We start from the raw sequence: 105,438 nt of genomic DNA on the forward strand, positions 1-105,438 counted from the left end.
GCTCTGCCCTGCGCCACGCGCGCGCTGGGGCCCACCGCTCCGCTTCAAAGGGCGATGGCAGCCTCCCGCCTTAAACGGCGCGGCGCAGGGGGCCGCGGCGGGGCGGTCTCCGGAAGCCCCTCAGTAGAGCGGGTCTGAGCCCACGACCCTGGGGGCAGGGCTTGCCTCCGTGTGCCTGGGCAGGGAGGACGGCCTCCGTCCACGGAGGGGTAAACCGAGGCCCGGGGGAAGGGCCGCGCTCGGTGACTCAGAGCTCGGGTCCGCATCTGTTAGGTGGCACGCGGCGCCCCCCAGGCCGAGTGCCGCGACCCTGTGGGCCGGGGGTGGTCGCTCAGGACTGATGGGGTTGCGACTCAAGAGGGAAGGTCCCGGGCCAGGGGCCTCGCGGTCGCTAAGGGTGCAACATCAGTCAGCTCGTGACCGCCCCGGACAGACTGACAGACTGCGCTGTGTCCCGGCCGCACGAAGGGCAGGGGTTCAGGGAGGCTCCTGTCGAGGGGCCGTCCGCGGGCAGGATCCGGGGCAGCGAAAGAGCGAGGTGGGAGGGCACGAAAACGCAAGGGGTGGGGGTGGCGCTGGGGGCTGGCAGGGCTCCCCCATGTAACCTGAAAGCAGCGGGCGCCAAGGGAAGGAATGGGCGAGGTTTCTACTGTAGGGGAGCTATCACACCTGCGGAAGAGAACACGCGGGAACCCACCCACCGGGTACTCTGACTGGGCCAAACGGCCCCTCCATTCCCTGAGGCAGCCGCTATCCTGATTTCTGCGTCGAACCTTTGCTTGCTTGTTTGTATCCCAAAACGGTGTGTTGTTTTGCTGTGCTTGTTTTTTGAACATTCTATAAATGGAATTCCACAGGACGCTCTGCCCTGTGTCTGGCTTCTTTCTCCTCACCTGTGAGGGTTCGCCTCCCTTGTTGCTTGTAAGCAGTGTGCCCTTTCTCATTTTATAGTCCGCCCACCCCGCGCTGTGGCACTGCTGTCTGCCAGTCCCTGTCCTGCTGATGGACACAGGATTGCTCCCCACAAGGGACGAGCGTCATAAGGCTGAGATGAAGGTTCTGTGCATGTCTGTTGAGGAGCGCTTACGCCCAGGGGTGAGACTGCAGGCTCAAGGAATAGGTGTATGTTTAGCTTTAGTGGGCGGTACCCAATGTACGCTCCACAGCAGTGTGAGTCCCAGGTGCGCCCATCCTCACAACACTTGGAATAGTCAATCAGTCTTCAGTTTTTGCCAATCTGGTGAATATGAACTGGTTTTTCCTTGTAGTTTTAATTTGCATCTTTTTCATAAGTTCTTTAACAAGGTGGCACAGGACCGGGCAGTTCTTCGTTCCTTTGTGCACAAGGTCTCTGTGAGTCGCGGGACAACTCACCGGGCAGCTAACAACAACAAACGTAGTGCTGACTCTGCACCAGGCTCAGCTACATTTTACAGATGGAGAAACTGAGGCCGGAGAGGGAATGACTTGCCCCAGTACCCCAGCTGGTCGGTGGCAGAGCTGGGATTGCCCTGCTGCTCTGCCCCTCCCTACAAACAAGACCATGGCCTTTCCTTCCTTATGGGCTTCTGACGAGGCTGGTTAATGTGGAACAAGTCTGTCTGCCCCCTGAACCTCCCTTCCCTCCTCTGTAACACGGGCTGCGGTATGGCTACAGTGAGAATGCGCGTGCAAATGCCACCCCCGGCCTCTGAAAACCTTCAACCTGCTCTTCTCTGGGCCATCACTGCTCACTGCTCCCCACTGCCTCCCACCTTTGCCTGCTCCTGCTCCGTCTCCTCGCCACCATGTCCTCCTCATAGCAGCCAAGGGCAGGCACTTCTCAAGGCTACTCGCACTTGAGGAGCAATGCCCAGTGCCTCCAGCCCCGGCCTATCTTCCAAGGTCCGGCCCACATCACGAGTGTCTCCTGGAGAAGTTCAGGAGGAACCCTGGACTCTGAGTGGCCAAAACCACTCTTCCTCTGTGAAGGCACCATGCCCCCTGAGCCCAGCCAGGAACGTCGAGGGCCTCCCTTGCCCTGCACCCCTCCCATCATCCAGTCCTGTCACTTCTTCCACAAAACTTATTCTCGATTTCACACTTCCCTCTGCCTGCCCTCTGGTCCCAGACGCCATATTCTCTCACCTGGACTTCTCTCCTCAGGACTTGCTTCCTCTCTGTGCTCCCTGCAACTCTCCACACAATAGCTGGCAATTCGTTTTCAAAAAGGAAATCTGATTATGAGATTCTCTCACCACACCCCTCCAAGAATCCCTACCTCACATCACTTATACCTATCCACACCAGTGGACTCAAGGCCTACGCGTGAATCAGGAAACCCAGAGACTTTTAGACGGCAGTAGAGCAGGTTACTTTATGACTTTGGGCAAGGTAAGAATTTCTTAAGCAAAATGTTTAAAAAATAAACAAATAAAAGGAAATATTGATAAATTTGACTACATTAAAATTAGAAATTTTATTCATTAAAAGTTATAAAACATGAAGTAAAAAGACAAGCCAGGATCTAGGAAAAAGATACTTACAACACATGTACTTGGCAGAGGAGTTGTATCCAGAATATATAAAGAACTCTAAGGAAGCATGAAGAAAAAGGCCACAATCCAGTAAAAAAGTGGGGAAAGTCCTCAATAGGCCCTTTGTCAGAAAGAAAATGCCAAATAAGTACTGTCATTTGTGAGCTGGTGACCGTGGGCTCATCCTTCATCCCCCAGCCCACCACCAACTTGTTTGAGGTCTGTGCCCCCACATGCTTTCCTGGCCCTCTCACCACCTGCCTGCAAATGGATAGGCACTGGGAGAGGAGCCAGGTTTTGAGCCCAGACTGTGGTCAGGCACTCACCCCACATCACAGGAAGGGAAGTGAGTCAAGGGGGGATGGTTGGCCCTTCCACCTCGGGTGTCCTCTGTGGGTTTTGCTTCTGTGTGCCTTTGCAGTTCAAGAGGTCAGGGCAGTTTCTTGAACAGTTCAGGGCCTTTCCGAGGCACATGGCTTTCTGGGGTGCTTGGGGAGCAGGTCCCTTCAGAGCCTCCAGTCCTCCTGGCTGCAGCAGCTCCAGTCTTTGTGCATGACTGTAACTCAGAGCTTTCTGCAAAATCACACTCGGTGGTACCTCTCCCCTCCTCAGAGCAGGCCCCACCAGCTTAGATGGAGACAGAGGACCAGGGAGGACACAGATGCCCCCTTCCATGGCCCACTGACCCCGCCACCTGGGCTCAAAGCTGGGGCCATCCTGACATCTAACCCTGGCACCCCTACTCCCCAGTATTTCTAATCCATCCATTCCTCACCTCCAGCACTTTTGCCCTGTGGACTTCAGGCCTCTTTTCCATCTCCAGCTTCCACTCTGCCCTTCCTCCACTCCATTCCCCACACCATGATGTCCTCACGCCCCTGCGCAGACCCTCAAGGGGCCCCCTCAGCAGAGGACAACTTTCACATGCTGCACTCTGGCCCTAGATCCCAGGCCGTCTGGGTGTGCATGAACACACACACAAACACATACATGCTCACATGCACACTCACAAACACATGCACTACTCTGGCCTCGGTTCCTTCCTTTCCCGCTCGCTGCCTCCACGCAAGCCTGCCAGCCTCCTGTCCCTCTGGCACACTACGCTCACCCACCCTCCCCTCCAACTTGTAGCACTCTCGCCAACCTCTCTCTCCTGAGAGGCCCAGGTGAGCCCAACCCCTCAGGCCACTCTTTCTTCACTGCTCATAGGGTGAAGGCCTGGGGGTATAGAGAAGGTGCTGCATGGTGCTTCTGAGGAAATCACAACAGCTGAGGCTCAGAGGGGCTCGCTCTGTGTGTCATCTGTCTCATTCTCACAACGCCCTGTGGTAGGTGAAGTCCCTGCAGCCATTGAGAGGTTGGACACAGGTGCAAGATGCAGTCGCTGTCACATTCAAAGAACATTGTAGCCACTGGGTGGAGAGGAGGTTAGGGGGCCAGTGAGGGGATGTGGGGTGACCTGTGTGGGAGCCAGAAACAATGATGACATGGATCGAGGGGTGTTCAGAGACCCCATCCACCAATCTGAGGCTCCAGCATGGTCCTCCCCAAGCAAGAGGAGCAGGGTGCAGCCCAGGTGCAGGCAGCCCAGCGTTCTAGAAAGGAGGCTGTCCTGGACCCAACTCAACTTCTTCCTGGCTCCCCCAGCCACTTGCCTCCCTCCTCTCTGCCCTCACCATGTCACTCAGGGGCTGTTGGTTGCAATGGACAGAAACGCAACTGGGCTTAAGCTCAGAAGGGCATTGGTGGACTCAGTTGAGCAGCAGTTCAGGCAAGGCTGGATCTTGGGATACAAGCATGGCCGTTAGGCCCCGACTCTGTCTCCCTCTGTGGGCTCTGCTGGCCACTGACTTAATTCACGCTCAGGCAGGCCCCTCTGTGTGTGGTGGCTTCCGCAGACTCCAAGCTTTTCTATTCCAATAGTTTCAGGAAAATCCCAGAATGGAGCCTCAGTGAACTGGGCTGGACCATGTAGCCACCTCCACCCAAGCACTGTGGCCAGGGGTGGAAGATGTCGATTGCCTGGCCTTGATCAGTGACCTCTCCAGAGCCAGGGGTTGGAGTTGAGGAAGTGGTTTCCCCAAAGAAAATCAAGGTGCAATTACCAAAACAAGCAGGCCTGGATACAGGGCAGGCCGAGTCCACCAGACACCTCCTCCTCCCCCAACATGATAGCCACCACAGTGTTTTTTTTTTCATAGCACAAAACTTTCCAGATCTAAACCCTTCACCATATCCAGGGTAACAGTCATAACCAACATTGACCAAGTGCTACTTATGTGAAGGCACTATTCTAAGCTCATATCTATATGAACTCCTTGATGAGGGGTACTATTAGTATCTCCAGTTCACAAATGTGGACACAGATGTGCAGAGAGGTGAAGTGACTTGCCTTAGACCCACAGCTGGGCAGCGGCAGAGCACAAATCCTAAAGTGGACAGTTGGCTCCAACCACCATACTCTGCCATGTGGCATAGCTGAACAAGATGGGGAAGCTTGCATTCAAGACCCCTTGCAGACAGCCCTGCCACCTGTCTAATGCTTCACTCCCTGTCTTCATCATCTAGTGCTGCTATAACAGAAATACCACAAGTGGGTGGCTTTAACAAACTGAAATTTGTTTTCTCACAGTTTAGGAGGCTACAAGTCCAAATTCAGTGTGCCAGCTCTAGGAGAAGGCGTTCCCTCTCTGTTGGCTCTGGAGGAAGGTCCTTGTCTCTTCTGAGCTTCTATTCCTGGGTGATCTTCATGTGGCTTGGCATCTCTATTCTTCCTCTCTCCTTCTATGTTGCTTGTTTAATCTCTTTTATATCTCAAAACAGACTGACTCAAGACACACCCTACACTGATCCTATCTCATTAACATAACAAAGACAACCCATTCCCAAATGGGATTATAACCACAGGCATAGAGGTTAGGATTCAGAACACATATTTTGGGAGGACACAATTTAATCCATAACATTCTACCCTTTGGCCCCCCAAAATTCATGTCCTTGCCACATGCAAAACACATTCACCCCGTCACATCATTCTAAGTCTTAAACCAACTCCAAATCCATTTCTTCTTCTGAATCATCTAAATCAAATATGAGTAAGACTTCAGCATATTCCATCCTGCGGCAAATTGTCTCTTCATCTGTGAACCTGTGAACTCTAGACTACAAGTTATCTGTTTCCAAAGTACAATGGTGGAACAGATACAAGGTAGACATTTCCATTACAAATCAGAGAAATTGGAGGGGAAGAAGGGATAACCCGCACCAGGCAAGTCCAAAACCCAGCAGAACAATTTACATTAGCTCCCAAGACTTGAAAATAATTCTTGGTTCTCTGAGACCATCTGGGCAATGGCCCTGCCCTCCAGATTCTGGGTGTTGGCCACGTCCTCTGGATTCTGGGTGGAGGTCTCTCGGCCCTGGGTTTCAGCTTTGCTTTCAGCTGGGATGGCAACTCTGCTCCCTCGGCATTGGGTAGCCCCATTCTCCTAGTCCATCTGAGTGGCAACCCCACCATCTTGGCCCTGGTAGGCCCCATTCTTCTGCCCCTTGGGCATGGCAACCTCACTCCCTCAGCTTTTGGCAGTGGTCCCATCCCCCTAACACTCATGAACAGCAGCCCCACACTCCAGAACCGAGTTAGCGAAGATCTAACTCTTAAATCTAGGAGGCTATGACTTCCACTCTTTCAAATCGACACAGCCCTGCTTCCCATGCTCCTTCCAACGGTTCTGCTGATCTCCGAGCTGCTCCAGGGATGGTCTTTTTCTTTTCTTGGATGACAAAATATGTAGCTCCTTTGGCCTATTTCGTGCCTGTAGAATTCCAATAGGCAGACATTGTTCTTTCCTTTCATTATTTCTCTGTCCCCTTCAGTCTTGCTGATGGCTTTTCTGCTGTGGTAGCTGGTTAGATATATCAGTCACAGGCTTAATCTCTTTAACAGAAGATTACGTAGCCACATCCGTGGTGAAAATTCCTGGACATGTGTCCTTAGTTTGCACAACAGAATTTTCCAAATCTCTAAGTTTTGTTTTCATTTTTAAGTCTATGTCTTTCCTCTTGGATTTTACTATAAGCGGCAAGGAGAAGTCACACAGCCCCTTTAAGATCTTGCTTAGAAATATCCTCAGCCAAATATCCTAGTTCATCACTTACAAGGTCTACTTTTCACCAAACATTTGAATGTGATTTAGACAAGTTCTTTCCCACTGCATAAAAAGCATCACACCTCCTCCATTGTCCAATTACATGTTCATCATTTTCTTTTAAAACCTCTCTAGAAGCATTTAACGTCCACATTTCTAGCAACATTCTGTTGCTGGCACCATATGTGCTCTATAAGATGATAGAGCCTTTCTCTTCAGCTCTCCTCACTTCCTTCTGAGCCCTTACTAGAATTGCAATTGCCTTTGATATCCATAATTATACTAACAGTCTCTTCAAGGCAATCTAGGCTTTTACTATTAGGCACATTAAAACTCTTTGAGCCTCCACCCATTACCCAATTCCAAAACCACTCTTAAATTTTTAGGTATCTGTTACAGCAGCACTCTCCCTTCTCAGTATCAAATTCTGTCTTAGTTATCTATTGCTGCTATAACAGAAATACCACAAATAAGTGGCTTTAACAAACAGAAATTTATTTTCTCACAGTTTAGGAGGCTAGAAGTTCAAATTCAGGGTGCCAGCTGTAGAGGAAAGCTTTCTCTCTGTGTCCGCTCTGGAGGAAGGGCCTTGTCTTTTCTGAGCTTCTGCCCCCAGGCTAACTCATGTGGCTTGGCATCTCTCTTTCCGAGAGTGGTTCTAGTAGTTTTCTGAATAGGTTCCCAAGTCTGGCTACTCTTAAAGGTGCTGATGACTCTGCTTCCATTAGTAAAGAGAGCACTGCTACTCCATGGTGTGAGGTGGCAGTAGAAATACGCAAAATAGCACAATCATTGGATCAAATATTTGTGAGAGACAAGGCTCTGGGTGATCGCGTATTTCATACTTTTCTACAGTTCTGTCAGAATGAGAAGTATAAGAAAGCTAGTTGATTGGTCCTACTTTTGCTTGACCTTTCAAGCTGACTCTAGACCTTTCACCATAAATTGGTGAAAGAAAGGGATGAGCTCAAAGTTTCAGAGTCACAGATCAAGCACCGCATACAAGACCTGAAATTTGCCACTTGTGCCCTGAAAAACAGTCTTAATTCTTGCAGTAATAGACTCGATATTGCCAAAAACCAAACCTAGAATCTTATCATAAGAGTGGCTGAATTGCAAAGCCAATTGCATTCCCAACCTCGAATGGTGTCTAAAGTTAAAGTGGGGCATTGATTGGGAAGAAATGGGATCCTGAAACTTAGGATGGGGACATATGGGCAGATAATCAGGAAGGTGGGGACATTGAGTCCCTAAATTCCATTGAATCACTCCTGCCAACAGAACCAGCCCTCTTACTTCCATCTCAAGAGATTACTTCATTTTTGTCTGCTAAGCCACCTTCCCCAGTAAAACCATTATCCCTTCCACCTCCATCTGATTAGATTAAGCCAGCTGTGTTTGAAGAGTATTTGAGATGTCACCTGGTGCAGTGCCTGGGCATTACCCGAGGCAGATGCCATCCAAGACATTGCTGAATGTCCCCAGGACCCACCCAACCACCCATTTTTGCTTCTAGACCTATGACTAGACTTAAGTCCCAATAAGCCCCAAGAGGTGAAGTACAAAGTGTGACCGGTGAGGATGTACACTACACTTCCGAAGAATTGCTTGATTTTTCTAATATATGCAAACGGAAATATTGGGAATATGTGTGGGAAGAGCTATTAAGGGTGTGGGGTAATGGTACAAGGAACATAAAGTTGGATCAATCTGAGTTTATTGATGTGGGCCTACTAAGCTCAGATTCTTCATTCAATGTTTCAGCTTGAGAGGTTAGAAAAGGATCTAATAGTTTATTTGGTTGGTTGACTGAAGCATGAATTAAGTGGTGGCCTACACTAAATGAAGTTGAAATGCCAGACCTGCCTTGGCATACCATAGAAGAAGGTATCCAAAGGCTTAGGGAGATTGGCATGTTAGAGTGGATTTATCAGGTTGGACCCACAGACCACCCATGGAGTGCCCAGAGGACACACCTTTCACCCTAACGATAAGGAACAAATTTGTGGAGGGAGCCCCAGCATCCTTGAAGACTGCTGTGATTGCTTTTCTATGTAGGTCAGATTTTACAATGGGAACTGCCTTAACTGAATTAAGACACATAACTATAATGGGGCTGATTAGCCCTAGGGCTGGTAGAGGCCAAGTGGTACTCTTTAACTGCCAAAGACAAGGTGCAAGGTGGGTGTGGTTACCATAACAGCAGAGTCAAAGCAGAAATCAGAATAGTTCCACTTGTATGGACTTAAGGCATTGGCTACTTAGTCACGGTGCCCCTAGGAGTGAAATAGATGGGAAATCTACTATTTACTTGATCTGTACAAGTGGAAGACTTCTAGGTCAAGTGAATGGCAGTCTAACTTGAATCACCAAAATAGAGAGTCACGGCCCTTCAGTCAATTCCCAGACTTGAGCCAGTTTACAGATCTACATCCCCTTGAATTAAGGGAGGGTGGGTCCCCTTGAGGAAGGACCCCACTACACTGCCAAAAATTTATACCAGTGATCTTTCTCCCAGCCTTCCCCAAAAAGATCTACAGCCTTTTATGAGAGTGACCGTTCACTGGGGAAAAGGAAATGATCAGCTTTTTTGGGATTAATGGACACTGGCTATGAACTGACACTAATTCCAGGAGACCTAGTGTCACCGTGGCCCACCAGTCAGAGTAGGGGCATATGGAGGCCAGGTCATTAATGGAGTCTTAGCTCAGGTCCATCTCATGGTGGGTCCTGTGGGTCCCTAAACCCATCCTGTAGTGATTTCCCCAGTTCCAGAATGCATAATTGGAATAGACATACTCAGCAACTGGCAGAACTCCCACACTGGATGCCTGACACGTGGAGTAAGGGCTGTTATGGTAGGAAAAGCCAAGTGGAAGCCATTAAAACTGCCCCTATCTAGGAAAATAGGAAACAAAAAGCAATACTGCATTCCTGGAGGGATTTCAGAGATTAGTGCCACCATCAAGAACTTGAAGGATGCAGGGGTGGAGATTCCCACAACATAGCCATTCAACTCAACAATTTGGCCTGTGCAGAAAACAGATGGATCTTGGAGAATGACAGTGGATTATCGTAAACTTATCCAGGTGGTGACTCAAATTGCTGCTGCTATTCCAGATGTGGTTTTGCAAGTTAATACATCTACTGGTAACTAGTATGCAGCTTTTGATCTAGCCAATGGCTTTTTCTTGATTCCAGTTTCTGAGGATCACCAGAAGCAGTTTACCTTCAGCTGACAAGGCCAGCAATACATCTTCACTGTCCTACCTCAGAGGTATATCAACTCTCCAGCCCTATGTCATAATTTAGTACACATGGAAATTGATCATCTTTCCTTTCCACAAGACATCACACTGGTGCATTACATTGATGCCATTATCCTGATTGGACCTAGTAAGGAAGAAGTATCAATGACTCTAGACATATTAGGAAGACATATGAGTGCCAGAGGGTGGGAAATTAATCTGACAAAAATTCAGGCACCTTCCACCTCAGAGAAATTTCTGGGGGTCCAATGGTGTGGGGCATGCAGAAATATTCCTTCTAAAGTGAAGGATAAGCTGTTACATCCAGCCCTCCTACAACTAAAAAGGAAGCACAACACGTGGTGGGCCTCTTTGGATTTTGGAGGAAACATACCCCTTATCTGGGTGTGCTACTCCAGCCTATTTATCAAGTGACTCAAAAAGTTGTTAGTTTTGAGTGGAACCTAGAAAAAGAGAAGGCTCTGCAACAGGTTCAGGCTGCCATTCAAGCTGCTCTGCCGCTTGGGCCACATGATCTGGCTGATCCAGTGGTTCTTGAAGTGTCAGTGGCAGATAGAGATGCTGTTTGCAGTTTTTGGTAGGCCCCTATTGGTGAATAACAGCGCAGACCCTTAGGATTTTGGAGCAAAGCTCTGCCATCCTGTGCAGATAATTACTCTCCTTTCAAGACACAGCATTTGGCCTGTTACTGGGCCTTAATAGAGAACGAACGGTTAACTACGGGCCACCAAGTCACCAGGTGGCCTGGACTGCCCATCATCAAGTGGATGTTGTCTGATCCACAGAGACATAAAGTCAGCCGTGAACAGCAGCACTCCATCATTAAATGGGAGTGGTATATACGAGATCAGGCTTGAGCAGGACCTGAAGGCACAGTTACATGAGGAAATGGCCCAAATGTCCATGAACCCTCTCCTGTCACATTACTTTCCATCTCCCAGTCTGCACCTATGGCCTCATGGGGAATTCCTTGCAATCAGTTGACTGAAGAAGAGAAAATTCAAGTCTGGTTTATAGATCATTTTGCATGATATGCAGGTACCACTTGGACGTGGACAGCAGCAGCACTGTAGCTTCTTTCTAGGACCTCCCTGAAGGACAGTGGTGAAGGGAAATACTCCCAGTGGGCAGAATTTTGAGCAGTGCTCCTGGTTGTTCATCTTGCTTGAAAGGAGAGATGGCCAGATGTGCAATAGTATACTGATGCATGGGCTGTGGCCAATGGTTTGGCTGGATGGCCAGGGACTTGGAAGGAACATGATTGGAAAATTGGTGACAAGGAGGTATGGGGAAGAGGCATGTGGATAGACCTCTTTGAATGGGGCAAAGAAGTGAAGATACTTGTGTTTCATGTGAATACTCACGAAAGGGTGACCTCAGCAGAGGAAGGTTTTAACAATCAATTGGATAGAATGATGCGTTCTGTGGATACCAGTCAGACTCTTTCCCCAGCCACTCCTGTCATGCCCAATGGGCTTATGAACAAAGTGGCCGTGGTGGCAGGGATGGAGGTTATGCAAGGACTTAGCAACACGGACTTCCACTCACCAAGGCTGACTTGGCTACAGTCACTGCTGAGTGCCCATTCTGCCAGCAGCAGAGACCAACACTGTATCCCTGATATGGCACCATTCCTAGGGGTGATCAGCCAGCAACCTTGTGGCAGGTTGATTACATCGGACCACTTCCATCATGGAAAGGGTAGCATTTTGTTCTTACTGGGATGGACACTTACTCTGGATATGGATTTGCCTTCCCTACATGCAATGCTTCTGCAAAAACTACAATGTGCGGACTCACAAATGCCTTGTCCACCATCATGGTATCCCACACAGCATCACTCAAATCAAAGAACTTACTTTAGAGCAAATGAAATACAACAGTGGGTCCATACTCATGGAATTCACTGGTCTTACCATGTTCCCCACCATCCTGAAATGGCTGGCTTGATAGAATGATGCAATGGCCTTCTAAAGACACAATTATAGTGCCAGCTAGGTGGCAATACCTTGCAGGATTGGGGCAATGTTCTCTAGCATCCAGGATACGGTGCCTTTTCTCCCATAGCAGGATTCGTGGGTCCAGGAATCAAGGGGTGGAAATGGGAGTGGCACAACTCATTATTACCCCTAGTGACCGACTCACAAAATTTTCATTTCCTGTCCCATTACCCTATGTTCTGCAGGTTTAGAGGTCATAGTTCCAAAGGGAGGAATGCTTCCACCAGCAGACGCAATACTGATTTCATTGAACTGGAAGTTAAGAATGCCACCCAGCCAGTTTCAGTTCCTCATACCTCTGGGTCAACAGGCAAAGAAAGGAGTTACCATATTGGCTGGTGTGATCGATCCTGATTACCAAGAGGTAATCAGACTGATATTACACAATGGAGGTAAAGAAGAGTATGTCTGGAATACAGGAGATCCCTTAGGGTCTCTTAGTACCACCATGCTCTGTGATTAAAGTCAATGGAAAACTTCAGCAACCCAATTCCGACATGACTACTAATGGCCCAGACCCTTCAGGAATGAAAGTTTGTGTCACCCCACCAGGCAAAGAACCATGACCAGTTCAGGTGCTTGCTGAGGGCAAGGGAATAAGGAATGGGTGGTGGAAGAAGGTAGTTCTAAATACCAGCATGACTACTTGACCAGTTGCAGAAATAAGGACTGTAATTGCTACGAGTATTTCTTCCTTGTTTTGTTATACGTGTATGTGCGCATGTGTGTGTATATATATATATACACATAAATATACACACATACATATATATACACATACACATATATACAGATATATGTACATACATATTTCTCACTTATCGACATGGTTAGGTTCCAAAGACCAGCTTGTTATGCAAAAATCGGTGTTATGCAAAAACGGAGGATTTTTTTTCTGTTTTCAGACCCTCCATTTGTCCAATTTTTTTTTATTTAGAAAATATGATCATAGAAATAATAACAGCTAAGATTGATATGCCCATCAGTGTGACGTGTCCAGTTATGGATCATTCCTCTGCGAAGAAGGTTTAGAGGAGACAAAGCTGGATAAAGCTGGGCTCTGTGACTGGAGGGGCCCATGGCTTAACCACTTCATCTTCCTCCTGTGCTGGGTTAGCTCTTCCTTCGAGGAGTCACCTCCAGGGCTCCACTCCCATACCTGCAAGCCCTGCATTCATGATCCTGGAGCCTGCTCTACCCTCTGGGCCTGGTGAGTCACTGATGCTCATGGCTTCCTAGGCCACTGGGAGCCTGCCTGCGCACTTGGCCCCACTGAGGCGGAGGCTTTAGGCCCAGTTTGACTCATTTTGGGATGTCATTAAACTTACACACATTGCTTCCAAAGACACTCTCTGATGGCTCTTTCTTTCTTCCCTTCCCACCCTGCAGCAATTTTAAGCTGCAGGGCCTCAAGCTACGTAGGAGCTGGGAACCCAGAACAGGTGCCTGCTGGCTTGGTGCTGTCTGCATGTCCACTCAGAGGCCATGCCCATGTGGCAGCTGGATGTGGAGCCCCCATCAGCAGAAAGGAACAGAGGGCTTGGGGAAGCACAGCCCAGCTTACCAGAGGCCACCAGGAGACCCTCCTTGAGAGAGGGGACATTCTGCAGCCCTTGCTGCCATACCCTCCACCTCATTAATGAGCAAAACAGTCCGAAAACAGTCCAATAGTAGATTTTTTTTTTTAGTATTGTTGTAAATGCAAAATGTCAGATAACGAGACAGTCGATAAATGAGATGTGTGTGTGTTTGTATATACACACATATACAGATATATATGTGTGTGTATATATATATATAAAAGTATCTTTGTTTTCACTCCCTTATTCCATTACTTATTATAAAATGTAAGATGTAAACAGGGCTAGTGCATTTTGTGTTTTCAGTTGTATCCATGTTAGTTGTATCATGTTAGGTGCAAGTGTGACTTTATAATTGTCTTTATTTAGAGCTTATGTATGGTTTAAGGAGATGCGCACAGGTGCCAAGTTGACAAGGGGTGGACTGTGAATGGTTAATGTTATGTGTCGACTTGGCTAGGCCATCATTCTAAGTGGTTTGGCAGATATTATGTGAGCAGTCAATCAGTTGAAAGGGAGTTTCCTTGGAGGTGTGGCCTGCATCCACTATATATGGTTGTTCTGGCAAAGCTCACTGTCTCTCGATCTTGCATCCAACTCGTCATCCTCTGACCTCTGGTTCTTGACCTGAGCTAGTGGTTGGCTGCCTGATCTGCAGATTTTGGGATTCGCCAGCTCCTGCAACCACATGAGTCAGGAGAAGCCTCCAACTTGATGCCTGATCCACAGATTTGGGACTTGCCAGCCTCCACAACTGTGTGAACCATTCACTTGAAATAAATCTCTCTCTATATATTCATATATACGTTTCACTGGTTTTTCTCTAGAGAACCCAGCCTAAGATGCTCCCCGTGTACCCAGCATACTTGACAAACTGAGATTCTTGCTCCAAAGATGTCTTCACACCCTTAAGCTTCCCCCGTGCTGTTCCCACTGGCCAAAAGTGTGCCCCCTACCTTCATCTTTCATCTTTCAAGGCTAAATCTCCTACTTCCTTCCTCCAGAAAGCCTCCCTGACTGTCTCTCCCCGATAGTACAATAACTGAAATAAAAACCTTAATGGAGGGCTCCACAGAAGAATGGAAGGGACAGAAGAAAGAATCTGTGAACTTGAGATAGAACAAGAGAAATTACCCAATCTGAACAATAGAGGAAAAAAGACTGAGGGGGAGAAAATGAACTGAGCCTCAGGGACTTGAGGGACTATAACAAAAGAGCTAACATTTGTGACAAAAGAGCTAACATTCATGTCATCAGAATCCCAGAAGTAAAGAAGGAGAGCAGGCTGAAAGTGTAGTAAAAACAAATAATGGCTGAAAACATCCCAAATTTGTCAAAAACACAAACCTACAGATTTAAGAAGAATCTGTATCAAGCCCCAAACATGACAAACCCAAAGAAACCTCCCCAAGACACATCAGAATGAAACTTCTAAAAACTGAAGACAAAGAGAAAAAAAAAAATCTTGAAAGTATTGAGAAACAACACCTTGCCTACGAGAAAAAAGAATTTCGCAATTAATGTCACAAAACAATATATGTATAAATTTTTGTATGAGAAATTAACTTGAGCTATAAACTTTCACCTAAAGTACAATAAAAATAAAATAAAATTAATATGGAAAATGAAAAAAGAAAAAAGAATTTTAATGACAGCTGATTTCTTATCAGAAACCATAGAGACCAGAAGGAAAAAAGAAAAGAAATGTCAACCGTAAATTCTATATCCAGCAAAAAATGTTCTTCAGGTATGATGGGGAAATCAAGACATTCTCAATGAAAGGAAACTAAAAGAATTTGTTGCCAGCAGACCTACCCTAACAGAATGTCTAAAGGAAAATCTCTAAACAAAGGAAATAATAAAATAAAGAATCTTCGAATATTAAGAAGGAAGAAAGAATAACAGAAAGAGTAAAAATATGGGTAAATACAATAGACTTCTCTGCTCAAATTTTCTAAATTATGTTTAACAGTTGAAGGAAAAACTTTAACATCATATGATGTGGTTCTCAATGTATGAGAGGAAATATCCAAGAGAAATATGCTATAAACTGGGGAGGGTAAAGTGACATAAAGGGAGGTTAACACAGTGTCATGGATTGAATTGTGTCCCCCCAAAATATCTGTCAACTTGGCTAGGTCATGATTCCCACTATTGTACGACTGTCTACCATTTTATCATCTGATGTGATTTCCCTATGTGTTGTAGATCCTATCACTATGATATAATAAGATGGATTAGCGGCGGTTATATTGATGAGGTCTACAAGATTAGATAGTGTCTTAAGCCAATCTCTTTTGAGATATAATAGAGAGAAGCAAGCAGAAAGACATGGGAACCTCATACCACCAAGAAAGCAGTGCCACAGCAGAGCACGTCCTTTGGACCTGAGGTTCCTGTGCTGAGACATTCCCAGATCAAGGGAAGACAGATGCATCACAAGGACCTTCCTCTACAGCCAAGAGAGAGAAAAAGCCTTCCCCTGCAGCTGATGCCCTGAATTTGGACTTGTAGCCTACTGGACTATGAGAGAATAAACTTCTCTTCGTTAAAGCCATCCACTTGTGGTATTTCTGTTATAGCAGCACTGGATGACTAAGGCACACAGTAGAAGTTTTCAATACTCACACTGGTAAAATGACCCCAGTAGACTGTGATGTTATGAATATATAATGTAATATCTAGAGCAACCACTAAAAACATAGAAATACACTAAAAAACACTATAGATAAATCAAAATGGAATTCTAAAAGATGTTCAAGTAACCCACAGGAAGGCAGGAAAAAGGAAACAGAAACAAAAAAATAGGGAAAAAGCAGAAAACAAAAAATAAAACGGTAGACTTAAGCCCTAATAAGTCAATAATAATAGGAAATGTAAATAGTATGATTCCATTTATATAACATTCTTGAAGAGACAAAATTATAGAGACGGAGGACTTATTAGTGATTGCCAGGAGTCAGGGATGGTGGCGGGGCTTGACTATAAGGGGGAAGCATGAGGGAGATCTCTGTGGTGATGGAATCATTCTGTATCTTGACTGCATTGGTGGTTTCAGAATCTACATATGTGATAAAATGGCATAGCACTGTACGTACACATTGTACCAATATCAATCTCCTGGTTTTAATCTTGTACTATATTTATCTAAGATGTAACCATTGGGGGAAGCGGGGTAAAGGGTACACCCGTTACCCATTGCTGTTGAGTCGATTCCAACTCATAGCGACCCTGTAGGACAGAGTAGAACTGCCCCATAGAGTTTCCAAGGAGTACCTGGTGGGTTCGAACTGCCGACCTTTCAGTTAGCAGCCATAGCACTTAACCACTACGCCACCAGGGTTTCCAAAGGGTACACAGGACCTCTAAATAATCTATAATTATTTCAAAATAAAAAGGTTTTTAAAATGCCTTGGCTGCTGCTTTTACATTAGGCCCATCTCTGCCGCTGGCATTACCTGTTGGGGCAGGGTTTGCCAGCCCCCTTATGGCCAGGGCAGGTCAGATAAGGCTGGGCTTTCAGGGCTGCCCAGTGGAATGGGTCTGCCTTTGCCTCAGGAAGCTCACAGGCTAACGGGGCACCAGAGGGTATCCTTCAGCACAGGCTACTGTGGGAATTCTGGGAATGCCCTGTCCTCCTGTCCCGACACAATGTCACCTCTTCAGAGAAGCCCGACTCCCTGATGGAAAATGACCCCAGTCATGCTCAGTTGCATCCCCCACTTGACGTTCACCATAGCACTAATCCCCCTGGTATGTTCTCATTCACGTCACTGTTTATTATTCGCTGTCCCCAGGATGGAGCCTCCATGAAGCCAAGGAGGCCTTCTTGTGCTGAGTAAGTACAGTGCCTGGTACAGTGCAGATATTCTGTGAGTGCCCCTGGGATGTGCTCGCTCTCTGTTGCTGCACAAAGCACCCTAAAATTTAATGGCCATTTATGCTCTGTCATAGTTTCTGTGGAGACCTTGCAGAGGGCACAGCAGGGAAGGCTTTTCTTGTCCCCCAATGTCTGACGCCTCAACGGGGAGGCTGTGAGGCTGTGGCTGCAACCATCTGAAGGCTGGATCACCCACGCACCTGGGCACCTGGGGCCTGGGCTGGGCGGACTCATGGGGCAGGGTTCCCTGGGCGTCTTCCTCTCTGCTGCTCTCCACATGGCCTCTCCAGCATGGTGCTTCAGACATGTCAGCTCAGAGCTCCCAGAAGGAGTGTCCTGAGAGAGACACAGAGAAGGGAGAGAAGACTCAATGCCACAGAGCCTCACCTGGGCCCTACACTATTGGTGGGAGCAGTAACGAGACCTGGCCTGTTCCCAGGGAAAGAACACAGACCCCTCTTGGTGAGCGGGTGTATGACATTCTCTCTGGACATCCCCAGAGGCGCCAGGGGGCAGGGTCTATACTGGGAGGAGACCTTGGAAAAACCCGGCCTACCTCATGGCAGCAAGGAAGGATAGACCAGGTGCTTGCGTTGCCCATCTGCTCCCAGATCCACTTGGAAGGGATCTCTCTGAAACCTCTTAACCCCGCCCAGCACCCCCTTCTCCCCCACACCCCATGGCTGCCCATTGCCGGCATTGTTGGCTGGGTCAGGAGCAAGTGTGGCGAATGGAGATGAAACAGGAAGTGGGAATTTCTGGGGAGTCTGTTCAAAGCATGTGTGGCCCCCTCTTGCCTCACCCCTCCCTGCGGCCGGTGTAGAGAGCACAGGCTTGGAGGCAGAAACACTGGGCCCAGTCCCTCCTTGACTCTGCACTGGGAACTTCTCCATTCCTTCTCGATAAGATGGGGAGAAGGCCAGAGAAAGCCTGTGTGTGGAGGGCCTGGTATACGCTAAGTACCGCATACTCAGTACTTGCCGGCCAGCCGTGCAGAGAGCTTTCTCATCCTCACGGGCACCTGGCAGGGTGGGCTACTATGTCCCTTTCCACAGATGAGGAGACTGAGGCACAGAACCATAAAGTGATATACTGGTGAGGCGGCCTCTGGAAAGGGAACATGATGAGCAGGCTGCAGGCCTCTCTGGTAGCTGCCCTGGCCCTGCCAGTCCCTCACCCTCTCCCTCACTGTGTCAGAGGGAATCTTTGCGATATCCCTAATTTACCGTATGCTTTGCACATGATGCTGGTTCCCTCTGTTTTGGAGGCACTTCCTCTCCATGAGGTCACCCTACTCATCTTACCTGGCAGCTGTGGTGCATGTGCCTCCTAGGAAGCCTGCCTGGAAGCATCCTCACCCTGCCTGGTCAGGAGCGGTCCCTGTGCTTGCAGCTGCTGGGCCTCACCATGCCAGGCCACCTTGGTCTCTTTCAGAGCCATCTGTCCCCAGGTCATGAGAGGAAGCATCACGGGGGCAGGGTCCAGTCTGATTCCCCTGTAGGGGCCGAGCTCCCCAGGGAAACGCACCTGTCTCTCGTGGGATACTGTAACCTTGATAGGCAGAGGCACAACTAGCCAGGCACCAGCTCCCAGGCTACCGGCACAGCCCCTGCAGGGCAGGCTGAGGAGCTGGGCAGGGAGTAACTCATGAATTTGAACTTGGCTCCAAGTCCACTCACTGGACCTGCTCCATAGCAGGCAGGCATTTTGTGTTCAAGGGACAAATACCAGGGGTGACACTAGACATAAACCATAGACAGCACGCAGGTGCCTGCTGGCCAAAAACTGGACTTGACAAAACCCAGCTTTGCTTCCTCGAAAGGAACAGCTACTGACGTGCATCTCCAGAAGGTCCAAGGATTCCTGGCTTCAGGTGCAGCTGGATCTGGGCTCCAATAACCTCCTCAGGCATCCATGTCTTGGCTTCACTTCCTGTCTTCTGTCTCAGTGCACTCACCCCATCTGTTGGCCAAGATGGCCATGGTAGCTCACTGGGCCCATTGTAGCCACAAGACTGGCCCATCACTGTGGCCACAGCAAAGCAAACTACAAGATACTTTCCCCCAACATGGGACAAATATAAGAAATGTCCACCTCACCTCCTCCCAGCTGCACCATCCTCTCTACCTCACATTGTAGCCCATGTCATCCATTGACAAGGGGCAGCTTGCTGCTGCTGCCCCTAGGACCCTTTGCCCTACCAGATGTCTGGCTTCCTCTTTTATAACCAGAAAAAACAAATCCACTGCCGTCAAGTTGATTCCGACTCATAACGACAATATAGGGTTTCTAAGGCTATAAATCTCTATGGAACCATTAGGGTGTTGGCAAAGAATATTGACTATACCATGGACTGCCAGAAGAATGAACAAATCTGTCTTGGAAGAAGTACAGCTACAGTGTTCCTTGGAAGCGAGGATGGGAAGACTTCATCTCACATACTTTGGGCATGTTATCAGGAGGGACCAGTCCCTGGAGAAGGATATCATGTTTGGTAAGGTAGAGGGTCAGTGAAAAAGAGGAAGACCTTGACAAGAGGGATTGACACAGTGGCTGCAATAATTGGCTCAAACATAGCAACAATTATGAGGCTGATGCAGGACCAGGCGGTGTTTCATTCTGTTGTACACAGGGTTGCTATGAGTCAGAACCAACTTGATGGCACCTAACAACAACAACAACAACAACAGCGTGGGCCATTTCCTTGAGATAAATCTCTCTACATATATACACACACATGCTTCACTGGTTTTGCTTCTCTAGAGAACACAGCCTAAGATACCATCTTTTTGCTATCGTGAATAGTGCTGCAAAACATAGGCGTGCATATGTCTGTTCATGTCATTCTATTGGATCCCTAGGGCATGTACGTAGAAGTGGAACTGCTGGGTCATATGGCAGTTCTACTTCTAGCTTTTTGAGGAACTACCAGACTGTTTTCCACAATGACTGTACTATTTTGCATTCCCATCAATGACTGAGGGTTCCAATTTCTCCCCATCCCCTCCAACACTTGTAATTTTCCTTTTTTTTTTTTTTAAATCTTGGCCATCCTAGTGGGAATGAAATGGTATCTCATTGTGCTTTTGATTTGCATTTCTCTGATGGCTGATGACACTGAGCATCTTTTCATGTGTCTGTTGACCATTTGAATACCCTCTTTCGTGAAATGTCTGTTCATGTTCTTTGCGCAGTTTTTGATTGGACTGAAATTTTTTTTTTCCTCTTACCAGCAGATTTTGGAGATTATTCCACAGCAGATGTCTTGAGGTCTCTCCCTATCTCTCTTCATCCCATCTCATCTTCTGTTGTCCTTTCTTCCCTTCCTGCCTTTAGTTCTTATTTTATTTGCATTAAGTGCACAAATATTAAACATACAGCTTGGCACACTTTTACGCATGTATATACACATCTAACCACCAAAATAAAAATAGGGTGTTTTTTAACTGTTTCCAGTGTCCCTAAATTTCCCTGGTACCCCCTCCCTGGGGATACTCATCCCTCGCCCCATAACCACGAACCTGACCTGACTTTTACCACACAGATTAGTTTTGCACACAGTGCTGTGGCAGACACACCCCAGGTGGCCCAATGAGCCAGCCCTGGGTCATGCCCTCTCCTTACAAGCAGGTGGAACCGGGGACTGCTTCTCACCAAGGAGATGGGACCACACTTTCAGGACACTGTCCTGGTACAGACTCTGTGAGCCGCCTGGAGTGAGACACTTCCCCCCATGATGGCTTTGAAGAGGCGCTGCCTTTGGGGAGAGGCCTGTGGGGTGGACGTGGGAGGAGCTGAGAGGGCCCCCACCAACAGCCAGCAAGGAAACAGGCTCTCAGCCCTACAACCTCAAGGGAATGAATGTGTCAACAACCACGTGTGCCTGGCAGAGCACCCAGAGCCCCAGAAAGGAGCTCAGCCTGCCGGCATCGTGACTGCAGCCTCAAGAAGGGACCCGGTCAGACCATGCCCACATTCCCCAGCACAGAAACTGTGCAAGCCGCTAATTTGTGGTAACTGGTTTCTATTAGCATAGAGAAACTAATACAAGTGTGTGCTCCTCCGTGTCTGGCTTCTTCCACTCCTTGTCCCATCTGTGAGACCCAGCCAAGTTGTCGCAGGTAGCTGTAGTGTTTTCTCTTTCATTGCTATGTAGTATTTCGTTGTATAAGTAAACCACAGTTACCCATTCTATGCTCCATGGACACATGGGTTGTTTCCAAATTTTAGATTATGAATAAAATTGTATGAACCTTCTTGCACATGCCATTTAGGAGACATACACTTACTCTCTTGGGTATCTACCCAGGATTAAGATTGCTGGAGCATAGTACAGGTATATGTTTACAAGTAACTGCCAAAATATTTTCCAAAATGGTATTCCCAGCAGCAGTGTATGAGAGTTCCAGAGAGTCCTCTTTCTTGCCAACACTTGGTGTTGTCAGTCCTATTAATTCCAGCCATTGGACTGGTATGTGGAGCATTTCTTGTGGTTTTGTTTAGCATTTCCCTGATGAGTCATAAAGATGCGCAGTGTATTTCATATGCTCATTGGTCTCCCCTGAGGGGTTTTCAGTACTACTTTGTTAGCTTCCGGGCAATTTATCTTCTACCCTTAAGCCCTGCAGAATCTGAGTGTTACCGGAACATCAGGGAAAAAGAAATTCTCCTTAAAAGGTGAGAATTGCTGGGGCACCTAGTGGAGTTCAAGAATGAATGCAAGGCAGAGGAAAACAGAGCTAAGAGAGAGGCCAGGTTCCACTAATTTTGTTTAAGCCCCTAGATCCAGCCATGCCCAAAGCTGAACCCTGGACTTTTCAATCACGTGAGCCAAGACAGTCTTTCTGCTGAAGTCACCTTAAGCTCAGATTTTATCACTTACGGCTGATGCATCCTGACACAGGGCCAAAGGCAGGACAGATGCTGAAGGTCTCCAGGAGGTGGGATAGGGTGGAGGGCAGCTCCCTCAAAATCCAAGGTTCGCAGCCATTCCTCCCTGCTGCAGATCTGGCTCCCACTGCACCACTGTGTTTTGAGGTTTAATAACCATGTAATTGGTTCATCCATTCCACAGTCAGACTTCAGCAAGTATGTTTTTCATAATTAGTTGATGTTTATTTAACAGGAATAACTAGCCCATTAAATTTAATGAGGTAGGTTATCAGGTATGGAGTGGTGTGTTTGGTGGATTTGGTAGTTGGTTCTGGGGCCAGGGAATGCAAGGCAGCCTGTGCTGGGTGTGGAAACCCCCAGGGTGCGGGGCAGGGTAGGGTGGCTGCTATCTGGCCCCTTCCCGGTACTCCCGCCCCCTTTCTCTTGTACATAACTTCCTGTATGATTGTTTTTGTATCTTGTTTACTGTATCTCCCAAACTCCTTGAGGGCAACGGAGAGGGCTGCACAGGGGCTGCAAAAAGTAGGCGTACAATGCAAATGATTGTGAAGGAGCTATCCCTGCCTGCTTCCGCCCCCATGCTGGTGTTGGGACTCCTGCCTTACCCTCCTCCACTGCTCCGTTATGGCAGGAGAGCACCCTCACCTCCCCTGCTCAGCATGCTGGGAAAGCACGGCATTCATTCAAGGAGCTCCTAGCTCTGCCAGGGGTTGAACAAGGGCCCGAGGAACACTAGCCCCCTGCCCTGCCATGCTCCCGTAATGCTGGGGAAGGTGACATCCACCATGTATATTCAGGAAGCACCTGGCCTAGAGGCTACTTTTTCAAACACTGTGACATTTGCTTTACGTCAGTTTAGAAGAACAGAAAATACAGACACTTATTTAAAAAGAAAACAAACCACATCCATAATCCTAACCCTCAGAGAAAAGCACTGTTAACATTTTGGTGTGTAACCCGCCTGGCCTTTTTGTGCGTGCAGATATTTCTACACATGCCTAGATCATCTTCTTTCATCCAAAAAATGGGTCCCACAGTACATGCTGCTTATACTCCCAAAGCAGCGTGCAGAGTTCATACTTGTAAGTACATGTCCACATCACCACTCTCCATGGCTGTAGAGCAATCGTGGGGATGGCTCACATCTTACCTAATACATGTCCTGCTACTGGGCATTTTGGTTGTTTCCAGTGTTTTGCCATGACTATAAACAGCACTGTAAACAAAGTAGTCGCTCCACCTGGCCAACCCTGGCTCAACCCTCTGGCCTTGGCAGAACTTCCGCCAAGGAGCCTTCCCTGAGCCTGCATCTCCCCACGCCTCCCTTTGGTGGCATCGTCACCACTGACATCAAATGTCTGTCTGTCCTGCTAGCGTGCAAGCCGCAAGGGAGTGGACCAGGTTCTACCATTGTACTGATATGACTGGACTCTGTGATAGAGATGTGTCTGCAGGTGTTACAGGGTGTGCCCTTGGGGCTAACACTTTAAGTGGCCAGGCAAGGAAGCAGGGGCCAGCAGGGGAAGCTGGGCAGCAAAGTAGTCTCAATGAGGGCCTCAGCCGAGCTCTTAGGTTGAGATGACCCTTCCAAGTTGCTCCAAGTTGAGGCAAGGGAGCCAGGCCTTGGTCCTCCTCACTTGTCAGCCAGCACCTCCTCTCCCCAGATGTGACCTCTGGCAAGGCGGCTCCCTTCAGCCAGGTGGTGTGCACTGCACCCATACCTACCAAGTGCTAAGAGCATAGCAGTTGACGAGGATCTTCTCATCCTGTCTTCAGAGCAACCCACTGAGATGGCTCCTGTGACTGTCCTATTTTACACGCGTGGAGTGCTTCAGTAACTGCTGGAGGTCCTGGTGGAGCTGAGTCAGTGAGCCCCATGCGGCCTGAGCTTGAATGAAAAAGACTGAACAACTGCCAGGATGCACGTCCCAGGACACAGTGGTGGCACAATATCATTTCCTTAGAGCCAATGCTTCCCCCACGCATCTGTCAGTTTGTCATACTGGGCGGGGGGGAGGCTTGTGTGTTGTTATGATGCTGGAATCTATGACACTGGTATTCAAATGCCAGCAGGGTCACCCATGGTGGACAGGTTTCAGCTGAGCTTCCAGCAGACTAGGAAGGACCTGGCAGTCTACTTCTGAAAACAATTAACCAGTGAAAATCTTATGAATAGCAGAGGAACATTATCTGATATAGTGCCAGAAGATGAGCCCCTCAGGTTGGAAGGCACTCAAAATACAACTGGGGAAGAGCTGTCTCCTCAAAGTAGAGTCGACCTTAATGAGGTGGACAGAGTCAAGCTGTCGGGACCTTCATTTGCTGATGTGGCAAGACTCAAAATGAGAAGAAACAGCTGCAAACATCCAATAATATTTGGAACCTGGAATGTATGAAGTATGAATTTAGGAAAATTGGAAATCGTCAAAAATGAAATGGAATGCGTAAAAATCAATATCCTAGGCATCAGTGAGCTGAAATGGACTGGTATTGGTCATTTTGAATCGGACAATCATATGGTCTACTATGCTCGCAATGATAACTTGAAGAGGAATGGCGTTGCATTCATCATTCAAAAGAACATTTCAAGATCTATCCTGAAGTACAACGCTGTCAGTGATAGGATAATATCCATACATCAACAAGGAACCAGTTAATACGACATTATTCAAATTTACACACCAACCACCAAGGCCAAAGATGAAGAAATGGAATATTTTTACCAACTTCTGCGGCCTGAAATTGATCGAACATGGAATCAGGATGTATTGATAATTACTGGTGATTGGAATATGAAAGTTGGAAACGAAGAAGAATCAGCAGTTGGAAAATATGGCATAGGTGACAGAAATGATGCCAGAGATTGTATGATAGAATTTTGCAAGACCAATGACTTCTTCACTGCAAATACCTTTTTCACCAACGTAAATGGCAACTGTACACATGGACCTTGCCAGATGGAATAGACAGGAATCAAATCAACTACGTCTGTGGAAAGCGACAATGGAAAAGCTTAATATCATTGGTCAGTACAAGGCCAGGGGCTGACTGCGGATCAGATCATCAATTACTCATATGCAAGTTCAAGTTGAAACTGAAGAAAATTAGAACAAGTCCACGAGAGCCAAAGTACGACCTTGAGTATATCCCACCTGAATTTAGAGACTCTCTCAAGAATAGATTTGATGCGTTGAACACTAATGACGGAAGACCAGACAAACTGTGGAATGACATCAAGAACATCATACACGAAGAAAGCAAGAGGTCATTAAAAAAACAGGAGAGAAACAAAAGACCTAAATGGATGTCAGAAGAGACTCTGAAACTTGCTCTTGAACATCAAGTAGCTAAAGCAAAAGGAAAAAATGATGAAGTAAAAGAGCTGAACAGAAGACGTCAAAGGGTGGCTCGAGAAGACAAAGTAAAGTATTTTGATGACATATGCAAAGACCTGGAGATAGAAAACCAAAAGGGAAGAACACGCCCAGCATTTCTCAAGCTGAAAGTACTGAAGAAAATTTCAAGCTTCTAGTTGCAACACTGAAGGATTCTACGCAGAAAATTTTAAACGATGCAGGAAGCATCAAAAGAAGATGGAGGGAATGCAAAAGAGTCACTATACCAAAAAGAATGGGTCTACGTTGAACCATTTCAGGAGGTAACATATGATCAGGAACCGATGGTACTGAAGGAAGAAGTCCAAGCTACACTGAAGGCATTGGGGAAAAACAAGGCTCCAAGAATTGACGGAATACCAACTGAGATGTTTCAACAAATGGATGCAGCACTGGAAGTGCTTACTCATCTATGCCAAGAAATTTGGAAGGCAGCTACCTGGCCAGCCGACTGGAAGAGATGCATATTTATGCCAGTTCCCAAGAAAGGTTATCCAACCAAATGTGGAAATTATTGAACAATATCATTAATATCACATGCAAACAAAATTTTGCTGAAGATCTTTCAAAAGTGGCTGCAGCAGTATATGGACAAGGAACTGCCAGAAATTCAAGCTGGATTTAGAAGAGGACATGAAACTAGGGATATCATTGCTGATGTCAGATGGATGCTGGCTAAACGTAGAGAATACCAGATGTTTACCTGCATTTTATTGACTATGCTAAGGCATTCAACTGTGTGGATCATAACAAATTATGGATAACATTGCGGAGAATGGGAATTCCGGAACACTGAATTGTGCTCATGAGGAACCTGAAAATGGATCAAGAGGCAGTCATTCAAACAGAATAAGGGGATACTGCATGGTTTAAAGTCAAGAAAGGTGTGCATCAGGGTTGTATACTTTCACCATACTTATTCAATCTGTATGCTGAGCAAATAATCCAAGAAGCTGGACTATATGAAGAATGGAGCATCAGGATTGGATGAAGACTCATTAACAACCTGTGATATGTAGATGACACAACCTTGCTTGCTGGAAGTGAAGAGGACTTGAAGCACTTACTGATGAAGATCAAAGACCACAGCCTTCAGTATGGATTACACCTCAACATAAAGATAACAAAAGTTCTCACAACTGGGCCAATAAGCAACATGATGATAAATGGAGAAAAGATTGAGGTTGTCAAGGATTTCATTTTACTTGGATCCACAATCAATACCCATGGAAGCAGCGGTCAAGAAATCAAGACACATTGCATTGGGCAAATCTGCTGCAAAAGACCTCTTTAAAGTGTTAAAGATGCCACCTTGAGGACTAAGGTGTGCCTGACCCAAGCCATGGTGTTTTCAAATGCCTCATATGCATTTGAAAGCTGGGCAATGAATAAGGAAGACTGAAGAAGAACTGACACCTTTGAATTGTGGTGTTGATGAAGCATATTGAATATACCATGGACTGCCAAAAGAAGGAACGAATCTGTCTTGGAAGAGGTACAACCAGAATGCTCCTTAGAAGCAAGGATGGCGAGACCACATCTCACATACTTTGGACATGTTATCAGGAGGGATCAGTCCCTAGAGAAGGACATCATGCTTGGTAAAGAAGAGTGTCAGCGAAAAAAAGGAAGACACTCAAAGAGATGGACTGACATAGTGGCTGCAACAATGTGCTCAAGCATACCAACAACTGTAAGGATGGCACAGGACCAGGCAATGTTCTGTTCTGTTGTGCATAGAGTCGCTATGAGTGGGAACTGACTCAACGGCACCTAACAGCAACTAACAGTAGAACCAATGCTTACAACTGGAACTGCTGGACAGAGGGTACTTACACCCTGAATCTCCGTTCTGGTGGGTGTGGACTTATCTACTTCCCCTCTCCAAACTGTCAGTCTTCTCCATGTCTTTCCAAGCTCTTGTGTCGGGTAACGTATGTTTAGGATTGCTATGTCTTCCTGATGAGTTGCCCCTTTATTATTTGAAATGTCCCTCTTTGTTGCTCGCAACACTCCTGTCTTGAAGACTGCTTTTTCGGATATTAATATACCTGCTTCAGCTTTCCTAGCATTTGCAAGGTGTATCTTTATCTTATTTTCAACCAACTCGTGCCCTCATAACTGAAGTGACGTTTCTTGTAAGCTGCACATAACTGGGTTTTGTGGGAGTGAGGGGGCTGTTTGCTTGCTGGTATTTTTCTTTTGTGAATTTGTATGTTTTGCAAGATTTTTGATACATTTCACCACGTGTCCTCCCCGAAGGCCATGAGACTTAGCCCTTCTCCAGCAGTGGGGACAGCAAGGCCCTCTCCACGTCTGCAATCCAATGTGACTTTACTGTCTCTGGTGTGCACCAGCCATCCCTGCCATGCCCGCTCCCACCCTGACTCCCGGCCGCCTGCCCAGCTCTGCAGGGCACAAAGCTTTACACGATATTTTTCATCTGCATCTGGGGAGACAAGGGATGGTGGGTGGTCAGCGGCTGAGGCAGGGCTTTGTCTTCCAGCGTGCGACTATCAGCATCTCCAGAGTTCCTGCTCCAGGAGTCACAGCCACTGTGGGCGAGGATGCCTGACTCTGGTGCGGCCTCTCTGGGCCTCTTCAGGCCAATAATGATGTTGGGATGAATGAACTCCAGCATGTCTCTGGCAGGGCCATGTTGCCCATCTGGGGAGCCAGATATGGGGAAAGTGGCAGGATGGTCCCTTGGCTGGCTCCCGGAGAAGGGCCAAGCAAGACTCTGGAAGTTTCCAAGCCCTGCCCAGCACACAGCCAGAACCCTGCTGCAAGAGTAGGCTCAATGTTGGGACTGAGTGCCAAGGCTCTGGAACCAGGCTGCTCAAAGTTCAGCTTTGCCTCTTACTAACTGTGATCTTGGGCAAGTTACTTACCTTCTCTGTGCCATAGTTGCCTCATGTGTAAAATGCAGATACTAATAGCAATAACTACCCCATAGGGTTGTGTAAGGCTGTAAATGAGTTAATCATAATGGGCTTGGAATAGCACCTGGCCATGGTAAATGTTCCATCAGTGTTAGACTGAATTATTGGTACTGTTACCTTCACGCTGTCCTTCATCTGCCAACACAAGGTGTACATACATGCCTGCCATCTGCACCCATTCACTCAAGTACTCACACACAGGCACAGGTGCCCATGCAATATACCCCAACAGTCAAATCAAGTGCTCCTGGGCCTGCTGGGCCTGGGCCTTTTCCTCAGATCCGATCCTCTCTAGAAAATCCAGGGAGCGAATCTTGGAGGCTGCAGCCCCCAGGCTGCCCTGCACTCTGGCATCCTGCTAGGTTCAGCCAACAGGAGGCCCTCGCTGGAGGCTGGAGGCCAGGAGAACCCAGGAATTTCCATCCTTTTTCACCACGGTGGCATTTCCGGCAGCAGCTGTCTGCTCTGTGGTCCCAGCTCCCTCTGAGCAGGCCCTGTGGCACCAGCATCCACTGGGTGACCGTGCCTCTTCCCTTTGTCCTGCCATCCCTAGGGGTGAGAGTAGCTTCCTGTTGTTGCTAATTTCTGGATTATCACACCACCCCATTTGGCTTTTCAGCTCCTCCATCTTCTCTGTGATGAATTCCCGACACTCAGTTCTTGTTTTAAGTACTCAGAGTGCTCTCTTGGCTCCTGGTTGGACCCTGGCTAACAGTCAACACAGCCTGTTTGACCTCCAACAACTAGGGGGTGGGTGGGCATTTACACTCCTTGGGGTGGGAGATGAACACAGGAATGTCTGCCTGTGGGTCCTGATACCACACTGCAATGCAAACCCCTCACCCACCAATGCAGTGCCCTCTTGACCTGACTTCCTACCACCTATGGTCATACAAAGTACAGGAGAGGCAGGTACACACACATGCAATCATTGCACAAGTGCACACACACACAGAGCCTGTACCCCGAACACAAATGTATGTACACACATGCATACTCACACACATATGCAGTCTAATATAGTGACACAGATAGCTTTAGACCCCCACAGGGGGACACACACACACATGCACTCACACCTTCAGTAGCTAGTAGGGGATGAGCAAAAATCAGGAGGGGAAAGCTATGATTCTGACTCCATGAAGCCAGGGAAATGGGCTGCGATCCAGGCTGGGCAGAGCCCACCAGCATCGGCACAAGCACAGTTACACATGCACATACATGTGCACACCCCCAGACATGAATACACATAGGTGGACATGTGCACACATGCATGCAGTGACACACGTGCAAAGATGACATATGTACACAGACCCATGTGCACACGTGTGCACATAAATGGAGACAGGAATGGACATGTGTAGTGAAACGAGTTCCTTTATATGGCTTTTGCCTTGGTTCTTTGGAAAAACAGCTTGAGAGATTTTTCCCCTAAGACCTTTGCCCTAGTTTTCTACCCTAGAGGGTTTGTTAGTTTTGTCCAGGTTGATTGACATTTCCTAGGTAAGCTGTAAACAAGGATGGTTTAATGCTTTGTCTGGCTCTACTTTTTGCCAGTGATTGGTATGCACCTTGAAGGGGTTGGTCAATATACTATGCAAATGAAATGACTATGGACCATGAAAATGAGATGACTATAGCCTACTATGCAAATGAAGTGTCTGTGGCCTACCAAGAGGGGCTTGTTCAGTTTGTGGCCCCTGCTGGGAGGGGCCATACCTTGAAATTCACAAGGGGTTGTATATACAAGCAGTCAACTCCGCAGAGGTTTTTCAGACAGAAAGAAGCAGGAAGAGAAGCAGCAGGAAGAAAGAAGAGAGAATAAGCAGAGAGAGATGGGGCAGGGAACCTCCTAAAAGAGCTGTAACACAGGTCAAGGGCTGTAACACTGAAGACAGCTAGAGGCCCAGAAGGGGCCCAGTGGCAGAGCCAGCAGTGACAGGTCCAGAAGGGGCCCCTTGGCAGAGGCAGTGGTGACAGATGGACCAAGAGGAGGCCTGTCCTCAGGGGTCTGAGAGGAAGCCCATCTTCTGGGGGCTGAGATGAGTCCTGCAAGGCCAAGAGCAGCTAAGAGAGCTGTCCTGCACTGAAGAAGGGAGACTTCGCCTGCATGCTTCTTGATCCTGATCCCGAGTTGTACCCTGTTACTTCCTTAATAAACCACTTAACTGCAAGTATGGTCTGTGAGTTCTGTGTGGCCACTGCAATGGATTATCAAACCCAGAAGAGAAGTAGAGAGTGCCGAGGGAGGGACAGCTGGTGTCAGATATGGTAAAAAGGTTGGAGAGTGGAGGTGTGTCTGACTTCCACCTCATAGGGATCAGCCTTGGGCTTATTTGATTTGCATTATCCTCCCTGAAGTTAGACAGGTTGTGACATTACTACTACTCATGCCATTTTACAACATGTGTACAGAGACCTATAAACACAGACCTACGCACATGTATGTTCATGCATGCAGGCACACCTGCATATGTGTGCAGACATGGACACACAGACATGTTCACAAGGCCCATGCACAGACAAGACACACATGCACAAACACGGACATGTGTACACAGACCCATGAGTGCACACACATGGACCTGTGTGTGCAGACAGATGCCCGCCCAGATGCCGAGGCACAGGGCAAGAAGCCCACACACCACATGCAGTCAGTAGCTCATTCCCTTCCTCCAAACCCCTTGGAAACCAATTATGGAGAGAGAAATCTGATAGAAGCAGTTGGACATGCCCTGGTCCTGCCTGGATGCTAAGGTTTGGGAAGCAGAGGCTCTTCCACAGGAGCCTCACAGGCCTAGCCCCCCGCATTCTCAGGCAAGGACTGTGGGGCTGGGGGTTCCTGTGTCTGCCTGAGGGTGTGTGGGGGTGTTGGGCCCAGAGGAGCAGACATCTAAGCCTGGCCTCTCGGGGTGGTAAGAGATCACCAGGCTAGCTGTAGGTGTTGACTGCTTCACTTCTCAGCTGGCCTGGTCCCAGGAATCTTCCCTACCTCCCCGAAGCATCTTCTGGACACCAATGCTTTGGGTTCTACCATTGAGGCGTCCCCGCCTCCCCAGTTACAAATGCTCATTCCTGCGTCTCCCCGTCTGGTCCTTGTGGCAGAGTCTGCAGCTAGGCCCTGGGCAGGTACTGGGGCTGCTACACTTGGGGAGTCAGTGTCCACCAGGCCCCCCTCAGCTGGGGAGGAGTCAGATCTGCCAACTTGGCTTGGCCGGGAGGAAGGTGGGAAGGGCAGTCGGGGTTACTCAGCAGTATGTTCACTCCTCACACTCATGCTGTATCACTGGGACTCTTGTTGCAAAGGACAGAGACTCAATTCCCAAAGACTTAACTGAAAGGGGGGAGTTTGCTAGCTCATGTTAACTTCAGATACGGCTGGATCCAGGTGCTCCGGTTGGCTCTACTCTGGTATGCTCTCTTCTTGTGAGGGAGGTTGTGGGAGGAGGGAGTGGGGTCCACACTGAGAGGGGGGAAGGGTGGTTCCTCAAAGAAAACTTGAGAAAATACTTTCCCAAGAAGACAAGTGGATGCTGAGTAGGTCCACACCACAGACATTCCCTACAAATCCTAAGCACCACTTTATCTGCTTCCTTGATGGGAAAGGGCTGTTGAGGCCAAGAGGTTTGCTGGTCCTTACTGGAAGCTAACAGGAGGCAGAGTCAGGGTTTTGACCGAGGTCCACAGGCCTGCAAAGTCCATGCTCTTTCTATGTATCACCACGCTTCCCCCTCCTCCCAAGGCCAGCCTGGACCCCACTATTAGAACTTCTTTCGTGGGAAGGTATTGGCTCCAGTCAGATGCAAATGGGTAAATGGGTATAGAAAAAATCTGAAGTTGACACTGGTCATTAACACATCATGCACTTAGTTCACCAGTGCACTGGACCCAAGACACCCTCCCCAGTGCTGCAGAGGGAGCTCGGAGGACACCAGGCCCTCCTGGCTGCTGTCCTGGGAAGTCACATGCAGGGCACCGCACTGCACTGCAGAGTGGAAGCCGCCTGAGGGAGATGGGCGGGGGTCCTGGAGGGCTGGGCCCTTGGAGAGTGCTGAAGAAGAGCAGGGGCTCTGGAGAAGGGCGGGCCCGTAGCCTGGAGAGAGAAGGTGGGCCAGAGTATGGAGCCGGAGCTGAGTTGGGGAGGTGGGGAACTGAGACTGGAGGGGCAGGGCCTTGAATACTGGCCAGGCTGAGGGGTGGATTCTGTTCTCAGGACCAAGTGGAAGTTTATGAAGATCCAGCAAGATGCCGAAACAGATGTGTGGATGTGGGGAGGTGAGGGGAGGCCCGGAGCTAAGGGCACTATGGGAGAGAGGGGAAGGGCAGGCTTGGATGGCTGGGAGATGAGGCCATGTTCTGGCTCATTCCCAAAGCAGAAGGCGGCCTCGTTGAGCTCAAGGCCAAAGAGGTTTTCGCTCCCCTCGGCCTAACCACAATCTTATCAGACTGTAGCTACCAAGGAACAACAGGGCAGAAAGGAGGCAAACAGAGCCTTAAGAGGCGTTTGTGCACGAGCTGGCGGTGCTTTCTCCCTCTGGCTGTGCCAGGACCTCGAGATTACAGCAGAGCCTGAGCTAGCCTGATGGAGGAGGAAAGGCTACACAGAAGCAAATGGAGATGTCCTGGCCCTGCCAGACCTGTGAGTGAGGCCGTCCTGGACCATCCACCTGCCAGCCAACCCACCAACCTAGCCCTGACCATAAGCACCACTCAGCAAAATCATGAACTGGAGAAAATAGGGGTTATCTTAAACCATGAGGTTTGGGGGGGTTTGTGACCCACAAAAAGATGTGACAGGGCTTGTGCGCGTGTCTGGTCCACGCGCCTCTCTACTGCCCACCCCCGGGACTCCAGGGCTGACTCCTAAGTAGGAGGGATGTGTGTCTGAAGGTTACTCCTCCTTATGAGGTTCAGCCAGAGGCTTCTGAGGGACTCAGATAGGCCTGGGCAGTTCCAAAGGATGGCTCTGACGTCACTGAGCAAGGCCAGTGGGCTAGGGGGGTGTGCTCTCACCTGGCTGACCTCCTGCAGCACACCAGCCTTTCCTGGGCTACTGGGGGCTCACATATGCCAACGGGCCCCAGTGGGGGAGGATGCCCAGTGCCTGCCCTGGGCACTCATCTCTGCACATGTTCTGATGTCTCCCTGTGCAGTTTGGTAACTGACCCACGATTTCTAGGGATGGCCTCCCTAAAGCTGTCTCACTCTCAGCTGACATGCCGTTTGGCACTGCCCAGGCCCTGAGACGCCTGCAAGCCCCAACCTCCACCGTGGCGGTGTGGGAATTCTGGGACAGGGAAGAGATGCTGTGCTGCAAAGCCCAAGTAAAGACTGGGTTCTTAGCTCCAGATGGCCTGGGAACTCTCCAAAGGAATTTTAACACCAACTTCAAGGTCACCAGGCAGAATGGTTAGATATCAGGCGCTCCCGCCCCAATCTCCTGCTGCTTTTTCACAGTGCAGGGTGCAGCCACATCACATCTGCGCAAAGCATCTTCCCAAGGCAAAGGGCTGGAAGGTCAGTGTCTGGACATCAACTAAAGTGAGCACAGCCCAAACCTGGTTCATCATCTGCCCTTCTCAGTCTGCGAATCCCTTACTTCAATCACACAGTCACCAGCCACCCTAGCCAGAAATGTGGAAATCCTCTTGTTCCTTCCCTCACCTGATCGGACTCAGGGTCCTGCCAACCTGAACTCCTAAGTCCCTCTCTAGCTTCATACACCAAGCACGTCACTTAGATTCCTGCGATACTATGGCTTTTAGTCTGGCCCCGCTTCAATCTACCTCCCACCAGGGAGCCAGAGCAACACTGCTAAGAGGTTTGACAGTGTTGCTCCCTGGTTAGAGCCCTTCAGTAGTTCCACCAGGGACCCCAAACACCTCTCCCTGGCATCCAGCCCCCCATGCTCGGTCCCCTGCAGCCTCATCTCCTGCACCTCGCCCACACTGTTCTTCAAGGGCGCCAAGCTGGCTCCTGGCCACCCTGGCAGAACCCCACTGCCCCACAGCTGGGATTCCCTCAGCCCCAGTGCCTGGCCTGGCCTGCCCAGCAAGCCTCCTCTGGGTTTTGCCCCTGAGCGCAGACCCAGCCGCATTCAGCAGGCCTGCCTGTTCTCCTCCTGCCCCATTCCTAGAAAGGATTTACTTCCCCTCCTGCCATCTTATACTTGCTTCTGGGTTTTTTTTTTTCTTTTTTTTTTTGCTGGTGTGGCAGTTAAGGGTTCCCAGGCCCATCCCCCTGGCCAGGCTGGGCGCTCTGAAGGAATCAGCCCTATCTTACTTATCACTGCCTCGACGCTGCCCGACATGGGGCTGGACACCAAGCAGGCGTTGGTCATTGCTGCCAGCTGAGGGAATGACTGAACACAGAGATGTCTGCTTTATTTGTTTCAGACAGTAGCTCACATCTGTTCTTAAGCCCACAGACATGGCTAGGGGTGATGGCTGTGGCCCCAGGGTCTGTGGTCCCATATTCAGTCTCTTCTTCAGGGCTCAGTCACTGCCAGGCCAGGAAGGACAGCTGCTCCTCACCCCTACAAAGGAGAACAGGTCAGAGTTCAGTCACGGTCCACTTCTGCCTGGAAACCCCATAGCCCCCGGTCTCAGCTCCAACACTGTCGTCGCTGAGGCTGACTTAGCGCCCCACACTATCAGGGCTCCCTGCAAATTGCTCCACTACAGCAACAGCAACATTGAAATGTAAATGTTTACATGTCAACCTCCCTCCTCACCAGCCTGTGGGTCCTTGAGACCTGGGACTGTGTCTCTTAACCTCTGTGCCCTGAGAGCAGGCCCTCGAAGAATGCATCATTAGTTGGCACTAGCTAATGTAAAACCCTCCATTCACCTAACTTCCCTGGGGCTGGCTGAGAAGACCAGTAGGGGTACAGCCAGCACCGCCACCCCCCCACCCCGTGCCTGCCTGCCCCTGCAGGCGGTGGCTGCCACACACCCCGTATAGAGCACTGGCCTCTGCCCAGCCCCTACAGCGCCCCCTCTGTCCCCTTAACAGCTCAGAGAGCGCTCTGTATGTGAGAGCCACACGAATTGGGCCCCTGTTGTTAGAAGTCTGTGGAAGCTGCATCCCCGGTCACCAGGAGGATGTCCAAGTCTGCACAGGCGCGTGTCTCTGAGCATGGGAGGCACCACACGGGAGTTGGAGCTCGTGCAGGAACGTGGAGAGCCAGACTGCAAGAGCCTCGGAGGGGCGTGGCGCTGCCTCCCACCCCAGCTTCCTGGCTAGTGGGGCCTCTATGCTGGTCACCAAACCCCTGGCTCCTACAGACAAGATTTCCTGCCACCTGGCTACATCTAGAAGCAAACTGCTATCAGGGATCCTTTAATTCTCCATTCCCAGCTTCCACCAGGAGCCTTCTGAGGTGGAGGCAGGGTGAGGCTGCGGGAGTGTCCTCCGGTGTTTGCTGCGAGGTGCACAGGGGGTGCCATCCGAGTGTCTGAGCCAAGGCCCTGCAGGAGTCAAGTTGAACATGCCATCCCCAAATGCTGCGGACTCAGCACAGTGGGCGCGGTGCTGGTCTCTGCCGCCAGCTGCTCAGTCTCCAACTCACTCTTTTATAATGTCAGGGGCTGGGGGCCAGAAGAGTGAGCCAGGCCTGGCAGTGGCCCAGAGCCTCACTCAGGCTTGATGGAGCTACAGGGAACATACTGAAGTTTAATGCAATCTGTCTTCCTCCGTAATCACATTTTTGCCTCGGTGCAATGAAGATATATTGGTAAGATGTGTTTGTTAAAGATATACTCTGCTGGGGCGGGGGTGGTACTGGGGGGCTGACAAGTGCCATGGATGCGTAGGACTGGACAGAGAGAGGGAGGGCAGAGTACAGAGCTGGAGAGGGCTGGGGAAACCTGGGCCTGCAGGACCCCAGGCCTCCCTCCAGTAACAGTTAGGAGTGTGATATGCCAGGGATGTGGATTTACTCATGTACCTGGGAAGGGAAAGGACCGCTGTATCAACCAGAACCTTGCCAACAAGTAGTGTCTTAGCTATCTAGTGTTGCTATCACAGAAATACCACAAGTGGGTGGCTTTAACAAACAAATTTATTTTTTTCACAGTTTAGGAGGCTAGAAGTCCAAATTGAGGGCGCCAGCTCTAGGGGAAGGCTTTCTCTCTCTGTCGGCTCTGGAGCGGCTCTGGAGGAAGGTCCTTATCTCTTCAGCTTCTGCCTCCTGGTTCCATGGAGATAGCCATGTGTCTTGGCATCTATCTTACCCCATCTCTCTTCTGCTTGCTCGTTTAATTGCTTTTATATCTCGAAAGAGATTGGCTCAAGACACACCCTACACTAATCCTGTCATAAATATAACAAAGGCAAACCAGCCCCAAATGGGATTATAACCACAGGCGTGGTGTTGTTGTTGTCAGTTGTGGCTGAGATGGTTCCGACCCATAGTGACCCTACGTACAACAGAATGAAACAGTGCCTGGTCCTGTGCCATCCTCATAATCATTGCTGTGTTTGAGTCCATTGTTACAGCCACCGTGTCAAAACCACAGGCATAGGGGTTATGATTTGGAACATCTATTTTGAGGGGACACAATTCAATTCATAATATTCTACCCTTTGGCCCTCTCAAAATTCGTGTCCTTACCATATGCAAAACACATTCACGCCATCACATCATCCCAAAAGTCTTAAATCAACTCCAAATCCAAAATCTCACGTTCTGAATCATCTAAACCAATATGGGTGAGACTTTAGGTGCATTCCATCCTGGGGCAAAATTCCTCTTCATCTGTGAACTTGTGAAATCTAGATTTCAAGTTATCTGTTTCCAAAGTACAATGGTGGAACAGGCACAAGGCAGGTATTTCCATTACAAATGAGAGAAAGTGGAGGAAAAGAAGGGATAATGGGCACCAAACAAGTCCAAAACCCAGCAGAACAGTTTATATTAGCTCTCAAGCTTGAAAATAATCCTTTGTTCTCTGAGACCATCTGGGCAATGGCCCTGCCCTCCAGATTCTGGGTGTTAGCCACGCCCTCTAGATTCTGGGTGGAGGTCCCTCAGTCCTGGTCTTCAGCTCCACCTTGTAGGCCCACTGGGACAGCAACTCTGCTCCCTCGGCTTTGGGTGGCTCCATTCTCCTAGTCCAACTGAGTCGTGACCCCACCCCTTTGGCCACAGCTGGCCCTGTTCTTCTGTCCCTTGGGCATGGAAGCCCTGCCCCCTCAGCTTTGGGCAGTGGATCCATACCCCTGGCATTCATGAATGGCAGCCCCACACTCTGGAATCAAGGTGGTGGAGATCTGTCTCTCTGAAACCATGATGGTTAAGATTCTGTGTCAACTTGGCTGGGCTATGATTCTCAGTGTTTTGGCAGTTGTATAATGTTGTGATCACTTCCCTGTTGAGTCATGATATGCGATCACTCCCATGATGGGATCTGCTGTGAGTAGCCAATCAGTTGAAAGGGAATTTCCTTGGGCGTGTGGCTTGCATCCAAATATAAGCGGACGTTCTGGCTTTTGCCTGCTCTGGATCCTGCAGCTGGCTCGTGTTTGTCTGACTTCTGGTTCTTAGGACTTGAGCTAGCAGCTTACCTATGGTCTTGCTTGCCAACCTTGGGATTCGTCTATCTTCACAGCCTGTGAGCAAGAGCCCTGCTCTCCGACCTGCCGATCTTGGGTTCACCAGCCCCTGCAGCTACGTGAATCAGGAGAAGCCTTGTGGTCTTGCCTGTCAGTCTTGAAATTTGTTGATCTTCACAGCCTGTGAGCAAGAGTCCTGCTCTCTGACCTGCAGATTTTGGGTTCGCCAGCCCCTGTGGCAATGTGAATCAGGAGAAGCCTCTATCCTGATCCACGGACTTGGGACATTCCAGCCCCTACAACCACATGAGGCATTTCCTTGATATAAATCTCTCTATATATTTACATGTTTTACTGGTTTTGCTTCTCTAGAGAACCTAAGACAGAAACCTAGGAGGCTGTGGCCCCACCCTTTGAGATCCATGATTCTGTAGCCCCATCCTTTGAAACCAAGAAGGCCCTGCTTCCCGTGCTCCTTCCAACAGTTCTCCTGATCTCTGAGCTGCTCCAGGGATGGTCCTTTTCTTTTCTTGGAGGACAAAAGATGTAGCTCCTTTGGCCTGTTTTCTGCCTGTAGAATTCCAAGAGGCAGACACTGTTCTTTCCTTTCATTCTTTCTCTGTCCCCTTCAGTCTAAGCTGATAGGTTTTCTGCTGTGGTAGTTGGTTAGATCCATCAGTCACAGGCTTTATCTCTTTAACAAAAGATTGGGTAGCCATGTCCTTAGTGAAAATTCTGGGACATGTATCCTTAGTTCGTACAACAGATTTTTCCAAATCTTTAAGTTTTGTTTTCATTTTGCACAGTTCATTTTTAAGTCCGTCTCTTTCCTCTCACATTTTACTATAAGCAGCCAGAAAAAACCATGCAGCTCCTTTAAGATCTTGCTTAGAAATCTCATCAGACAGATATCCAAGTTCATCAATTGTAAGTTTTACCTTCCACCAAACATATGAACATAATTCAGACAAGTTCTTTGCCACTGCATAAAAAGCACTGCCCTTCCTCCACTGTTCAATCACATGTTCATCATTTTCTTTTAAAGCCTCACTAGAAGCACATTTAATGTCCACTTTTCTAGCAACATTCTTTTGCTGGTGCCATACGTACTCTCTAAGATGCCAGAGACTTTCTCTACAGCCCTCCTCACTTCCTTCTGAGCCCTCACCAGAATTACTCTGACATCCATAACTCTACCAACGGTCTCCTCAAGGCAATCTAGGCTTTTACTATCAGGCACCTTAAAACTCTTCCAGCTTGTACCCATTACCCCATTCCAAAACCACTTCTACATTTTTAGGTATCTGTTACAGCAGCACTTCCCCTTCTTGGTACCGAATTCTTAGTTATCTAGGGCTGGTATAACAGAAATACCCCAAGTGAGTGGCTTTAACAAACAGAAATTTACTTTCTCACATTTTAGGAGGCTAAAAGTCCAAATTCAGGGTACCGGCTCTCGGGGAAGGCTTGCTGTCTGTGTCAGCTCTGGAGAAATGTCCTTGTCTCTTCAGCCTCTGCTTCCTGGTTCCTTGGAGATCTCCACGTGTCTTGGCATCTATCTTACTCCATCTCTCTTCTGCTCGCTTGTTTAATCTCTTTTATATCTCAAAAGAGATTGACTCAAGATACTAATCCTGCCTCATTAACATAACAAAGCCATGCCATTCCCAAATGGGATTATAACCACAGGTATAGAGTTAGCATTTACAACACATATTTTTTGGAGACAATTCAATCTATAACAAGTAGAAGACAAAAGCCTCGGCAAACACTATGGACGGCATTGAAGAAGCTGCCACTTGCTGGACGTGACCATTTCCCCAGCCTCATCTGTGGAGAATTCTTTAGGAACCACTGGCAACGTCTTCATGTTAAACTTGGAATCAGTCAAACAGTGCTCTGTGCTCCAGGATGGGTGATGAGGCCTCTGCTGCAGTCCAGGCTTCATTTTCTGGGAGGGAGGCAGAGCCTTTGGCTATCATCTAGGGCTGAGCTGCAACTGGTCTGCCTGGCTGTTAAGGGACATACTTCACTCCTCCTGGTTGTGTCCCCAAAGGCAGGCTCTGGGCAGCAGAGATAGCAGTGTGATGGGTGGTCCCTTGGCATGCCATGTGGTTCACAGAGGGGCTAGAAGGGGCAGGGGACACAGGCAGGGTCCCTTACCCTACCTGATGGGCCACATGCTCCCACCTCTCTGCCTCCTCCAACCGGAATGCTCTCCTCCACCTCACTGGGCTGCCGTCTCCCTTTCCAGAACACCCCTACCCTGGAATCCAGGCCCCCCTCCACTGTGTACCCCAGTATACCTCAGTCGGCAGACACACTTATGTCCTCAACTGGTAGGTGGACCCTTGAAGGTGGTGCCCCTACCAAGTTAGGTTAAGCTCTCCAGGGGCTCCCTTTTCCTACCCCAGCTGTACACATGCCCTCATGGGAACGTCAGACAGAACATGTGAACCAGGGAGTCTGAGGAGGCCCGGGACATAAGAACTCTCACCGTGTAAAAGTCGGACACCTCCGGGTTGGAGTGCTGATTTGACAGAAAAGGGCAGGGCAGCTGGATCTCTGAGCCTCCCCGCATCCCCAGGAAGTCCTAGGGAGGGCGGCCAGACCTTACCTTGTGGGCGGCGCTGACGCAGCGCTGGTAGGCCTTGACCAGGTCAGAGCACAGGAGCACCTCCTGCAGGTTCTGGCGGTAGCACTGGAGGATCTGGGCCTGCAGCCCTGAGCACACAGGTTCTGCCCGCCGGGGCCTGCGGAAAGACGGGGGCAGACAACCTTGAGGGCGCAATCTAGTGGCAGCTGACCACAGCTCTGGGCTACACACTGGGCCACTTAGAGCCCCTGCATGCCTTTCCCCCGTCTGAATTTCGGTGAGAGAGGAATGGCATTGGAAGAAGATAACCCCCTCGTGTGTTGCGATGTCAGATGTTGCGCTAAGCACGGCGACCACCAGTGTCCATTTAGCCCTCAGAGAGGACAGGTTCTAGACAGGAAAGGAAGGGGATACAGAGGTTTCATGCTGCTGCCTAGCTCCCATGCCAGCAGGCGGGTGAGCGGCCCGGGCTGTGGGCAGGACTCTGCCTGGGTGAAGGCTGGCCTGCTGGGTTTGGGGACTCAGTATCAACAACTCCAGACCCTCTGAGCCCCAGGAGGACCAAGCCACCCACCCTGGGTTGCCTGCCTAGGGCTGTGCTTGCCGAGCTCCTCCCAAAACCTCTGTGCATGTCATTCACATGTGCCTGTGACCACATAGTTTATACAAGAGTATATCTACCTTTCGATACATTTTCCCCCCTATTTTAAAGCTAATACACATGCAATGAGGAAAATTTGAAAACTACAGAAATGTCTGAAAAAGAAATAAAAAACTTTTCAGAATCCCACCTCTCAGAGACAATCACTGCAATATTCTGGGGTACTTTACTATTTTTTCTTTCTTCTTTTATCGAAGTAGTTTTAGAACCCACAAAAAAAGGGAATATGTTCTCTTTTTAAAAATGTGAAACAATTGAAAGCCTGTGAGCAGCCATCTAAGATACCCCACTGGTCTCCCCCCTTCAGGAGAAAGGGAGAATGAAGAAAACAAAATACACGGGAAAGATTAGTCCAAAGGACTAATGGACCACAACTACCACGGCCTCCACCAGACTGAGTCCAGTACAACTAGACGGTGCCTGGCTACCACCACTGACTGCTCTGACAGGGATCACAATAGAAGGTCCCGGACAGAGCTGGAGAAAAATGTAGAACAAAATTCTAACTCACAAGAAAAGACCAGACTTACTGGCCTGACAGACTGGAGAAACCCTGAGAGTATGGCCCCCGGCCACCCTTTTAGCTCAGTAATGAAGTCACTCCTGAGGTTCACCCTTCAGCCAAAGATTAGGCAGCCCCCTGAAACAAAACGAGACTAATGGGGCACAACAGTCCAGGGACAAGGACTAGAAGGCAGGAGGGGAACCCAAGGTCGAGAAGGGACAGTGCTGACATTGTCATAAAACAATATGTGTACTAACTGTTTAATGAGAAACTATTTGTTCTGTAAACCTTCATTTAAAGTACAATAAAAAAAAAGTGAAACAAAAACAAATAAGCAACAAGAAAAGTGAAACATTGTAGCTTAGGTTAAAGCCAGCCCTCTCCTGGGGTAATCTCTGATTGGTTTGCCTTCTTCGGGGTTCCTCTTCCCATCCTCCACGCCCCTGCCCCAATCACATACCCCTCCCACACACACACACACACACCCACTCACTTACACACATACTCATTTAACTCTTCACACTACAATGTTGACTGTACTCTCTGTGCTTATATACTCATTCATCTACTCTTAACAGCTGGGTGCCGTAGATGCTGTTATTTATCATCCCCTTTGAACAAATGAAGAGTCCCTCGGTGGCACAAATGGCTAAGTGCTTAACAGAAGGGTTGGTGGTTTGAACCCACTCAGAGGCACTTGGGGAGAAAGGCCTAGTGATCTACTTCTGAAAGGTCACAGCCTTGAAAATCCTATGGAGCAGAGTTCTACTTTAAAACCCATGGGGTCACCATGAGTATGAATCAGCTTGATGGCAACTGGTTTGGTTTTGGTTTCAGTTGTACAAATGAGGAAACTGAGGTACAAACAAGTTAAGCAACTGGTCCCAGGTTGCACAGCTAGTAAGCTAGTAAGCGATGGAGCCAGGACATACCATTTATATGGCTTTGATCACATCATTTCTACTGATATGCTTTTCTGAAATGGTTTTTAGGACAAGTTAACACAGGACCTTCACAGCTGTAAATGGAATCACATGGATACCTGCTACTAGTCTTTCATAATTAGATACACTCAGGGCTTAGGGCATCCAATATGCATTTTAAAATGCTTTTAAAAATCATTCCTCAAGTAATGAAGAAAATCATTACTATATGCAGCTTTGCTTCAGTCAGACAGACCTAGGTTTAAACCCAGCTCTGCCTTTTTAGGGGGTGGGAGAGGGAGAATTGTAGTTTAACTATTCTCCTGATCCAGCATCTTGAACATTTAAAAAAATGTAGCCATGGAGTAGATGATGGGACAGACAAAGACCAGTTATAATTTTAAGACATCTTCAGGCAAACAAAATTCATCAGCTGAGAACATCAAGCAACAGAGCACTCTGTGGCTTAGGAAGTAAAATACGTAGCATCTAGTGACCTCACTTAGAAGAAGTCTAGAGACGGGTACCTGTAGTATAGTTGTACCCGTTCGCCGACGTCATCCAGGGCCCAGGCTCCTTCTGTCTTCCCCTGTAGCATCTGTGTGTTGGTTTCTCATCCTCAGGTTTATTGTCTCCTGGTCACCCATGGCAGCTTCAAACACAGCCCCTCATGCCCAAGGCCTCAAGAAGGAGCAGGCCTCTGTGCTGGCACATTTTATCAGACAGAAAAATCCTTCCCGAAAACTTCACTCTCCAATAGGTTGTCTCTTTTCTCATTGCCAGAACTTGGTCATTCGTTCACCCCTCGATCACTAACAAAGGGAGTGAAATGACCATGTTTGGCTAAAACCAGTAAGATTCATGCCCCAGGGTTTGAACAAACTTGATGTTTTATAAGGTAATGAAGAGAGGAGGCGGGACTGTATGTGTGTGCTGTGCGGCTCTGGTAATAGGCTATGAATCTTAAGGTAAAGGATGTGACAGGAGAAACAGCTTCCCCCTTCCTGGAGAGGAGAGAAGCAGAAGGGAAGTGCTGAGGGTGGCTAGTACGCCTGGCTCTGCCCATGACAACATGTGATTCCACTAGACTCCCGAGGATGGTGACTTGTAAGTCCTTTTGCAAGATCCAAATTTTGATTGTGTTCTATACTGGAAGGACTAAGTCTTAGAGGAATTTCTTGAGGATACATGAGGGGTATTTTCTCAGCATTAACCTATTGGAGAATTGTCTTTCCCTTGCCTTCAGACATGAAACACAGATTGGCTCCTTAGATTCAACCTTTTCCTCTCAAGACTCAGGAGATTCTTCTTCATTGTCTTGTTTGGAGTTGCAGAAAGTCATCTGAGGCAAGAACGATAGATTGGGGTGGAGTGATACCCTGATTTTTCACCCTAAATGCCTGTAGAATATCTCTATATTTTAAAACTTTTTGATGTGGATACATCTAATTGTGAGCCTTTGAAAACTGATTTTTCTTGGAGGACAGCCAGGCTTTCTGATCAGCACTGCATCTCAAGCAAGCTCTCTTTATGGCTAGGCTTACTGCTTCCGTTCCACTGTTCTGACTTTTTTCTTTTGGAACAGCTCTAAGTCATAGGCTGGATCTTTGCTTCCTGCCTCATTCCAACTCTCTTCCCTCTTTGTTTTAATCTCTGGTTTCCCATTCCAGGAAGGCAGGCTAAGTTTTCCTTTCACATTTCCCACCTGGCTCTGGCAGGGCTAACTCTGAGGGAGAGCCAGCAGTGAGGCCTTCGGCTTGGCTACTGTGATTCTCACCTCCTCATGGCCCTTCTCTGGCTCCTGCACCTCTGCCACCTCCATTGCTGACCTTTCCTACCAGCCTCTTCCCTTCTGCTCTTTCTTACACTATGCTGTCCCCCAGGTTATATGCTCCCCTAGGGCATAAATTCTGTCATCCCCTTTTTTCACACTGACTTCAAGCAGTATCTTCCCCTTCCCTCATGTGATGACCTCCATGATGGCTGGTTTGCGTCGCGCCCCAGGAGCTACTGGGCACTCAACAAATACCTGCTATGGGAATGAATGGCTCAGGGGGAATTCCAGGTTTCAGTAAAGGCAGAGTTCTAGAGCTGTAACTCTGTGTGGGGCTCACTGATCTAAGTGGAAAAGAGGGATCCTGGGACAAGACCTGTGGAGTCCAAGAGACCTGGGTTCAAGTCCCTGCCAGCCACATCATCTTGGAGCAAGATACCTGACCTCTTTGAACCTCACTTTCTCTGGCCGTACAAAAGAGACTGATAATTATTTTGCAGGGTTGTAAATGAGCAGCAGTGGTGCTTGAGAACTTGCTCCTTTTCCCATGGCCAAACGGGGCTTGGTCCCCTCCTTACCAGCTTCTCCCCCTTTTCAGGCCCCTGTGAATTTTGAGGACAAGCCTCACAGAACAGTCAGTGGACTCCAAGTTCAGGAAAAACCGGGGCGTGGAGAAATCTATCCCCACCACACCAATATCACCCCTGGGACCAGAAAAGTCCTCTCTCCTCTGGAATTGATCAGGACAATATAAGGAGACTGAATGGTAGGCAAATGTCAATTGGAAGAAATCTCATCCACTTTGTCTACAAAAAGGCTCTGAAGGGGCAAAGACAGGGAGCTCACAGCTCTCAAAAGGTGCATTCTATCCAAACACAGCCACTTCCAGCCTAGTCCACTGCCATCCTGTTTTATAACATATACAAAACAGCTCAGACTTTTTAGAAACATTCAGTCTTGTGAATAGCTGCTCTTCAAATACACAAATAAATGTATCCACAGCATGCTTTGAACTTTGCAAGACTGAGTAAGTCCTGTACTCCTATCTGAGGACAAGTATGTTCTTTGTGGGTTAAGATCTAGTGGTCTATGTGGCTTTGAGGAGTCAACACCACACGAGGCCACGTGAGGGTTTCTCATCTCTTAGGTCTTAACTGCAACACTAAGGAAGTCATTTCACCTCAGTGGGCCTCCTTTTCCTCATCTGTACAGTGGGAAAGGTAACATCACCTACAGAAGCTTGTGGGAAACTGAGGAAGCCAGGTGGGGGGTTTGAGGAAAGAAGGTGTGCTTGCGGGAAGGCTGGAGTTGCCGGCCGCCATTGGTCGACATAGTTAGCACCGCCTCTGATCACAGTGGTGCTAGCAGTCACACTGTGTCTGCACGGAGGGCCCTTGTCCTGCGTTTCCCTGGCAACTTCACAAGGTGGGCAAAGTTATTACAGACCAGGTCACACAGTTAGTTAGCACATCACACAGTTAGTTAGCACGCCGCACAGTTAGTTAGCACGTGTCAGAGATGCACCTGACTTCAAACCCCACTCCTTCCACTCAGACAATAGGCACCAATCACATAGAGACAGACTAGACTCCTCCAGTATATCCAGATGCCAAAATGTCACTGAAAGAAAACATCTGGGAAGAAAGACCTCAGAAAATGTAACTGCATTGAGCCCCAACGTTATCAGCACTGTGATGTATTCTGGACAATTAATTATCACTCGCTCCCTTCCCCCAAATACTTCTCCTAGACCAGATTCTGGGTGGTGCAAATGGTTTGCACCTGACTACTAACTGAAAGGCTGGCAGTTCGAATCCACCTAGTGACACCGCAGAAGAAAGGCCAGTGATCTACTTCCAAAAAGATTATAGCCATTGAAAACCTATGGAGCAGTTCTACTCTGAAACTCACGGGATCACCATGAGTCTGAATTGACTCAGCGGCAACGAGTTTGGTTTTCTTTTTCTTTTTCTTTTTTAAATAACAGTATCTTTGTTCTTATGGTAAGAGAAATGGTAAAGAATATTTGGAAAAAAGGAAAGTATTAACCACCACACAACTCTCCTGCCTCATTCCAACCAGCAGCATACACTATCAGGCAGTACAGGAGAGTAGTGAAGAGCTGGGTTTGAATAATTTGGGCTGCTTTCAAGCTTGCTGCCTCTCTGCTCCTGTCTATAAGATGGGGACAGTATGTGGGGATGGGTGAGATGGCAGCTGCACTGCAGGGTGTGGCACTCGTTGTCTCCCCATCGCCCTCCACACTGGGTGCTCTCTCACCTCTGGGACCTTCGAGTCTTTCCCCCACCATAGTCTTGGCCTGTGCCCCATCCTCCTGCCCCTGAAGGCCCCAGCCCCAACCCCCTCTCTTTGAGTACAAAGGCCCCTCACTTCTTGTCCTTTGTGAGGTGGATCCCTTGAGCTGTATCATCAGTCACTCTCTTGCCAATTCCTAAACTTCCTCCTCCCCTCAGTCCCAGGTTCATCCCAACAACTCACCCTTGGACCTCAAGGCCCACATAGCTAACAGCCTCAGGATTCTTCCATCTGCACATCCCACAGATATACAGACCATTTCCTCGGCGGAAGTCACCATCCATCACCCAGGACTGTTTCTCCTCCCAAGTCTCCTCATTTGGTAAATCCCCCAGTCTCCAAATTGGAAACCTAGAGTCATTCTCGGTGTTGCCGTCTTTCCTTCTAAGGAGCCCCCTGCCCCTCTCCAATCTAACATCTCAAAAACTCACCTTCTCTCTCCACCCACTGCTCCCAACTGACCTCTCACCTGGATGACTCCAGGTGCTACTGACCACTCTTCCTGCCTCCAAATCCACCACTCTCCAGCAGCCACCAGAGGCCTATCTACTTTCCAGATTCAAAACCTTCACCAGGGCCTCTTGGACCTCAAGTTTGTTATCAGGTTTGTGAAGGCCAAGTTGCCCTGTCTGTTCCTCCCCTGGTGGTCCCAGGCCACAGTGATCTTTCCACTCAGTCCCCTATAGAGCTCAGGCCTTCCAGGGTCCAGCTTCCTCCTCCAGACAGTCCTCTGTTCCCCCATGGCCAGAGCCCACAGCTTCCTACTACACCACTCCCTGCACAGCCTTGGGGTCTGCTTCCCTGTGCCTCCTCCAGAGCACACCTTCATCTTGGCATCTCTGGCCCAGCTTCAACCTGCATATACATCCTGTCCTCCTATCTAGAGGGAGAGGTCTTTCCTAGGTGTGAGAGTACCCCTCCAGCAGTGATTTGGGTCTCACCCTCCTGCCACCTGAAGCTAGTCTCTCCTGCCTCTTTCCCCTGTACCTTCCTTCACAATTCCCCCTTCTTCATTAAAAACAGGCTTATGCCTCCAAAGAGTCTAAAAGTATTTAAAACTCAAACCATTTCTGACTCTGACTCCTCTCTCAAACACAGCCCTTTGTCCTTTCTCTTCGCCATCACATTGCTCCTGAAGCTCCGCCTGGGCCTTTCTTTCTCCAGCACCCCGCTATCATGGGCATCGGATCACACTCACACCAGGTTTCAGACCTGTGTCAGCTCCAGTCGGCCATCCACAGACCCTGGGCAGTGCTGCTCCTCTTCCTGCACTTCCTACATAGCCAACAGCATCAACATGGGCTGGCCAGGCTGGGGCCCCTGCATCACACTCACTGCCATTTCACCCACACAGATGCCGTCTCCAAGCTTTATCTCCAGAACACCCTCTGTTCTATCCCTTTGTCTCCATCCTCATGGCAACAGCCTCAAACTGTTCTCCTTACCTCCAGCCCATCCTCTACACTGAGATCAATGATTTTTCTAGAGCATAAAGCAGGCCACAGATTTCTAAAACACCAAGCCAGTTTTTAAAACACATTTATTGAGTGACTACAATTCAGTGGACCCTGTGCTAAGCATTATCTCAATTATTTAATTCTCAGGAGAATCCTAGGAAGTGGGAACTATAATTAACCTTGTCTTACAAATGAAGACACAATAGCTCAGAGTGACTCAACAGCTTGCTGGAGTTCACAGGGTGATAAGCAGGGCCAGGGCTCAGGGCTAAGTCTTACTCCAAACCCACTGTTTGGGGCTCTGCTATGCCACAGGCAACACACCAAGAAACCTGTGGGCGCCCAGGATCTCCTGCCCTCTGCTCACCTTCCTTCTCTCTGGCCTCGCGCCCCCCACTCATATGGCAGGGACCTCCTCGGGCTCCAGTGACAGCTTAAAGAACACTGAAGGTTGACATGTTTGCTCGTCTGTCTCCTTGCAGGACTTGGAGACTCCAGAGGGCAGGGCTCTGGTCTTTCACCTGTACTCCACGGCACAGCATCATCAGCAGATGGCTGTGTCCGGAACAGAGCACCCAGGGTAACTGGCCCCACAGCTCTGTCACACGGGGGCATCAGGAGGGAACTCACTTTCATGAAGCAGTACCTCGGTCACACATTTGTGCATGAATGCATTTGATTCACACAGCACCACTGAGGTCACTGGTGTCCTTATCTTTCAAATGAGGAAACTGAATAGCAGGAACGTCTGCAACCTCCTGGGGTGCAGTACACTTGCCTATGCAGCTCTAGCATCTCTTCCCTGGGCCTCTCCCCTTCCATTCCCTGTGGGTCAGGGAGCTTAGCCCTCCTTGGCCACGAGGGGGGGTTTGGCCACATGATTCAGATTGGGCTAACACAGTCACAGGGTCTCATGGACCCAATGAAAGGGAGTGGGCCGAAAACATGACCCTTCAGGGAAATTTTCTATTTGGAAGCTGGGAGAAGACATAAAATTGGGCCTCCCACAGCCGTCTCTCATGCCATTTGAGCTTCTAGATTCAAAGCTAGAAACTGTTCTTTGCTTTTCTGTAATGCAAGCTAACACACTCATTTTTTGCCTTATATTAGATTGGGCTGGATGTCTGCCACTTGCAACCAAAAATCTTGCTTGGAGAAGACACCCTGGTGAGGTTGGGGGTCAATGGGATTCTAAGAATGATCCTCACATGTGTAAAGGCAGTCATGTAGACAAGCGATTTGACCTATTGTCCAGAGGGCAGAGTTGGAAGCAATTAATGGATACAACCTACTGGGAGACCAACGAGTTAATAGTCACTGTTCTAATCGAGAGGTGTGGGTACCTTCTCAGATGTGCCAGCAGGCCCAATTCTTCACCACCACCAGCAGCTCTATATCTACGTTGTGCCAGGCTCTGGGTTAGGGGTCTGTGTACCATCCCTCCAGTTCTTCCACCCCTAGTGAGGCACAGTCTCCACTTACAGATGAGCTGAATGTCTCTAACTGCCTCATTCAACCAGTAGACATATGGAGGAGCTGTAACGTATCTTGAGGTCTGTATAGGTCCTTCCTCGTGCTCCCCAGGAAGCCTCCCCTGGTGGGAGAGATTTGGGGTGAGGATCAGGCTGTGGGAAGGGAGGTGGTAAGTGGTACACTTCCATCTCGGTAAACAGCATTGGTAAAAAGTTCCATCTCATTTGAGACTGTACCTGGGGCAGACCTGTGGTTACTGCCATCCTGAGAACCAACACACGCCAAGGGCCTCCTGTACAGCAGGCCTTTAAGAATACCCATAGATAGGAACATTTGGGAACACATAATGGTAATGGTTGAACAATATGATAGCTAATGTCACTGAATTGTACATGTGAAGAATGTTGAAAAGATAAACATATATACTTGCCACAGCAGACCTATGAGCTAGACGTTATTGTACCTACTCTACAGATGGGGACACTGAGTCTCAGAGATGCTGACTGACTTGCCCAAGGCCACACAGCTAGTAGGATGGAGCCAGGATAAGAGCCTGGTGTGTTTGGCTCCACAGCCCTTGTTCTCCACATGGTCAGCTCTCTCCACTATGCTTTTAGAGAAGATATTCACAATTTCCAAAGAAGAAACAACCGAGAGTATAAATAAGAAGCATAAGAGACTTGCCCTAAACCACACTTTGTCCAAGACTCCCCTCCCCAGTAGTGCCAGAGTTGTTGAGGGGTGACAAATCCAAGTCAGGAGCTGGGAGGGGGGTCAGTGAGGGCCTGGATCATCAGACAAGGATCCACGGGAGACGGAGGGAGGAAGGAAGCATGATGAACTGATGGCCATCTGAAGCTGATGACAAAGAGCAGAGCAACGGCAAGGCAGGAAGGGAGAAGGCAAAGAGAGGAAGCTGTCTGCTGGCGAGGCCTGCGGGCCAGAGTGGGGCCAGGATCCCTGCCTGTGTGGGCACCGTGCCAGCAGGGCAGAGTCACTCCCACCCAGGGGACACTCCTGTGAAGTCCAAGTGTCTTCCTTCCCCCTCTGATTAACTCCTATGACTGAGTGTGCACAATGCCTTTCCACAAGTGCGTTTCCAAATCCTCCGTGCACTCTCCACTTTATTGAATAAATGAAATCTCATCAACTTATCCTTCTTCTATTATCACTGCTAACATCAATCTGATAATATTGGCCTGGTGTGGAATTGGGCTATTATATATCTCCTGATATTTAATTTCAGAGAAACATCAGCAGGGGGGTGAATATATGGAGCAAGCTTTTTATTACCGGCAGTAGCAAGGAGATTCCAAGTGAATTAGACATTCATCTTCGTCAAGGCCAATCTCGCTGCTCAGGAGAGGTTTTGCTTTAACCCGTGGCTAAGGCTCGGCTGCTGACGAGAGCAGCTGGTTACTAATGACTTGGTTAACTGGCTGCTATTGACTATGTGTCATTCAGCCTGGGTAAGTGGAGCCCGAAGATTCCACCATCGATCAGCATGCCACGCGGGATCACTATCAGCTGCTGGATGCTGGCCTCCTGCTGCCCCCGACCCCATAGGCAGGAAAGTCAGCTATTCTAAGAGACCAAGACTGGGGAGATGGCACTTGTACTGAGAGCTGGGAAGAGCTCTGGTTCCCATGGGGAAATGAAACACAAATTGGCCCCTGGTTACCCCCTTACTCAATGAAGGAGAGGCTGTCTTGTGACAGGCTCTCCTCCAGGACTAAAATTTCACACACATACACACACACATACACAAATGAGAGGAAAGGGCCATTCCTGTCTTTGTTCCTTTGTTGAAAAAGAAAAAAAAAAAAAGGATGGGAACTTGTCCCAAGAAGCCTTCCAGGTTCCCTAAAGTGCAGAAGGACAGGGTGTTGGCGCTGTCTGGGGTTGGAAGTCGAGGAACAAAAGGGTACAGTGTTGACGGTCAAGATGGTACAGACACAATGACTGCCGAGCACACTGGGGTTGGATAGCTCAGGGCAGGAGCTGCTTCCTGGGCCTGTTCTGCCCAGGAGAGACCCACCCTCGGCGGTCACCCAGTGGCCGAGGTCTCTGGGTGCAGGGGACCTAGGGTCAGAGCACACAGCAAGGGAGCCTGCTCGGGCTGTTGGAGGCTTTGTGAGGACACAATCTTACAGCTTTTTTAACTCTCACAGCCCTGGATCTTGAACACAGGAGAGATCACACAACTTTCAGTTACTGACTGGAGTGAAAAACTAATTTGAAGGCCCCTAGGATTTCCCAGAACTCCACAGGCTCAGGGTGGCCACTTCTTTCCCCCATCCCCTTCCCTGGTTTGCCATTGCTCTCTAGGACAATTCCCGTCACTCCTGACTGCTTGACCTCCCTCCTCTGGTGTGCCCCCTCATCCACCTTCTTGCTAACTCCAACTCTACCAGCCTTTCTAAATCATGGTGGTACAGGTTCCCTGGAGAAGAACTCCCAGGCCTGCAGAATGGGGTCCACATGGTGGGGCCTGCCACCCCAGCCTCTGTGATTTGGCCACAGCTGTGCTGACAAGCATGACTCCCAGAACCCGAGGCCTCAAGACAACGTTTCATCTTCATCAAGACACCAGCTGGTGCTCACAACAGCTACCCAGCCTTCTTGGTACTTTTACCTCATTTCTGCTCAACACTTGCTGCCCCTCGCTGTGACCTACTCTCTCTGCACAGAGCCTTCTCCAGGGAGAAAGTCCACTGTGCGTGCCTAGAGACTGCTGTCCCTTCGTGAGCCCCTTCACTCCATTCATCCTGGGACTAAATACTTGTTGAGTGCCTGCAGGCACCCACACTTATCCTTAGGGCACTTACCCCCTGGGGGCAAGCCCTCTGGTGGAGGCTGTCCATTTTTCCAGGGCCCGACGATCCAGAGGCAGGGCTAACCTTACTGCTCGATGTGGCTTCCAGGCCACTCCACACTACTACTATCTCTACTGCAGCCTTGAGGGGGTTGCCCCAGTAGTGCCATCCCTCAAGGCAATCACCTCCCCAGGGAATGCTGCAGTTCCTTGAGATTCCCACCACCTCTTGTAGTTCCCAGACCACAGCTATTCTCCCACTCCAGCAGCACCCAAGGTGTGAGAACACCTGTCCCCCATAACAAGAAGCCCCAAATGCACAACAAAGCATGGCAAGCATCTGCCAAACTATGTCGCCAGAAACCTGGGGCCCATGTGAAGAAAAGGATTCCAGGGGCGCTAGAGCAGGGAGGTCAGCAAGCACTGTTGGGTCAGGCTGGATTCCCAGGTATGGACACACTGAGCAGAGCCTGGACCCAGCGTGCTGGCTCCAGTAGCTGGCAGTGGCTGTGACGCTGTGCTCAGTTGGGTGACCAAGGCTGGACTCAATGTTGACCTATATTAAGTGAAGCTGAGATGCCTGCATACAGCTGGGATACTGCAGAGGGAGGAATTCAAGGTGCCAAGGTGGATGTTTTGTGTGTGCTGCTCACCCACCCCGGAGAGTCCGAGGACACCAGTGTCCTTGGGAGGCCTGTGGTGCTGTTCTCTGTAGGCCAGGATGATGGTGGGTGATGCTGCCACTGAAATGTCCCAGGTGCAATGCAGAGGAGGGATCCTGGTGCAGGAGGGTCCAAGTGGTGGCACTTACCTGCCAGAGAGCAGTTGAGTGCAGAAACTGGACAGACAGCAGGAATCTTTGGGGCGGCTCACTGCTCCAGGCATTCTTACCCTGAAACCGTTGGGCAGTCCACTAAGGTCTTACCTGATGTGTATAAGTGAAAAGCCTCGAAGTCTAACAAAAAGAGATTTGATTTGATTCATCTTAACAAACAGATAGCAGATGCGGCCCCTCCCTGGTTCCCAGGCCTTAGCCCCTTCGTTGTGTAGTTCTGGGTCATAGTGGGCCTGTGAGAGGTGGGGGCTGGGGAGGAGGAGACCCGTTACTCTCGGGGCAGCGGCAGCCTGGCACGCCTGCACATGAGACCAGCAGCAGCTTCCGGCAAGCTCATAAAAACTTCCTGCTTCACTCACAAGATGGAAATGGTTGGTTAGAGCTTCTCAGAGCTTCTTGAGGATTCCAGGAGCTCCCCTTTGAGCTTTTGAGAACAAGCATCCCTGCTTCAGGTCCAGGTCTTCTGAGTCAGCTCCCCTGACCTTCACTGTTGCACCCCTTCCAATGGCTGTGGGAGCACCTAAATCCTGTATGAAGCCCTTTATGCCCACCCAGAAGACACAGAGTGGCTTCTGTTTTCCTGAATGAATGTTGAACAGAGCAAACCTTTTCTCCCGACGCCTCTGGTCTAATACTCCATGCCACCATGCCTCAGTGACCCTTGGCTCGCTGGCCACATCCAAGCACCTGCCTCTATCTTATGACAGTTCTTGCCATCCTGCTGGATTTGTTTGTCCCTCTGCTCACTCATCCACCCAGGCCTTCTCCAATGTGTGAATGCTCACTGTAAGCCAGGCACTATGAGAGGAGGAGGTACCACACTGAGCAGGACCAGGCCCTGCCCTGGCTCTCATGGAACCTTAGTGCAGTTCAGAGGACACCACAAATACTGCAAGCACACCACACAGGTAAAATCACAAAGTGCAACCAATGCCATAAAAGGAGGCACAATGCCCTCAAAGTGCAGGCACAGGAGTCTGCCCTCATCAAGGGGGACAAAGAGGAGAGAACGTGTTCTGGATGGAGTGAGGTTACATAGAGGTCCAAAACCAGGGTAGATGAGGGCTGGGGGCACATAGAGGGCAAAATCGTGTTATTTTGGCCCCTAAATCTCTTAGGAATCTGTGCTCACTTCTCTGTCTCTATTACCCTATTCAGACTCTCATCATCTCTCAGCTGGACTCTACAAGAGCTTCGTAACAGTCCCCCTACCTCCTCCACTCGGCCACCAACATGACTAAAAATAATTGGACTGTAAGTCACTCCTGAGTTTGGTACTCTTCGCTGGTTCCTTGGCCTCTATTTGACAGAATCTAGTTCCTTTTCCATGGAGTACAAAGCCCTTCACAATCGGGCTTCTACTTCTCTGCACTGTCCAGCCATGTTTTCTGCCCTGGCAGAGAAGGCCTGTTACTGTCTCCTGAACACACGTTTCCTCAGGCTGTGCACATGTTGCCTGGCCATCAGTCAGCCTGACAAACCGACCTGCCTTCCCAATGCAGCCCTATGCCCCCTTCTGCAGAGGCCGGAATTGTCAGTCTGCAGGTGTTGGTCCAGGCCTCATGTGGGGCACACCCTGCAAGTTGCTGTGGGCATAGGGGCGGGAGGCGCTAGGCCCAAAGGGATGTGGTGGTGGTCTGTGGCACACTGAGTCGGCAGGGCATGCTTCTGCTTCTTCTCTGGCCTGCAAACCCCCTCATCATGTACTCACTCCTAGCACTGACCAGTGCTGCACATAGCAGGTGCCAAATAAATAGGGATGGAGGAGTAAGCGCCTTGTCATCCTCTCAACGTGCCCCACATTTCCCAGGTCTGCACCTCTGCTCCATACTTCTTTCTCCCAGCACTCTCTCCTCCCTACCCACTGTCTGAGGTGCCACATGTGACCCCAGCCACAGCACTGCCCACACCTGTGGCTCTGCACTAGGGTCCCTTGTGAGCGGTCCCTTGTGAGCGTTCCCTCCGGCCAGAGAGAAGCATCCTGAGTCTGTGTCTCAGCTCTGTTGCCTGCATGGGCACCTCTGCAGGTCCTGCTGCTTACCACCCACCTCAGAGTCTTGGCAGGCTGCACAGCAGTCAGCCCACAGACTCTCTCCCCATGAGATGGTGGGAGCACCAAGGCTGGGACCACATTTTAACAACTCTGTTTTCACAGGGCCTGAATAATACTGAGCGTTAAGCAGGTATTCAATAAATAAATAAATTGACAGAAAATAAATAAAAAAAGAAAATAAACTGACAGAGCCAGCCTTCAATAATTAAAAGTTGTCTGGGCTTCATTTTCTTACAGCTTCTAGAGGGTGGAGGCTATCCAACTGGCACAGCACATGCCTGCATGGCCAGGCCTGGGAGTTGTACCCGGGGGGCCCAGCCCAGGCTGTTCACCTGGCACCTCTTTAAAAGCTGTGCCTGTTCTGAGCCAGGCTGTGCACTGCTTTCCACCCTCCTCCTAATCTTCCCAGCTCCTGAGCGCAACTTATTCCTCTGTTGCTAGCCGCCCTCACTTTCTGATCTGAGCCATACCACCCAGCCTCGGAGACTCATCCTCCCTTTCCTGCAGCTTCCAGCGAAGCCCCACCAGGGGCCTGGCCCACACTCCACCCAGCCCCAGGGTGGGACCTGTGTGGCTCCATAAGACCTTAGCAGAAGTCAGGTGCTCAATAACTGCCTACTGGATGGACAGACCAGAGAGCTCATGCTCAGGGCTTTCCTTCCAGGTGCTGGGCTGGGCTGGACCATGCACAACACCTACCTGCCCACCCAGGTCCGGATAGTCACAGGCTGCATCCCACAGCCACCAGCAGAATTAGGGTGGGCTCTGCTAACACCCTAAACACAGGAGTTACAAGGGCCTGACATTTCCCCCTTTGGGCCTGTCACTCAGGTGCAAGGCAGGGTGTGTGGTCTATTGGGAGCTCTAGGGAGAGGGCCAATGTCCCACAAGAGACACGGGGCAGGGAGATGAGAACGAACCCCAGACCCAGTCAGTGAGTCTGCAGGGCCAGAGACATAAAACCCAGAAGACAGCAGGACTAACAGGAAGCAGGGCTGAGTCACAGTCCTGGCCATATCTGCTCGTCCTGAGGCCTTCCTGCGGGTGCTCATCTGGTCTATCCTTTTCCTACCTCTGGCTTCCTGTGTCTCCTTGGTGTAATGAAACCCAAATCCAAGTTTTGAGTTCCTCATATTCAAAACTCTAGAACATGATCCTGGGCTCCTTTTTGTCATGGCCTCCCTCCAGGCCCAGACATTCAGGATCTGGACCTCAGGAACATTCCAGAAGCCCCTTCTACCTCACCCCTCCATGTCCTTACAGTCCAGTCTAGACTATAGCCTCTCCCGTGGCACCACTGAGATTGCCTCCCACCTGGGGCCTCCTTCAATCCATTCCCCACCTGCTGACAAGAGCTCTTCCTGAAGCTCCACCCGAATGACCCCACCTGACCCCAGGGTAAATGGTAATTTCTAACCTGATCTCATTTCACCCATCCTCAGCAGTGCTTTTACTCACTGGTTTTTAGATTGTAAAACTGTTTTATCAGCTGAAATTTTCCACATAGTCCCAATGAATAGAGATTAGCACGGAGATGGGCGGGGGTGGGGCGGCTGCGGCTAAGGTGGGGCCCTAACCCCTTGTCCTAGTCCCCTCCCTCTTTGGTCTCCACCAAGGACATTCAGAAACTGGAACCATACGAAAAATCACACCTGGCTTCTCGTGGGTTAAGCTGGGGTTATCTGAATAAGCTCCTGAAATGGGGGCCTGTTTGTCCCTCCTTCATAGACAAGGTGGGGTGAGCTGGGGGGGGGGTGCAGTACAAAAGGACAAAGGAGCCGCCGAGCTAGAGAAGAGGAAGCACCCACCCAAATGGGCTCATGCTGTGGCTGAGGCAGCCCTGCAGCTGGGCTCGGGCCCATTAGTCACAAGATGACAGCCTCACTTCCCTCCACTGTCGGGGACACCAGAGGAGGCAAAGCAGATCCTCACAGGCTCCAGCTTTCCCTGCACCTCCCACGTCACCACCAAGGGCGAGAGAGCTGTCGCGGCAGTGTGATCTCCACACTCTCTAATCCACAACTTGCAGGAACCAGAACGTATTTCCCTAAGTCTGAGCACCAAGGTGAGGGAAGGTGGCTGAAGTCTAGCAAGACTATTGACACAATCTGACCCCAAGCGAAGAAGACAAGCCCAGAAAGCTGAAGTAACTTGTTAAATCATAGCCATTTAATGATAAAAGTAGGGCTATGTCTCGATTTCCTAACTCCCATCAACCTAAGTCACTGAAGGACTTTGAGCTGTTTTCAAAAGCAAAGGATGGAAGACTTTCCTTCCCATCTTCCCTTCCCCTTGCAGCAAGGAGAAGTTGGTCCCTGGTGCCTGAGGAAGTAGGACAGTAAGGGCCTCAGTGTGCATGACAGCTGAGGCAGTGGGAGTGAGGGTGGTGGGGGGAAGGAGGTAGCCAGTGAAAAAGGCAGCCAGAATGGTTGGGAGACTGGTTACATAGAACAAAAAAAGTTCACTGATTGAACAAATAGGTATATTTACTGAGGATCACAGGAGCCAGGTTTATCGCTCTCTGAGAAGGGATTTCCAAACATAAAAACAAAACAAAAACCAAACTCACTGCCGTCAATATGTGAAATGTTGAACTGGAAGTAAAGATATGAATTTGAGGGATTTTTTAATCTACATTGAGATACAGAAATAGTTAATAAACACGTATGTCTGCTTCTGTATACACACAAATGTTTCCTAGCTCTAGCCACTGACAGCACCTAGAAGAAGTGACCCTGATACCTCAAAAAACCAAACCAAACTCGTTGCCATAAAGTTGATTCCGACTCATAGCTACACTATAGGACAGAGTAGAACTGCCCTATAGGGTTTTCAAGGCTGTAAATCTTTACAGAAGCAGACTGCCACATCTTTTTCCCGTGGAGTGACTGGTGGGTTTGAACCGTCAACCTTTTGGTTAGCAGCCAAGCGCTTTAACCACTGCGCCATCAGGGCTCCTTAGTAACTGCTCAGGATCCCCTAAATCCACATTGATCTGGCACCAGATCTTGGTTTCTCATACCATTCTCCAATAAAAGGAACCAGGGCTCCTTGGAGAAACAGCTAATTCCAGGGCTGAGACAGAGAAAGAACAAGATAATCCTGGAACGTTTCGTGCCAGAAAGAAAAGTGCTCAGGGAGTGAAGAGACATGCCATGTAAAGGGTCAAACCTGAGACTTCTTGAGTATCAAAATGAATGAGAGTACTATATTACAAAACCAATGAATAAATATGAGTCCCTGAGTCCTTACGAGCATAAACGAATGAATACCTAAATAAATGGGAGAGAATGGAAAATTCTTCCTTAGAATGTCAATTCATAAATGTGGAAGAAATGATGGAAACAGTCACCATTTATTTGACAATCATTATTTCAGTGGTTGATTTAAGCTTGAATTGTCAGTGGAAGGTAAGGCCGATGGGTGGAGGTTTGATGAGGACACCGGAAAAATAATGGAGTATATCCCCACAAAATACTAACCAAATACAAAGGGAAATGAGGCCTTTACAGTGGAGAGACCATGTAGACACCAATGTGGCCAGTGTCAAGGTCAACATCACTCATGGTGGGGTGAGTTGCCATGCAAGCCTCTGGTGTGATGCACTGGGAACAGCACAGTATCAGTTCTGGGGGCTTCCTGCCAAGAATGCATGGTGATGAGAAAACATCGGACGGACCCAGGTTGAGGGTCACCCTACAGAATGAAAGGCTGCTGGACGGACAGACTGGAGACTGGCAAGGTATGAGAGACAAGGAGAGACTAAGGAACTGTTTCATGTTAAAGGAGACTGATGGCACATGACAACTAAATACAACACATTTCTGGCTAGGATCCTGGGCCAAAAAGAATAAACAGATGTTATTGGGGCATCAGGTGAAATGTGGATGTGGCAGTGTTTAACTGATGTTGACTTCCTCAGTGGAAGGGTTGTGTGGGTACACGATGGACTGGAGTACTTAGGGGTGATGGGTCACTATATTAGATGAAGACACTATTTTTATATACGGAAAAAAGGTGATCATGTGTAAAACGTAAACAACTAGGGTATCTGGGTTAAGGGACATAGGAGTTCTTTGTATTGTTCTTGCAACCTTTCTATGGCTCTGAAATTACTTCAAAATAAAACAAACAATACAGGTGGAAGTTTGATGGACTGGGTGTATAGGATGCACTTATCCCAATAAAGAGTCTATTAGATTTTCTTTTAATCATTTTTTTTTCAGCTGGGAGTGGGGTTGCGAAGTTTGACAAAATGATTCTAAATTCATCTGAAAAAAACAAATTGGAAAAATGATCAAGGCAGAAAAACCTGCTCTGCTAGATATTTAATAGTTCAAATAACTGTAGCTCCATGTTGATGTTAGAAGCTGTCAGGTGGGCCCCCGACACATGACGACCTCATACACGATGGAAAAAAACACTGCCTGGTCCTGCACCATCCCCATGATTGGCTGAGGATCAGACAGAGTGCTCCGCAGGTTTTCATTAACTGATTTTTTGGGAGTAGATCACCAGGCCTTTCTTCCTAGTCTGTCTTAGTCTGGAAGCTCCACTGAAACCTGTTCAGCATCATAGCAAAGTGATGGATGAGTGGTGGCTGTGCATAAGGTGCATACTACGCTTTAAACATATTTACAATGTACAGGACTAGCCCTGGAAAAGAGAGGCTAGAAACAGACAATATTCATGTATTTCTTTTATAATCAGAAGATGAAATTATTTTTCATTTTGAAAAACTGTGAAGATATATACTCATCTAGATATTTTTTATCACTCACCATTTTATTTTAAGATGCTACAGAAAACAGCAAATCAAAAGAATGTGTAGACAACAAATCTACACATTGTAGATTTAAAGTACTAAGCACAGTGCCTGGATTGATTTAAGAAGTTAATTTCTTACAGTGTTACACACACATACACATGATTTTTTTCCTCAATTTTATTTATTTTGTTGTTGTTGAGAATATACATAACAAAACATACACCAATGCAAAACTTTCTACATGTACAATTTAGTGACATTGATTGCATTCTTAGAGTTGTGCAACCATTCTAACCCTCCTTTTCTGAGTTGTTCCTCCCTCATTAAGATAAACTCACTGCCCCCTAAGGTTCCTGTCTAATCTTTTGAGTTGCTGTTGTCAATTTGATCCCATATAGATAGTTCTTAGAACAACATAATTCTTAAGGTAGACCTTTTTAACTAGTTAAGCTAAACTACTGTTCTTTTTTAAGATGACTTAGGGGGATATTTTTGGTTTAAGGTTTCAGGGGTTCATCCACCCTCCACGGCTCCAGAAAGTCTAGAGACCATGAGAATTTGAAATTCTGTTCTGCATTTCCCTCCTTTTGATCAGGATTCTTTTATGGAATCTTTGATCAAAATGTTCAGTAATGGTAGTTGGGCATCATCCAGTTCTTCTGGTCTTATGGCAAAGCAGGCAGTTGTTCATGGAGGCAATCAGTCATCCATTCCACTTCCTCCTCCTATTCCTGACTCTCCCTCTTCCTCTGTTGCTCCAGGTGAATAGAGACCAATTGCTGTGCCTTAGATGGCTGCTTGCAAGCTTTTAAGTACCTCAGGTACTACACAACAAACTAGGAGGTAGAACAGAAGCACTAAACACGATATTAGGCCAGTTAACTGGGATAGCCCATAAAACCATGATCCTAAACCTCCAAACCAAGAAACCAAATCCCATGAGGAGACTGGTTGTACATAAGCAGCCTCAGCAGCTACTTTCTTTTTTTTTTTTTTGGCATTGTTGTAAATATATCTATCACACAACTTTTGCCAATTCAACTTTTTACAGGTGTACAACTTAATTGACAGCAATTACAATAATCAGCTGTGCAACCCTACCCTTAACCAATTCAATTTTTCTATCACAGTTAATTCCCCTTTCCCTCCTCCCTCCCACCCCTGGTAACCACTGGTAAACTCTGGTCTCTGTATATTTGCCTTTTCTTGTCTTTTTATATAAGTGAAGTCATGCAATATTTGTCCTTTTTTATTGGATTATTTTGCTCAGCACGTCTTCATGCTCTGTCCATACGGTAGCATGTATCAAGACTTCATTTTTCCTACTGGCTGAGTAGTATTCTATTGTATGTGTGTACTACACTTTGTTTATCCATTCACCTGCTGATGGGCATTTAGGTTGTTTCTACCTTTTGGCTATTGTAAATAGTGCGGAAATGAACATTGGTGAACAAGTCTCTTTTTGAGTCTGTGCTTTCAAGTCTTTTGGATAAATACCTAGGAGTGGAAGTGCTGGGTCATATGGTAGTTTTATTTTTAGTTTTTTGAGGAACCACCACACTGTTTTCCACAAGGGCTGTACCATTTTGCATTCCCACCAGCAATGGATAAGGGTTCCAATTTCCCCACAACCATGCCAACATTGTTATCTTCTGTTTTTTGTTTAAATCTTAGCCATCCTAGTGAGAGTGAAATGGTATCTCACTGTGGTTTTGATATGCATCTCTCTCTGATGGCTAAGGAGATTGAACATATTTTCATGTGTTTGGTGGTCATTTGAATGTATTCTTTGGTGAAATGTCTATTCAAGTCCTTTGCCCATTATATGATTGGATTATTTGTCTTTTTGTTATTAAGTTGTCATAATTTTATATATATTTTGGTTATTAGATTTTTGTCAGATATACGGTTTCCAAAGATACTCTCCCAGTTGGAAGCTTGTCTTTTAACTTTTTTGATAAAGTCTTTTGATGAACAAAAGCTTAATTTTCTACGAAGTGTCATTTATTTGTCTTTCACTATTTGTGTTTTTCTTATTATATTTCAACAATATAATCCATTGTTGAAAAGTAGGCCCGACAGTGTTGCCCCTGCTTGTTCTCCTAAGAACTTTATGGCTTTGGTTTCACATTTAGGTCCTTATTCCATTTTGAATTTGTTTTTGTGCATGGTGTGAGGCATGGATCCTGTTTCATTTTTCTGATGTGGAAATCCAATTTTTCCAGCACCATTTATTAAAGAGACACTTCTTTCCCCGTCAAATGGACTTAGCACCCTTATCAAAAATCCTGTTATTATCATTAAAAAGGATAAAGACAGATGGGCATGAAATGTAGTGTGAAGAGTACTTGCACACAGTCCAAAACCAAACCCATTGTCATTGAATCGATTCCAACACACAGTGACCCTACAGGACAGAGTAGAACTGCCCCACAGGGTTTCCAAGGCTGTAAATCTTTAAGGAAGCAGACTGCCATATATTTCTCCAGTGGAGCAGCTGGTGGGTTTGAATCGCCGTCCTTTTAGTTAGCAGCTGAGTGCTTTAACCACTGCACCACCAGGGCTCCATTTTGCATATAGTAGGGGGGGTCAATAACTATTTGTTGAATTACAAGGAGAGACTAAAGGATGTATTTACCTCTGAAATTCCAAAAATAGAAGTTCCAATCAAATTATTCACAAAAGTCAACAGAATAAGTGTACATTCTTGTGTGCTTGTGAAAAGATCAGTCTTGCTGTTTTGGCCTCCCATCTTCTTCCGTCACTGCCCAGGTATGTGAGATAAAATTCTACAGTCACAACTCACAGTTGTTACAAGCCAGTGGCTGCACTGCAGGAAGCCACTGCTAGGCATTCTTTTCTTCTCCTGGCTTATGCCTGCCCCCACCACCACCACAAACACACACACACACACACACACACACACACGCACACACACACGCACGCACAGACAGAGAGACAGGCTGGAACAATAGGCTGAAATGAGCATGAAATCGGGTACAGACAAATGAAATTTCCTGCACTTGGATTTAAAAATAATCAACTGCGATAGGATGGGAGAGCTGTGGCTTTACAGACTTAATATAGTAGACTTCTAGAGTTATCTTCCTAAAACACACATCTGATCATGTCATTTCAAAGCTCAAACACTTCTGATGGCTTCCAAGGCATTGAAATAAAACCCAAACTCTTGGCATTCAAAATTCTACAGTTTGGTGCCAGTCTCATTCCCCAGCCACATCTCCCTCTGTGGTAGATTCTGGAGCAGGTTGTTTTGGATTGGAATCTGACTCTCCTGCTCAATAGCTCCATGACCTTGGGAAAGCCCATTCCCTTCACTGACTCTCAATTTTGTTGTCTATAAATTTCGATAACAAATGAGATAATATTTTCAAAGTGTCTCTCAGTTTGCCTGGACCATAGAAAGGGTCAGATAAATACAACAACCCTCCCACCTCTCTCCTTTCCTGTCCACAGAAATACTTAAATAACTAAGAAATTACAAAAGGAATTAGCTGATTCTGTTTAACTCTAAAGGAAGAACAAAACCACCAAGTAGGAAGTTCAGGGTAAACAAGAATATGATCCATAAGAACGACTTCTCCACAACTAGAGGTGAGAGGCCGAGAATGCCTGGTCCCTGGTGGTGTGAGGCAACTCTCTGGGAGGAATCCCCTGCACAGGGATCGGTGGCGGGGGTTCAACAGCATCCCTGAGGAAAGGAGGCACCGAGGGGCCCCCAGACAAGTCATCAGGATGAAAGAAGCCCTGGCTGGATGCCAACTGGCATGACCTCGGAAGGAAGAAGAGTTTTCCTAAGCACAGAATGCTTTAGTTACTCGGATTTTCTCTCTTATTATGAGGCATTTCATTTTAAAACCTTATTGGCATTGGTCTCTTTAATGCAGCTGATGGCACAAAAATTAACATTTGGAAGCATCTAAACTAGATGCTAGATTCTAACAGAGTCAATAGTAATATTAAGTAAGAGCAGCTACTATTTATTGAATCCTTATTACGTGCCAGGGACTATGCTTACTACTGTATATACACAATCCTGTGTCATCACGTAACCCATCTCATTGGGTTGTTCTCTTATCCCATTTTACAGTGAGAAATCAGGTGTAGAGAGATTTATACAGGTGGAACAAAGTCACAGAGCTTTCGCAAAGTGGGTCTGGTGTTGGAACTTAGGTCTGTTTGCTCTCACGCCAGCGCTTACTCACCTCACCACAGCCTTGCCATGAAGAAGCAGCCATTTTGCTCATAATCTTCCCACTCTTCTCTCCTGCCCCCAGGCCAACAGTCACCAGCTAATGGTCCTTGCCTATTTTTCCTGATGAAAATGAATTCTGTTGGGGTCTGGACTCTTAACCAATCAGAAGAGGGAAAAGATAGCAACCTGGATAGCAAGAGCTATTTGTTTCCACCTTGTTTCTCTGGTGCCATCTGCACGGCAAGATCATTGCAGCCTATCCTCTGTGTACAGTGGCTCTGTGCCCCCTGCTGCCAAACCCCAGAGAAGCGGAGTAGGGATCCTTGTCCATAGTCTGGGAATCCCTAGTTTCCTCAGTCAAGTGGCTCAGAGAGAAGACACTCGCAGAATTCCACTCTGCAGGACCCTTCCCTGAGCCCTGGGCATGGGGAGTTACTGCAATTCCAGCCACCCCAGCAAGAGGCTGACAAGAGTATAACAATTCTCCCTCCCCTTTCAAGGTTAGATGCCTCATATTCTGCCCCAGTTCTCACCAATATGTGCCCATTGTTGTCAGCTTGAGAATGCACACAGCACACAGCACCACCCCACATGCTCTGTGCCAGAACCGTGATAAGGGGCCACTGACTCACAAAACATTCCATGTGTAGATTCTCAGCCTCAGGGAGACGGGTGGAAGGGTCGAATAAGTTAACGGGCATTGAGCCTCGGCAGGGAGCACAATTTAATCTTCACAGGAACTCTACAAGGAAATATACCCATTTGACACATGAAGACCCCGAGGCTAAAAGAGATAGTGATGTGTCCAAGGTCATCAGCTCAGACTCCAAAGCTCATGTACTTTCCAGGACCCTAACCATATGGAATCATCTTCCTCCAGCCTCCTCTTAGACCAGCCATAGAAACTCACCAGTCCTCAAATTCACCAGCATATTTAGCTCCCCAGTATCATTCATCGGCTTTCATCAATGCCTATTTCTAGATTGCACTGCCCAGACTGCTTCTCTGTTGTCCTTAGAGGCTCAGTCTCTCATATTTAGAGTTAAAATTAAGCTCAATACCACGTCAGATCCTGGTGTACTTCAGCCAATAAAATGAATGGCCATACGCTGTGGCTGAAATCATAGTGGACAGGAACCAGAAGACTTGTGTTTAGGCCCCAACTCGACAACTAGCGGGCCTCTGAACTTGGGACGTGCACTGAATTTCACGGATGGTTCCCTCATATAAATATGGGGAAGGGAAGAGGCTCTGCAAGAAGAACAGGTTCTGCCACTTTCTCCCTGCACAATCTTGAGCAAAGCCCTCAGTTTGTGTACCTGTATGATGGGGATAGAGTGCAGGCCCAGAACGTAGTAAACTGGACAAGTGCGAGGTAGGAGTGGCCCTGGAGCAGCTTCTCGTAGGAAAGCGGATGAGAAATAAACCCACACTCTCTGCCCAACTAAGATTGATTTCCTAATATTAGACTAATTGTTAAAAATGACATTCTTAAGAACATCTTAATCCCCTCCCCACAAAAATCAAAACCATGAGGGGATAAGACAAAATGGCTACGATCAAATGGTCCAAATAACCCACAGACAAAGGTAATCATAACAAAATGAAATGAAAAGAGAGAAGGAAGTCTCCCTCCTCCAACCTTAGTTGCTCTATCAATAGCAACATTTCCTTGGCACTCTTCCAGAAGAACATGATGCATATATTATCAGCACAGGCGGCATCTATCTCCTTCCTATCTATCTATCTATCCCAAGGGCCACACACACACACACCGCTCTGTCCCGTCTCAGTTTTATGAAAGCAGAGGATGCCACTACATCGACGCCCCTTGAGTGACTTGATACTCAGGATGTTTCCAGCATTTGTTCTTGCAAACAATGCTGCAATGAACATATCCTGACTCATTTTTACAAATATCCTGTAAGCGCCACAAGTGAACTTGTTGGGTCAAAGGATACTTGCATTTTAAATTTTGATATTGCCCAACTGCTCATCAAAAAAGAAAAAAAAAAAACTGCAGCAATTTACACACTCAACAACAGTGTAAACTACGGTTGTTGTCCCTAGTCTCCAAAGTACTCTGGATCTTATCACTGTTCACCATTTTGACAATTTGACAGGTGAAAAATGGCACCTTGCTGTTCTGATTTGCACTTCCGTAATCCTGGGTCAGACGGAACATCCTTCTGGTGCTCACTGGTCACTGGATGTCTTCCTTCTGAACTCGGCTGCATGTGCTTTGCACATTTTTCTCTGGGCTGCTGGCCACTTGCCTTTGATTGAGAAGAGCTCTGTATTTATTAAGGGAATTAGCCACTGTTTTAAAAATAGTACAAATATTTCCACTCAATTTGTCACTTTACCTAAGAAATTAATTTAAAAGATGGAAGAGAAAAAAAAAAAAAGGCCAATCCATCAAAAATTCACCACCCTCTCTGGCATTTCCTGGTAGAGACTGATGAGGAATTTATGACTGCAACTTTGTGTACAATATTTTTGCCATACTGAATTCATACGGGACAAATTCACCAATATTTTCTTTATGTTTCTCAGTTTGGCGTCCTGGTATTCACTCCAAGATCAAGAACTGGGCTAATTCTCAACAAGCAAAACTGGTTTTAACAACAGCAAAACCAGGAAGAAGGTGAGAGCAGAGTAGGGAGTTAGATCGTGGGTGGGAGGCTAGAGCTAGTCTGGATCAAAATGGCTGAGCACGGATCAGTGCTAGTGAAGATGCGTTTCTGCTCGGTGCTAAGAAGGGAGGGAGGCAGGACAAGGGATGAGGGAAGAAAGGGACCAGCACTATCCAGCACTGTCCAACAGAAACAGGATGTGAGCCATATATGTGATTTTAAATCTTCGAGTAGCCACGTTAAACAAGTAAAAACAAATGTGTGAGATTAATTTTAATAATGTATTTTATTTAACCAAATATATCCAAAATTATCATTTCAACATGTGATCAACATGAAAAAAACTGTATGAGCTATTTTATATTCTTTTTTGTTTGTATTAAGTCTTTGAAATCCAGAGGGTAGTTACACTTGGAGCACACCTCAAAATTTGGACTCATCACATTTCAAGTGTGGTCAGTGGTGACAGTATCTGGACAGGCCAGGACTAACGTTTTTGTGAGCCCTTGTTTTGTGCCAAGCTCTGCCCTAGGTGTTGTATAAACATTATTATCATTTTAGCCTCCCCATTCCACCTGCAAGGGCAGCAATACTATCCCTCTGTACATATGAGAGGAGCTCTGGTGGTGCAGTGGTTAAGCATTCAGCTGCAGTGGTTAAGCGTTCAGCCGCTAACTGAAAGGTTGGCAGTTCTAACCCACCAGCTGCTCCACAGGAGAAAGATGTGGCAGTCCGCTTCCATAAAGATTTACAGCCTTGGAAACCCTATGAGGCAGTTCTACATTGTCCTACAGGGTTGCTATGAGTCAGAATTGACTCAATGGCAATGGGTTTGGTTTTTGGATACATATGAGGAAACTCAGATTCAAAGCAAAGGGATTAACTTGTTCCAGGCCTCAGAGCTCCTAAGTAACAGCAGGAGGATCCAAACCCAGCTTCACCTGGCTCCAGAGCCTCCAGGGGACTGCTCTGGGGACTCTGTTCCTAGAGAAGGGGCTCAGTGGGCTCACAGTCTGGACACAGCCTGGGCTTAGTGTGATCCACACAGCACTAGCTGTGTTCCCAGACGCAGGCAGCTGCAAGGTTTGGGAATGTCTTGAGTAATCCAGACTTTGTATAGGTCAAGCACATACATACACACTGTATAGGAGCCAGTCAAAGTTTTAAATCTGTGTGGATTTCCTGGGCCACGAACAAGCTACTTCCTGCCACATCAGTCCTAAGCAAAAGCAGAAGCCTGGCTCTCCCAACCAGTATTGTTCTTTCCTCTTTTGAAATGCACGTTGGTATTTTACCTCCTAAACAATACAGCTTAATCCATATCAAAGATTTGCTGGGCTGTATAATAACCTTTTTGTAATTTTTCTTCATTCTTCAAGATGCATTTCTGCAACTTTTGAACAAATAAATACAGTTTCATGACTCATTTTTACCTTTTGGAAAGCATCATAGATTTTACATCCATAATTGGCTACAAGCTTTGTATTACAAACACCCTGTTTTTCCCTTTGTGTCTTCAAATAGACTTTTGGCCTTTGCTTAAATAGGCATTTCAACTAAACCGCACATGGTTTTGAGCTGATGTAGCAAGAATCTGCATGGCAACAAAACCTGAATGCAAAAAGCCTTCCTGTTCCAATTGTTGCCTGCCTTGCACTCTCCCCTGGCGCATTCATGCTCAGATTGGACTATCTGTGCTCATCCATGACAGTTTTCATCGTCCCTGGAACGGGGGTTTGTGACTTACAGACTCATGACGGTGAGGCATGTTTTGGTCTGGCAGATGCTGCACAGCCAAGGGTATCTGTAGTTTAGAGTCTGCTGGCAGTTAGGAGGACATGCCCTTCTGGGGGAGGGGGGCTCGCCAAGGGGTGGAGAAAGGTCCTGAGGAAGGAGTGGCATACCTCCAACACACTGACTGCCCCTCTGCTTCATCGCAACACAACACTCAAGGTAAAGAATTCCCAGAGGTACTGGCTGAACATTCTGTGTAGCCAGGATACAGATCAGGGGATCTGTGGTCACAAGTGACTCAGAGAACTACATGGCAGGACACACACTCTTTCCAAAATGATTCTCAAATCCGACTAGGTATGTCTTTAAAACATGGAACTACGGTTCATAAAAACCAGATTCTTTTCTGAGATCTTTGTGACCATTTCTTCAGTTCCCTTTCATTTTAGAAATAATTCCAAAACCTATTTGAGGTTAGACTTCATTTCCTGACTCGATGAGATAATGTAAGAGGTAAAAAAAAAAAAAAGGTGGGGGTGGTGAGCAAGATATACAACTGTTCACTAGTGTCTGACTCACAGCATGGCCGGACGACATGTTTTCTGACAGCGACACTGTGCGTGGAGCAGTGCCAGGCTGTCAGGGCTAATGACCCTAGAGGCAACTGCTATTAGCCAATTCACTGATTAGGGGCCTGTTTGTAGAGCTAATGGGAAGGGTAATCATTTGTTAGCTTAAGTAAAACTCCCTGGCATTCTTGACAACTGTCATCATGGAAAAGTCTGGAAGGCAATTCATCTAACCCCGTGAAATTCAAAGAAAGAACTTAGAAAATCAGAGTCATCTTTGACAACAAAAGTGAACATAACCTCCTTAAGGAATTTGCTAATAGGAATTTCCTGTCTTTAGCCTTCTAATAGTTCCTCTTTAGCAGCAAACAAGTATGTGTACGTACAGGCTCAAGCACATTTCCACATTTCCATTCCATTGGTCTGACTTCTTTTGGGTTCAATTCAATTTCTCTCAGACCTTAAACCTAGGGAAATATTCACAGCTAATGCCCTTGACAAGGAAACAGACTGGGGACAGTCACAGTTCCAGAATCCCAACATAGAATGGGTAGCAATCTACTCAGGGGATGTGTGTGTGTACATGTGGGGAAGGGGGAGTATTTTGAAGCTGCGATCAGTTTTACTTGGCTTTTGTGTTAAAGGTCAACAAAAATAGCAAAGTTTTCTAAAGAAGATTTTATTCATTCCTTATATAAGCTTTAAAAAACATCAATCATCAGTAAAGAATATTATTGCTATTGTTATTGTTGTGGAGTATTTCAGGTACAGGTTAACCCATTGTCTAGGATTTAGGAATTTTTTTCAATAGAAAATTAAAGTTTTTAGTTAAAAAGTTTTTAATTGAAGAGTTAATATCTCTTGTTATCACTCACCCAGATAAAATCTAATTTGCCTTCCAAAGTTTCCTGAGCCCTTTCACCTTGGTCATGGAAGTGGTCATGGACATGAGGGCTGAGGCGAGGGCAGGGCTGTCACAAAAGCCCAGCAGAAAAGCCCAAGGGAACTAACTGCCCTCACAGGGGATACAGAAGATAGGATACAACAGCTCTGGGAGGAGACCAGGCGGACAGAGATGCAATTCTGGAAGGGCCTTAGGGATCATGTGGTCCAACTACCTCCTGTATGGATGAGGAAACTTAATCTGGAGAGGCAGGTGAGTTACTAGCCAAGCACAAGTTTGAACTCACTCTCTGAGGTCTCCCCGCTCGCTCCCTCCATAATCGCTGGGATCCTGACCCAACTCCCACCAGAACAGCACTCCTTTCTAAGAAGGGGATCCAGGTCCCTCAGAGGGCAGGGATGCAGTGACCTTAGGCTGCCAAGATGTTGTTGCTAGATCAGTGACCAGATGGGCAGCTTGGCTGTCTGCTTGTCTCGGGCTTGTTTAGTGAATGAGTCAATAGGGACAATGGGGGGCGGGGGAGTGCAGAGTAGCTGTGCAGCCTTCCTGCTGCACACGTGCCCCACTGCAGAGACAGCCAGGCAGTGGGGAAGGTCTGCACCAGTCCAAGGAGCCCATGCCAGCACCTGCCCTCGGGCTGTGGGGCGGGAAGGGCATAAATGTGAGTGTGGGGCAGCTCTCCAGACTCAAGGCTAATTAGGAAGTTCTCTGGGGCCCTGATCCTGGGGAGAGGTCAGAGCTGGGGTAGAACGCCTCACTGCAGGAAAAGGCAGCAGATTCCTTCAACCTCCAGGGCCCATTCTGGGCAATTCAGAAGTCAGTATGGATTTAGTGGCTCTCCCTGGGGGGATTTTCTGGGGAAGTGATTAATTTGTTGGGAGCTTGTATAAAATGCAGATTCCAAGGTCCCCATGTGAATTACTAGGCTTGGGGTGGCGCCCTGGAATCTGCATTTCAAAAATATCCCATGTGATTCTGAGGCAAGTGGCCTAGGACCACGACAAACTCAGATTATGGCACACTGACAGGCAGATGTGCAAATATCCTGTCATCCAGACTATCAAGAGAGGCCCTACAGACAGGAGGGGGACTGTAAAGGCTCTGAGGCAACTCTCTTCCCTCCAAATAACAGTGGCAGTAGCAACAACAACACGAAAGACTTCCCCAGTACCTCTGTGCTGCTCTATAAAATTCACCTTAGTGACTCGGAACTTTTGGTGGCAGCAGGATGAAATAAACGCACACAGGGCTGTGGCCAAGAAAAGACCAGGGTCTGAATCCTGACCCCGCCCTTTCCTGGATGAACAGCCTTGGGAAAATGAATCCCAGTTACTTTCGGAGCCTCAGTTTCCTTGGCTATAAAGTGGGGATAGGAGGGTCCACCCGTCACAGGGCACGTGTCCATGTTCCGTGATATGCAGGCACTCAGGCACACAGCCGGCCTCTCTTGATTCCCTTCCTTCCTGGTGTTGGCAGTCTGTCCTGGTTCCCCTTTTCAGCTACAGATAACCCCAGAAGCCTGTAAACTTGTCTTTTAGAATAAAAATTAGCTTAATTAGATACTTTTTCTCCCAATAAGTAGCTTGGGAGCAGAGGACTAAGAACGGGAGCTTTGAGGGCTGTGATGGCTGGGTTCATTTGTTTTGTGTGTGTCTGTGTGTGGGGTAGTTGGAGGCATTAAGAAAAAAGGGGGGAATGTGGACACTTAGGCATGTCCACCTGAGATGCTCTGGGAGGGCATACTGGTGTAGGATGCTGGAAGAGGAAAGGCAGCTGGGGGTGAAAGAGCCTGAAGTCACAGTCCACCCACTCTGCAAACCTAAGGGCCACAAAGCAAGGACTGGTGACAAGTCCTGCTCAATGAGGTTGAAACAACGAGTAGGCCTCCATATATCAATCCCACAGAGACCAGAGGGTGTGTCTGAGGAAGCTGAGGGTCGGCCCTAAACAATCAGATCAGCTCAGTAAGCAGGTACTGAGTGCCTGTGTGCTGGGCCCAGAACAGAGATGAAAGGCACAGGCTGTCATTTACTTTGCACAGGGACAGCACCAAGGAAGCAAACTTAAGCTAAAAAAGGAATTTACTGAGTCTAGTAAATTCCTGGGAATTTACAAGTAAATCACCTTGGGAAACCCAAAGCTGACATCATGAAGGACGCAGGGCCTCGGTGTCAGCTGGGCCTTGACTCTCTTTTAGTGGACCTCTTTTCAGGCCCTTGGGTGCTGGGCTGAGGCGGTGGAAAGCACATCTTTCTATTTCACACTGTTTTCTTTCCCCGATGAATCAAGAATGGAGCCTGCTCCCCAGGGGCTTCCCAAGGACTACAGCAGACCAGCTTGTGCTCCTGGGGTGTGACCTGCCCAGGCAACTAGACAAGCTGAGCAATGGTAGGTGGTGCAGTGGACAGGAAGTCCTCGTGCTTGATACCCCAAGCTGTGGGACTTTGGGGGGCAGAAGCAGGTGGGAGGTGGGCAGGGAAGGGGAGACTGCTGCTGGGGGCTCAAGCTATGATGGGTTGGATGACGGAGAAACAGCAACTCCTATTTTGCCATAGACTTCTCCATCAAGGAGATGGATCTTTGGAATGGAAAGGGAAAAAGAGAAGAGGCAGGAAACTCCTAGAATAAGGGCTGGCCATGGGTTTCCTTACTGAGCCCTCACCAACCTTGTGAGCTATGGATGGTCATCCCTTTCACAAACGAGAAAACTGAAGCTTAGAGAGGGGGTTACTGGCACCTTTACACAACGAGCAAGATGCAGAACCAGGACTCAACTCGGGTTTTTCTGGCTTCAAAGCCCATGTCTTTCCATCACACTTCACCACCTCCCAAGAGATGGAACAAATGCTAGTGAGAAAGTACGGAAGGTCTTCATGGGTGGGAAGACCACCAGAGAGGACTACATTAATCTTGGTTATTTCCACTCTCTCGGTTCACTGAATTGTATCTAAGAACACCAAGAGAACTTATCTTGGCCTAGACCACCAAGCCACTATTGGTGATCTTTACAGAATCCTCAAGAATGAGAGTCACTAGAAGACTGGAAAGGAATAGTCTTCAATTTTATGATTTTCACAAGGGTACTGTAACATGGTGGCATCAGATCTTGTCTAACTTGAGGAGGAGCAGAGAGAACAATCAGCCTCAGCCTAAAGTTGATTCCTGTAAGATGGAGGTCAGACATACCTCTACTCTTCAACCTTTTCACCAATTCTGACACCAGCCATCCCTCCCATGGCATTCTCCACTTCTCTGCTGGGTTTGATAATTCACTGTTGTGGCCACACAGAACTCATAGATCATACTCGTGATTATGGGGGTTACTGGGAAAGGAACAGGTTATAATTCAGGATCAGGATCAACTTGGAAGCAATAGGAACAACTCAGGTGACAGGATACAGTTTAATCAGGACAGCTACCAACCTCTCAGCTCCTTCTCCACTGTGCCCACAGGCAGGCAGGCCTTGATCTCAGCTGTGCTTGCCAATGGCCCTCACTCTCAGCCTCTGTCCTGCTTGGGCAAGCATTATAGCTCTTTAGCCCCAGTGATAAGTGCCCGGAGGCACCCTACTCTGCCAGGAAACCTCCTGCCCAAAGACACTCAGCTCTCTTACTTCATGGGTCAACAAGCCCATTGCAGCTGCCTTGCTCAGTGGGTCAGAAAGCCTACCACAGCCCTCTTGTGCCAGTCTCCTAGTTCTCGCCACTCGTGCTGCTGCTGTCTCATGCCACCTCCAGTTACAACTCTCTCTGTCTCCTGGGTCTAGGAGGTTCTCAGAGCAGGGACCCCAGGTCTAAAGGGCGTGCTCCGCTCCTGATTCTTCTTCTTGATGGTAGTAAGGACCCCCTCAACCCCTGTAGGATTGGCTCTTTTAAGCCTAGCAGACTGGCAAAACTGACCAATCTCCTTTGGAGGCCATAGGTACCTTATCTGCATAGTCATTGTCTATCCTTGCAAGAGTTTTACAACCTTATTTGCATCATCCATCCATCCCACTGCTGTCGAGTTGATTCCAACTCATAGCGACCCTATAGGACAGGGCAGAACTGCACCACAGGATTTCCAAGTCTGTAATCTTTACGGAAGCAGGCTGCCACATCTTTCTCCCACTGGTGGTTTTGAACTGCTGACCTTTCAGTTTAGCAGCTGAGTGCTTAACTACTGCGCCACCAGGGCTCCTTTTATTTGCATAGTCCCAGCCAATCATTTTGTGGGAGTTACAAGACCATGACTAGAAAAGCCATATAAAAGCAATTCACTGCACTGCAAGTATATTCCATAAAATACAGGCAGTGCCCAGGTAAGATTCTAGTATGTTTTAGTGAAGAGGCTACTTTTGGAATACGCAGAAAAGGAAGAGGAAATCAATAAGAACAGAATCAGTCCATTGGAAACACATCATTCCACACTGACTCCCCTTCTCTTCTAATAGGGACCCTGGCTAGGAGATCGGGGGCATGCCATAGCCTTATGGCCCCAGCCTCTACTTGGCATTATTAGATAAGATCTTTCATATACAGCCTGTTGGAAAAGGAAGAATAACATAAGTTTGACATCCAAGAAAGTATGTTAGTAACTAGTGATTCACTGCACCCATTCGGATTTGGCCAACTTTAGGGGAGGTCTCAGTTACTGTTCTGTCTTCAGCCTTGAGCAGTTTAACATTGTCATCAATGATTTCATTGACAATGGAGAAGGCACACTTACCAAGTTAACGGAAGACAGAGTTGGGAGGGATGGTGAATATGCTGGATGGCAGGATCTGGAGCCTCAAAGACTCAGTGTATAGGCTGGACTGAATGTAACCAAAATAAAGTTTATTGGAAACAAATATAAGGCCCTGAACCCAAGTCCAAACAGAGCACTCTGTAGCAGTGCATGGAGGTTAGTGAGGAGGAAGCTTTATACAAATGATCAGAGGGCACAGCTAACAAGATAGCAACAACAGAACTCATACGGGGCTGCTGACACAGCGAGCACACTGTCAGTAGGAGCCTAGTCTCCAGACAAGGGAGGGGATGCCTGCACTGCATTCTGGCTGGTCACTATGATCTGGCTCACAGAGCCCCATTTCTAGTAGGGGAGACAGGACTCGAAGTCAGGTATGGGCTTCATGGAATTGGTGCTGGCAGGATAAAGCTGAAGAAAAAGAAAGGCAAAGGGGACAAAAATGTTCCCTTCAAATATCTACACAGGTGGCAATCAGAAGCATATATATATATATATATATAATATTTTATTGTGTTTTCGGTGAAGGTTTACACAGCAGTTTAGGTTCCCATTCAACAAATTCTACACTAGTTGTTCAGTGACATTGCTTACATTCTTCACAATATGTGAACATTCTCATTATTTCCATTCTGGCTCTTCTTTTCTAGTTTTCCTGCCCCTTACAGTCTCATCTTTATTGTAAAGTAACTGTTGACTGTTTCGTTTCATACAGGTGATTATTTAAAGGAGCACAGCACTTGTGGGTGACATTTTTTGAGTCAATTTGTTATTTAGCTACAAGGTGACCTCATGGGTTAGTTTTGGTTCAAGGTTTGAAGAGTATCTCAGGGCAATGGTCTTGGGGAGTCCTCCAGTCTCAACCAGTCCAGTAGGTCTGTTTTTTTTTTTTTTAGGGATTTGAGGTTCTGTTCCATATTTTTCTCCCACTCTATCAGGGTCCATCTATTGCAGTCCTGATTAGAACAGTTGGTAGTGGTAGCTGGACACCATCTAGTTCTTTTGGTCTCAGGGTAGATGATGCCGTGGCTCATGTAGAGTACTTGTCCTATAAAGTAGTTTCTTCTTTGAGTCTTTGGTTTCCTTCTTTCAGGCAGAGGCATTTTACCTGTGCTCTATAAAGTCCCAATGGGCAAAACTAGGAAGTTCCCAAGACACAGTCTGAGCTCCATCAAAAAGAGCTCTTCTCTAACAATCAGAGCTAGGCAAAGACGAAATGGCTGCTTTGTGAGAATGGGACCTGATGAGAGACCTTGTTCTAGTGGAGGCTGGAGAACAACCCAGGAGGCTGGAGCATGACCAGAGCAAATACCATAGGAAGGACTCCAGTCTATATCTGGAATTGGATTAGATAACCCTAAAGGCCATGTCTAGCCATGGGGCTCTGTGGTTTCAGGGATGCCACCAGGCAGAGTGATTCAGAACCTCACTTCACTGGGAGGAGGGGAAATGGGAGTGAAGGCTTTGTAACACTTTAGAGAGTATAACTCAGTATAGATACACTCAAGTTCTCAGAGAGATGAGACCTCGTGTAGAAGTGTTATAATCACTGATCTTGAATCTCTTGGATCTGACTATACCTGAAACAAAAGCCTCTTTCTTGTAAAATAAAACCAGCAACCAATAGTCATGGGTGAAGTTGGGTCTCTCAGGTTCTACTCTAGCCTGGAGCTGGAGCCTTGGGGTGGACATAAATAAAGTGTTAAGGTCTCATGTGGCCAGCCCGTACTATGGACATAATTTCTCTCAAAGGTGAACCCTTCAGGGCAGGCCCTCCTGGCTGTGTGTGCAGAGCCAATGAGTACTTTGTGATGGTGGTGGTGACCCCAACCATGCAGACCCCAAGTTATTCCTTAACATTGACTTTCTTCCTGTGGTCTACAGACTATCAGGATCCTGAAACACAATCAGCTAAGGTAACTGTCTCCACTAAATTTAAAGGTCTTAGGCCTGTTAAAATGAATATGTCTTTACAGAAAGCTGCACATGAAATAAATTTTTCTGGAAAATCCACCGTGGTCATGGAAGAACTGGATTCCAAGAGATGGGTTTTGCCAGCCTCCACTGTGGCAGGTCCTGTTGGCAGGCCTTCTCAGGGATGTCAGCAGAGCCAAGAGCCCTTGTAGCTTGCAGAGGGACAAGTAGTGCCGCCAACCATAATCAGATCTGAGGGAAATTCTTAACCATTCAACAAAGTGCTAACCTCCTGGGCCAGGACTGCCCTCTCAGGAGTAGCGGCATGTGCACACCCCAGTGGGGCATCCGCAAAGGAGTGACCCGTGGCCAGGCAGTGCTGATCTGCCCACAGCAGCTCTAGACACACCAGTGCCCACCCTGCAAGTTAGGTTTAAAGCCCCTGCCTCTGACAAAGGGCTTCTCCTTATGAAGGCAGAAATGAACAAGATGACATCTAACCAACTGTTTCTTTTAGTAACAGGGATGGGGGCACCAGTACTTGGGAAAATAAATCTAATGGCAATGATGCTAAGCTGTAACCTCTCTACTGATTTAAAAAAAAAATCCTCTACTGTAATAACATTTAATCCCCAGAAGCTAATCTAAATGTAACACTCAAAAGAAAACAAAAGTGCCCCAGCCACTGTCTTTGGGGACTCTGGCTTTATTCTCAAAGCGAATCCATTAGTAGAGCTGGGAATGAAATGCCATTTCAGTCTTCGTTGAGGGGAGGGGATTAACAAATTGCCGCCTCTAAGCCCAGTTTCTGAGTCAGGGATCTCTGAGAACTAAGAAAGGACTGGGCTGAGGCCAGCGGCCGGGCGAGGCTGCCCTTCTCCTTAAGTCTATGACTGCCACTGTCAAAACTATATAAAGTGGGGAGTCAGTCGGAAGACAGGACACTTCAGATCCAGCAGGATGTGAACTGAGCACGCCCCCACCGTCCCCTGGTCAGGGGCCAAAACCCTGGAGCTCACATTCATCCTCCCCAGCCCTGAGCCAGGTGCTTCCCTGCTTTCCAGGGCTTGTCCCTCTCCCTCACCCACCTCACCCTGCAACCAACTAGGCCAACGGTCAGAGCCCCACTGAAGTAGCCTGCCCCCACTGCCGAGACATCACAGAGACATCCTCTCTGATCTAAGGTGTTCCTGGTCACCCTCTACTGCAACACCCTGTGTTATTTTCCTCATGGCACTCTGTGAAAATAGGGCCCGTCCTGCACCATTTCAGCCATCCCCTAGAACAGTGCTTGGCCCAGAAGGCACGCAGTGAGTACCTGCGGTTGAATAGATGAGTCATCCTGGCTTACTACAAGTACTACAGAAGCTCCCAAGAATTCCTGTCCCATCTCAACACCATTGCTGTTTCATTCTCCCAGATGCTCCCAGTTAGCTTTCTAGAGTACAAATTTGATCATATCAATTCCCTCCATGAAAGCTTTTTTATGACTTGTCCCTGCCTGTAGGATGAATTCCACATTCTTTAGTAGGCACTGAAGGCTCTTCACACGGGACCTGCCTGCTTGCCCAGCGCCGGATACTTGCTACTCCGCCAGTCCAGCCCCAACCTTCTTCGTCTACCCCACAAAGCAAGGTCCACTGAGGCTCGGCTTCCGCCGCGTCCTGACTGCAGAGCCCACCGCCTCCACTTCACCTTGGCCCAGCTCAAATGCCAATTCATCTCTAAAGCCTCCCTGTGTGTTGACAGAATTAGCTGCTCCATCATCTCTACTCCAGGGGTGTTTTATTCATGCATTGCTGTAGCACTCATCATACATTACAGTGGGCTTCTTCATTCATCCAATATTCACTGAGTGCTTAGCACTGGACCGTGGGCATACCAACATGACTAAAACAAGGGTCCTGCCCACACAGTAGGTACGCAACAACTTGTGCCTGTCATCTAGTGGAATGCCATACTTGAACAAATCAGAGCAAAACAGTGCTGCACGTGATGTCCGGGAGGACACACGGGGACCTCGCTAAGCCTCTCTCGCTGCCCGCAGGGAGGATTTTGAGGTACTTTTTATAGAGGAAGACCACTTGAGATGGGGCCTGAAAGATGAGGGCACTCCCTGTGGGAGTAGGAAAGGGACACTGCAGGCAGAGCGGCAGCCTTGGTTATGTCGGCCTTCTCGACCTGAAGGTGAGCTTCTTGAGGGCAATGCCCTGTCACCACGAACACCTCATGTCTGCCCCATGCCTGCCCTGACCCAGCATCAGGAAAAGTTTACTGAACTGAATTGAGGGCAAGTGCCAGGTCATCATCGTTTAAACCTGTCTTTAAAGAGAAATACTTATAAGAAAAATTAAGGGGGACAAGGTTATGAGGCAAATAAAATCCAGGCCCTCGCTGACTATCTTCTGTGGGTGGTTGCCCATGTTGCCAGAGCAGGGGTTATGGGGATGAGTCACCAGAAGGAGAAAACGCCTGTCTAAGCAGGGTTCAAGAGCAAACCGCTAAGGAACTTCTTGGGAGGAATGCAGTGGCTGGCTGTCTGCCAGCCAGGAGAGACGGATGCTGGCACTGACTCCCTGATGCAAAGGAAGTGGCCTTTCTGTTGTCTGTGATGCAAAGGGGGAGAGGGCAGGAATAAGCCACATTCCTGGTCAGAGTAACACTGTTGCTCTTCCTGAAGGTTTCCAGAGGAAGGTAAAGGCTGAGAGCTTCCCTTAGTAATACAGTCTAATCTCTCGTTGAAAGTCAAGAAGTTCTCTAGATCTAATTTAAGGTTTTTATAGCTACAAATCAAGGTTCTAGTCCTGCTATCATTCAGGTAAGTTCTCTTTTTCATTGGCACATAATTATATCCTCTGGCCAGCCTTCTCCTCCCATGCAACACACACTCTGGGCATTGAGTTTTTTAGCCCTTTAACTCTGCAAGCTCTCTACCATGTGCCCGCAGAGTACAGTGCCAAATGAGACCCCAGGTGCCCAGCACTTGATTACTTATGGTGATCGGCACAGAGTGGAGAACAGAAAACTGCTAGCCAATGCCTAAGTTTCGTTTCCACTTCATTCCTGATGAAACTTTGAATATACCTGTTAGCAAAAATCTATTCTGATGGCTTCAAGCTTCAACTCGTTATCTCTCTCACTACTGCAGGAAACGGCAGATCAGCATCTCCTGAATAACCACAAGTTGCTGTGCTCTACTGAAGGCCGAACAGTCCCGTCTCTCCCCAGACCTCCAGACTGGCAGTGCTGGGTTCCTGACAAGAGGAACCTAAGAATGTCAAAGGAGAAGGGCCCCTCTGCGCTCTGCCACTCTGGCTCCAGTCAGAAACACAGCTCCTAAGTGCCTCAGGTGTCTGCAAGTCCATGTAAGATTTCTTTTAACAACAGAATCACTGCTAAAGAGCACTGAAAATTCATCCATCTAGTCCAACAGCCTCGATCTTTGATGGAGAAGGAAGTTCATGGCAGGAAAGGTGCTTGCCTTGGGGCACTAGTGCCAGTCAGGGCTGCAGCCTCAACTAGAAAGTACACGCTCACACAAATGCTTACACATACTCACACACAACTCACACCTCACACTCACACATTCTGACACTCAAAGATAATACACTCTGACACACTCATTCAGAAACAACTCATATAATCACACTCACAGACACACTTACACACATACACTAACAGACACATACACTTATTCACACACTCTCAGGCAACCAGGGACCCAGTCTCAGGGCTAGCTCTTGTCCCTCTGTGCAGTCAGTGTTGACTTGAAGATCTGATTCCCAGCTACACAGGAAGTCCCTCCCCCTTTGGCCTAGATCATTACCTTTCTCCTCCTTGTAATTATCTTCATATTCTTATTAATTTTTAATAAGCTCATGTACAAGTTGTGCATGAGTGAGCGTGTGTGTATGTATATATATATATATATTTTGAAAATCAAAAATACTTCAGATAAAGCTACAGTCCCCTTTGATCTTTTCTATGATCCTGAACTCTCTTGGCCTACCCAGAGCTAACTGTTGTTTGCCATTTGGAGTGTATCCTTTCAGACTGTGCTCTCTATTTCCACGTAAAGACATAAAGACATACACGCCTACAGAAAAGACGTGTTATTTGTATGTGTGTTAATTGTACATATACATATTAAACTACACAGCAACATATCTCACACATCTTTCTAGGCCAGCATATGTAGCTCTAGCTCATTGTTTTTTGCTGCAGGCTGGTATTCCAGAGTCAGGTGGATTATGCTTGTCTGTTACCCTATTAACAAGCAAAGAGGCTGGTTTCGAATCTTTACCATTAGGAACAGGCTGCGAAGCCCATTCTTGCCCATGGCTGTTGTGCACAAAAGTGCACATCTACAAAAGCAGAACTGTCGGGTTGCAGGGTCTCCTCTTCCTCTCTTGGCTCCAGAATCAGACAGCTGTTGAATGCATTCTATGTGCCTCATAGTATGCCCTCTTTTTGCTACTCTACTTCAATCTCTCACTGAAACGTGAGCTTCTATCCTATAATATCTATCATTTACTGAGTGCTTACTATGTGACAGGCACTTGCTAGAAGCTTAACGAATTATCTCATTATGCCCTCAAGATAACCTTCAGAGATAAGAGAAGTGTATCTCAGAGAAGTTAAGTACTCTGACCCAGGTCATGCTCCAAGTAGCACTGCTGGGATTTGCACACTCATCAAGCTACAAGGCTCTGTTCCATGCTGCATCTCATTTTCTGAAGACACCACAAAGGAGGTGCTTAGCACATTTTTAAACAGTCATTTATTTGTTTTATAAATCCCATCCCTAACTTCCACATAATATGCATCAGTTCAGACACTCACTCAGCACTTCCTTGGTAAACATCTATTATATCTAGGTCCTATGCTGGATAGTGGTGATGCAAAGATAAATAAGTCTTTGGACCGACCTTTGGGCATGACAAACAGTAAACAAAAAATCCTTCAGTTGGATTTTGAAAAGTGAGTATCATCGCTTATAAGGGAAAATAAGGCAGGGCACTCTAGTCAGAAAACAAGATATGCAGAGATAAACAACTCAATAGATTCTGTGTTCTGAAATCAGAAATAGGCACAATGTCTCAAAATTTAAAACCATCTTTGGAATTCATCTAGTCCAGGGATGGCAAAATAGGTTTCACCTTGAATGCCGATCCTAAATGGTTGACACTGGCTGCTACAGTGCTATACTGGGAGGGAGCCTGGGAACCACAGAGCTCAGTGGGAGACTGTTGGGTCCGTGTGTGATGTTTCCCAAGGGCACAGGATGGAGCAGAGGCAAGAAGTCAGCATCTTTACGTTACAGAGGCAGCCACAGAGGCTCTACGAAGAAAGGTTCACCCTTGCTCACCATGGATCCAGCCTAGGGCTTGTTCACTAGAGAAGCTGTCATCCAGCATTGTGGGCTCTGACCTTCCACACCCACGTGCTGCACAAACACTAACATCTGTTTACCAACTCTCTCTCCACGCACCTTTGCTTCCCTTGCTAGAACATCGAAGAGGTGGAGCTCTGCCAGCACCATATGGCAGTAAATGACTGCAGAGGGCACTGCAGCTTGAGACACAAGTAAGTGGTGGGCTGGAAGGGATGGAAATGTTATCAGTGAAGGGTCCAGAGAGTACTGGAGGTAAACAAACAAACAAAAAACCAAACCCACTGCCATCTAGTCGATTCCAACTCAGAGCTACCCTATAGGACAGAGTAGAACTGCCCCATAGGGTTTCCAAGGAGCGGACGGTGGGTTCAAACTGCTGACCTTTTGGTTAGCAGCCGTACTTCTTAATCACTGCACCATCAGGGCTACACTGGGAGGTAAGTCAGTCAATTAATCAGCAAGCATTGTGATTCTCTTGTCCTATAAGGGAGAGAATAGCTTGGGAGAGAAGAAACAAGCAGGTTTAGACACACACAGACCCGGGTTCAAATTATATTCTGCCACTCCTGGACCACGTGTTCTGAAGTGCTTGCCATGTGGATTATCACATTTCGTCTTCCTAAGAACCTGAGAGAGAAGTAGGTACTATCATTGTTCTGTTTTACAGAGTAGGAAATGGAGCCTGGGAGATTAAATAACTAACCTTGGTTTCCATATCCTTAAAACAGTGAGAAAAATGGCATCTGCTTTAGCTTCTTGTGAAGGTCAGAGATCAGGGGCTGTAAAGGTGCCTGGCATAACAGTTGGCACATGGTCAGTGTTCAGTAACTGACTGGTAAACAGATATACTAGCTGAATTTTGAATTTTTCAATGAATATATTACTGTAAAAACAGCATGGGGGAAGAATCTGACCTCCTCTAACTTCACAAGGGGGAAGGAGAATCAAGATCAACAGTCCAAGGCTGATTCCTACAAGGTGAGGTCAGACATACTTCCTCTCACCAGCCCTTTTTACCAGTTCTGATACCATGTGTCCCTCCCACGGTACACTCTACTTCTCTGCTGGGTTCGGTAATTCATTGCAATGGCCACACAGAACTCACAGACAATACTCATGATTATGGGGTTTATTAGGGAAGTAAAGGTTACAAGTCACGTTCAGGAAGGCTAAGGATACAGTTCTTCCATCGGGATAGCCTCTTCTTGGCCGTGCCCTCAGGCACACCTCTCTCTGGCTCCTGGTCCTACTTCGGCAAGTGTTACCAAGCTCTGTTAGCTCTGCTGATAAGTGTCCCGAGGCACCCCAAACCGCCAGTAAGCCTCAGCTCAAAAGTGCTCAGCTCTAGCTCTGTGGGTCAGCCAACCTAACTCTAGCAAGTGCCTGGAGGCACCAAACTCCACCAGCAAGCCTCCTGCCCGAAGGCACTCAGCTTTCTCACTCTGTGGGCTCCTGGCCCACCATGCCGTTGCCTGCTGCCGTTTCTCTGCCACCACTTCTCACTGTCTTTAGTGTTACAGTGCTCTCTCTCTAGGTCTACTGGTTCCAGCAGCTTCTCAGCGCAGGGATCCCAAGTCCAAGAGAAACGCTCCACTCCTGGATCTACCTTCTTGGTGGTGGTGAGATCCTCTCCTCCAGCCTCTGGGATGGCTCATTTTAAGCCTAGCGGGATGGCAAAACTGACCAATCCTTTCGTTGGGGTTCCACAGACCTTATCTGCATGGTCCTTCAGGAGGGCAAAAGAGTCCTAAGGGCGAGGTTACTCAGGTACCAGCCATTCAGGTCTGCTGCAGGTATCCATCAGATCTAGTCAGGTTCTCCAAGAGTCATCTCAGCTTCACCATTTCTGGTGTTTAATAAAATTTAACTAAGAGATTATTCCCTTGCTCTGAGCCTTTTGATGTATCAACACAGCAAAATCTTTAAGGGACTTTAGGTTCAGCCACTGTACTCCAGACCAGCAGTGCCCCTCTCTTAGTGCACTCTTTCTCACTTACAGCTTCTACAACTACAGTTTTTACAATCACAACTAACTCTGTTAATAATCAACACTCACAAATGAATCATGTAATCCTATCAGCATCTTACCTCCATCCTCTCTTCCCCAAACTATCAGGAAGAGAGGAATCTATTCAGTGGGGATCCTCCCTTGTCCTCTTCATTTTGATGTAAGCACACCCACAAAAGCATGCAAGCCAGCCACTTCATGCCTTTATCTCTCCCTGTTTTAGATAGCCAATGTTTAAATTACCTGTCCCTATCAAACTAGTACTCTGAGGAGTTAAGCATGTTCCTTGGTCTTGAAGAACTTCTGTTCTGGTTGGAACTTTGAGCATCTGCATCCATAAGCAAGGTTCAATCCAGAGCAAGCCATCCAACTGCAGCAATCTATACCAGCCCACGGTGTCAAACATCTTTCTCTTCATTTGGTCAGGTTCTGGTCAGTTCATTCCTAGCCATCCAAGCTAGGTCATGATGGGCACCAGCTTTAGGCTTGGGAGTTTACACAAACCTCCTGGCACTGCAGACCTTATTTGCATGGTCCCACCCCTACATGGATGCCATGAACTTTATTTGCATTTTTAGCAAGCTACCCAATCCCCTTAGTGGGCCACAATTACCTTATTTGTACAGTCCCACCCAATCACTTGGGTAGAGTTACAAGACTATGGTGAGATCCATCGCACCACAGTATTAAAGGGACTTTGATTTGTTAACCTCTCAAAAAAGCTGTATACGTCAGTTTAAACCACGTATTTTGGTAATATTTCTCAGTAGATAAATGTTCATTTTAAAAGGTTAGATAAGTACAGAAGTGAGATACAGTAACAACAAACTAACTTAAGTATTAAATGAATTAAAGAATGTTTAGAATGGTTATTTGGGGTTCAAATAAATGACTGTTGTTTTAATAGGTAATCAGTCATTAGCTCACTCAATATATGCAAATAGAGAAGCTCAAGTGCCTCAAATAATTTATTCTCACAGGTGGGTCCAAACACCTTCCCCATAGTTTATTTAACAAGTCCTTTCTTCCAAGTGAGGGTAAAAGCACACTATAGCAGCTCAGCTCTGGCAAGGTCCAAACCGAGGAGTCTGTGAATAAGCCCTCTTTGGATCAAAGTCCTTGGAGCACTATGACTCAGTTTCAGGAAATAGTTAATAACCTTCTTCCTTCAACTCAATTGTTCTAACCTCTTTGAGGGCTGGCTCTTTGTGGGGCCAGTGGGGACAGTACAAATTTCCTGACAGTGAGAAGCTAAGACAGGTTCTGAATGAATCCCATGGGAGGAAGCTGAAGGTTGTCATAAAAAATAGATGTGACACAATAAATGCAGGATGTTCCCTGGAATCTTAATCTCTTCCTTCAGAAAATCTGAACAATTCTGCCTGCTATGTTGTTGTGAGGTAGAGGGGTGCGTGTGTGCTTTTGTGTGTATATACATACTCTTGATATTCATTTCTTTCTCAGTAATAGGATTGTTCTGAAACAGGAGTCCCCAAATTGTGAATGTCAGCCTTGCTAACAACACTTCTCTTCTGTCCTGAGCTCTCTGTTGATACTATGCAGAATCTTTCGAGATCTTGTATACATGCTGGGCTTGGCTCAGGCCTCAGTAAAGCTTGGTGGTCGTAAGACAAGTTGCAAAAGTCACCTATGCCATAAATGTTTAATGCTGCTATGATAACCAGTGTTTGATTTAATTTGCTTCAGTACTTACTGTTTCCTTGACCTGAAATGCCTTTTCTAATCATCCCTCAAAACTTAAGTCAGGACCTCTGCTTCCAGCTGTAACAGAGTAACTTGTGGAAGATCTATGCTTTCCTCTGAGGAAAATTTTAAAAGCTGGGTTTAAAAAATCTGTCTGAAGGCTTCTAAAGACCAAAGCAACTACGATTTGAGTGTCAAAATTATGAATAGAAGGGAACTTCAGAGAGGTGCATGTTCATTTGTGGAGCCAATTTTCCTCTCAGGGTTTTGTCAATTGTTGGTGCATGAAGAGAGGCTGAGAGTCAGGCAAAGAGCTTCAGCTAAAAGGCAGAGAAGCCAGTAGAGATTTTGGCAATCTCACAGGATTGTATAGAGACAACATTCCTTTGGAGTTTGAGGCTGCCAAGGCAGTTAAGACTTGAGGGGTCAACATTCTGGAAAGAAGGGAGGTACAAGAGCAGTAAGCCAACACTCAGTGGATTCCCCTTCTTAAAGCATTTGTCAAATTCTTGAGCTACTCAAGCAAGAGTCTAAGAAGCTAAGTAAAAAGCCACTGAAAAGTAGAGTGGAATTTTCAGAAGTCTCACAGAGCTGAGGAAATAAAAATAGGGGTTTAGGGCTTACCAAGAAAAGATGAATCCTGGCAAGCCACACCTCAGGAAGAGGGGTGAATCAGAATTAGACTGAGCTTTACAAAAACTGAAGCCAGCCTCCGGTCAACTCAGGCCCTGATGGGGTTAAGGAGATTGTCTTCACTCAGATGGCCAACAAGGAATAGGGTAAAGCATCTTAGGAAATATCAACTAAAGCCTATATAATTTCTCTTCACAGTGTCTGGCATTCAGTCAAGAATTACTAGGCACATCAAGAAATAGGAGCGGGGTTGGGGGGGAAGGCAACAGAAACAGATCCTCAGATGACTAGTTATTAGAATTATTAAAACACAGACTGTAAAATAACTGTAATTAATATAATTAATTAATTAATGTAATTAATATATTCACAGAAATTAAAGAAAAACCAGCACGGAAATTAAAAAAACAAACAAGAGTATATGCAATCTGAGGCACAATAATACATGTAACTGATAGATAAAATAGGTCCAAGTTTTATTTGAAGAAATAACTGCTGAGAAATTTTCAAAACTGACCAAAGACATCAAGACAAGAACCCTCAAGCAGGAGAAAAAAGAAAGAAAATCCATAACCAAGCACACCATAGTAAAACTGCTAAACTGCTAAAAACCAAAGACAAAGAGAAAATCTTAAAAGCAAACTGAACAAAAGAAGTTACCTAATAGTAGTAATAACAATATTAATGGCTAACTTATCAAGAGAAAAATAGATATAAAATGAGAATGCAAAGAGCTGAAAGAAAAATGACTGCTATATTCTTCAAAAATGAAAGTGAAATAAAGAACCAGCAAACCTACATTAAAAAAGAAATTCTAAAGAAGTTCTATAGTCAAAAGGACCATGATCTCAGAAAAAAACACCAAATGCAGGAAGGAATGAAGAACAACAAGGTAAATACGTGGGGAAAGATAAATGAATACTGACTATACAAAATAATAATAACAATGACGACGATGATGTTTTATGGAGTCTAATATATATACAAAATTAAATGTATGAAAATAATCACACAAAAGGAAGGGGTAAATGATATTAAAGCACTTCATTTGCATTGTCTGCAAAGTGATAAAAGTAGTAATACATATCAGACTACAGCAAGTCATGGATGCATACTGTAATATCTAGGCTAACCACAGAAGAATAATATAAGAATGCATAATTACCACCATGATAGAGGGAGAAAATGGAACAATAAAAACACTCAAATAATACAAAAGAAAGTAACAAAACAGGAAAAAAAAAAAGCCCTATACAACAGAGAGGATGAACAAAAACAAATAGAAGGAATGATGACATAAACCTAAGGTATTATAAATTATATTAAATGTAAATGTAATAATACTTTAATTATAAAATCAAGATTGTCAGAACCAAATTAAAAACAAAAACAAAACTCAGCTATATACTTCCCACTAAAGACATATCTTACATATAAAGATACAGAAAGGTTGAAAGTGAAAAGACAGAAAAAGATACAACATGCAAACACTAACCAAAAGAAAGGTGGTGTAACTCAACTATTGTCAATGTATATTTCAAGACAAGAAACATCACTACAGACAAAGAAAACTGCACACTGATAAAACGGTTAATATACCAGGAATATATAGCAATTTTAATTTGTATACACCTAATAATACAGATTCAAAATACATAAAACAAAACTTGATAAAACTAAAAGAAACAGACAAATCCACAATCACAGTGGGACACAAACAGTTTCTCAATAATAAGCAGACAAAAAAATCAGTGAAGATACAGAAAATCTGAACATGACTGACCAACTTGACCAAACGAACAAGCATAAAACACTATACTCATTGACGGAACGCACATGGCAAGTTTACCAAAACAAATCATATATTGAGCCATAAAGCAAGTTTTGACAAATTTCAAAGGACTGAAATAATTTAGAGTATGTTCCCTAATCACAGTGGAATTAAGCTAGAAATCAACTACAAACAAACAAACAAACAAAAAATTAGAAAATCCCAAAATGTTTGGAAATTAAGCAATACATTTCAAAATAACCTGAGTCAAAGAAGAAATCAGAATAAGAATTTAGAAAAATTTTGACCTGAATTATAATAAACATACACTATATCAAAACTTGTAGGATGTAAAAAAAAGGCTGAGAAGTTAGAGGGTTGATATGTTGTGGTGTTGTTAACCAATGTCATAAAACAACATGTGTACTACTGTTTCACGAGGAACTATTTGTTCTGTAAGCCTTCACCTGAAGTACAATTAAGGAAAAAAATTAAATAAAATAGTAAAAAACAAAAAAAAACAAAAAAAACTTGTAGGATGTAGCTAAAGCTGGGTTAATAGAGAAATTCATAACCTTAAATGCATACATTAGAACAGAAATAAAACTGAAAATGGTATTTCACTACTCTTAGGACAAAATTAAAATCTCTAGTATGATAAAGTCGTGCCCTATCTGGCTCCTGTGGACTTGCTGGAGCTTCATTATTGCTTCTCTCTCAGCATTCATTACTCTCCAGCCATACTGACCTTCTCTCAGTTCCTTGAGTATGCTAAATTACTTCCTGCCTCAGGCCTGTGAACATGCTGAGCCTTCTGTTTGAAATGCTTTTTTCTTCCTCTGGCCAACTTCTACTCTTCCTGTCATTTCCTTAGAGAAGGCTTCCCCACCCTCCCAGTCTAGATTACACTCCTCTGACATACTCTTTTTAATTCAAACTCTCATTCATGGCATTCATTACTGTAATTAAATAATTGGGTAATTGCTTCTTGTATAATTAATTTTTAAATATTGTTTGTCATCCCCCAAATGTTGTAAGTTCCTTGCTGCAGGGACTGAAGCTGTCTTGTTTATCATTGTATCCCCAGTGCCTAGCATGGTGCCTGGAAAATAGTAGGCACTCAATACATGTGTGTTAAATGAATGAATGAATGAATGAATACACAAACCACTAGTTTACTTTCTAAGTAACCATTCGGTTTACTCAAGTTGTTAAAGACCTCCACTGTCTTGGAAGGAAACTCCCCACTATTAACTGCTGACAGCAGTTGGCTTTATGTCTATGGCACTTACAATGCAATTTAGTCATTTGCTAATAAAAGAAATCTCCTAATCAAGGATCCCCTCTTCCCCTCAACAACGTTTAAGCAAAACAATTTCTGACTCTACACAGCTTCCCGTTTAATCCATTTGGGAAAAGACATAAAATGTTTTGTAAATTCAATTTATTGATCAAACTTGCTCTACTCTATGCTACGTGCTGTAAAAGTGATTCAAATGACAGTCATTATTAGTAACAGTCACACTAATACCAATAACAATCATTAGCATCCTAGGTCTACTTTCTGTGGATTGTCTCACTTAACCATCACTTAAAACCTTAAAGGAGGTATTGTCTGTTTTGTAGATGAGGAAGCTGAAGCCCAAAGAGGTAAAGTGACTCACCCAAAAGCATATAACCAGGCAGTGGCAGGGCCACAGTTTGAGCCCAGGTCCATCTGACTGCAGAGCTCAGGGAGCCTCTTGGCACCCCATCCTGCTGCCGGTCTTACATTCAGAGAGAAAGAGTCTCTGAGGGACAAAGAACAACCCAGGGCACCACAGGCAAATGCCTCGCAGTACAAACCATGCTCCAGGAGTGTGCACTGAGAACCCACCTGGAGGCCCTCAGGCAAGGCTTCACCAAGTTGTACCTTGAAAGGGAGACAGGCCACAGATGAAGGGAGCCAATTTTCCAGGCAGGTGAGCAGAAGTTTGGAGGCCAAAATGTGAACGCCCTACTTTGGGGATAGTGTCTAAGGCTAGTTTGGCTGGAAGGAAAGGTCTGGGTAGGGAGCTGTGATGGACAATGATGGCGAGGTTCACTCTAGTGATCTTAACCAAAACACTCAAGACTAGAGAACACTAAGAAGTCACTGAAGAAGGCACGTGTGCAGAGCATTACTTCTGGCAAATAAACATCACATGGTTGGTAGGCAGGATGAGTGGGAAAGGAGACCAAAGAGGAAGCGAACCAGTGAGGGTGACCAAGAGTGCTCAGGGGAATTCCACGAGATTACGTGGAGACAGAACAGTTTTGGGGAACAGTGCTGAACTACAGTCTACCTAGACTTGGAGGAGGTCCACAGAGGGACTCTGCTCTGAACTGGGGCTTGACCCAAATCTTTCTGACCCAGATACTCTACTTACCTTCTGCTACCAGGGAAGCAACAGGCTTTCCAGGCCCACACCTGTGGAACTGTAGGCAGCCTTACGAGCCATGGAGTCAGTTGCTGATTCATTTCACAAATATCTAGGGATGTCTAGTCTGTCAGGCCCTGTGCTAGACATGAGGGTACAGTGTTCAATCAGATAGGTCCTTGCCTCTAGGAGCTCCCATCTCCTAGACATACACACAGTTAACACAGGCTATCGGAGTTATGATAAGGCTGCCTTGGGACTCAGAAGTGGTGGATGTGTCTTAGGTTCAGTGTCTTGTTACCATGAGAGGTGGGGTGGCCTTGACATCAGAACAGTGGCTCCAACACAGTCTGAGCTAATTTTGAACCCCAGCTCCACCACGCAACCAGCTGTGTGACTGTGGACAGAGCAAGAGAGTTATTCAGCCTATCTAGCCTCATTTCCTCACCTGTAAAATGGAACTAGTAATAGTAAATGAGATGACATATTTGAAGTGCCTTACATAGTACCTACCATTTAGTATGTGCTCAGTACTCATTGCCCATTGCCACAGAATCAACTGTGACTCATAGCAACCCTATAGGAGCCCCATAAGATTTCCAAGGAGTGGCTGGTGGATTCAAACTGCCAACCTTTTGATTAGCAGCCAACCTCTTAACCACTGCACCAGTAATTATTATCATGGGATGCTGTAAACAAACAAATACCCTTATACTTCACTAAGATTAATATGCTTAAATGCCACCTCCCGTTTGCCTTCAGAAGATATGAAGATGAGAAAGGATATAACATCAAACTGACTAAGCCAGGGGCCAGAGGGCCAGGAGGCCAGGAGTCCCAGGGCAGTGGGCCACATGGCAGACAAAAAAGACTGTAGTCACTGACAGTAAAGCTATCTGGGTCCTTTCCTTCAGAAGCCACTTGGGGCTTCTCCCACAGTCTCTGTCCCTTGGCGAGCCATCCATCGACCCAGACAAAGAGAGAGAGAACCTATGGATTTGGCATCTGCTACCTTCACTTCCCTTCTGGAAGTACGCTGGGGCGGGAAGAGGGGGAGGCTGTGATGTGTGCCAATTTCCAGCGGTCATGTTACTGTGCTGGCTGTTATGCAGCCGTCCCCTTCATGTGACAGCCTTCCAGTCTCTCCCTCTCACTGATTTGTGATTCTGAGTACTTCTTGTCCCGGATAAACTGGGATGTAAAGTGCTCCCCAGCACCGGGGAGGAGCCGTTCAGAAACGGGCCCTCTGAGCTGTCTGCTTTGAGGGAGGGGGTCTGCCTATAGGGTGGCACACACATCCTGTAAGGACAGCCAAAAGTTTCCTCAATTGGTCAGGGGTCCACCCAAACCAAAGGTGCTCCCTTGCATCCGAAGTCCAACAAAATCCCAGTACCACCAAGGGTGTTGTTTCCACTTAGGAAAAGCCACCCAAACAGGCCCCTCTCTCCATCGATTTCCTGGTCTCCAGCTAGCTGCTGGTAAATTCCTCCGAGCTTCCTGTTATTGGCTCTAGGACTTGAAATTTCAAAATCATTTGTTTCTCTTCCCAAATCTATTCTTTAGTCATTTCAACCACAATCTAATGGCATTTCCACCCAGTTTCAGGCATTTTGTGCTCAAGGATACAACTCTTAAACAGTTGTTCTTTTCATCCCCTTAGGACCTGCACTGACTGCTCACCTGCCCCGTTTCCCTACCTGGCGCTGCACATGATTTCGCTGGTAGCCATTCCTGCAAATGTTTGTTACTTCCTAGTTATCCAATCTGCTCCATGATATTTTCTTCTCCTTGTGCCCAATTTAACTGACCACCATTTTGTTACTGTGATTGGTTTGCCTGTTGAGTCATCATGACTCACTCTGGAGGGGGAGAGCCCAGCCGAGGAGGTGGAAGGAGTTCGTAAGAGTCCTCTTAGCTCATTTATGAAAGTCCCTGGGTCATGCAAATGATTTATGTGCTTGGCTGCTGACCGAAAGGGTAGAGGTTTGAGTCTACCCAGATGTGTCTCAGAAGAAAGGCCTGGTGATCCACTTGCAAAAAATCAGCCACTGAATACTCTATGGAGAACTGTTTTATGACACACCTGGGGTCACCATGAGTCAGGATCAACTGGACGGCAATTGGTACTGGAAATCAGGTCCACAGAGACCATCCCAACATAAAGAGCCCAGAAAACAAGGCACTGTTACCCTTTCCCACGCGAATGTTTCAGACCCTTCAGTGCCCTGCTCTTGGAAGTAGGCTGGAGTGAGAAGAGGGGGTGGCTGTGGTGTTTGCCAATTTGCCTAACTAATCAGAGCTGTGTGGTGATGAGATACCGTATCTACCTCCCCTCCTTCTTGCTGTTCAGTCTCACAGTCCCCAACTGACAGCACAGGGAATGTGGGCCGTGAAGGAAGACAGACATGGTACAGAACTCTGGCACAAAGACCTCAGCAAGTAACCAAGACCTCTGAACCACAGCTCTTCTTGGAGGGAAATGGGGCCACCCTTAGTGTCAACATACAAGAGGTGCTTAGCACACAGCACCAGGCAAGCGGAAGGTGAGTAGGCTGCTCTAGAAAACAATCACCTCAAAGCAGGGAGGGGAGAAGAAGGCCAGGGGGCACTCCTTTCTCTACTCCCTCCGGGGCCTGATCACCAGCTCCTCTCCTAGCTAGAAAATGAAAAGCAGCTCCTGCTCACCAGAAACTGGGCTGTGAAAGCACCTCTGTTGCATCTGCCTCAACCACACTTTAATTTACCAAGGAGCTGGTGGAGAGCTGAGTACTGATTTGGTCAATAACAGAGAACCAATGGCCATGGTCGATCCAGGTGAAAGAGCTGAGTAACAGATGGTTCACTGTGTTATGACAGAAATCTGAAATTAGGCAGGTGGTGGCAGGTTTCAAGCCACATGTGGGAATTTTCACAAACACAGTGCAAGTTTACAAAGAATAAACAAATTCTTACTTTATTGTGCTCTCCATTTTCGAAGCTGCCTCATGGAATTGCTGTGAAGACAGTTTATACATCTCGGCACTCTATGAAAAGAACAGAACTGGTCACTGTTTTAGTCATCTAGTGCTGCTATAACAGAAATACCACAAGTGGATGGCTTTAACAAAGAGAAATTTATTTCTTCACAGTAAGGTAGGCTGAAAGTCCAAATTTAGGGTGTCAGCTTCAGGGGAAGGCTTTCTCTCTCTCGGCCTTTTCATCGATGTTCCCCTAGACTAGGAGCTTCTCGGCGTAGGGACCCTGCTCCAAAGGACGCGTTCTGCTCCCAGCACTGCTTTCTTGATGGTATGAGGTCACCCAGTCTCTTTGCTCACTTTTTTCTTTTATATCTCAAGAGATTGCCTCAGGACACAATTTAGTCTTGTAGATTCAGTCCTGCCTTACTAACACAACTGCCACCCATTCTCCCTCACTAACATCATAGAGGCAGGTTTACAACATACAGGAAAATCACACAGTACCAGGAATTATGGCCTAGCCAAACTGGTACACACATTTTTTGGGGGCATAATTTAAACCATGACAGTTACCAAAGACTGAAATTTCTCTCTGGCTCCTTCATGGGATGCAAGCAAATTAGAAACAGAGAGTTGCTAATTTCCTGACCAGCATCAATGCAGACTGGTCATTAATTCACAGCTTGTGTCCTAGTCCACCATGAACGGGCTGCTGCTAGAGAATCCTAGACTAGCACAGGATGGAAGAACATTATGAGATCATCTAGTTCAGGGACCAGCAAACCACGACTCATAAGCAAGTCCAGCCCGTCGTCTGTTTTTGTTTAAGTAAAGTTTTATTGAAACATCGCCTCATTCATTGTTTATGTATTGCCTGTGGTGGCTTTTTGCTACAACAGCAGAGTTGGGTATTTGCAACAGAGGCTATATTACCTGCAAGGCCTAAAATACTTAATATCTTTCAAAAAAAGTGTGCTGGCCCTTAATCTGGTCCAATGTCTATTTTATAGATGGACTCTGATGCCCAGAGAGGTGAAGTGACTTGCCCAAAGTGATGAAGCAAGTGGCAGCACCAGCAATAAAACCCAGGTGGTCTGGATTTGCAGTCTGCACTCTCTGCTGCCTACCATGACCACCTGCTCACCTGCACGGCAGTCACTGGTCCAGAGTGCTGTAGGTGGTTCCAAAGCGCTTTTATTCTAAGAATACATATTCTGTGTGTACATACAGAGGCAAGTGGGTGTAGGAAGAGCCCGGGCTTAGAAGAAGACAGAGCTAGGTTTAAATCCTGGCTCCACTTTTGTGTGGCTCTAGGTAAGTTACTTAACTTCTTTCTACTTCAGAGGTGAGTCGTCCAAGGTCTCACAGGCCCAGAACCCAGCTCTCCTTTCCATGCTGTGTTCCCGACTTTTCACTAGTTTTCAAAGGAGATCAGAAACAAGGGTGGGCAGTGAGAACCTCACCAGTGATGGTGATACAAACATCAGCAGATGCCACACAGAGTCTACCTCCTACCTGCCAGGCTTGATGCCAGCCCCTCACAGACTTTCAGGAAGGGAGTATTAACCCTGTTTTACAGATATGCAAACTGATGCTTTAGGCTTTAGGTGCCCACTTCTGGCATGGCTCAGTCAGTTACTGCAACAAGCTTGCAAGGGAGGTAGAGAATTTGCCCAGGCCACGTGGATTCCTATGCCATGGAGCTGGGGTCCACCTGTAGGCACGCTGGGCTCCAGGCCTGGGCTCTCTCCACTCCACTATGGCACAGATAGCCTGGCCCATAAGGAACCCAGTCAGAAGGATTAAGCCAGTTCTCAGAAAGAGGCTCAGAGTCAGAGCCAAAGCAGGGAAAGCATCATACACCCCATGGACATAATAAAGGCAGCCAACACCTAGGGACAGGCAATGCCATCCCCCAAGGACTACAGAGCATTGAAAGCTGAATGTGGGCTGGAACAAAACCCTCGCCCACACCCCCCGGATTGTCCCACTGCACCACAGGCTCAGGAAGTGTCTTCTGGGAGGGGACATGGGAGTGAGTGCAGCTGAGGGGCTGCATGGGGCGCCAGATGAGGAAGACAAGCAGGGACAGGAACTCTGAGCTGTCCTGGGATGAGCCAATTCTGGCCTTTCTTTCTCCAGCTGCTATGTGGCCCTGGGACAGTCACCTGACCACTGTCTTCTCCAGTCTCCTCACTTCTAAAGCAGGGAGACACAGATGCCTCGGGGGGTAATGAGGAATGGCAGCTTCAAAATGCTACCACCCCAGCACTCCCTAGGCACTGAATCAATATGCCCCCCAGAACCCCAGGACTCTTTGGGGGCACCCTGGAGACCACAGGAACATGTAGACTCTAAGTTTCCGGCATGTCTTCTCCAAAACGCTCACATTTTAACCAAGACATTATGGTTTTGCCTTAACCAGTCCAACATGGACTGTCCTGGGCAAGCAGTGAGGATACAGAAGTGAATCCCTGAGAGCCCTAATTTCAAGGGCTCTAAACAAAGTGAAAATCAGGTCCTCCCCTCTTACTCCGAGCAAGCTCGCTCCTATAACCCCTTTGGTGGATGATTATTTAGACCCCGTTTGAACCTTCCGCTTATGGGGACTTACTATAAGACTGCATAGTCCATAGACCCAAGTTTTAATTTTCACTTTGGTATATACTGACTGTGGTCTTTGGGTAACCCATTTAACTCCTCTGAGTCTTGGTTCTCTTAATTGTTAAACCGGTTACCACCTATGCTGCAGGGTGGCTGTGAGGGCAAGATGCTGTATGTAGCGCGTGTGGCACAGTTCCTTGCACACAGTACCCCCTCAATCCAGAGAGCTACTGCTGTTGGACCACTGAGTCTGCTGAAGCTGAAGTCTGCCTTACCCTAAGCTCCTCCACTTACCCCAGTCTGCCTTCTCGTCGTGGGGCCAAACTTCTCTCCTCTTTTAACTGTGTGTCCACAGAACTCTTCAGGGTCAGGTCACTGTCTTCTAGGGACACTCATCTGCCAATGTTCCTTTTCTGTGGGCTGACAGGAGACTCTTAGGGCCTTTGTTCTAGATACTGTATCTCCATGAATGCAGCCTGGGCTGTGTGAACTTGGGAAGCCGCTGAATTAGACAACTAGTCAGATTGAACATTTGGCCAGCTAGATTTGTCACAGGAAGCGCCCACAGGGCAAGAAGTGGCTGTGATCACCCCACTGTAGCTTCCTCTATTGTCTCTCAATCTGACTCAGAGAAAACCCTTCCTGTCCTGACCCACATCACCCTCCTCACCTCCAATCTGCCTACGCAGACCCACAAGTGCTGGATGCTACCAGAAGCAGCCACCACCACTGCTCCCCTGGTCTGCAACTTGGGAGAGCTGAATTGGTCTCCTGAGTACATGGGCCCTCTTGTCTACCAGGCCTTCCTGAGATGGCTGCAGGGTGCACAAACTCCTTCTGCAGTGGCCCCACACTTGGTAGACTCCTTGACCACACAGTCAGGGAGAACTTGGAAATTCTAGATAGGATTTGCTGCCACAAACATTCATACTGAGAACCTGCTAAGCACAAGGAGAGCAGAGAAAAATGTAACCCACTCCCAGCCTCCTGGAGATCACAGGTGACGGACAATCACATTTACAAGGGAGCCTCTGTTAGTCATACCTGGATGTGTAGCGGCATCTGACATACAAACTGACATAAACAGTGAGGTCAGGCTGGCTTCCTGGGAGCTGACACCTAAATTGAGGCCTGTTACAGATTGAATTGTGTCCTCTCAAAAATGTGTGTCAATTTAGCTAGGCCATGATTCTCAGTATTGTGAGACTGTCCACTATTTTGTCATCTGATGTGATTTTCCTATGTGTTGTAAATCCTACCTCTATGATGTTAATGAGGTAGGATTAGCAGCAGTTATGTTAATGAGGCAGGACTCAATCTATGAGATTAGCTTATATCGAAAGTCAATCTCTTCTGAGATATAAGAGAGAAACTCGAGCAGAGAGACATGAGGGCCTCATACCACCAGAAAACAAGAGCCAGGAGAATACCGCATCTTTTGGACCTGGGGTCCCTGTGCTGAGAGGCTCCTTGACCAGGGGAGATTGATGACAAGGACTTTCCCCCAGAGTTGACAGAGAGAAGGCTTCCCCTGGAGCTGGTACCCAGAATTCAGATTTTCAGCCTACTAGACTGTGAGAGAATAAATTGCTGTTTGTTAAAGCCGTCCACTTGTGGTATTTCTGTTATAGCACCACGAGATAACTAAAACAAGGTCTGAAATTTTTTTACATTAAAAAATATATTTTTAAAAAATAACACACACATTTTTAAAAACAAACAAACAACAGAAAGGACAGAAGGGTATACAGTAGAAAGTAAGTCTCCCCCCAGCCCTGGACTCCCAGTCCTCTTTTCTTCCTCCTCCTGTGCATCCTTTGAGAGTCCACTATGCACATCCAAGCAAGCACACGTGACCCACTTTTTAGTAATACAAATTGTACCATACTAGATAAAATGTACTACACCTTACTTTCCCACTTAATTTTCTGAGACCTAATCCTTCTTAACAGCTGAGTAGTATCCATTGTGTGGGTGAATATTCCACAATTCAGGTAACCAGTTCCCCATCTGTCATGGATTGAATTGCATCCTCCCCAAAAATGTGTGTATCAATTTGGCTGGGCCATGATTCCCAGTATTGTGTGGTTGTCCTCCATTTTGTGATTCTAATTTTATGTTAAAGAGGGTTAGGGTGGGATTGTAACATCCTTACTAAGGTCACATCCCTGATCCAATGTAAAGGCAGTTTCCCTGAGGTGTGGCCTGCATCACCTTTTATCTTACAAGAGATAAAAGGAAAGGGAAGCAAGCAGAGAATGGGGGACCTCATAACACCAAGAAAGTGGTGCCGGGAGCAGAACGTGTCCTTTGGACCCAGGGTCTCTTCACAGAGAAGCTCCTGGTCCAAAGGAAGATTGATAAGAAGGCTGACAAAGAAAGAAAGTCCTCCCCTGGAGCTAACACCCTGAATTTGGACTTCTAGGCTACTAGACTGTGAGAAAATAAATTTCTCTTTGTTAAAGCCATCCACTTGTGGTATTTCTGTTACAGCAGCACTAGATGACTAAGATACCATCCACAGACATTTACGTCATTCCCAGTCTTCTGTTGTCACAAACCGGCATCTACCACTTTGTGCATAAATGAGTATATCTGAAGGGTACATTCTAGAAGTCAAATTTGTGGGTCAAAGGGTACATCCATTTCTAATGAACCTAGTCTTAACGGATGAGCAGAAATGAGCCAAATAATTAGAGGAGGGTCTTCTAAACAGAGGCAGCAGTAGGAGGGAACACTGAGTGTACCCCCCGGCTGTGTAGAAGGGATATGGCACCTCAGTTTGATCCTGTGGTAGCACAAGAAGCAAGGGCAAGCAGAGGGTTGGACAGAAAAACACAGCCCAGGACATAGAGGATCAAAGGCAGGCTGAATGAGGGGTTAATAAAGGTAATTCTTTAAGCAAAGGAGTGGCAGAGTAGATTCGTATCTTAGAAAGAACATTCTGGCAGCTATTTGGAAAATGGAGTTCACGTCTTCACAACTAGATTGTCAGTGCTAGGAGAGCTTCTTGACTCTCCCGCAGCACAATACCCCGAGGAGACACTGGGTGTGCTGGCACCTGAAAATGAGTCCTATTACCCATTTAGAAATGATTGAAAAATCTTCCTTCTGAAATGCAGTGTCCTGAATTCTCACACATTAATTAGCATCCAATGATCACGAACTATTATTTCTGGGTGATTTTCTTTCCCATTAGACTCTTCAGTTCCAGATTTTGCAAAGTCTTTTCCTCTGCCCTATAAACAGACTCCCCTCCTCCTCCTCCTCCAGCTGTTCTACACACACATCTAAAACCAGAAGACCTGCTCTCCATTAATTAAATCTGCCATTAAAAATTAAATAATGTGAGTAAGAAGGTGTGAGTGCTATCTCTATGGGTTTCAAAAGTCACAGTGTTTCTTCAATTACTTCCCAAGCAGTTTTCATATTTCATACTGTCTGATTTCTCCAAGGGCCTGGGTTTGAGAGATCAAAAGACAGTGCGAGGGTGAGGGGAAGCGAGGTGAGAAGGTATGGGAGGGGGAGAGAGTGAGATACGCTGCAGGCTGGAGAACTGGCCCTGCCTCCCCATCCTTGAGCTGAGAAGAGCAGTGCAGAGGAGGGGCAGGAGTGAGACGCATAAATGCTGCACACTCAGGTGATGGAAAGTCTCCACCGACCCTGTAAGATAGAGCAGAGTAAAGCCAGCACGCAAGGTGTGTGAAGACAACACAGTCTAGTCTGCTGGCCTGGCAGATTGTCACCTCCAGGCTTGGGACCCCTGAGAGCCACACAGATCGTAGTTACTAGTAAGGAGACTTCATTCACTGCCTAGCTCTGCACAGGCTGTGCTAGGTGTCAAGGGAGATAAAGAGTCTAAGAAGGAACTTATATCTAACTGGAAAGACAAAATTAAGGACCAAGGAACATGCCAAGAACAACTAACAAGCAGCCTACGGCAGTGACGACAGGTATGGGTGCTGGAATCAGAGTGTCTGAATTGGATCAGGACCCACCTCCCACTAGCTGTGTAAGCCATGGGCAATTGTCCACACCTCTCTGTCTGGTTCCTCAGCTTCTTATCTGTAAAAGGAGAACAAGAAAAGAACCTCCTTCTTACAGTTCTGAATGAGATAATACATGTGAAATGCTCAGAACAGTGCCTGGCACAGAGTAAACACTCAATAAGTGTTTTAAGGAGGTCACAAACATCCCCATCCCCAATGCATTTAACCAACTCTACATTGTAAAGAAAGATAAGAGAGTATTGGAAGAGTGAGGGATATTTCCTTGGGGATGGAAACTCTGCAAAGGCAGGGATTTTTGTTTCTTCTGTTTGCTGCTCTATCCCCAGAGGCTGCAACAGCATCTGGCACGTAGTAGGCCCTCAATAAAAAGTCGTTGAGTAAATAGAGATGAGGGTCAGAACCTTTACAACAAAGTCTGAAATAATGATCAAGACACAGTCATTTATGTAGTCAACCAAGAAAGTGTAATGAGCCCCCACTGTACCGGGCCCTCTGTGGGAGCTGAAGACACAGCTGGTGCTGGGTGCAGCCCTGCCCTGGAGGAGCTCACAGACCTGTGTGGGGCCAAGCTGGGGTAAGCACGGGGTATAACTAGGGCATAGAGCAGGTTTAGGGCGGGGCCCACAGGGGGCCTGCAGAGGCTTTGTGGCTAGAGGGATTGAGTGAGAATCACAACTTGGCACTTTTGCCAAAAAGTGAGAGCATTTTACCAGATGGTTGGGAAAATGCAAGAGTGATGGCCACTGACTGTGCCCTGTGGCCTCTAGCAAGGCACTTTATCAGGTACTTCCAAAGAGGCTAACTCCTTGAATGCTCAAAACAATACTTCACAGCAGGAATTACCACCCCTTTTTGACAGATGAAGAAACTGAGGCCCAGCAAGCAAAAGGACCTGCCTAGGGCATCACAGCTGTGAGCAACAGAGGTAGGGTTCAAGGAGCGGTCCGTCCACTTCTGACATGGTGCCATGCTCTCCTCTTTGTGCCCAGCTGTCCCACAGGAGGAAAAATAACAAACCGAAAGGCCATGTGGACAAGACACAGTGACAATGTACAGTTACATGCAGAAAAATGTGAAGCCTATTATCCTTGCTGCCCAGAGCCAAGAAGAGATTCCCAGCAAAATCAGTGCTAGCTGGTAAGGGGCCAAGAGGTGAAGGCTCATGTAACTCCCAGAATTTGAGAGGAACAGATTGAAGATAGGAAAACTTCATGCCAAGATGCTGTCAACATGGCCAAATGTCGGTCATCTGGGGTGACTGGAAACTCACCAGCCTAATTATCCAAAGCTTCTTAAAGCTCGTTTTAGGGGAATGAAGAAAGCTAACATATTTAGGATTTAAAGAAAAAGTCTATGATTTGGAAATAATAATAATAAAACATAAATAAGATATGAGCATGTCTTTTTAAAATGGTCCAAATCATTAATATAAAAAATTTAAAAGATCAGAACAAGTAATCAGCTACACAGCCAACAAATGAATGAAAATTTTAATTTTGTTAAGCAGCTAAACAGCTGGTTCTTGGCAAACTTATGAAGTTGGTCGACTACGTTTTTGTCTCCTTTCCCCTCCTCCTGGGTACCAGCCCCTTCCCCCAGAACACTCAATTTCAAAATTACTTTTTACTACCCTTCTGCCCCCTCAACCCAACCTCAACCTCTTAGCACTATTCCTTCAGCCAACAGCAATTGCTAAAAATGACCTAAAAATGAATCTAGCTGGTTATGTCCACCTCTGCTGTTGTCTGGAGAGAGCGACTGCTCTTTCCTGGTTTGTTCCTACACTTACCAGGACGTGAGTGCTCAGATCACAATCTTACACCTCACCCTAAGACCTGCCCTCAGCAATGTCCATCTTGGACCCTTTCCATCTCGGAGTCCCTCTGTGTAACAAAGAATTTGGCCTCAGTTCAAGGGGATCTCTGGCCTTTGTCCCCAGTTCCTGGGAGGTAACCTCTAAACCCTTGGAATCCTCCCAGTGATAGCAGAGTCTTTGTTATTCATGGTGGGCCCTTCGGACCACATCTGACAGTTTATGCTAATGAAGTGATTCAGGATGGGGGCTGGCCAAGCCAGAAAGACCAACCATGTGATTAGATGGTTAGGCCTCTGAGTCATGTGATATCAGCCCAACCTCCAGGGAGGGGGTACTAGAGATTGAGTTCAACCACGAGGGCAACGATTCAATCAATCATTGCCTAAGCAATGAAAACCCTGAATACCGAAGCTTGAGTGAGCTTCCCTGGTTGGCAATACAAATACTGCCACACACTGAATCCAAGAGGAGGTAATGCCATCTAGAACTCCATGGGTAGAGGACAACTGGAAGTGTCATGTTTGGATCCCTCCCAGACTTCACCCTATATGTCTCTTCCTGTGTGTCTCTTTTTTGGCTGTTTCTCATTTATATCATTTCACTGTAAGAAAACTATAATCCTAGACATAGCACTTTCCTGAGTTCTGTGAGTCATTCTAGCAAATTACTGAACCTAAGGGAGTCCGTGAGGACCCCTGAACAGCCCTGGGGATCTTGGAACTTGTGGCTGGTGCCCGAAGTTAGGGCAGTCTTGTGGGGAATGTTTCCTCAAACTGTGCAGTTTGGCTAACTCCTTTACACCATCCCTTCCACAATCTCCTCATCCCCAGGGACCAACACAGCTATCTATGTTCAGGGCCATGCTCAAGGTCTTCCCATCACCCAGAACGGTGCTACGAGAGATTGTCACTCCATCACCCAAAACAGCACTGAGACTGTCACTCCTCCACTGACCACAGCCTCTTATCCTTTTTCATTTGACCCATCTTCTCTCCTGACTTCAGTTCTCTGACCCCCTGAGACCTCTAGGTCCTAACCTTTTCCTAGTCTCCTGTCTTTTATTCTTTTCTTAACTTTGCTTCCTTTCCACTCAGTCTGACCCAACTTCCAGCCCCCCTCATTGACTTCAGAGGCTACAGAGGCTGCTGCTGGCCGTGAACAGGCACATTTTCCTCTAGTACCTGCACCCATCACCTCTTTAGCCTCAGAGAAGTTCCACCATCCATCTGAGTTCCTGAAAGACTTGAACTCAAGTGTCTACTATAACACAGGAAAATGACTATCTCCCTGAGTTTCAGTTTTCCTCACTGGTCAAATGGGAAAAATGTTAACCTACCTTCCAGGGATACTCTGAAGGTTCAACAAAGTAATGTATACAAACATGCTTAAATGTTGCCAAGCACATCATAGATCATTTGTTTCTTTCATTCAATCAACAAATTTGAGTGCCTACTATTTCCCAAGCCCTGTTCTACAATCAGGGGGCATAGCAGTAAACAAAAGAGATGATGTCCTTGTCTTCCCAGAGCTAGCAGTGTGAATATGAACAAACAAATACATAAATAATTTTACTCCATATTAAGTACCAGAAAAAATACAGTAGGTTAAGGAGATAGGGAATGACAAGATGGAGGTGCTATTTTAAATATGTTGACCAGAGAAGGCCTCTCTGCTGGAGTGACACTTGGGTAGAGATCTGAATGACGTGAAGGAAGGAAGTACGTAAAGATTTGGAGGAAGATCCTGAGGTATGACCATGCTTGGCATGTTCTTGGAAGAGCAAAATGAGCATGGCTGGAAGACATGTTAGGCTGAAAACAGATGACGTGAGAGGGCAGCAGGGCCAGTTTGCACTGATGCAGGGCCTTTTGGCAAGTGTGAGGACTTGGGATTCTATTCTAGGAACAGTAGGAAGCCACTGGAAGGTCTCATCAGGGGAGCTATATGATCTGAATCCCGTTTTTAAAAGAACACTGGCTGCTGTGTAATAAGGAGTACGTTGGGAAGACAGAATGGAAGCAGGGAGGCCACCTGGCCGGCTATTGCAAGGATCCAGGTGAGAGATGGTGGTACCATTTACTGAGAGTGAAGAACACTATCTCCAGTAACGGCAGTGGAGAATCAGATCAATATTTCTGTTTGGTCCATGAGTCTGAAATGCTTAGGAGACAATCAAGTCAAGAAGGCTGCTGGAGATATGAGTGAGAAACTCGGGGGTGTAGCTGGAGTCTAAGATTAATTTAGTATAACTTTTGCTACAGCAGCTGTTCAGTAAGACTTAGTTAAATATTAAAATCCTCTCTGGCCTTCATCAGAACCATGCTCCACTACTGATTTGATCTCATTCCTTCTTCTCCTTTGCCAGATATTTTCCTCCCAGAACTCTCTTCCTCTTATAAACTCTCTTTTTCTCTGCTTCCTGCATAGCCTGTCTTGGTGAACAACATCACTACTTGTCCAACTCCTAGATGGTTACCTGTCAATTATCATTGCTTCCTTCCTCTTGGTACCCCCAATATCAAACTAGCAACCAAGTGCAGGTAACTCTGCCTTCCACTTGTCACTTGAGTCTTTTCCTTTCTCCCCATTGTCACTGCTTTCATTCAATCTTTATTATCTTATGGATGGACTATTATGAGGACATACTGGAGACATACTCCACACTGGTTCCCCTGCTGTTACTTTCTCCTCCTCCAGCTTATTCTCCACACTGCTGTTAGAGCAATCCTTAAATACAACTCTCTGCTGAAAACTTTCTAATGTTCCCTTCTGTCACCAGAGTGGCATCTAAGACTTCCGTCAAGATCTGACCCTCTGCTCTGGAGACCATGGTCTTGGGGAACATCTAGCTCAATTGGCATGACACAGCTTATAAAGACAATGCTCTTCATTCTACCTTGGTGAGTAGTGTCTGGGGTCTTAAAAGCTTGTGAGCAGCCATCTAAGATACTCCACTGGTCTCATCCCTTCCGGAGCAAGGGAGAGTGAAGAGAACAGGATACAAGGAAAAGATTAGTCTGAAGGACTAATTGTCCACAGCTACCAAGGCCTCCACCGGACTGAGTCCAGTACAGCTAGATGGTGC

At 47.0% G+C, this 105,438-nt stretch overlaps 1 long non-coding RNA gene across 1 annotated transcript; it reads right to left on the bottom strand.

Moving 5' to 3' along the window:
- Positions 1–34,945: 34,945 nt before the first annotated feature.
- On the bottom strand, positions 34,946–97,094 carry LOC111819227 (uncharacterized). The gene is made up of 4 exons (XR_002822976.1): positions 96,822–97,094; positions 93,919–93,989; positions 40,796–40,931; positions 34,946–35,158 (listed from the first exon to the last, which is right to left on the bottom strand). It is a non-coding gene; the product is annotated as an uncharacterized LOC111819227 (long non-coding RNA).
- Between the last annotated feature and the right edge of the window lie 8,344 nt (positions 97,095–105,438).

Source organism: Trichechus manatus, unplaced genomic scaffold (genome assembly GCF_000243295.1).
Source record: "Trichechus manatus latirostris isolate Lorelei unplaced genomic scaffold, TriManLat1.0 scaffold00001, whole genome shotgun sequence".
Taxonomy (NCBI): domain Eukaryota; kingdom Metazoa; phylum Chordata; class Mammalia; order Sirenia; family Trichechidae; genus Trichechus; species Trichechus manatus.